Source organism: Salarias fasciatus, chromosome 6, assembly GCF_902148845.1.
Source record: "Salarias fasciatus chromosome 6, fSalaFa1.1, whole genome shotgun sequence".
Lineage (NCBI taxonomy): Eukaryota > Metazoa > Chordata > Actinopteri > Blenniiformes > Blenniidae > Salarias > Salarias fasciatus.
In genome coordinates this window covers 12,817,462-12,937,859 of record NC_043750.1, presented here as the reverse complement: position 1 = coordinate 12,937,859, position 120,398 = coordinate 12,817,462, and the positions used below count along the sequence as shown (strand labels likewise).

The 120,398-nt window shown below is 42.6% G+C and overlaps 2 protein-coding genes and 1 long non-coding RNA gene across 7 annotated transcripts; 2 read left to right on the top strand and 1 right to left on the bottom strand.

Moving 5' to 3' along the window:
• The first annotated feature begins 10,011 nt into the window (after nucleotides 1-10,011).
• Nucleotides 10,012-25,924, top strand: LOC115390101 (uncharacterized). Its single transcript, XR_003931645.1, has 3 exons — nucleotides 10,012-10,098; nucleotides 22,923-22,926; nucleotides 25,914-25,924. It is a non-coding gene; the product is annotated as an uncharacterized LOC115390101 (long non-coding RNA).
• On the bottom strand, nucleotides 10,661-58,095 carry plppr2b (phospholipid phosphatase related 2b). Of its 3 annotated transcripts, none has more exons than XM_030093795.1 (8): nucleotides 57,596-58,095; nucleotides 53,335-53,445; nucleotides 39,414-39,602; nucleotides 16,453-16,573; nucleotides 15,784-16,034; nucleotides 14,119-14,295; nucleotides 11,235-11,365; nucleotides 10,661-10,955 (listed from the first exon to the last, which is right to left on the bottom strand). In XM_030093795.1, exons 2-8 carry the CDS (start codon nucleotides 53,443-53,445, stop codon nucleotides 10,847-10,849), a joined length of 1,089 nt encoding a protein of 362 aa, XP_029949655.1. In that variant the 5' UTR covers nucleotides 57,596-58,095; the 3' UTR covers nucleotides 10,661-10,846. The 3 variants fall into 3 exon arrangements, with proteins under 3 accessions (XP_029949655.1, XP_029949657.1, XP_029949656.1); XM_030093796.1 differs by having other exon boundaries at nucleotides 10,835-10,955; nucleotides 11,219-11,365; XM_030093797.1 differs by lacking the exons at nucleotides 53,335-53,445; nucleotides 57,596-58,095 and having other exon boundaries at nucleotides 39,414-39,730.
• A 7,613-nt stretch (nucleotides 58,096-65,708) lies between these two features.
• Nucleotides 65,709-100,578, top strand: palm3 (paralemmin 3). 3 transcript variants are annotated; one of them, XM_030094753.1, is made up of 9 exons: nucleotides 65,709-66,123; nucleotides 76,128-76,235; nucleotides 88,882-88,934; nucleotides 89,398-89,478; nucleotides 93,564-93,691; nucleotides 94,209-94,254; nucleotides 96,349-96,379; nucleotides 96,817-96,876; nucleotides 97,735-100,578. In XM_030094753.1, the coding sequence occupies exons 2-9, from the start codon at nucleotides 76,226-76,228 to the stop codon at nucleotides 98,703-98,705; spliced, it is 1,380 nt and encodes a 459-aa protein (XP_029950613.1). In that variant the 5' UTR covers nucleotides 65,709-66,123; nucleotides 76,128-76,225; the 3' UTR covers nucleotides 98,706-100,578. The 3 variants fall into 3 exon arrangements, with proteins under 3 accessions (XP_029950613.1, XP_029950612.1, XP_029950614.1); XM_030094752.1 differs by having other exon boundaries at nucleotides 96,346-96,379; XM_030094754.1 differs by lacking the exon at nucleotides 76,128-76,235 and having other exon boundaries at nucleotides 96,346-96,379.
• Nucleotides 100,579-120,398: the final 19,820 nt, after the last annotated feature.

Sequence of the window (120,398 nt, the reverse complement as noted above, 5' to 3'; positions counted from 1 at the left end):
CTGAATTTGCAATGAAATGTTGTTTTTCTAATTTATAATACTTAGCAATAATGCTAATGTACCAAAAATGTAATTCAGGACGATTTATTCCAACACCTCTGCTACCTGATTAATCAGCCCGCCCCATCGTCCAAGAACTCTTCAAACTCACCCCTCAACTAGATCAATAAAAGACATAAACATCCATCATTCTGACTAAAAATAGTTGGCCATAAAATCAGTCAATCTCTTATTTCCCCACTGGCACACGGACCCTGTGAACCCAGCAGCTGCAGTGTGTGTGCATTCATATGTATGTGTGATGTATCTGTATTTTCATAAGATCTATCAATTCCCCATTTCCCCACTGGCGTGTATATTATGTTTGTGTGCATGTGTGGGTCTGAATCTCCATCATGACAGCCAGTCAGCTGAGCCGAACGCTGCTGAAATGTCAGCCACGGGTGCAAGCCTTGACATGTCCTCATGTGTTACTGTCTCCTGTTGCTGCTACAGGCATCAAACTCTCGCACATTTTTAGCAAGAGGAGACGAAAATAGGAACGAGCGAGAAGCCGGTAGTGCAGTGGGTTGATGGTTATGCAGAGTTATAAAGTTCCATCCCGTGGCATCGCAGCCGTTTACGGCCAAGAACCCACAAACAGCCTGGCGAGCAGCCTCTTCGCCAACTTTAAAAATTTCTGTTCGGCATGGGCAAAATGTTCAGAGCGAGGGTGTGAAGGGCTGTGAAAGACAGCCATCAACTGATAAGATTATGGGATCGCTTGTGTACACGACCGAATGAAAGGGGTATGTAATCAAGAAGGTTTGGAATTAACGTCTGAGTCTGAGGACTTTTGTGTTAAGCTCCCCGAACTAATGCCCTGCTGGGGTTTAGCTTAGTGGTTCGGTGCAAGACTTCCCCATTGGCGCCTCCGCAGGGGAGGCAGACTCTGGCCAGTGACACAAACTCATTTCCTCCACAGGTGTAACGAGTGACATGGTTGATAAACCTACGACGATAAAAACCTTTTCACCGGCTGGATTTGATATGGGTACCTGCCTTGCCCTGATTGCATTCTATTTAAAAACCCTTCCAATTGAACAAAGTATAAGCCTTTCTCCTAAAAAAAAAAAAAATAAAATAAAAAAAGGAGGAAAAATCCAACCGGAGGTGTGTAATTAAAAACCACCATATGTCTGTATGACCTCCTCAGTGTGACGACACATTTACATATGTTTCTCCGGTAATTACCGTCGTAGCCAACCGAACGGAGCTCTAGATCTGGTCCGGTCCTGATGACAAAGCTTCCACTCGACTACGCGTATTCTCAAGCAATAACATCCACATCTGTATTATCAACCCAAGAATACCCGTGGCCGAGACCGGAGCAAAGGTGCCCACCTCCACCTCCACCTCCTCCCCTCCGATCCCCTCTCCCTCCGTTCGGCCGTGCGGCTCGCTCTCGTCCCTCCCGTGCTCTTCCCTTTAGCTCCTGCGCTCGGGGAGAGGCTGGAGGACGGAAAGACGAGGACTGTGTGGAAGCAGACCTTTGAGGGCAGCACCTGGGATGTAAGAGACAAAGAGATCAAATTCATCTATTAATGACGCTGCAGCCACGTTGCCACGGGGCTGCGTTACACATTTTATGCAGGAAATCACATCTTGAGCGCATTGTCAGACTAATAACTAGATTGTAGGATTTCTACAAGAGTTACACACACACACACACACACACACACACACACGCCAGGCAGCCTGCTGTGTTTCTGTACCTGAGCCGCACCAAGTAAACAGATCACACTGCCAACAGCTAGTCCCTTTGCTCTCCCTAGTATCAAGCAATCGTTTAGCCAAGCACTGAGGGAGAGGGCAGGCTCACCAATTATCAAATAGGTGTCAGTATGTGTTACTCTGCACTGAAGGGAGAGAGTGATTACCAAACAGATGTTCAGCCCTCACCTACACCTCCATCCCTCCTCCTCCTCCTCCTCCTCCTGCCCGCCGACTGTCTTCATTCATTCCATTTTCCACTCCTTCCTGCCATCTATCTCCCTCTTGCTTTCTTTGTCTCCCCTCGCCTCGGCTATTGTTGGAAGACTCCCCGCCGGATATGTCCCCCATCTACTTCTCCGCACAGTCTCTCTTTCTTGGTCTTGTCCCATGGAGAATAAGCCCGACTCGCCGCTATCCACACTTGCCAATTAGAGACACAGTAACTGTCAGTCAACAGCCGAGGAGGAGAGGACGGGGGAGAAGAGGAGTCATCGGGAAAAGGGGGGGGGGAGGTGTGGGAGACTGGGATTGCATCAGCACCACGGACAGCTCCCTCTGGAAAACTCCTGCTAGTTTACAAACATGACTTGACTGTCTCCCCCCTTTCCTTTTTTTCCCTCTTCCTCTCACTTCTCCTCTTAACCTTTCCTCTCCAATAATTGTGATCCTCAGCCACTCCTGTCCCGCGTTTCCCCCTTTAATCCCTCTCCCCTCTACTTGTCTTCTCCTGAGATCCGCATGTTTATCCGTTCAGACACACACATGATCCATGCATCACTGTCTGTGCTGCCTGCGCCTAATGAAACCCGACACTCCTGGAAAGTTACCATTCTCCAACCTTTTCACCTGCTTCCTAACCTGCTGTCATTGGAGGAAGGAAAAAAAAAGAGAAAAGAAAAGCCAAAACTATCTGCAGCCGTCACGCTGAGAATGTCTTGACACCTCCCTCATTACCTACCCTCCTTTAAGTCTTCTCCCCTCACTCCCCTTCGCCTCTTGTCTCTACCTCCATCCCAACTGTCCATGTCTGAGCCGCCGATGATGGCAACTCAAGTGGACGTGTCTTCTGTTCTCACCAAGAGCTGTGAAGAGATGTACGTAGGTGTCAGAGATCTGGTGTAAAAATACACCCTGCTGCTGCCCTCTCCACTACACAGGACCGGTCTGCGTCTGCTCTGTGTCACCCGAATGTCTTTGTTTAATTTGAAGACATGCTTCGGAGTGGTTTCGGCCATGTATGTGGGTGTGAAGCTATGATAGCATGACACTCAAGTATGGGCGTGCCTTGCAGCAGCTCCTCTGAACGTATGGACCGCCGGGCCTCTTTTATCGCCTCACTTTCACTTTTTGAATCCGTGTGTGTGTTTGTGTGTGTGTGTGTGTGTGTGTGTGTGTGTGTGTTAGCCTGCGTTCACATATTTCCAACACTTCCATCCACAATAATTGCTGTGCAGACCCAGTAAGAATCTTATTTCATAGTCAAAGACATCTGGTTTGCATTCATAAGAAAATCCATTTCCCGAATTGACTTGATTGAAAGTGAACTGGCTCCAGCTGGAGGGCCTAATGAAAGAAAATCGGTCTGTGTTTCATATTTATGTCTGATGCAACAGACTTATCAATTCTTTAATGTACCTGGTATTTCAGATAGGCTACAGAATCACAAGTGGCTGTGCCAGGGGCAAAGACAAGACGGGGGTTTGAGATGGAGCCGGAGCTGGAGCGGATGCTGGGCCAATGCTGCCTGCACATTACTGCTTAATTGCTTGGAACTAAAGGCGCTGTTATGAGGATGTTTATGCTTATGCCTGCAACAGCAAATCCATCCAGTCATTTCAGCAACAGTGTGGAGCGGAATAGTCACCACACAGACAAAAAATAAATGACCCAATGATGACTCTTGCAACAAATTCAGCCTTGAGTGCAGAACAGAAAACTACCCTCCAACTTTCAGAGACAAAACTTAACCGAGCCTCTTCTGGCTCCTGGAATCTGGCAGGGGCCTCAGTGCAAAAAAGGCTCCAGTTGGCCCACTGGCCCAGATAACCAGACAACCACACACACCACTGTAAAAACTCGCCGATGGCCAGCACCTGTCCTCTACGTGACAGGCTTGGATATGAAGCTTTCTTTGTTTGTAAATACATCCGCTCCCACTGACAAGGAGAACCCAGTTCGGAGGCAGGCGTGGATGGAATCTTTAACCCTTTGCAGGGAGCGTGGAAGAGGTTCGAGGCGTCTGGGGCTTTAAAAAAGCCAACAAAAGAAAGAGGAGGAAAAAAAAAAAAAAAAAAGGCGTGCTGGCGAGCTCCTGCGGTTCAGGTGCAAAATCCTCAACCAGAGAGACGAGCACTGATGCTGCCGGGACCAACCTGTTCAGTTACCAAACCGCCAAGCGTGGCAACGAGCACGCGGATCCGACTGGAAGTCTCGTGCAGTAAAACCCGAGCGAATAAGGTCTTCAATCCACAAGTCTTGTTTCCCTTCACTTCGAGGTTTATCAAGAAATATCTTCAATTATCGGAGCAGGAAAAGTGATAAGACTCAGAGCGCAGATGAACTGTGAAACATACCGGGATTTTTTTTTTTTTTTTTTTAAATTTAATTCTCCGTTTATATTAAAGCAGAAATACACGTATGTGTATAAAAACATTTAACTTACCGCCACGGCCAGGCTCGGTGTGAGCAGCAGCCTCGATGTGCCATTCAGTGTATCCATGCTGGAGTGAGGAGAGGCTCTGCTGTGCGGGGAAACGCCCCCCCTCCTCACCTCCTCCCCTGTTATTCCTCTCTCCTCCTGCTCCTCCTGCTCCTCCTGCTCGCGGGGAATCACAGAACCACTCCTGGTTTTTTCCATCCTCTCCGAGGGAGGGACGGAGCGATCCGGAGCGCGTGCAGCAGCAGCAGCAGCAGCAGCGGCAGCGGCAGCGGCAGCGGCGGCAGCATCCCGTGTCTTCAACTAATCTGCAACCTCTCACCTCTCCTCTGATCCTCTCCTCCTCCTCCTCCACCTCCTTCTCCTCCCTCCTCCCTCCTCCTCTGTGGAGCATGCTCCCACAGTGCACCGGGCACTTCAAAATTCACAGGCCAAAGTCAAATAAATGATAATAAAGAGCTTCACGGTGGAATGCCACAATGAATGCACGTGCATGAGTGGATGATTCATTTTGCTTCAATGATCAGACACAATAAAAGAAGGATGTCAGACTGTCAGTTTCGTGTTTTCTAACTATTAACACAGACTTTGTGGCCTGTCCGTTGCAGCACACTGAGAATTCCCAGGCTTCTTAACCTTTCTGTGGGGTTTGCATGATCTCCCTGAGAGGAGCTTCAGCTGAAACACATCGAGCAGGCTGAGGCTGAACCTTCAAATTATTCATCAACTAATAATCTCTGTGGTTAAGCACACGTTTAATGTTTTATACTTGCAATAACAATCCCGTCACGGTGCTTCGTGACTCCTACAGCATTGCTAATAATGGGGGTGGACAGACCTGTACAACACAATGCAATCTTGTGCAACAGCCGTGCAATAAATCGCCAAAGCAGCTTTTTTCCTCGGCCTCTTTTTTACGTTATGAAATATTCCTTCAACTTCACGGTCACTTAAGAATTCTTCAGTTGTGTTGGTATTGACCTTTTGTTAAAACACAGAATAAGTTTATGAACAAGACAGTGTAATGCAATGCTGCAGTTGTGTTAGTTTTTCTGAAATATGGATTAAAACAACATGGTTGTTGACAGTTTTTAACAGTCATTGCTCTGCTCTGACAATCTGTCATGGTTTAAGGATTTAATAAATGTTCTCTAGACTTTAATTCTCCATGTTATTCTCTTCCTCTTAACTGATATTTAATTGTTGCGTGTATGTTCTGTCAAGCCTTAATTCCGTTGAATTGATGTTCTTTCTCAGTTTATTTAAATGCAGCCGATGCAGCTTTTTGGTGTGATGTTGGTCTGCATGCAGGTGGAGGCAGAGTACAGTGCTGCACCCATAATAAACTAAAACAGGAGGGAGGTGCACGCTTTTATAAGGCGTTTCCTTCAGGGTCCTATCAAAGGATTTTATATTTCCTGTGTGTGTGTGTGCTTGTACATGCACGTGCACGCATACATGTGTATCCCTGCTCCTAATAGGATCTTTAAATTCATTCTTCCTGCTCCCTGTGTGTGTGTGTGTGTGTGTGTGTGTGTGTGTGTGTGTGTGTGTGTGTGTGTGTGTGTGTGTGTGTTTTACCCAAAAGACTGTGATAATAACCTCTGTAATTTTAACTATCTTACCTCTTCCTTTCTCGCTATGTACAGTTTGATTTTAGGCGTCAAGGTGAAGAAACTAGCAGAGAACTTGTTTAATATTTGAGAGGAAAAAAAGACAGGCGCCGGAAGGCACTGGACCCCTTCAGGGCCGTAAAATAAATGGCAACATATTTCATCAAATCAGCTGCTTCTGAGTCTGTCTTTCTCTTTCTGACAAACACACACACACACACATGCATGTGCACACACTCACGCTCAGCGTTAATGGCTTCATAATTGTCAGAGACAGACCACTGAGCATAATCAGGAGACTGCAGCAAGGCAGAGACCACTATTTGTAATTGATGATGACAGACAGAACAGTTTTATCGCCCAGGGGCCTCCGGTTTGTTTTGGGATGTGATAAACTACGCTCGTCGTCTTTTATCTGTTGTTTCACGTTCTCACTGAAGCTTTTCTTTCTTTAAAAGACTCCGGCGTTTAACCGCAGACGGCGTGCGACCCGGGGTTCAGGAGCATTAGACCAAACACACAGACACCGAGTCAGTGAGGCGGGAGGCAAAGTTCAGTCCATCATGGTAAATTACACGTACACACACACACACACACAACAGGGTAGTTTATTTTATCCTCAAGACTTTTTTTTTTCCCTCTGAATTAAAATAGTCACTTGTGCTTAGATACATTTCCTGCAGTTTCTTACCCCCAAGACCTTTCCTCTCACCTTCACCTGTTGTCTTGAGACATTTATCTTTCATACTGACTTAAGGTCGCTGGGTTGCTGGAGCGAAATCCAAGCTGGAAAACAAACAAAATCCAGACAGAAACCCCCCCAAAGCCCAGTCCCGACATGATCCCGGATAGCCTTCGTACTATGAGATGAGAGGGTGAAATAATCAGAGAAATAATGGGTTTCTCTCTGCGGACTCGCTGTGACATGAGTCCCGGTGGATCGGTGTGTGTGTGAGGTGACACTAAGAATAGCGGAATAAAGGCAGGAGTGTGTGGGTTCCTTGTCAGAATCACACGTCTCCATTGCCCACCGTGCGGTTTCACCACTGTCAGTTCACTTTGAGATACGCATCGGGTTATTCCTGTATTGTTTCACTCAAGAAATGATGGAAATCAGACTGCAGGGTTGTAAGCTCATTTCTTTCTGACTTCACCTTCACATTTATTTTTTTTCCAGACTCGACTGAAGCTGACTCAAGACACATGGCTCCAGGCGGTGGATCAGACTTCACACAGCTCCCTCTGGAACCGCAAATGGCTTTTTAAAACTGTGCGCCGGTCTTCCCCGGGACATTTCGGCACACTTTGATGTGTGGAATCAGGAGCATTCCACGTTCATATTTTCCTCGCCATGTTTGTCTGAAAGGACACAATTTCGTATATGTTTTTACACCACTTAAAGGAACTGCTGTTAACTTTATCCCAATCACCTTAATTATCTCTGATGGAGTAAACCAGGCCTGTTCGCTGGAAAGCGTTGACATATAATGAAATATCCTGTTTTTGTGTCTCTTTCGACGGGAAATCACTCACGTCAAGAAACAGTAGTGTAGCTGTCATGAACCATTAGAGGAGCCTGTGTAAGTTATTCCATTCAGCAGTTTTTTAGCACGGTGAGGCTGAATTTAAAGATTCTCTAATAGGAGAGGAAGTGAGCCTGTGATGCTCAGCAGTCTGGCTGCAGGACTGGAAATCAGGATGGAGAGCGACTGTGACTGTGACTCTGTGTGTGTGTGTGTGTGTGTGTGTGTGTGTGTGTATTTGTCAGTGTTAACAAGAGAGACAAATAGGACACACACAACATAGTCAGGGAGAGAGAGAGAGAGAGAGTGAGAGAGACAGAGAGAGAGAGAAGCAGGTGCATCACTAATGGCTTTTTAAAAAGGTTACAGCGTAGAGCTCTTCTTTTCTAATGGGGCTCTGGCTGTGCTTGAGAAGCAATTTCCGGAAAAGATAATGTTGTCGAGAGAGTGCAGAGAGTTCTGTGTGTGTGTGTGTGTGTGTGTGTGTGTGTGTGTGTGTGCGTGTGTGTGCATCTTGTCGTTAACAAGACTGGCAAACAAAAAACTCAAAGGAACACAAAGAGGGGGCGGGAAGAGATTGGGGCAATTGAGAGACAAAGAGAAAGCCAGCGAGGAAAAGGGGGAGAAGCGGCTTGTGTCTATGTTTCAAAGTAATTGTGCCATCACATTACATTTATTAGCTTGATGACTAATGCCTGCTGTGGGCCAACTGAGGTCTCCAGTGAAAGAACATTTAAAATGTTCTCTTTTTGCATATTTTTGCATCACTAATGTGCCTTTTGACTTCACAAACATTCAAACTGGTGGGTCGTGAAAGGGCCTCTCGTCCAGTAAGCATGGTAAACAGCACCACCCAGTGTTCACAGCTGAGTACTACAACATCTCCTAGAAGAATAAATATGGTTCAGGTTCATTTGTGACAGCATTTCTCATTTGTACTCCAGACAGAGAGAAAAACCCACTGAGGAACAGGACTTCTCTATCAGCGTCCTTGTTGTTCCAGCGCTCAGACTGGAAAAGCCCACCCATCTTCAATCAGGCTTCATTCAACTTGATGAATTAAATTCAGTCTAATGCGGTGAATCTGGACATTGAAGTGCTGCTCTGACCTGCGTGAGTTTGGCAGGATAAATGCACATAATCTGACTCAATACTTTGCAATTCAGTGAGCCGTAAACCCAAGGTTGTGGTTTATTTAAAGCCAAACATGAGCTTTAGTAGTTATAATATATTGCATGGAGGTTTTCTGCACTGTGCAGTAGTGTGAGATCGTTTTTGCAATTTTAAATGTTGCAGTGCAGAATTTCAGTTTCTGTGGTCGACACATGGAATCTGGAATATAACTGGAGAAAACGGTGAAATGAATAACACCCAAAATCCTTACATCAGCAATATTTCCAGAGCCCGTGGACACTGGCTGAACTTCCACACTGTCACAACCTCTGATGTGTTTGGAATTTGTAATGCATCTACTTGGATGAGGAATTCAGAAAAATGACATTTGAAATATAATTTACACAGCTGTGTGATAATTGCATTTTTATTTTGGTAAATAAATACAAAACAGACATTTTCAACATGAAAATAACATTATCTGGACAGTTATGGTGTTCTCTACCTCTTCAGTTGGTTAGAAAAAATGCGGACTGAAAAGTTTGACTGTAGGTAATCTCAGAGCTGTAATGAGCACCTTCTGCTTTCACAGCCATTGTGGGGACGCCGAGGCGGCGGCCCGCTGAAGGCCCACAGCCAGACACAAGCACAGATGTGTAATTATAGCAGCTACTTCTGACAGTTTAACTTAAGAAAACAGATTGCCAAATTAACAGTTACGCTGCCATACAATGTGCTCATTATAAACACACACACACACACACACACGAATCCCAATAATCATACACGCACACAGACACACACACACGCCTAATAGAACCATAATATCTCCTTGATGTGACCCTTTGTGTACAGTAGTCTGCAGAGCCAAGCGGATTTGTACGCTGTTGGATTTCACACGCTTCTCCACTGCGCTACATTCCTGCTTTACTCCAGGTAACGAACCCCCCTTCCTACGGGACAGCTTCAGGGTTTTCACACTATTCACACACTTTCAACATCATGTTAAATTGATATATATTGTAAAAAGAAACCTATATACTGTACAAAACTATACAAAAACTCACAGGTCATCCCACTTTGACACACTGGTCTGTGCCGTTACGTTTATAGAGTCAGTGTGCAGAAGAGACGGTACAGACACTGAAACAGGAGAAAACTGAGGCCTTGACCCACTCCTGAAACACACACTAAGATTATAACAGTGTACTGAACTCAGATGAATGACCAATAAAGAAAAAAAAAATGATGCATGAAGGTAGCGAGAGACTGAAAACAGCTGGAATAAGATGATTTTTCTGTAATGTCGGGATACTGTATGACCGATACATGGAAAAATACAAACCAGATGAAAAGATCAGAGTGGACAGTGAACATACACACACTGATATCACACACCTGAATAGTAAGTATTGAAGATATTGAAAAATCCAGTGTAGTTCAATGAGTGGTTTCATGAGCACAGCTTCAGTTTGTGTAAATCTCTCTTCTATCATTTCACACGATATAAAACAAAGCAAGAAAAAAAAACAGTTTACTGAACGCTGAATTGGTTCATCTGTGCTGTAATTCACAAAAGTGCTTTTCTCCTTCACAGCATCCTTTGTTAGTTCAGAAGACAGAAAAAAAAAAACCAAAAAACAAAGAACAACCTGTAATACTCAACAGTACCTGCACGCTGATTACATAAAGATCTTTGTTGTTATCTTGTCCTTGTTCTTGTTTTCAGTGAATTGTCCTGAGTGTGACAGAATGTTGTTGAGGACCGTCCACTTGTGGAGCAGGATTTCCCTCAGTCCTCCAATCCTCCGCACCGCCAAGTGTTTCAGTTGAAAGAGTCGAGTCGTCAACAGTCTCCAAGCAAACAGGACACAGTATTGCTTTAATATCTCTGGCTTTGGCGAGTCTCTGAATGAGTCTTTTACACCCCAAAAAAAGAAAAAAAAAAAAGGAAAAAAAAGGGAGGGGAGGGAGGCCATGGCAGAGGACTGACGGGACAGCTCGGGGCAGGAAGTCTCTGTCTCCTGCTGATCCTGAGCACACGACAGGATTCAGCCTGCGAGCGTGTTGCTGGTTTGTCTCCGGCGGCGAGGGCGACGCTCAGACCTGGGTGGACTTGACTCGTCTGAGGGGCTGTCGTCCTTCGGGGTGGGCGGGGCAGGGTAGGGGGCATTCGGAGGGCAGGTCTAGACTGCGCTGGTGAGGCAACGCCGCGAGGGGAGGAGCACATCGGGAGGGGTGGGGGACGGGATTGGCTGATGGTCATGTGATCTCAGAATACGGTAACCCTGGAGCCTATGAGGAGGGACGGGGAGCGAGAGGGAGGGGGACAAGTGACAGGTTAAAACATTTAGAAAGTTACAGAACAGAGCAGAAAATCATTAGAGAATGCAAAATAAGGATGTCTAGACAATAAAAAACACACACAACTAATATATCAACCCAAATGAAGCATCTTGAACACATTCAGAAGCAATACACACCCCAGCTGCATAAAAAAGTACATATACATTTTATTGCATTCTGGCTTTATTACATTTCTATCCCCAACCCCTTACCTGAATGCCACTTAACTTTTCGAGTGGACTCTCCACACGAGGCAGACTGAGGAGGGGGATCCCGATGGAGGGCTCCGGGCGCTGCGGCGGCGGAGACGACGGCGCCGCCGTCTGCGTCTGCTGGAAATAGTTGATCACACAAGAAACCTGGAGAAGAGCGCACGACACGGGGTCAAAGACAGAGGCAAAGAGATCTGCTCCAGAAATAAGGGGAGGTTTGAGCGTTTCCCTCTGTCGAGGGAGACAGAGGAAGATAAGAAAAAAGGGGGATAAAGAATGAATAATGGAAACAGGCAGACAAAGGAATCAGTAGACTTGAGGACAGGCCACAGGGACAACGCTGATCCTTGAAGTTAAACACAGATACTTGAAATTTTTCAAGAGAACTGATTTAGGTCAAGAGCAGAGGCGGAGCGTGGGTCTCAGTACAGAGGGGGCCCTTATGACAGTAATTTTACCATTCAAACAATACTTCATCCTACCATCAAACAACACACTAATGCTCACTTTTATTGAGCCAAGCTAATCTATATGCCTCAGAAAGCAGAATAAAGTCACAAACCAGTTCACAAACTTGTTCTGCAGATCAAATACACATACGCATGCGCACGCGCACACACGCACACACACACACACACACACACACACACACACACACACACACACACACACACACACACACACACACACACACACACACACACACACACACACACAAACACACACACACACACACAAACAAATGCAGCCTTATAGGCGTCAATCTCAGAGCGTCCGCTGTCCATGGTGCTGAAAACTCAGATTAAAAACTCACTGGCTAAATCTGTACCATCTTTGATACAGCTTAAATATAAAATGAACACAGCTGGTCTAAAATTACACAATCTATTCAGACAGATATAGACACAGCTATCTATATCGTTTGGAATTCACGTATATCAGAAAAAAAAAATAGAGTCTGCGGTCTCTTATAGTTGAGAGCAACACAAGGCACATTCAAATAGGCAGGTGTTTAAGACCACAGCATTCTGATAAAGATAATATTTTTGAAGGTTTCACTGACTCACCAGAGGCTAGCATAGTGTTTAGCATACTGTTTAACTTCCCTCCATAGAATTCAGATCAAGTGCAAAGAAAAAACTCATTTGCTGGCTTACAGCTCTGATGCATTCATGGACAGTCGTAATGTAAGAATTGGCAAATTGGAGCCCACGATCATATGCGTAGGCTATACCTTCTCGCACACACTGCACATTTTATTATAATAATTTGTTTCTGACTAAATGTGAACACATCACATGAAACTGGGCCCTATGACCTTGTGGGCCCTGGGGCGACCGCCCCCTTGCCCCCACTCTGGCTCTGCTACAGGTCAAGAGGCTTGAGATGAAAATGACTCCATTGGATTGTTCCATATTAAACATACAGCTCAGCGCATATTTCTTTAAATAAATATTTATAGGTATGTATGTGTGCATATCCTTTTTCTCAGCCTTAACCAGCTATCATCCTGCCATCCCTCCTGCATCCCTCTCTACAGAGAAAGTCTTCAGGGAACAAAAATCAGCAGGGAAAATAGAATTAACTATAAAATGATTCCTGTGACCCTGAAAAGGACAAGCGGCTTAGAAAATGGATGGATGGATGATGCTGAGGTTCCTCTCACAGCTCACTGATGCTTATTTTAGCTTAATTTGAAAATCCAAACTGACCAGGTTGGACTACAGGAGTAAACCCCCCTTCCTCAGCCCCCACAGCCACAACAGAGACATGAAATGGGTAAAATAGATTCATGGCTGAATGTGAAGTAGCCAGTCAATATAGAATTATTACAAAAACACAAATGTGACAATGTGATGACAATCAACATTCAGGCTCCATTCAGTTTTGGAATTATACAGATTTTTTCTTTTTAATAATTTCAAGCTTGTTTATTATTTATTATAATTTATTAATCAATTTCTTAAAAATAACCCCAAACATACTTAATATCATTCTTGACAATTTTTTTTTTTTTTTTTTTTTTTTTTTACAGTGATCAACGTTTTAACTTGTGGGTTTCAGACTCTGTTGATGAGGGTCTGGCATCCTGTTTGACTGTGATAAGTACTAAACCTAGTGCATTTTGAGAAAGCTCACATGTTCCCTTTCTTCTTCCTCTTCTTTTTCAACAAAGCTTATCATGAAGAACCTAGGATATCTGGAGGGATAGAACTGAAATCTGAAATTCTATCCGCTGCTGGATTTCTCTCCAGACTCATGTTGGCAGAAGCCCGTAGCTTCCTTGGCTGTGATTTCTGCAGCCTGCAGGCATCAACATTTAAAAAAAAAAGAACTCTCCTACTTAGTATTGTTTCTTTTGATAATGTTATTTTCCTACTAATAAGCCATGAATTTGATTGTAGCTCAGTGGTATCCTGGAACAGCCTCAATACAGCATGTTTAAGATGTGTCGTGCTTCAACACGCCTCTATCTGTAGGCCTCTTTGTAATCAGTGACACAGAAGCAGAGAGAACATATGAAATACAGGACCCGGGTCCTCCAGGACCAGGACTGGACATCCCGGAGTCACAGGCCTTCACTGCTGCATTACAAAATTTATTTCTGAAATCTGATGCTCAGTTGTTGGTCTCAATGTTGTGTTATGTCTGCACCCAGTGGACAAATTAGGAATTGCAATTAAAATATGTCTAACATATAATGATGGCACAGAGTAACACTGAAAGCTCGTTTGGAGTTCACACTGTGTGCTGCCTGCTCCTGAGTCGATCTCTGATAGCGGAAAGAAGGAGAATCAAACAGTAAAACTGAGAGATGTTCAGGAGAAATCTCATCCGGCGCCTCTGTAATCTCATTAGCCCTCTCAACTCATCTCATCTCATCCCCTCCCTCCTCTCACCAGGAAGGCAGCGATGGCTCCTCCCGTGATGAAGCCAGCCAGGACGTCGTTCCAGTGGTTCCTGTGCTCCGTCACCCTCACCACCCCCACCAGCACGGCCAGAGACAGCAGCACCAGGCACAGGGTGGGCTTTGTCAGCCGAGTCCCTTTCGTTCGGAACACCAGGGTTACATACATCTAGAAAACAGAAATGTAGTTCAATGAGGTTTAAAAAGAAAGAAAGACATATTCATGTTCCATTGAAGCAGATGCTGAATGCATCTGGCCTGACACCCAGCTGGGATAATGGAAGCCATAATACAGTCTGACACACTTAACAGTCTGAACAGCTTGATTAAACCACAAGAGGCCGCACTCCGCACTGCTTTTCCAGCAGCTGAGTGGATTTCACAGAAAAAAAGGAAAGCTCCATGTTAACGCTGTGAGGACAGCATGAAAAGAATAAGTCACTGTAATTCTAAAGAGAACATAGCGAGAGACATTTCCCAGGAGCGCTAATGAATGTTAAACCCCTGGCTATTAATTTACAGACTGTGTGTGTGTGTGTGTGTGTGTGTGTGTGCACATTGTGCCCTGGAAGAAATATAAAATGTTCACAATGGTTGTGCTAAGAATAGGAAATGATTCTTCTCAGCGTAAAAATCTACTCAGTTCATTTGAATTTTGAACTGAGGGATACAAAAATGTAACAAATCTAACACAACAAGCTATATATGTATATATGACTGTCAATATTGTGTGTGTGTGTGTGTGTGTGTGTGTGTGTGTGTGTGTGTGTGTGTTACTATAAACAGGTGATTAAAAAGTTCTCTGTTAAGAAGAGCTATGCTTTTTATTGTGATGAATATGTACACTTGTTCAAATAATACTTTATCATTAAAATCACAGGTTACATCTTTTTACTGTATCTTTCTTCCATTCAGTGTTTATCAGTGAGCCTCACACTGAAGTAGTGGTTTGCACTCCCGCCTCACAGCAGAGAAATCCCTGGTTTAAGTCTTGCATTTAAAGGACTGTCTGTGTGGAGTTTACATGTTCTCCCCTGAATGTGTGTGTGTCTTTTTTTTTAAGTACTTGCACTTTTTGTGACACTACTTCAACATGAACAGTACTTCATCTCAGGTTCGCTGTATAAACGTGTAAATTCAGTACCGCTTTTCTCCTGAGTCCGTTTAAATTAAAATTAATTTCATACGGAGTATTTTCAGAACACAGGCCAATCAGAAATCACCCAGCTGTGAAGTAAGTTGCAGCAGGTCCATTCATTTTGAATGAATCCAGGTTTATTTCTGCCCTCTTGTCATTTTTGAACGAGATCTTTCTTTATGGGTTCAGGAATTGCACCTGAGCGTGTCGTAGTGTTAATAAACACCGGAGCAATAATTCGCAGTGTAAGTAAGCTTGAAGCCAGAAAGACCTGAACGCTGTTAAAACACTCTGCTTTTTTTATTAGCTTGAAGGCTACTAAACAACTAGTTTTAAATTTTAATTCCTTTTTATGTTAGCAGGAAGTCTTAATGAGTCAAGATTTCTTTTGCATGGGAGACTCGGCCTCAGTAGCAGCCATTATGAAACCAGAAAATAAAGTCAGACCTGACAAAAGAAGATGAATGAAGAAAACATGGGAACCTGAAATGCATGTTTTTTTAAAAAAAAAAATCTTACTACTGTGTAGATGGCTGAATAGAAGCTGAGCGCTGCGTCTTTGGAGGGGAAGGACTTGCGGGCCGACACCACCAGGTAGGGGTTTCCCGTGCAGGCCCGCCGCTCGCTGATGTACTGCAGCGGAGACTGGCAGCCCAGCGCCGTGTAGTTGGGCTTGCAGGCGGTCAGGAAGTGAGGCGTCTGGTTCCCTGTCACCACTTGACCGGCGTTGGCGAAGATCGTCGTGGTGAAGAGGCCAAAGGAGTAGACGCCTGAGCGAAAAAGACGGGGAGTCAGCAGTGTGTGTATGCAAACTCAAAGGAAGTGAATCACCGACAGCCGCTCAGAAACAAACACTTAAATGGAAATTAGAGAGTTACGGCTGGTTCTGATCTGTGTGGGAGTCAGAGGCCAGACAGGCTTAAGCCTTTTGGTTTTTTTGCTTCATAAATTCAGACCACCACAGATGTTGAAAAAGATTACAAGAGCATCAACAGAACAGGACATGAAAAGAAGGGCAATGGAAATTGGTCCACAGGAGACCAGAGCTAAGGACGGGGGCTCTTCTTGTCTTGTCCTCATACTGTTTGACAGAGAAGCGCTGTAAGCCTTAATGAGCCTTGGTCCCAGAGTACAGAGGCTCTATTAGTCAAAGCTGAAGAACCTCTGATCTTTAGGACTATGACTGACCCAGAAAACGTACGATCCTACGGAGGAGAGGGTTGAAATAACAGCAGTCGGCCGTCACGATGGTCTTCTCCTGGGCTCCCTCCGTCTTCACAAAGAAACTGGTCACTTCTCCGATCAGAATCTGGAGGAGAGGCAGAGAGAGAGCACAGAGACGCTTTTGATTTTTCAGCCTGGAAGATAGCGGGGTGTTGTTGATCAGGACTGATCTGCTCCAACATGAATATTCTGTTGGTTAAATACGCTACAAGGCAAAATTATTTAAGACGGTTCCTCCTTCAGCTTTGCATTGATTATACTTTCTCTCCTCATTTGGCTGATTTTAAACAGCTTCAACACTTCACAGCATTATGTAAATCAATAGACTTAAAAATGAACTCAGTTTTACAAGATAGCATCAATCAAACACATCTTACACCATTTCAGTAAAGTCATTTAACATCATTGACTATGGTTTTAGTACACTTTGCATGCCTACCACTAAAACCTTCATTATATTTTCACTATCATAACATTAAAACATTTCTTTATCGCCCATTTAAAAGGCAAACTCTTTAACTGTCTGGCAGCCATGTGAAAAAGCAGTTTCAAAAGTTTAAAAACCAAGTCAAATCAGAAGATCCCTGATCGCTTTAAACAGGAGGAGTGAACTGATGAAACAGCGTTCTGCCCGTTAGTGGACACTGAGCCACTTTTAGCTGATGGCAGCGCAGAAAGATGTAGGTTACCAGCTCATACAAAATGCACAGCTCGGAGCCAGAGTGGGACGATGCTCATGCGCTGAAACTCACAGCGCTCACTGTGACAAATGAAAGTTCACACTGGTGTCGTGGACTGAGAGCCACCGGAGAAAGGTTTATTACGGGTCGTCGTCTGGTGAACAGTCATTCTCTAGCGAGCTGAGAGCTGCAAACCTATACAGCATTCAGGAAAACATAATTCTGAGTGTGTTTTCTGAATGAAGAATATAAACTGTGCCAATAAATAAACAGTCCAAACAGAGCTTCACTTTGAAGTGCTGGAACAGCAGACTTTCAGTCATTCATCCGTCCTCCCTGCACTACTATCCCTCTGCCCCCTGGATGCCTCCCATTCCAGGTTTACCAGGCAGGTGAGGACACTCACCTGCCATCAATGTGGCCTATCATGAATTTTCCATCACAGAAGAAAGTTAATGAATTATTTACAGAATCTAATCCAAATCTGCTGGACCGATAGCGAAGCCATTTACAGCTGCAAATATGCCTCTCGGCCTCAGATTGCAAACGCAGCCATGTGTGAGGCTGTTTCGGCATTATTAGACTAAGAGAAAGGGAAATGTAAAATGTAAAATGAAAAACAGTTTTTAGTTACCTTCTTGTGCCACCTTCTGCTTTTTGCACAGCGTCGGTATCAAACTGGTGGCTTCAAAGCAGCTTTCATTCTGCTCGGTATCGGAATGAAATCAACAGAAAGTCCAGGACATTTTTTTCCTAATCAGAGAATTTTTCACCATTTTCTTTCTGTCTTTGATTTTCGCCTTTCATATTTCTCCCAGCAGACCTCCTTGTTTGAACAACACCAGCTGAGCTGCTGGCAGCCGCCATATGCTGACAAAACACCCTAAAGTAACTTTCATTAACGCCGTGGAAGGACGATGTAGAGAGGCAACAAGTGACTGGAGGGAGCAGCAGGGAGCAACAGGTAGCAGGATCCCAACGGCAAAGATAGAAGTTTGACATCCCACAGAGTCAGTTTCATTTTAAACTTTTCGTTGTGACTGTCCTTGAAGAGAGGAGACTGATAAGTAGCCATTCAAGTCTTTTGAACCAGTGTAACAACAAACGAGTCTCATCATGACTGAACATCTTCAGAGTGTTTACAACTGAATGAGAATAAAAATAACGCTGTTAAAGCTCTGCAAAGACCCCAAATTAAATCAAATGACTCATAACTGGGATAAATTTGATGATTTACAAAGAAATGTTTGTCTTTCAGCATCTTTCTCACAAATTTGGACTTTGTCTTGTTTGTTTCTGCAGGTTTGTGCGGAGGGCTGAAGCTGGTGGAGGCTCAGCTCCTCACTGCAGGCACTTTGGCAGAGCTGGCAGGACACAGCTGGATTATTTGTGGCATATTTTAACTTCTAAGCTGCTTCAGATTCTCATCAAACAGTGACTTCAATAAAAAGGGACCGAAGGCACAAAAGAAACCTTTCAAAAAAATAGATATTTTGAGCAGGTTTCCAATTTGAATTTATGATAATATTTATTATTATGCTCTGGATTAAATATGCGTAGAAATGCTAAGATGAATTAGCTTCCAAACATTTATGATTATCGCTCAGGGGTCTCTTTGTCAGCGTGTATGCAGATTTTGTAACTTGGTTCATAAATAATGATAAGTGAGTCTCGCAGTGCGTCTTCCAGAGTCTCATAGTCAGGTAGTGACGTCTGCTCTTTGGATTCTATCACGCTGATCCCCTCCAGGCACCGACTTGACATGTACAGATGGCAGATTTCCTCCTGCCATGATGGCTTCATGAGGAAGACTCATGTTCATTCATGTTGTCCTGTTCTGTCTCCCGCAGGCGTCGGGAAGACACTTCCAGTATCAGTCAGATCGGATCGCACAATCTTCCTGTAGCTCGACAGACGTGCTGCCTTGACGCCATGTGCGCTGATATTATTATAATATTAAGTAAAAAAAAAGCCTCCGAGCATGTAGGTTCGTGACTTCTGAACTCTGACACAACCTGAAAACTTCCAGACAGGCTGTTGCAGAGGTCTGAGCTGAATTTATCGGGTGGTAGAAAACAGCATCAGAGAATCTGACAGGTCTGACAGGAGGTGATTATCTGCCGAGGCTGCGTGACCACGAAACCACTCAAACCATCCCCAGAAAATCGTGTTTCTACAACAGAGTGTTAACGCAGACCCGCTCTGACAGAAGGTCAATGGACTCTCTCATCCCGGCTCATGCTCAAGCTCTCCAGATGTATTCCTGGGAGTGACTACTGCGAAGCGAGTGTGGTGAGAATGATGAGATGAGCAGTGGAAACGGCGGCGTTCGCTGATGATGGATACAGCCGCTCGCAGCCAAAAAGGCAGAGAACTTGTGAACTGAGCAGTTGACAATTAATCATTGTGAAACATTACAGATGAAAGGCAACAGTAGCTACCGCTAACAGGCCCGTTTACAAAGCTTTCAAGGGTTCAGCAGCTATTTCAGTAGAACGCAACAACAACAACAACAAAAAAAAACTGAAATCAATCTTCAACGATTGAGGCAAAAGCACAGGGTGCTTTAAAGTTGATGCTAACATAACCCCCATAAAAGGCAGCAGGATGTGGACCCAGCATGACACAGACCTATTAAACAACCACCGCAGGCACTCACTGCCAGCAACACATGCAAATAAATACACTGTGGCCAAAACAGAGCCGTGTGAAATCAAATTGTTTCGATGGCACCAAAAACCTTCAGGCAAAAAAAAAAAAAAGCTCTTGGATAATTCAGCTGCAACCCGATTACTACAAAAACCCAACAACAGTTACTTATTTACTTTATTGGTGGGGATATATTCCGTCTTCCATCTTGGATTGTGTTGAAATGAGGCTTGCAGGGAGCTTGACCCAGTCTGGGAGCGGGTCAGAGGCAGGATGCAGCCGAGACGGGAAGCCGGTCCGTCACACACACACACACACCGACAAAGGACAAAGGCGGACATGCACACACATCTGTTTTGAAAAACAGAGTAATAAAATGAACCTAACAGACAGGTGGGAGGAAGCTGGAGAAAATGAGCAGACCCACAACGAGAACACGCTGCAAACACACAAAAATTAAACTGTGAATATTATCAAGGGTGACAAAAAAATTGCCATGGTTTATTTTATGTTTACTAAATTCTAACAGTGTCTAAAGGCAACTTTAAAGTCCAGACAGCTTGTTTTTGGCACATTTGACAACATAAACTCCTCAGTACGATCCTTTCTGCCCTATCTCTGGTTTTTCAGGCTGCTCGGTGACAAAAACAATCTTCCAGGAAAGACTCAACTCTCAGATTCTTCACATCATATTTGGTTTCAACAGCAGGGGGCCCAAGTGCCTTGATGACTTCTGGAAGGCAACATCAAACCACGGGAGTCAAATTGAGAGAGACTGAGGGGCATGTGTGGAGAGGAAGCGACAGACGTTTGTGATGTGAAAATCATCTTGTTAATAATATAGAGGCTCCTGGCGACGAGGAGGACTTGTTGAAACACGGAGGGTGTATATTTAGATGAATTACGTGTGGAAGACACACCAAATGGCCTTTGTCTGCAGCGCTCCCTCTCATCCTGACGGAGATTATAATCGGCATTCCCGAGAGAAACACACTGGCCGTGTCCAACGCTCAGTTACTTTTCTTCTTCTCGGCCACTCCACTCACGCCGACTGTCTTCACATCGACACTTAAACGTGATGAGCTCTCGCTCAATTGTTACATGCTCCATCACTCCCACAGCAGGCATTCGCCGCTAATCCCTTTTCATATTGACCTTGTTAAAAAGTTACTTCTCCAACTGCCAGGAGCAAAAGAACAGAGCCTGCTTCTCCTGCCAGCATCCTCCACTTCAGGAGTTTCAGCGTGGTGATAAATACTCACACTAAAAACATTAAATCATACCATATCTCTTTTCTAGCTTTTACTAAAAGGCTCGTAAATTGTTCAGAGGTGGTATTATTGCAGCTTCGTGGTTAATCTCACTTGAGTTCTTTGACTTGTGCTGATAATCTATGAGACTGATGATCTTCTGTGCGGTTTTAATAAAGTTTAAGAGCAGTTGAATGTTGTTCCATGTTAGCTGTTCTTTCACTTATGAACAGAAATCTCACTAATGTGCCACTAGAAAGCACTCATCATTGAGTTAGGCTTTCCCTGGAGTGGGAGCTGCTTAATGCAGTCGGATTTAGACACGTCTCACGTTAAAAGCACAAAAAGAACACAATGAAACGTGCACCGCTCACCTTGTTTAAGAATGACAAGAATAAGTGCGCACATGTACCAAGCAACTCCTCAGCTCGGCGTTCAAGTATCTTTCATCTGGCAGTTTTAGTTTCAGGAGTGTTTCAGCTCCTAATGTTAACTTTCAGTTTCATTAATGTCTCTAAGCCTCTTTCCAGTAGCGATGCACAATATATCGCAAATTTATCATCACTGCTAAATCCTATTTTGCTAAATTACAGGTTTGCATGCACTGTGCAGATGATTATCTTTGCAAAGTATTGATAACAATATTAAAGCCCTTTAAAGCAGAATTACAAAGTGACTCACAAAGATAGAATGAAAAAAAACAACCCTGATAGATGATAATAGTCAGGAAGTAAAATACATGTGGAGACCTGAAGCTAATTCCAAATGCCAGTGGGAGAAAAGGGACGGTACAGCCTGGAAAGGTCGTGACCCACAACAGGCCAAACACTCGCATTTACTCTGACAGTCGATTCAGAGTCACCAAACCAGAGTACCTGGAGAACAACCAACACATAACCATGAAGAACAGGCAATCTCCACATGGAAAAAGCCTCAAAGCTGGAACTGAACAAAATAAACAAAAAACAAAACTCTAACGTGAATACATGGATCAATTACATACAGTTAGCATTCACAGTTCACACTTGGACTCCGGAGAAGAAGTCACAGCCTTGCCGGAGGTGCTCGGTGTTTATTTTAACATGAATCACAGTAGATGTGCTGTGAGATGTCACTGAACAGAGCTCACGTGTTGCAAATATAATCCGAATGTGTGGTTGGTAACCGAAGCACTGATTCATCTTGGTGAAGTCTGACCCGACATCCATCAGTCAGTAATGTGGCCCTCAGTTTGTTTATTCTCGCTCCAAACACAACTTCGTGTCAGCAAAAGTTTTGTCAAACTGCAGGGACACGAGGAAGCAAATGGAGTTCGATGCATGTAATAAAGGAACCGCAATCTTATTTCTAATCACCGTTTACAACAGTTACTTATAGCACAAGCACACAAAAAGGAAGACAAATTACTCTGTTTTGCTATAATCAAACAATATTACACTGGAATGAAAAATGAAAAAAAAACACACACACACACACACACACACACACACACACACACAAAAAAACAAACATATAATCTGTGTGATCTTGGATGCTGCAAAATGAGGAAAAATAAAGTGATTAAGACCCGAGCAGTCTGAACAACAAGAACTGGAAAAAAGTCCAGGTTTTAGTAATAGGATGAGCCGGAACTGCATTCAGGCGCTGCCAAGAGTCTGCATCGGAGATGAGAATGGCGAGGTGATTTGAGGATATTTTTGAGGTTCGGTGGTTTTCTGAAGTTCAGAGTAATGCAGATGGGGACCGTCACCGTGTCAGCATGCAGCCCACAACAAAAGATCCCCTGCAGTCCATGCCCGAGGTGTCTGCAGCCCGGATTTCATCAGACCAGCTCATTCAGGACTGCTCGCTTCAGGGGAGTCCATCAAAAAAAAAGAAAGAAAGAAAGCCATTCTTGAAGTCACAGTGGTCAAACATGAATTTATAGACTCTGAATGGATAGATATTACTACTAAAATAGTGCAGGGTGCAATATTTGTTGTAGGTTTTTTTTTTTTGTAATGGCAACAAAATAAAAGACAGAATTCTAAAAGAAGTCTGTATTTCAGTGGAATGTGCAAAAACAAGCCATGGGCTAGAGCTGCAATATTCATATCAGATATTGGTATTAGTCAATATTTTCATATCAGTGCATCCCAACTCCCAGAAAGGCCTTGCCTGAAATCAAACGTTGCTGTGAGGCAAAAAACATAAACTGCTACTGAAAATTCTGTTGACAAATGCAGGTTGACCTAAAAAAAATCTATTTAGTCTAAAATCAACTTCTCAGTTGATGTTTGATTATGAAACAGGTCAAGTGCTGCACACCCACAGCAGGATTATGCCGTGCCAGGAAACCAGCTGTGTACTGTACACTGATATCCAGGAAAGATGCTAAAATAATCTGTCTTTCCACAGCAAGGCTGATCAAGGCCCCATACAGAGGCGGAGGGTGGGTCTCAGTACAGAGGGGGCGGAGCATTCTCGACGGGCCCTTATGACAGTAATTTTACCATTCAAACAATACCTCATCCTACCATCGAACAACACACTAATGCTCACTTTTATTGAGCCAAGCAAACCTATATGCCTCAGAAAGCAGAATAAAGTCACAAACCAGTTCACAAACTTGTTCTGAAGAACAAATACACATATGCACGCACGCACACACACACACACACACACACACACACACACACACACACACACACACACACACACACACACACACACACACACACACACACACACACACACAAATGCAGCCTGACAGGTGTCAAACTCAGAGCGTCCGCTGTCTGGCGCAGTATGCTGATTGTTTCTTAGATATATTTATATGATTTTCTGTGATGTGATGGTTGTGAAAGATCAATATCCACCTCACAAACACATGACAAGTCAATCAATCAATCAATCAATTTATTTTTGTATAGCCCAGTATCACAACAACAGTTGCCTCAGAGGGCTTCAAGATGTTACATTTGTCGGTAAAAGTAAAAACAGTGAATAAGCATAATGGTAATATGTCAATATTTACAGTAACGAGACAGAACGAAGCAACCACCGCCTTCGACCCTCACATCCGGCAAGAAAAAACTCCAAAAACCCAGTGGGAAAAGAAGAAATCTTGGGGAGAACCACAGTATGGAGGGATCCCTCTCCCAGGGACGGACAGCTTTGGCAACAGCTAGCATGAGACAATAAGAAGTAAAGCCTAGGACAATGTTGAGGACAGTTCGTTGGACGGTCCAGCACAAGAACCACGGATCCCAGCAGTAGAACCGAAGCAAGTGTGACGTGGTTGGTAGGTTGAACTTCCTGAGAGCTATTTCAAAATAAAACTGAGTAATATTTCTCAATAAGCTCAATGTTAACTAATTGTTTTTGGAACATTTTTACATGACTTTCTGAAAAATAATGGTTGCAAAAGATCAGTGTTGACCTGAAAAACACATATAAAGTGTTTTTTTGCAGTTGAATGGTTGGAATTCCTGAGGGCCATTTCAAAATAAAACTGAGAAATTTGCATGACTTTTGATGTATAATAAGATAAATAATAAAATTTTAAAGGGGCTGTATCATGCAAAATTCACTTTTTGTATGTTTTAACCTTGTTATATAGCTATGTACTCACCAAAAACACCCCCAAAGCATTTTTTTCCTTCGTGCCTGTGTGTTTGAGCTTTTCTCCTGTTTGTGCTGCTCAGAGAGGCAGCCCCTCCCGCACCCGTGAAAACGCTCCGTTTCCCACGTTGACGTCACACGGAGAAGATGGCTCCCCTGAGCCCCCCTCCCGTAGGCCCTCGGCAATCAGCGTTGCTGCTTTTTTCTAACTCTGATTACGGAGATAAACTTTAACCATCGTTTGAAAGCAACAATCAAGCAAGAGCAAGAGTCTGAAGGGTCTGCGCTTGGTGAGTTTCTAACAGGAAAAGATGTTTTCGCGTGTCTTTGCGTGTGGAGAAGCTAGAGCTAAAGAACTAAAGCTAGCTAGCGTATTTGTTTTGAAGCACTGATTGGTTGAAGTACGCTGTCAGTCAAAGTCCACAGGGGGAGAGGCGGGATTTTCAGTGAAACGGAGCGTTTTCTCTTCCGGGTTTCAGAATTAGCCCCAGAAAATCTTTTATTTCACACAAAATTACTTTTTCTTAGCGCCAAAAATAAACTAATACCATGTTAATGCCATTTCTAGGGTTTGGACTAGCTGAAAAAGCATGATACAGCCCCTTTAAAACAGACCGTATTTGTGTGTTGTTTTTATTTTCTGTCATTGTCCAAACTGAAAAATCAGAGATAGAAATTTTATGACGGTCCCTAAGCACCCCAGCTGCTGCATGCTACTCCGACAGACATTCGGTGTTGTTTTTTGGAGTTTCCGCCACAGCTGAAGAGGTTGGTGAGTTGATGAGACCTGTGAAATGTCTGTCGTACTTATCTGTACAATATAAGACCAACCTGGCTGGAATTGGTGCAGTTTTCATGACGCTATTAAGATTTGAAACAGAAAAAAAACAGCGAACGTCGAATATGAAACCAGTTTCACTCTGGTCGCTGTCCATGGTGCTGAATGCTCAGATAAAAACTCACAGGCTAATCTGTACCATCTTTGATACAGCTCAAATATAAAATGAACACAGCTGGTTTAAAATTACACAATCTATTCAGATAGATATAGACACAGCTATCTATATCTTTTGGAATTCGCGTATATTAGGAAAAAAAAAGACTCAGCTGTCTCTTATAGTTGAGAGCAACACAAGGCACATTCAAATAGCCAGGTGTTTAAGACCACAGCACGCTGATAAAGATAATATAACCGAAGGTTTCACTGACTCACCAATGGCTCTCTCTGTGCTGGTGCCCGCAGTTCATTTGATTCCTCCATAATTCTTGAACATCCTCGAACAAAACAGTCCAAGTAACATGGAAAACAACGTTCAGAACTTTGTACATGCTGTTGTCGTCTTTTAAAGATTGCTCTCTTCTCCTTCATGGCGGCAAACCTGCCGACCACTTTCTCATTGTCAGTGTTAATGTCCCGCTCAACACTCAGCAAGGTGAGGTTTGACAGTCTGGCCTCCGATGTTAGGTTTTGGGTAGTACCGCTAGCGGCTAGCATAGCCTCGTCCTCAGTCACCGCAACCGGCGTTGTTGGGCTCTCGCGGCCATGGTGCAGTGTTGATGAAAAGTAAGACCTTAGTTGATGACAAGAAGCAACCACCTTCTCTTTTCTCTCTTTTGCTTTTCTCTTGAATGCACCAGATTGGTGTTTTTTTTTCTTCTTCTCCATTTTTGCTGTTTAAAACTTCCCTCCAAAGAGTTCAGATCAAGTGCAAAGAAAAAACTCGTTCATGCCGCACAGCCAATCAGCGCTGGCTTACAGCTCTGATGCATTCATGGACAGTCGTAAAGTAAGAATTGGCAAATTGGAGCCCACACTCATATGCGTATACCTTCTCACACACACTGCACATTTTATTATAATAATTGTTTTACGATTATATATGAACACATCACATGAGGAGCCCTATGACCCTGTGGGCCCTGGGGCCGCCCCCTTGCCCCCACTCTGGCTCCGCTACAGGCCCCATATATAGAATTTACCATTATTTCAACAAACACAATGCAGCATGTCTGCCGTAACAGCATAAAGGTCATTTAAGCGCACAACACATGTGTACGCATCCCGCCGGTGGGTCAAACCTTCAAATTTTAATTCCAAAACTTTTAGCGGACGATAAAGTTCATGCTTGAGTGCAAATGTGCTCCAACACAGTGAGAATTCGACTTGGCAGCCAATTAGTTTGAGCAGATGCTGACTGTTTTCTGGAGGCACTTGCCGTGCATTTTTAGGCCATGTTTATTTATTATGTCCTGAGCTAGTCCGAGGGATAAAGAGAGATCTCACAGAGGGAAGAGGCGAACGTGTGAGTCAGAAAACAGACATCTGCATGTAAATACCTGAGGAGGGAGAAAGCCAGAGAACGATAACAGAGAGATGAGACGCGAGCCAGAAATGGGATCAGAACATTTCAAAGATGACATGAAAAAAAATAAACAAGCAAAAAAAAAAAAAGCCTCACAGATGTAGACAGTGATGAAAAGGGACAGACCAATACTGTCCTCTGCCGCCTCAGAGAGCAGATTACACTGCCTACTTTGATTATAAAGTAGAAAGACAAGTTTGTGCATAAATGCATGAGTCTGTTTTTGTGTGTGGAAGCAGTGAGACTTGCAGTCAGTGTGAGAGTCGCTCTGAAAAGTCTTTTAAACTGCAACTTCTCAACTCTGACAGCCCGAAAGATGAGTTAAACATCCGAGGAAATGGAGGGGGCGCGGAGAGGAGAGCATCAATGCGATGGGAAACACTCCAGAGGTTTAGTGTTTCCTAATTGGTCTGTCTTTGATTTTTCCACCTATTGTAACGCCGTGACAGCTGATTGTTTTGGTCTTTGTAAGCATGACTCGGCACGCTGTGCGCGCGAGCAGCAAGGGCGCAGCTTCACTTTATGAAATACAAGAACCACCATAAAAAAAAGTGGAAAATGCGCTGGAAAAAAAAATGAGGGGGTGAAAAGGTGATCATCATAATCAGCCTGTCAGGAGAAGGCAGTGGGATGAAAACCCCATTTACTGAAAATTGTGAAGTGAGACAATAGAGCAGTCAACAGACGTGGAATGATGAGCTCCAGCTGCAGAGAGGACGGTAAACTACTGGGGTGGTTTCACACAATAGATGTATCCCAGAAACTCAGTCAACCGTCGCTTTCAATTCTCTGCTTCTTTACTGCACACATATAGCACTCACACAGAAGATATTCATAGAAAACACAGAAAGACAGATTGTTTTGCTTTGTCCTAGAACTGCACACACACACACACACACACACACACACACATACGCTGTTCTCTGAGCAAGACTAACAATCAGGAAGAGGCGATGCAGCGCTAAACCTCGGCTTGACGTCACAACATATAAAAAGCAAGTTGAGCTTAAGGGGGAGCGCTGAAATGTTCTCTTATGTATCTCCTTTTCTTTTCTTTCTCACTCTCAGCTAAATTGTGACAATGCAGTAAATTTGGCCACATCTTCACACTCGCTGACCCGAGCTCGATGGAGAGTTCATTTCTTAATTCCTGCGCGTTCCTCTCGGGGACCTTTTACGCCGATCCCTCTGTCTAAAAATAACGTGACGCTGGGAGCGGCTCTTCGGCGTCGTCATTGTGAGAAGAAGAACAAAACAAAACAAAAAAATCTTGGTGGGGATTACACAGAGTCTACAGAAAGCCTCCGCAAATATCACATGACATCTGTTGACACTGCAAGCTCAGTGTTCTACTTTAAACAGGCGTGCACACGCAGCCAGCCCTCTCATACACTCGCAGCCGTAACCATGACGATTCAGCTGCTTCAGCTTCATCAGCACCCACACTCCCTCCATCCATTCCCTCCTCTCCGTCTCACTCTGCTTTTATTCAGTGTTTAGTAGGGCATCTTAACCAGACCTCTGTAGAGGAGAAAATACAGCAACACCTTAATGTCTTTTTTTTTTTTTAAACAGAAATATAAATTGCACATTTCTTCTCCCTTCCTGTGATCTTAAATCGCTCCTCACGGGTCAAATCCTGTTAAATTCAGAGGTTTGACCCCGATATTCTTCCGTCCCTATTTTCTTTTCACATTTCTTCATATTTTCTTTGTGTCCTTGAGGCTCTCCCTCTTTATTTCCTCAAAGCCTACATTCTATCTGTTTGTCCTTATGTCTATCTCTTCTAATTCCATTTTTTTTCTCTTACAAGTCGCGTCTTTTTCCATCTGCTTCCTCTTGAGAAGAAACAGACAGAGGGACCCTGGCTGGATGAAGTGTGGGAAGGGCTGGAGCAGCTAATCTGCCGGGGTGTGAGTGTATTGCGGGATTAGGGTTCTCGTCTGTGGGTTAGAGCATGACTTTACAGGCCATCACGGTGGGAGCAGAGAGCCGGTCAGGCGAAGCGGCATGGGGCTACATGCTCCGCCGTCTTCATCTCTCAATCCTCTACCCGGGGTGATTGGCAGTGACAGGATAAATCTGTGATTATCCCTTATTATCCCTGCCCTTTTTTTTTTCCCCTGCTTCGTCTCATAGGCATGTTTGCTGACGCACTGATTCGTCTCTCCTCCTCCGACTTCACTCCCGTCTCTCTTGAACACTCAAAAAAGAAATAAATGTGGAAGTAGTTTTCAGACGTGAAAGTTTAAGAAGTAAAACCCTAAAGGGAATATTGTAGGCATCTTTTTAATCAGATCATAGATAGTTTTACGTCCTGAAACCTTCATACTGATCTGAAGCACATTGAGTGTCCTGTTATTGTGGCCGAAGGCACAGCTGTGCAGTAATCCTGCTGTATCGTCATCATCTTGATACGCCACACCTGTGAGGTGCAGGGATTATCTCAGAAAGAAGAGGCGCTCAAACACACACACATTTAGACAAAGTTCTGAACAATATTTGAGAGGAAACGGCCTTTTGTATACATAGAGAAAACTCTTACATATTTGAGTTCAGCTCCTGAAAAATGGAAGCAAAGACAAGCTTTTGCATCAATATTTGTGTTCAGTGTAGTTGCGGTAGCTCAGTTCAGATATTTTGTAATTATTCCTACAATCCATGGATAGAATACACTGAATGTTATCATAAAGTGTTGATTCATATTCGTTTATTTGATAGTGCTATTAAAACCAATGAAGAAACTTCGGTCAAAAAATTCTCCTTTGGAAGCTGAATGGAAGAAGATGAATGAATCAAACAGATTCACATTGAAGACAGCATTACTCATTTCCCACAGTAAGCAGCAGCACACACTGTACCTCCTTCACCCTCTCGGTTCCTCAGGTACAATGTACCCTGACCCAGTTTTACGAGTCCGACATTAATTCCTTCTTTAAAAGGTATTATTTGTAATGGATCCCATTAGCTTTGATTTAGTTGATGAGCTATAAATTATGTGTAAAAGCAAAGAGGTGACCACTTTTTGAAGAATCTAGAAAAATGAATTCAACCTAAACCTAAGTAAACTGTGACCGTTTTATTTACTTTGCAAAGCTCATCACTTGTAAATGGTGAATTGATTTCACATAAACTGCTTTTCCACTGCATTAGCAGTCCTGCAAGGCACTCAGTCTTTTCCAAGGGAGTAACTGGGAATCAGTCCTGCTCAGAGACGCTCTGACATGTGGACAGGAGAAGAGGGTCGAAACTGCACCACTGTGGTGGTAAGATCAAATAATTGCGCGGATGGTTGTAGGCATGAAATACAAATTCATGTGTTGCTTCTACTTCTGACAAAACGTTAAGTAAGTTTTCTGTTTTCATTTTTTCAATACAGCAAAAACTAGAAAAAAGTTTCTGTTTTAATGAGATTGTCAGGTTTCAAGAGGTGAAGAAAGTTGTAGAGCTGCTGAGCTGCTGTCTCTCTAGGTCCTCTTCCTTTAACGTACAGCCCATATCTACTGTCTCCAGTGACTGTTTCACTAAAGTCCTGTTGACTGGAGGAACACCTCAATAATCCACAAGCATCACAGTAGTTTTGACAGCAACATTTAATATTTCCAACTGGAAGTAACATCAACATTCACTTATATCCACAGTAGCTGTGCTGCAGACTCCAAATCAGCATTATCAAACCTTTAGAAGTCCTGCTGTCGGTTTCTGCACGTTAATATTTTATCTCAGGAACAGAATAACCAGACTTCAGCCCCTTTTAATTCACCTGACAGCTCTGATCGACTACTAATTTTCAGAAACTTGCACAGGACTGGCCGAGCCAGGGCTGGTTTTTTTCATTTTATTTCGTTCCTGTCATCTCTGTCTCCTCCTCACCTCCAGCAGGTGTCCTGAGCTCTTTTCGCTGCTCCCAATCATCAGATCTTCTGTCAGCGCTGTGCTCCTGCCCTTCATTCTCCTAATCAGTTTGCAAGTTTTCAGCCTCTCTGATCCCCTGCAAGACGGTCTGAGTGACTTTGCTGAGAGACCTCATTACAGAAAACCTCTGTCCTGCACCGTCGACTCTCAACCCTTGTTCATTGGCTCTTTTACAAGAGTTTTTTTTTTTTTTTATCCTTTATTACCATTTTTCACCACTAAAGATTTTGGCCGTGCTCGGTAAATGAAGCAGAATTCCACAGGCTCCTATAAATATCTAGAATCTATGGACCCGTGTAACCTCACACGGTGGTGGGTGGTGAAGCATGCTGCCATGTGTTGCGATTTGTCGAGTCATATCTGGAGATGCAGTAATTATCACGAAAATGTATGGAATCAATCATGCATACTTGTGTAAACAATGTCACAGGATCGTTTGATGCTAAATACCCAGCTCCAGCAATAACATCTGGAATGGCAACCTTTTCAGCACAACGAACTCATTTAACATCTCTGTCAAAAGCCCTTTAGTGGCTTCTCTCCTTATAGATTTCCTTGAACAGAACAGAATATCTTTACTAATCCCACATAGAAATTCTTTGAAAAAGCACACAGAATAAGTAGTAATTGAGATAAAATATCAATAAAGCCGTGACAAGCTCTGCCTGTCTGCGGGTTCGCCCGCAGGAAGGACGCCAGCCTGGTCAGGGTGTCCAGGCCTTTTATTATAAATACAAAAACAAAAACCACACCGCCTGGGGAGCCTCCTCGGCCTCCCTCCAGGCCCGCAACCAAAAACCGGGCTGCCCGACAGTCCAAGGACGATCGCAGACCGTCTGTCTGCTGTTTCTCCGCTCCTCCTCTGGACAACACTCTCTTGTTCTTCTGTGGGCTTTCCTGGAGTGCTCTTTTAAGCCCTGGGAGAGATGACTAACTACTCCCACCTGAGAGCAATCATCCCGCCACACTCTCCTCTTCCCAGCTTGCTCCAGGGTCGCCATAATGTGAGACATCAGTGCCATAAAGACTGCTACAGTGCAGCCAAACCTTGGCCAAAAAAAACCTACAGAAGATGAAGTCTTCAATGGAAAAGCTCCCATACTGGATTTAGAATCAAGAAAATGAATTACAGCTCTCTCTGACAGGTGCAGATCTGAACACTCGAAATTGATGGCCCTCATGCTGGAAACCACCTCTAAGAGAAAGACATGTAGATTTATGGTTTCCTCACAATCTGTTGTTTGGGGATGAGTTTCTGTGTGACACACAGATCTTTCCTCCCACTCAACAATTCTTTCAAATCCGCCTGTGTCTGTCATGTGTGACTCCATTATTCATCCAGGATTATTTCAAGGCTTAGCAATATGCAAACTTCTGGTCAATTTGCATTAGGGCATTTTCCGTACTCGCAGCGACCGCATGCGCTCTGACATTCACAAGATAATACAACTAACTGCTGCATGTCAGAGCAGAATGGTGAGTGTATATATAAACTGAGGAGATCGCACACTGTCAGGATCTATGACGACACTTATCTAACTTCACACTTTAGAAGTGATTGTGTGAATAGACAATTCAGTGCAATGATGTGTGCGAGGCCAGATTTCCCCGGCACCGCTTGTCAAAAATGACAAGTGATTACAATAACAATAGAAGTTAAATATAGGAGAGAGAAGGGCGATAAATGAGAAATGCAATAGCTTGGATTTTCCAAATGGCTTCATTTCATAAACATTAGCATAACAATAGCACAGTCAGGGAGCATGATGGCGCCATTTTATCCTGTGTGAACTTTGCCGGCGCCTGCCTCACCTACACCTGAGCTGATCTGAGCTGAGAAAACCAATTTCCACAAGTGTTTATGACAGAGACGGAAAAAGGCGGCGTTGCCTACAGTTAGATCTGACATTTCCATCTTATTTCCAAGGCGCAATCAGGGAGATTGGATTTTGTGATACTGCTGCATTACAGCGCAGCGGGAAGGGTAGTTTTGTGGTTGCAGCAGTGTCTCCAAAGCATAATTGGATTTTTCCTGGGGCTTGGCGACAGCACATTTAGTGACTATTAGACCAAAGTAACCCATTAATCATCGGGGCAGAGTCAAGCTGCAGCTCGGGTTTGATGATCCACACCTTTGCTTCACTGCTGAACTTTAAGAAACACCGTGTGATTTTTTTTTTTTTTTCCTTTTCCATGAGTCATAAACGAATGAAGCCAAAATACTGGCATGCATCATTACAGTCATGATAGCAATAAGTTAATGAGGAAAAGGTCAAAAGTGAGATGAAAATCTTTTCGGACTACAAGTAAAAAATTGTGCTTGAAAAATCCTCCAGAAATAAACACTTTGTTTTGGCATTTTATTCTCCAAATTTGCTGCAGATCTTTTAGTATTTACAAATAAGTAAATATCATTTTAGTACCACTAAATAACAAAGGGAACAAAGGTTTCTGCCTTGTAAAAGGGAGTTTTTCCTTTCCACAGTTGCTTTGCTTACTCACGTGGAACTTTTGGGTTTTCTCTTTTAAAGTGTTTGCTCAATTTAAAAGAGAAAACCCAAAAGTCTTAAACAGCTCTGGATTCTTCCTTTGACAACCAAAAACGTAACATTTTCTTTATTTTGTTCATGTCTTTCCTCTTTTGTCCCCTTTTACTTCTTCACACAGTTTTTAAAGTTATGATGGGAACAACGGGATTCTCCTGCATCAAGAGCGCTCCCTTCATCAACTCTGGCATGACTGGATAATGTGGTCTGTCTTCATGCTTTACTCCAATCCTCATCTTCCTGTCAAACGCAGCTGTATTTTGCACAGAGCCGCTTCTCGAGGTTTTAACAGGCTGGAGGAAATGAACTCAGGACAATAAACAGCTGCTGAAAGACATTGAAGGGATCCTTTTTTATTTTTTTTTCTCTCCCTCTCTGTGGTCGTCTACGGTGGCTTTAAGGCTTTTCTCTGTGTGTTTTTCAACCTCTGTTTTCTGATTCTGCCTCTTCATTTTGTCATGTGAACTCTCGCCGTCCCTCCTCCCTCGCTGCGCTGGCTGACTGAGAGGCTTACGTGTGAAGCAGTTATATGTGCTCTCAAGGGCAAAATTATTTTGCATTCCGCTTTCGACCCACATAAAATAAAGTGGAGAAACAAATATACACGCCATGCAGAGCTTCATTCATTTGCTCCTGCTTGTATTCACGAGTGTGTGTGTGTGTGTGTGTGTGTGTGTGTGTGTGTGTGTGTGTGTGTGTGTGTGTGTGTGTGTGTTTATCTGGCACAGTGCAGATCTCTATGAGCTGCTGAGGCTCACACTGTGACACCAGCATCTTAAGCCTACAATTACCGTTTGATCCTCAGACTGGTCGCAGCTTCGGTGCAACAATCGGCAGGTGGGCCCGGGCGTGCGATCGACACGAGCACAATGTCTCCATGACACACGCATCTGAATGCACACATGATTCAAAATAGCTCTCTGACCTGCTCTCTTTGATCGAGACCGACATGAAAAATGAGAATGACTGCTCAGACGTCATCTGGGAAGCACACTGTGTTCACACTCAACACATGCAGGCTGTGCCACATGTAGTTCCACACTGTATCTGTGTGTTTTATTGCAGCGATACCAAAGGGTCATGAAGATGCTGCTACTCGTGTTTCAATCAGCGCGCACACACACACACCCGCAGGCACTCGCACACACCTTCTCCATCTGCTTGCACACACAAAGGGTTTTTCAGTAGCAGCGGAGGAGTCGATGTGCGCTGTCATCCACCCACACACTTACCTTCACTGTTGCACTGATGAACTGAAACCTGCAGCATTTTTGCCGAGCACCACACAAGCGCCTCCGATTCACTGTCCCTCTCACTTCCTCTCTCCTCGGCTGTGCTGCAGCGTTCAATGTCATCAAGTTAAACACCCGCACACACCGACACAGGCTGCTGGCTGTCTTGTACAGACCTGAGGTTCAACTCTTGCTGTCTTAAACGTTGTTGCTTTCAGGATGCAAAAACAAAACCTATATTTCAGATCCAGTTTATCCATCAGGCACATGCATAAATGTGAACAGAAATTCATAATTACGCAGAATCATTTTGCATCTCTGTCTTGGTTAAAGTAAGTCTCTCAAGTCATTGGCAGGGATGTGTGTTACATGTTACATTTCTGGACGATTATCATGGTTTTAAGTTATCTTTAAACGATGTCTGAGATTCTTTCGGGTCACTTTATGGATGAAGAGTTATATATTCTAGGTACATTGTTTCCTATCCTGGTGCTGGAGACTCTGAATACTCTACATGTTTTACCATTTGGAACTTCACTGATGAATCAAGTTTTACTGAAGCCTGACAACAACCCAGATATTAAAACATATCTAAATGGGAAATGAACTTTATTTCCATCCACGTAGCTTCTATGCTGTTCTATCCAGTTGGCACCACCGAGAATGGCTCCAGGACCTCAGGTCATTAACCTCACATACTAGAACAAAAGCTGAAATCATCAAAAGACAAGGAAGACACGCAAACTCCACACGGAAAGGCCAATGGTGCTGCTTAAACCTTTTAGAACTATAAACCACTACACCACCGTGCAGACCCTGCAAATTCACTTACAAAGTATTTATTTTTGTAAGTATGTTTCTTCCCTTTGCACTCACTCGCATTTTTAAGATCAGATGAAATGATTTTGATGAAAACCGTGCTGAACATCTGTTGTGATGTATAACATATGTAATGGAAGACTGCTTTTCAAAGAAAATGACCAAAGGTTCAGACACTGAACTGTGAAAGCAAATAGCTAACTTGAAGGGACGACGTAAACAGAGTCTCATCAAAATCCAAACTAAAACAAAACCACAGAATCACCAAACAAACAAAGAAAACCCTGGAAAAAACAGGTATTTACCAGGACTGGATTTTAGAGATTAGAGCTCTTGCTTTTTGAGAAGGCAGGGACGGGCCTTTCTGTGTGGAGTCTGAATGATTTGCTGTGCGTGCATGGGTTTTCTCAGAGTGTTCTAGTTTCCTAGTCAACTGAGTGTGACTGTCTGTGTTTGCCTTTTGATGAACTGCTAATCTGTGCAGGATGCACCGGCCCTTCACCTTTAGTTAGATGGAATTGTCCTGCGACTATGAAATATATAGAGCAGTATAGAACATAGATGAAGGATTCAAGTCTTGAGGCGTGAAGGCACCTTTGAAATTAAAAAAGGAAAAAAAAGACCAAGAAGGCAAAATATGACTCCAAAACACTGGGATTGCTAGAGGAACTTCCACCAACACTGGTGTTTGCTGGACTAAATGCAAATGTATATAAAAGCATTGCGACGCTATATTCGCTACAGCTGGCTGATTATCAATAAAGTGAAAGATTAAAAGGGAAAAACAACTTGAAACGCCAACAGAAAAGTTACCATTGTGCACAGAAAACCCCAGCATGACCTCCATCTAGATCAGGATGCCTGTCACATCCTGCTTCTGACCCTTCCAGTTCTTCCTTGTCCAAGTTTCATTCATATTTCAATCAAAGTGCACAGGAGATTCAAGACTTTTCAGGAAAAGAAAAAAAATCACAATGCTTGGAGCTGATCAAACTGTGGGTGAAGACAGAGTACACCATGAACAGGCCACCAGTGAATCACAGGGCAACCACACCGTCACACTGTCAAGGGAGATAGATCTATTACCTTTTAACCTCTAATGCATTTTGTACAATTAGATTGCTTTAATGTCAAAACTCCACCAGGGTTTGTTTCAATCAACTGAACCTGAACAGATACTGTAAACACGGCATGGAGTTGATTCATAAACTACAATGAAAGAACAATGCAATTACTCTTGTAACTGTAGTAAACATGAGATTCTGGAATCCAGCTCTGCGGGGTTTCCACTCGATACCTCTTGGAAATTTAATAGATTTAGGTAAAGCTGCTGCAATGTGAAGAAAATATGGGTGCTCCATCTATTTTACTGACCCAGATAAAACGACTAATCTTATAAAACCTTTAGCACAGTCCTTTGTGACTGTGAAGCGTGCGTTGGAAAGCTCAGGAAATTACCTGTGGCAGTTTCCTCAGAGAGGCAACAACACACCACTAAATACAAAATGACTGTCAAGGAGCTGGGATGTTTACCAACAGGCTGATAAAGTCTAATGTAGTGGTCTGGAGTTCTGATGAGGGGAATCTACTGCCGCCATTTTTCTCATCTGATCCCTGCTCGACCACAACAGCCTCAAAGTGGCGCCCTCCTCAGGCCTCAGAGGTCAAACAAAGACCCTTCCGTAAAGGGATGTCACACCAGGAGTGTGGCCTTCTACAGTTTTCAGGTTTGAATTTCTGATCTGCGGGGCATTTCCGGTTTGATTCAAATAAACCGGAGTGCGATTCGCCGTAAGGGCAGTTTCTTTTTGAGTTAATCCAACTGTAGTGCACAACAAAGACTCAGTCAAGGTCGACTTGAGGTCTGGAACAAAGGAAAACCTTAAAAGCTTCAAATCCTAGTCCGGGAGGCTCGCAATCCTGCAGGCTTGAATGTTTTTCCTGCTGCAAAAGGACGGCTGCCATCGTGGCCAATAACAGGATATATAACAGCAACTGTAGTTCCCTTGTCGCCTGGAGCCATGACAGGCGATTCTACAAAAGTTGGGCTTCCTTTAAAAGTTTTACAACCTTTTCAGGAATTACCGGATAGTAAAAATGTCACAGCAGCAATTTTAAAGGTGCATTTATTAGCCCAGCATATAGCATCCTCATGGACGGTTTCAAAGTTTGATCAAATCATTAAAATGATGAAAGAGTCCTTTTAGCTTTCACCTACTCATCCATTTCCAATGTAGTCTTGAGTATGAGCATAAATATTGAACGTAGTCACTGGAATACCACTTAAAACCATTCATCTTGACCAAGACAGAGTGGGGAGAGGCTATAAACCCCATTAGAGTGACATACTCCTATGTCCCCATCACCATTAGACACTGTGACGGACGCAAAAAATGCAAAACAGTCGATGATCTCAAGCCTTTGCAGACACAATCCACACAAGAAGTTTGCAAATTTTGTTACAGCAAATGTAACTCGTCAATTTTTCTGTTTTCTTTTCGAGTCTGACTCAAATTTGACAGAAAAGTTCGACGAATATCAGCCTTTTCATTGTATCTGAACGGAGGCTCGTGGGATGGAGCGGTATCTTGGAGCGAGAGGGAACACAGATGCTCTGACGTTCAAAAACGCCGCTTTACTCTCCAGGCAAAAAATCACGCCACTCGGCTCCCACTCAGCGCCGCTCACATGCCCTGCTTCTCGCAACCTCCCAACTATTCAAGTGCACGCAACCGTCTATGCAAATAACCGCGCAGAAGTAGAAATAAACACACACACACCTGAGCATCTGCTTTCTGAATTAAAAGATTATGAAGCGTACCCTCGAGCACAAATCATTCTCGCACCCTTGACAACACGCTTTAACGAAAGAAACAACCATTTCGACAGTGATTGTAGAGGCTGATTAAAAGCCATTCTGGGCGTCGGATGAGAGGATTGGGATTGTCTCATCTGCACAGCGGAATATGACCCAGGACTGGCTGAACATGTACGTGTGATGCTCTACATGTGACGGTGATTAAGAGCGTCCCGCCCTGGCGAGTGATTCACAGGCTTGACGTGTCGTAACGCCACTTAATTGTAAGACATCAAAGAGACGAAGCCCCGGGGGACGAGACAGAAGTCATGAAGACGTAGCTTTGATGAGGATGCTGTGTTTCATTATTAATGACATCCCACCGCGCTGATGATGAAGAAACTACGAATGCTTTTACTGAACTCAGCACATATCTCAAACAAATAACAACACTTTCTCCTGCTGTAAACAGCAGTTCTACTGCCCGTTACAAAGCGAGCATTATCTAAGAGGAGTGTTGAAGTGGAGCAGTTGACCAATTATGCCTGAACCACTGCACCATCGTGCACAGATTGTTGTTTTAACATTTAAAAACATGTATCTGCACACATTTTTTTTCCCCAACAATGAAAACGTCCCTCCTGTTTAAATAAGCAAAGCGATTCAGAGCCGATGTTCTAATGGGTTCTAACAGCCTGCAGACCTGAAACCAGATCACACTCTCCGTATACCGTAGCTCTCGTTGACTGCTCCACGGAGGACAAATATAGTGCACGTTGCCATGGTTATGACAGAGAACGCATCCACACAAACAGAACAGAGAGACCACGAGGATGCACACCTACACACATCTCCACCGCTTTCAATCCACAAACGCCACGTGTAGATGAGGGGGAACCATCTGTGTCCCTGCGTGTGTGTGTGTGTGTGTGAGTGTGGGGGGAGGTCTTCATTGCAGATCGACAATGTTTGCGTTATTGCCAGTGATTATCATGCCTGAAATGTGTGTGTGCATAGCAAACACCTGTGGAAGTTCCATATTTTTTTATAAGTAGCTGAGAAGAGACTCACCGTCACAGTGGGGATGGCGGTGACGAGGGAGTAGACGAGGACAGGCGGCGCTTTGCTGTTGTCCTCTGGTCCCGGGTAGGGCTTAGAGTAGGCTTTGTCGAAGCAGAAGAAGCCCTGGACGTGCACGGGGAACGTGTCCGTGTATTCAAAGTAGTACGCCAGCAGAACGGTCCCTGCCATGATGACCAGCTGGAAATAAAACATATTGGTTCCAGCTTTAGGATTAGATCCACAGGAGGGTGTAGGAGTTGGGAAAGAAAAGGCAGACGGGGGAAAAAAAAAAAAAGAGAAGTGGATAGTATTGTCACGGTTTAGAGAAAAAAAAAAATTGCTCCCTTCACAGAGCAAAATGATGGATGCTCGCGTAATGTGTAAAATGAATCAAGTGTGCGTGGAGAGATAGTCTGGGTAGAGGATGAGAGGAAGAGGGAGGGAGATAAAGATAGAGTCAGAGGGAGACAAATAAGGAGAAGGACGGATAGAGAGGAGGAATGGGAGCAATGACAGAAACAGAGTGAGAGAGAAAGATCCTTTCAGCGGTGTCAGTATGCAGAGTGGGAGGGTAAAGAACTAATGGCGAGCCATCAAGGAAAAAAAAAAACGTATATGGAGGAGCAGAAGTAGAACTGAAGAATAATAGAAGAGTTGGGGGGGGCACGGATGGATGAAATAGAGATGAATAGTGAGGAAGAAAAGAGAAACAAGCCTGGTAGAGGCAGAGAGAAAAGACAAGAGCAGTCACGTGTGTGTGTGTGTGTGTGTGTGTGTGTGTGTGTGTGTGTGTGTGTGTGTGTGTGTGTGTGTGTGTGTGTGTGTGTGTTATCCTGACATTATCTGATGTTAAATAAAATTTAAGTTTTTACATAAAGCACAAACCATGGAGTGTAAAATATGACCTTCATAACCGTTAAACGTATAAATAATGCATATGTATTAGCAATTCATAACATGCCGTGTGCGTGTGTGTGTGTGTGTGTGTGTGTGTGTGTGTGTGTGTGTGTGTGAGTGAAGAGAGTAAGAGGGGTGATAAATATAGAAAGCCTGGTGTTCTGAACAGATGAGACAGATGCAGGAGCTCTAATTATTCATTTATACTCCAGTAACCTGCTCTTACTAGTTTGCTTAATTCTCTGCAAAAAGAAAAGAAAAAAAAAAGTCAAACTGGAACTTCGTCCACATCGCTGGTGCTTTGCTGGCCTGCAAAGAGGAAGAATTGATGTATTCAAAAATACCACTTGTTAATAAATCTGATATAATTAGAAAGTGTCTTTATTCCCCTTTCAAATGGTGTCAGTCGGAAGGAACGTGCATTTGTGGGATTATCAGCAGAGCAGTCTTTGAGACCACCATGAGGCTGTGTGCTCAGTCTCCATCCTACTGAGGCATCTGTTCGGTAGATTAAATCATCCAATCCAACAACCATTGACGAATGATTAACACCTAATAAACGATATTTGGCATCAACAGGAAAGCTGTGGGTGGAGCCTAACCCTGCTCATCCCACATATGAATGTTCCATAATAAACCGACTATCCAAATAGTTTAAGATTCACTGTCAGGAAAACGAATAAAAACACGTCATCTCCCAAGCACACAACGTATTTGCTGTATACGGCCGGCGGCAGATTAGCGTGGTTCCATTCTGCAGTCCAAATGCGTTGCTTGATGAACTTTAATGGAATGTGAAGGAGTTTATCAGCAGCCGAACACGCGGAGCCTCTGCTGACAGCCTGAGCTGGTTTACAGCTCCAGGGACAGAGAGGCAGGCCAGTGGTGACTCTTTTCTTTCTTTCAGTATAAAGTGGTTACGCACTGCTGTCCAGAAAATGTATAATACTAATTATAGCTCCTATTAACAAAACAAAAACAGTGCTGTGTATTTGTTGTTTTTTTTTTCCATTCAGCTAAAGATGTTTTAGTTGCTGTAACCTATTTACCAAAAATGAGGTTTTGCTGGGTATGGCGGAGGACTGTGCTGGTGTTATAGAGGAGAGAACAGGAGAGGTTTCACTGTGGCAGATGGCTGTAAAAGTGACAAACCACTGAGAAAATGTCCCGCAGCATGTTTATCCTCCGCAGCAAAGTGACAGCAGACCCACATGGGCCGGCGCTATAGGGAAGGCACGTTACGTTCAACACGTTCCAGCTTTCTTAGGACAAAGACAAGTGGCAGAAAGGGAGACCTATTTTCAACTTGTCTACTTGGATTTTTTTGAGGATCTGTTGACCTGAACCATCGAGTATCTTTTTTTTTGTTTTTTTTACTATGGAACCTCAGTAACAATGGCTCACAACTGGCGGCATTAAGCAGTCACTGATAACACACACATAACACACACTTCCCAAAGCTCATGAATCAGTAATCAAGAGGAACACACTAACACATCCAGACACGCCAGGAACCTGTGCAAACATCTGCATCCCGAGGTTTATATGTAGGTCAGGAATATCAAGCAGCTCATCCCCTCCGCCGAGTTCTCCGCTCGTCTCCATCTGCACGTGTTTTGTGCGAGTTTTTTTGTGCGTTCAGTACGTGGGTGTGTTTCCATGTGCAGGGAGTGTTTGTCTGCAGGCATGTGGGTGCGTTCCCATGTCTGAAGAGGAACTCTGACACAGGCACGCTGTGTCGAACATGTCCTTCCATCATCCATTCTTCTCTTCCCCACAAGCTACAGAAGGCTTGAGGGAGTGCAGCGAAGGAGGGAGGTGGAGAAAGGTGGGAGGAAGAGAGAGAGAGAGAGAGAGAGAGAGAGAGAGAGAGAGGGAGGGAGAGGGAGGGAGGCCTACAAACAACCAACAACACGGAAACATTCATTTGGAGACAAAAAAAAAAAAGCAAAAAAGAGCGATTCTAAATGCCAATTTGACATCTACTTTTTCTTGGCATGAGAAGTGAAATCGCTGTTTATTCGCTGCTTTGCCAGCACGAGCTCCCAAAAGATCAAGCTTACAAAATAATTCACAATGACAACTTTGTCTCAATTTTGAAACTACAATATCACAAAATGCTCCTCATCGGATAAGACATCTTATGTGCACACAGTAATGTTGAAAAAACATGTTACATCATTCGATTCCTGAAACAATTTGAATCTAATCTGAATCCAATTTCATATCCTCTGTAGGAGGAGAAATACATCATTTAAATAAAGACATTATTTACATCATCTTATTAAATCATATTAAACTCAATAGCACTGAATTAACTTACGTTTTTCTTAGAATCATTTATTATTTAACATGAAGACTTTATTTTAGAATCTCTCTCTGCTCACGCTCAAATGTTTGTATTTTGACACCGGCTTCATTGTAGGAGCTGAACTGCCGGGACCTGATTACTCCATGAGGAAAATCTCATACAGACTGTGTGGTTTTAGCGGATTTATCAGTGATTTCTTCTAACCAAAAAATCAAAGAGCTGTGACACCGTGAGAATTGGATTTTTGGGCGGGACAGTCAGTAATGTTTTCATGCTTCTCCATGTTAACAGATGTTGCTTCAGTGTTGCTTCAAGCTTCAAACTGGCCAAAGTCTCAGGTATTGTCACAACTGTATTTTTCATTTTAAATCAAAGATATCAATAATGTCAAAGTGTATATTAGCCTCAAGGTTTTGAGCTGCTGAAATTAGTTGATGCAAATGTCTTTTAAACTAAATGCTGCAAAATATCACGTTTCTGCTTAAATGAATCCTTAACTTACGGAACAGATATCATGACAGCAGGGAATAGACCGAGTTATTTTACTCTAATCAATTATAATAAGAAGAGAAATAAAAGATGGTATCTAATGTTATTTATTCTCCATCAAAAAAGAACGAATACCTGCTTGTCTGTATGTTTTCCAGCAGCAGTCAGTCTAAATTGCCGTAAAGGTCAAAGCAACAACGAGCTGATGGTTTCTAATTAGCACCGCGGCACATCCTGCACGAGTCACCTTGGAAAATTAATTTGCATAGAATAATTTCTAAAGTATCTTGTGCACAGATGAGACCGCTCACAAAGTTGAGCATCAAAAAAGGGTCAAAACAGGTTTGTGTCGTTCAGAGGTGATCCTTCTCAGGATCCTCTCGGGTTTCTCACAATGCACAAAGGAGCTCCTCTTTCAAAAGTCTTTGACACAGCCGTCACAAATTAATTCATCTTCTATTGTGGCCAATAAACGCTGTCATCTGCACTTTTGCAGGTAATTTCGTCAAACTGGATTGCTTCGGTTCAGTCGACCACCTGCTGCCCCGCACCCAGAAGGCTGTACATGAGGAACACACAACCTTTTCAGTGTTTGTCTTCCTCTTTTTTTAGCTGCTCCGAGTTCAGACTGCACTAAACTGTTGTCAAATTCACAAAAACTCAAACTGAATTCATGATTTATTCATTAAAAAAAAAAAGTATCTTGAATGAAAACATGTGCCAGAAGGGTAGCTATGAAAAGCTTTAACAGAATATAACAACTTACTAGCTTCAAATCTATGATGACCGTTTGGGAAATCTGGCTTGCAGACAAGGTTTTAAAAAAAGCACATATACATTATTCACTTAGCCTTTTGATCCCAACTAGCAGCTTCAGCGTTCAGAGAAGAAAAAATGATGGATTACACTGTTATGCAATAAAACCCTAAATTTTGTCAGCTCAAATCCAGCCGTGAAGTTCATAAAGTAAGAAGAACACGGCCCCCTTTTTTTCAGCTGACCTAGTAAAGCTAAAAGGACTTATCAAGCCGTGTAATTAAGGCTTAATGCAGATACCTCAGCACTTCAAAGGGAGTAAAACCAAGAAATCAGAAAGACTAATTCAAGGCTCATGTGACTGAAACTGAGCAAAATATCCCGGTTTTTAGAGGCTCTTTACAGCCACGGATAATAAAATCTGACAATAATAAGGTATTAAGGGGAGGGACAGGGGAGGTGAAATTAGAGCGGGCTTCACTCCCCGTCTCCTGGGGCGAAGCTGCGAGCTCGCACACAGGAGGTACATGGCTACCCTTGGCTTGTGTGGACCGACCAGATGGCAGAAAAGTCAACCGATAAAGTCAAACATGTTTACAGAGGGTGAGAATGTGAGGACGGAGGCTGGTGTTGAGATGACGGCGCCCTGCCAGGAGCCGGTGAATGCCACGCTGCTCGGGACGAGGCTCAGACGCGCTGCTTCGGTTTGCTCTCCGCATGTCCCGAGTGTGCCTGAATGAGCATCGCCTGAGGTATAAAACACACTGGCAGGTGACACATGCGTCTTCGGTAATAGATGCACGCCTTCGAACACGCTGGGAACATTTCATTTTTGGCAAAACTGGAAGTCACTATGAGTTTATATATCTGTTCCATTTATCAGTTTAGTTCAAGCCTGTGCTCGATTTCATTGACACTTTCATGGAAGTGCTAATAAGATGTGTTCACACTGCGTCACATGCACAGTTACACCTTTAATGCAGGCTTATTCCTTTCTTTGAGCCAAGGACAAGAAATCAAACTGAAATTAGAATTAACTTTCACGACAGTCGATTGAATGCATGAGTTCGCTGTCTGAATCTGACACGGTGTCGTGTGTGTGTGTGTGTGTGTGTGTGTTAGACCCTATGGGTGTTTCCCGTCTGAGTGTGTAATAATGTTCCCCCCGGCATTTAAATTATCTTATGACACGTGTGTGTGTGTATCACAGCAGCAGCTATCAACCTTTAATTAAGGGAGAATTCATTACTTTGCTGGTACCGTCAACATGACTGTCAGCCTGGCTTCAGAGAGGTTCACAGAGAATCCACCCTCACAATATTCTGCTCAGAATCAGAGCTAAATAAGCACGAAACGAGGCAGCACCCCGACCCTTATTTTTGTCTGATTTGATTTCTTGATGAGCCCACGTAATTGCTCCTTCACGTGATCAGAGCAACTGAATATTTCACGGCAACTAAGATTTTTATCTCCCCAGAATTTGAGCAGAGAGATCAAAAAGAAAAGTCTGATTTATTGAAGTTGCACGCACGCATACAGATGAAGCGGCACAAACTGCTTTTCTCCAGCGCTAAATCACACGCGCTGCGCTGCTTTCTCGCATATTCACACAGACGAAAGGCATGAAAATGTAAAGGAACAAAACCAAAGTCACCACAATCACTGAAGCACATCACAGAAACAGCACTAATAATAATAACTGGCAAAAAAATAATAAGTGGGCTTGGCTGCCTCCTGGTGTCATTGCATTGTATTGCAGCACACAGAACAAGACAAGTGCAAGATTGATTAAATAAAAAATAGTGGACAAGCCAGAGGGGTCGAGTTTTAAGGAGAGGACTGGGAGAAGCAGCAGGGGGAAAGAGGAGGAAGATAAACAGACGGGTAAAACAGTTAATGAGACATTAGTATATCACAGAGTGATTCAAGGCAAAGCCGAGCGCTCCGCTGGGAAATAAAAGTGAGGGTGAAAGCAGAGAGGAGGGAAAAACAGCAGGGAAGAGAAGGTGCGGGAGAGTAAATGAGGATATATGAGAGACGGTGAAGTGGTGAGTAAGATAAAACACAAAGAGGAAACAAGAGGGGAGAAAGAGAGGATCAAAGCGAGCATTCATCTTCTGGGCACCCCGCGCCCTCCTCCCTTCTGCCTCCCTCCTCTCGCAGCTCTTTTGTTTGCTTGATTACTGGGTGTATTTTATGGCTTGTTTATCTTAAACTCATCTGCTTTTTTTTTTTCTTTCCTTATCTGTCAAAAAACATCTTTCCTCAGTCATACTGGAACCCACGCTCTCTGTGTCCTGCTGCGTTTTCCTCAATGTCTTCTCCATCAACCTCACTGCCATAAGTCTCTCCACACATGCCCTCCCTCACTTCCTGATTCCAACTTTTGCACGCTTTATTTTCTGCACCTACAGCATCTGCTTAACCTTTCCAGAGCGCATGCTTAACCTAGTCTCCCTTTCTCCTCATGCCGACGAGCTGAACGCTGATGAATAGCACATCTGAACGTTTGCTGCTGCACACCAGAAAACAATCGCTTAATTCCACAAAATCCCCAGTCTTCAGGCACACATGCCCACGCATCTTACAGACAAGACGGATGAAAAGCAGATGCCGTCACGCGCAGGAACCGGCTCCCACAATGAGACCCCACAATTGATTTTCCTCCAAAGCTTCCTACTCAGAAATACAAACGAGTTCAACCCTGTATTGTTTTTTTCTCAAATCAACAGTTGTGATTTGAACTTCAACCTACATTTTAAATGACAGTCGCTTCAACATTTCCATTTCATCAGCTGCTCGTGTCTTGATTTTTTATTTTTTTATTTTTTTGGGTACTGTTTTACTTTATGCAGAACAACAGAGAATTACTGTGGACTTCTGGATCTGATAATTGCATGCAACACAGAGAGAAGGCAGAGCGGGGGAAGATTACATCTTTTCAATACTTGCGGATGATATGAACCGAGAGTGTGCTGTGGTACACAGGGTCTTTCATCTTCTTCCTCATTCCCCGAGCCCCTCCCTCCCTAAAGTGATAACAGGTGGGAAGCAGTGGAGATAACAAGTGTTTCAAACATCCACCCAGAACGCCGAGAAATCCCACTGCAGCGCGCAGGTAGACGGGCAGGTGCTATTCATGGAGTTCAAGAGATAATGAGGGGAAGGCTGTTGAGAGAATAATGGCAGAATCTACTGTTACTGTGTCTGTGTGGAGGCATGTGCACGCCGAAATAAAATTTCAGAGCATTTCTTCAATAAAATGGGCATAAAAATAAACTAAAATATGAAGAAGACAACACTGCGACTGCAATATCTCTGCCAGCTTTGAGAAAAAGGTGGGAAAAAGGAAAAAGGAAGACCCTCCTCACAGTCAGAGAGAACATGCAAACTGCAGATCAGAATGTTCAAAGAATTAAAAGACAATCATCTGTTATGTGAAGTGAAATGAGGCGATGTAAAACACGTCTGTGCTTGAGGTGCATCTATACATCGGGGTTTACATGTGCAAAGCTTTAAAAAATGAAAACATATTTATGAAAGTGAGCTGATACAACGGATTTAATGCCTGGAGGCGCAAGAAGAGCTCAAGCAGTGTCAAGCCCAGCAGGGGATCTGGATGAAGCAAGAGCATGCAAAAAGAGAAGATGCTTTGTTTTAGGCTAGAAGAAGCCTGCCTGGTGCATATATTATTGAAGCAACGCCAAAACCAAAATGGTGAAAAAAAAAAAAAAAAAAAAATACCAGAGGTCGTCGTCCGTGCTCGGTAACACAATCACACCAACGAACAGCAAGCATGGTGCAGCAGGAGTCTCCTGAAATCCATGCAGCTAGCTGGAAATAAAACCACATGCTGAAAAGGACAATGATAGGCATAGAGAACATTTCAGCCACAGGCGGAATCACTGCGAACCCTCGAATATGGACTGTGACGAAACCATTCAAATCCCTACGAGCTGAAGCTAACCACTGAAAGCGGTTGTAAAATCGATATCCACTAAGCATTGCCCGTGGGCCAGTGGAAATGGATCAAAATAGGAAGTAGCTGATCTCTAAAACAAGGTTTGTCAGACACTTTCATTTATTTTCTACTTTTACAGCATGAAACCAATTAAAACCTGCGACCGCACATTTAATTTTACTCACATTGCTGTTGGATCTTCGGCGCGAAGGCAGCAGCTGCACACACAGCCCCGCCACTAAAAACTGTGACTACTGGCTGAATTTCACGCCCTTTTATGGCCAGTTTGGTTTGTTACAATTACCTCGAGTGTGTTAGGCTGAAAAACGTTAACTTTAACAGCCATAACATTATATTTATTGTGTAGCTTCCCTTGTTGCTGGCTACACAGACTGGCCTTGTGGATTTATTCACTCCACTTCACTTCTGAAAATGTGATCTGGCACCAAGATCCTGGCAGCAGATCTTTTAAATCCTGTAAGTTGTGAGAAGGGAGGGACCTCTGCTGAACCACTATGGAAGCATCCATAAAATTCTGCCGCCCTTGACAGGTTCATGCCTTCTTATTTTTTTTTTTCTTTGACAATATTTGAAAGATTCTCACCACTAAAAACTAGCTACACACATAAAAGCCGCCTCCCTAAAAAACACACAATACACACCATGACTACCACTTCTATGCAGATAAACTGATCCTGTTTACGTTCATTTATTTTTGATAAACTGTTCTCCTGCACCTATTCTATGTGTCCACACCTGATGGACATGCTAAGTTTCAGTGTCGGTTTCATTTAATTTCTCGAGTTCTTTTTGAGATTCTGGCTCTGTCTGTCATTTCAGGCTCGCTGTCTGATTGCTCTTCCCGGCCCTGATGTGTTTCGCCTGTGACTGAGTGTGTGATTGTCTGCATCTGGTTTGGGCTTTAAAAGGCTTTGGTCACTTGGATTTTTGTTTTTTTTGGCTTGCTCAAATAAAATTAGTTCTTTTTTTCCACCAGGGATGGTATCCGGCATCTCGACTCCTCTGACGACCTCTGAGCAAACTCAAATGGAGATATTTTCATTACTATATGTTTTTTTTTCCTTGAATATTTTTGTATAAATGCAATAAACAGTAATTCATTTATTCATCAATTTCTCATCAGTTCTCTCAAATCCTCATAATTCTACCATTACCTGCTTCTAAAATCGGCGTTACGGACAACCGGCTCCCTCACTCCCTGATACATCCCACAAACTAACTGATGCTGTGATTAAGAGATAATCACTGTTAATGATTTTAGATCTCAGTCATGCTGGATCATTAGTAAAATCACAAAGATTTGACTAATGGGTGTCGATTAATATTACTGTGACTTTCGGTATTGATTACTGCAACCTCACACCAAACTCATCGACTAGTTGCCGAGTAAACAAAGTAGTGTTTAGAGTTCCATTTAGACATTTTGCAGGCAGTCTTTCTTCCTCAGAAGTCTCTTCGTAAGCTGTGCCCCAAAGCTATCCCACCTCTGAGAATTGATATTTATCACATATATTGAAATCTTCGTATAATTTTCTGAAGGACAAACACTTGTCCGTCCAATCAGAGAGCAGCTTCTCCTCTTAACCGCTTTAGCGTTGCACTTTAACCCTGTCAGATGGTCATATAATTAAAGTCCAGACCACAGGAGGAGAGATGCTCATTTTTCTGGTGAGTCAGACCGACTGACTGCTGCTCACTCAGTGTCATCCTTCCTTTTTTTTACCATGTTCAGCACAGCTTCCCTCTGAGACCTGAAGGCTTTGTTCAATGTTTTTTTCTTAATATCAAAAAATACTCCCCAATGCCAGTAAACAAACTCTAATGTGTAAAAATGGTGGAGCACTCTGACTACCATATCTAAATCTAGCCATAAAAAAAAAAGTTTATTCTTCTGTCTGCATAATGATGCAGGAATAAGAAGAAATGCTCTGCAACATTCTGAAGATGCAGTTATTATCCACATTTTTCAAGTTGCCAGATACAATAAACAGTTTGAGTAGGTGCTCAAAGGATATAGAGTTAGGGCAGAGTTAGATATCATTTACAACACATCCACAGATTAGTATTCAAATTATTTTTTACTTCCAAGTCAGCAGAGACTGGTAAATTATTGAAAATGCTTAGATGAGTGTTTCTATAAGAGGGCTGAGGAATTAGAGGCGGAAGAAGCCTCGCACCTTTGAGCATAATCAGAGACGGCACAAGCCGTAGACTTGAAATATTATATGGTCTGAAGCTCGCCGGTCTGTTTATTTTATAGAAGTCAGTGAGCCACGGGAGGATGCAGCCAACAAGGCGTGAGGAAGCAGCGCAGAAGAAGAGGCTCACCAAGTCTGAACCGGGAGCTGAGGCTTAACGGTAAAGCCGAAAAGCCTGAACACACACTGTAAAGACCGGCTGCTGCCGGCTTGCGGCTGTAATACATGCATTAACAGACAACGGTGAGGAGGATGACGGGCTGCTACACCTGACGCTGCGCTACAACTCGCTTGCTGCGAGTAGTTACAGGCACAGCCAGATCCACTCAAACATTCCACTTGTAGCCTTTGAGTACTTGAGTACTTTTGCTTGTAACTTTGCTTCGGTACAGACTTTCACAGTAGGCATCGCTAAACCAGATCAAACCGGCTCACGCCCCTTCCTCCCACCCACCAGCGTCTAAAGCAAGTCAGGAACCAGTCATATCAAAATGACTTTTTAAAGAGGATCCTTTGAAGCCGAGCCTCTGTCGGGCCCCAGACTGGCCTCTTGTGTGCTTTTGCAGCGTGACAGCAGCGACAGCAGCAGCATGGAGCAACAACAGGAGAGAGGGAGGCAAAAGAGGACAGTCCCTCTTTTCATTCTGTGCAGCTGAAAGCAAAGCTGGAAAAATCCTCCTCTTTTGTAAACTGATATGGACGGTTTTAATCTAATAGCGGAAAGAAAAAAAATCAACAACCGACAGAAGATGGGTCAAAGGAGGCAATATTCTAAGTGTGAACAGCCTGAAAGAGGGATGTGGTAATCACCGTTAGATATGCTAGACATTACAAGATGTGAGATAAAAGGAGTGATGAACCAGCAGCAGGGCCGTAGTCAGACGGATAAAAACGATAAAGGTGGAGGAAACGGAGAGCGCAGCCAACAGTGATAGGCAGAGACTTAGATTATGAGGAAAGAGATGAAATGAGAGGGGAACGCGGCAACAAGATCACAAGACAGGAAGGGGAATAAGACTGGGCGCTTGAATTAAAAAGAAATGGGTAATGAGATGTTAATGTAACAACAAAGGAGAGGGTGCCCTCCGGGAGGAGCTATGCTACAGCTAGCTGCTGAAGGATGAACACAGCATGGGGCTGTTAATTTTAAAATAGCCTTCATTAAACCTTCTGCAGCACATGGAGATTCATTCAGGTGTAGGAACAGCGATTAGAGCCAAAGCGGGGTCTCATCCTGTCACCTCTGGCTGTATTTGTGGTGATAAGAGCAAAACTCAACCTCTGACTCACGAGTATCAGGAAGAAACTAAAGATTGGGAAGGAAACATACCCCATGTTTTCATCACTGCTCAGATAAGAAGGAAGAGAAGACAACAGAGACAATGAAACACAGAAACAAGCGGGGAAATATTAAACACACACCCACACACACACACACACACACACACACACACACACACACACACACACACACACACACACACACAAAGAAATGACAGAGAGCCAGGGGGGAAGCACGAAGCTGGACAGAAGTGCTGAGAGGATCGGGCAGAAAGCAGACTTTCCGCTTGAGTAGAAGGAGGAGATGAATCTTGAATAATGGAGAGATCTGTGGTGCAAACGATGTAATTACTCAAGGGAATGATTGCTGAAGAGGAGCAAAGCAGAGGAGCGGGTATGAAAAGAGTGACTGGGCAGTCCTCAAGAGACCGTCAAAGAGAATAGTGGAGGAAAAGGAGGAGCACCTCTGACAGAAACAAGCCTGGAGATACTACAGATCTACTAGGGGGGGAAAAAAAAATTAGAAAATGCGAAAAAATCATTATAACTAGTACTCAAGAGGATGCTGGGATGAGCTAATGCCAAGGTACAATGAAAGAAAATAAAAGCAAGCTGAAGGCCCAAAGTAAGCCTGCAGGGAGTGTGTGATATCTTCGCTGAAAAGAAGACGCCGTATAACTGAGGTGTTGGTGAAGAGGACCGCGACGCCGCAAGACGAGAAGATTATAATGTGTTGAATCAGGCTCAAAAGCGCATGAATAAACTATGGGAGGATGTCAAGATGATGTTGGGAATTAGCATAAAAAGAACAAGGTTTTTAAAAAAAAAAGTCCAACTAGAGAATCACTTAATGAAGATTTAATGCATTAAGGGTGCGATTTCTGCATAAATATTGTTTTTTCTTTCTTTTTGCAAACCCTTAATGACTCCATTTTATCACAACATGAGTGTCTGTCAAAGTTAGTTTTAGTTGTTGATAGAAATAATAAAAAAAATTTTTGAGTCTATGTTCAGCTCTGCCGTTTGCCTGCAGGCTATTTCTTTTTGTTTTTTTATCAAAATTTAAAGATTGTGATGTTTCCAGGTATCTTTCTATGGCACCATTTCACTCTAAAGTCTTAAAGTGTCTTTTTTCTCACCTTGCATAAGAATGCTAAATCTTTTTTTCTTTTGCTGAATTCAAATGCAAATGACTCATAAAATGCTACTTGAGTTAATTCTGACATTTATTCGGGAGCTGAAAGGACCTGCAGGTTGGAGCGTGTTCGCAGCCACATGAGCTAATTGGGTTTCCGTTTGTAATTAGGCCAATTAATTAGGAAATACAGCTGAGGCCAGGAGCGCTTCATCAGGTCAATCAGGGATCGCAGGAAGAGAAGAAGTGTCATGAGGAGAGTGAAAAAGGAAAGGACTTGAGACACTTGCAAGCAAAAAGGTTACTCGAGGATGCCTCTGTAGTGAGATTCCTTCGGCCTCTCGCTGAATGTTATCACTGAGAGATTCATTCACTGAGGATAATTACCCATTTGCGACAATTTTAATCGGATCAATCGCTCCTTTTGGGAGCCAGTGAATTGAAAACAGAGCCTGTCATTTTCATGCAATTTCCCAAATGACACTGATTGCTGTTAATCTGCCATGAGAAAAGCATGAAATGATAAAAGAAAGTGATGCAGGAGAGAAGGCAGAAAGCTATGAAGTGCTGTATCGCATGTGAATATTAGCCCGTTCTCCGTGTGTCAGACCTTTTGGACATTTCTATAACAAAATCGTCACCTGCAGTGTAAGCAGCCAAAACACACTTTGGCTCAAAACGTGAGACCTCAGACTCCGGGCTTTAGTTTAGTTGGGTTAAATATGAAAAAAATGTTGTCGTCTGTCGTTCATGATGGCTGAAAACAAGGCACTTTAAATCTGACTTTCAGCATTCAGGTCACATCAGGCTCAAATGCGATGTTAAACAGGGAAAGCAGCCCTGCGTGTCTGAAGGAAATGCCTCGTAACGGTGACACTCACCTCCACAAAGAGGAAACAGGGCACGATGTAGGTGCTGGTTTTTTGCAGGCCTCTGTCTGCAGGGAGGTTCCTCATTGCTCTCCTCTGCGCAGACAACCGGCTGTCGATCATCTGTGGGGGTCAGAGGACATCGTGGAGGCTCGGGTATTAGTTTAAAGGGTATATACGAGCAAAACTTTATGAGTTCGACAGCCAGAACCGACATCGAAATCCATCCACACACAGCTGCTAACAAAACAATTCACAAAGACAAGCTCTGTTTTAGATTATTCGTGAAATGTTTTGGATGCGTCCGTGACACAAATGAAAAAATATTGTTTGAAAACAAGCGGAACCAAAATATAGTGACGCTGTGAAACAAGTCAGTTTTATAGTTGTTGTCCTATTCTTAATAAGACAACTTGAAACTCACCCTGAGGCAGTCTGGAGGCTTTTGGATGTGGATCCTAATTGTCTTGACATATTTGCAAATAAAGTGGCCCAAGCAGCACTTGAGCTTCAGTCGCTCCGTGACAACAATGAGTCACTGGAGTTTTTCAGGTTGCAGCAATAGTTTATTTACACTGAGGGCCATTGAAAATACATTTTAGTGTGAAGGTTTCACAGTTTGTACATAACAGCAAAGATGAAAGGAAGGGTTTATGGTAAAAATTGTACTATATGTAGTAATTTTGAAATATTTGTGTCAAAATATGCAACAAGCTAACACTAATTAAAAACTTTGGTGAGATACATGTGACCACATGGCAGACAAAGTCATTTTAAACTGTTTTCTGTCGTCACACTGGAAGGTGATGCAGGGAAACACCACCGTGTGCAGGAACAATATCTTATATTGAATGAGTCAACAGCGGGTGTTTACATTTAATAACATTACATTCTGCACCAGTGCCTTCAACTTAAAGTCAAAACTGTTTCAGACAATAAATACTGACAGTTTCCAGCTTTAGCATTAAAGTAATGTGTTTTTCCCTTTTCTAAATGTCATTAAAGTTAAATGTACATCCTTCTTTTCAGATACAGCGAGAACTTGTTTTGCATGTCAGCAAAAAATGTCATACGCATTATAGAACTATAGATAACGCTGTCCAGCTGTTTATAAAATTATACCTCACATTGAAAATAAGAAAAATACAGTGGGATGAATCAAGATGTACGTCAAGATGCGTTAGGAAAGCATGGCTTGACAGTCTCTCTGTCCTCCCACAGTCTTCAGACAGGCGTGCTAAATGAAGTGACTGTGTGTGGGGTTGTCTGTCTCTGCTGCCAACACTATTTTTCAATGCACCTCGCCTTTCACTCTGTGTTGACTGGAGCCTGAATAAAGCATGTATCGAAGCTGGAAGGAGGTATTCCTAATCGCAATATGTTTTTCCTTTTTTAATCAGATTCATTAATAAAACAATGGTGTTCTTGTCCAAGATTACCTCTATTTCATGGGATAAAGCTGTTACTGCATCTGTGAGAGACAACAAAGCTCCACTGATGATCGGCACGTGAGTTTCCCCAGAAGTGACAGATGTGGCTCTACTTATGTGAGATCAAACCTGAAAGAACAACAGAAGCGCCATGTGTCCAGCTCCTCAGTCTTTCATCAGAACAGGTAGTTTCAGTCACTTTGCAATGAGGCACTTGCATATCAACAACATGGACTACCTTCAAACTGACCAATTGCCCCGGAGCTTTACATAATATACTGACAATTATGCCGGAGCACACAAGAAAGAATCCTCCTGTTGTCTTTCATCAATAAAGAAACAAGTGAACATGAAGATTTTTCTGCAAATGCAGCCTCACACTTGCACATCACTTCACTTACCGACGTGCTAAGATGGCAAACAAACACATCTGCAAGACGCATCAAACGTTGCACAGTGGCAGGTGTGCACACACGCGCACGTGCATACGTACACACGCGCACGCACGCACGCACAAACACCTACGAACCAGTAAGCAGGAGGCAATCAAAAGAATTGGTGGGGAAATGAGGTTGAAAGGAGGAGAAGTAGAGTGGAAACAGAGGAGCGATGATCAAAAACAAAAGCCTGACAGAAAGAGATAAGAGAGAGACAAAATCATGATGCAGACGTTGGGAGAGTCTTCAGAAGTAGCGAGGGTGGGGTGAAGCCGGCAGACTCAGCAATGGGAAATAATGGTGATTGGGGGATAACAGGTAGAAGTTGAAGGAAAACAGCTTCAGTCCCCAAAGTCAGAACAGGAGGAAAGATGGAAACGAGATGGTGGGGGGAAGTTAGAGGAAAACGGCGAAGCTTCTGAGACGCTCAGGGGTTCCTGACACGCAGATGACTGCACTCATGTTAAATAATGTCAGCATCCGCTCTTTTAAGTTTAGGGAAGCCTGAAAAGCCATTTAAATATATCCTCTTTGATTAAAAGAGCAAAAGCATTTCTTTTTTAGAAACTCTCAAATCGTGATATTATCAGTCATGAAGCGAAAGCCCTCAGCAATCTTCAATATAACTTCATTCACTCAAGGACCGATTGGTTTTTCCTCTCAGATATCGAGCTTGCTCCCTCATCTGCTTGACAACAATTATCTTGCCGGCTTTATGGCGGAGGGCGAATCTCTGCTGCCTTGTCAGCCCTTTCCCCAATCAATGGCTGTTATGGGTGAGTGGAAAGGAAGCCACTCGAGGAGGCTGGAATGTGTCCATGCCCTCACTGTGCACCTGAACCAGTTTTACTGCTAAATAATATAAGAAAAGGGCTGTAAAAGATGTGCTTGATGAGACATCCTGGTTCACAAAAAACTGCATCTTATTATTAATGGTTCTGATACAAATGAAAGATCTGCAAGTGGAACGAATGGGAAACACACAAGTAAAAAATACCTGTTGAACACGGTGGGGTCAAGTTTTTGTCATCTTAATTAATCATATAGAAAGTCAAAATACTCAAATTGTGTTAAAGGATTTCCTCCTATATGGAAAAGTTGTAACTAAAAGGTTGCCAAACATTTCCTCCAAAAAGGAAAATCATTTTCTCAGGTCAAATCAATAATTAAAATATGCCAGAAAGAAAGAGAAGAATGATATTAGCACAAGCAGAACTAAATAATGACCTGTCCAAATTAAACAAGCAGCATTTATAAACTGTAAATCACCATTTCAGGTGCTGTCAATGTCCACAAACTTAATGATTTGACCGGGTTTTCCATGCCAAACATTTATCATCGATATATATTCAGAAAAAAGCTTGTTCGTCGTCAAAGATGGACAAAAGAAATGACAGTTTTCAGTGAAAAATCTTGCTGTGGCCTGTGTCGTATAAATGTTGGATGTGTAACAAGCACGCATGCAGAAATCAGAACAGCCTGTCTAAGTGCGTTAGGTATTCCATGACGTGGTGCGGCTTCACCCCTCTGTCCTCCACCGCCACCTGTCTGCCTAATGAGAGACGCTGTCCCGCCGTCACTCCGTGACGCCGCTGCAGGTACGAGACCCTGCTGTGCAGCAGGAGGTGTTTAGAACATGGAACATCATTTACCGATCCTGAGAGAGAACACATTGTACAAGTTGTGGCAGGATACAAGAGGAGCGCGTGCACATGCGTGTGCGAAAAAGCGCGCACACACACACACACACACACACACACACACACACACACACACACACACACACACACACACACACACACACACAGAGGATTCTGTCTGCTGTAAATACAGTATTTGGGTCTTCCTTTATGTGCCCGTCTTCCTGAGCGGTGAGAGGCAATCAGGCATAAGGCTGCCGTGACTGATCGTCTCTTGTGTTGCTGTCCATGCTGCTCAATATGATGTGCATCCTTAAGCCTTGCACCGGCACCACGGCAACAAAAGACCCTCTCACGGTCTCCCCGGCTCGCACGCACAGGTGCATTCGCACATTTACATAGTGTGTGGACTGCGATTGCGGACGCATACAAAAGTGACAATTCTCCCAGTATTTGCCGCTTGTCAATTTGGAATGTCAGTCCAACAAGTGGGAGCACACAGCTGACGCTCGCGTGTATCAAATTCAGTGTGTGAATGTGTGAGCGCAGTTCAGTTAAGAAGAGAGAGACAGAGAGTGAGAGAAACATCCTGTACAGAACTGATGCTTTGCCGTCCCTCAGGTTTCACAATATGGGTCAGAGATGCACAACTGTACTATTTTTGCAGTCTATTTCATTCTGCTTCACTAACAAATTCAGGAGCAACCTCATTTTCAGAGAGAAGCAGAGGAAAAAAAAAAAAAAAACTGGTTTGAAAAAGTCTCACCTTAAATCTGTATCCTGGGATCCGTGCTGCTGCGCGGTGACCGCTGCCTCCTCTTACTCTCTGAGTCTAGGAGGATTGGTTCCTGCAGTGGACTCCCATCCTGGGGTTTTGTTGTGGTTTCAGCTCAGCTTCTTTCTCTTTCCTCCCCCTTTTCGTCTCTTTGAAAGCTAAACCGCCCCTCACTTCCGCCGCGGAGAAGCCCTCGGCGCCGAGTGTGAATAGAGAGAGATAGAGAGGTAGCCCTCTGCCAGGCGCCCAGCCTCCAGCCAGCCGAGTCTATATCTGTCTGCACTCTGTCGTTGGGTCGCCAAGCTAAATATGATGATCTTCAGCAGCACTTCAAGGCTAATTAGTCAAGTGAAGGGATCCACGGGCTTGGTGAGGGACCCCGCTTCAGCACAGTTGCCAGTGGATGTGAGGAGAGGATGAGAGCGCGGAGCGAGGAGGAGAGGAAGCATGTGTGTGCATCTGTAGGCATGTGTGTAAAAGGAAAAGGAGGAGAGGCAAAGAGGAGAAGGAGGAAAAAAAAAAAGCTGAGAGTGGGCTGAGGGAATAAGAGAATGAGAGAGCGGGAGTGGAGACACAGAGCATGTGTATGAGAGAGAGAGAGAGAGAGAGAGAGAGAGAGAGAGGGAGGGAGAGAGGGGGGTGAGTGTATGTGTGTCAGAGGATGAAGCAACACTGTGGCTAAAATGGTAGACAGTGTGCACTTTAGTACCTCAGGAAACCTCTCTGATACAAGATTTGCTCTGCGCTCCTGAAAGTACATGGCGATGTGTCTGTATCTATGATGTCAAGGAAGAAATGAAAATAGAAAAAAAAGCCCCCAAAAATGTGGCATAACACCAGTCTTTTGTGCTTGTATGAGTCTGTCTTAAAGCAATCTAAATGACAAAGTGTGAAAGTGTAGCCAGAACTGCAACACTGGAGAGTCAAACGTGGATTAATGAGATGTGGTCAAGCGGAAAAGAGAGGTTCACCCACCCCAAGTGCTGATGTGGGTCGATGGCCTTGAGCTGCAGGTTCAGCTGCAGTTTTTGGCTGTTTATCTGTGACACTGGGTTGCATAATGGCCAGGGTCTGTTCTTTAGCGCATTCTGAGTCCTTCAGAGGAAAGACAGCTGGAAAATCAAGCTGATTAGCTTTTTTGGTAAAGCTGCAGAGGCAGAGGTGGACTGCCGGACACCAGGAAATCCCCTGAAGACATTTATCTACAGGTCTGTGCTTGATGAGGACTTCAGCCCTGTTGAAAACAAACAAAGCAAAAAGTGGTCACATACCATACAAATGAGCATCTGCAAGTCAAGACGGGCCAGAGTTTTATGCTAATATTACCATTTTGCTTCCATTAAATCAAAGACAAATTTAGTAGAAAACGTGTAATTTGATAAGATATCTTCTCAACAATTAAAATGTGAAAGGAAGTTACTGTACCTTCGACACCAGATTATGATGGTATTGAAATTTAGATTAGAAAACAAAATATAGCATGTTAAGTAGAGGCTTCCCAAAGTCAAATCAGCTGAGTCTGGAACCATCTCCATCTTTCTAGTCCCTATTTGAGGCAAAGCTAACCAGATGCCTCTTTCAGATTTCAGCAAATCTTACCGAAATCCCTGCTTGATCACCATTACCCGACTAACTTTGTGTTTTAGGTTAACTGGTGACTTTAAGTTGTCTGTAGATGTGAGTATGACCTGTCCATGGTGTATCTACCAACCTTAAACTGGGTAGAAAATGGATAGCTGTTTCCTGCAATAGAAAACTAAGAGGATGCTCTTTTGAATGTTTGTGTCCCCGATGGCTCTGTTTCACTTCTCTAATTACCACACACAATAATACATCGCCGTAGTCGATGACCACTGTGTGGGCCACTCTATTTGTGACTGATTCACTCATCAAGGCCTGCTGACGCTGGCGCGTAAACAGTGTTTTGTCTGCTGAAACCTGCAGAGAAACGGATTTATGTGTTAGGCGCATCAACGGCTCACAACAAAAAAGAAGCAGCAATAAAACATAGGAGACAAAGTCCAAAACATGCAGCCATAAATACAGGTATAAATCGAAGGTTGCATCAATCAGACACTGGTAATGCCAACAAAACTGCTGCGAATGAAAAATGCGACACATAGTGAGACATTTTTTTGTGCAGCTGTTGGAAATATAAATTCCAGGGGTAATGATGGGTTGCGTCTTCCTATACAAGCAATTTTACTCCACGAGCGACAGAGAGAACAAGGTCAGCTAATCCTAATAATAAATCTTATTAGCGAGATGGACAGTGATGGAGGTTTCTGCAGCTATCCACAACTGCTTTTACAGATTAATGCAACTATTAAGGAGCAAAAAAACTGAGTGCTCTTCGCCCTTTAAAGTGCCTCTCCACTCAGAGGCAGATGGAAAGCTCTGCCACAAACAGCAACAATGCACTAAGCATGTAAAATTAGACGATATCGCATCAAAATAAACAGGAGAATCTCGGCTACAAGAATATAAGCTATTGTCACGTTACAAACACATAAATTACTCAATACCAAAATTGTTTTTTTGTCAATGCGTCAACACACTTGCAATATTTTGAATCCTCTTGCTCTGCAACACACACAAACCATAAACAGAAGCAAAAACCTGAAAAAAAAAACACCACTAAAATACAAAAGTTAAAGTTTTGATGACTATATTGGCGTCCTTGATTGAACAAAGCAATGAGCGACACTTATTGTTGTGGTCTAACTCTCATTTTACAGTTCTTGGATGGCAAGTCTCATCTTCTCGCATATCTTAGACAAAACATGCATAATCAGGCATAAACAGCCATCAAATCTCCATCTTACTGAAGCGGTGCGGAATAATCGCGGCATGGTGAGGCGACGCCATTGAGATAAATGAAATGTAAGTAGGAATAAGTGGGGAAGGACAGCTGCGTGGCGGCATTACTCTTGCTGGGCCAAATTCCCAAGTACATCTCTATTGGTAACAGACGTGGAAGCCAAACGTGTAAGGAAACAACTGCATGAAAGCCGCCCACCCTTCAGCTGCACTCAAACAAATCACTCACAGCTGGAGAGGGACCGCAGACCACTCATAGCAAAGTGTCCCTTTTTTTTTTTCCTGAGAATGACTGATCAAACCACGTGCTGCCACAGATGTCATTGTTGCCATGGTAACTCGCTACATTGAAAGAGTGAAATATCAAATAACATCAAGGAAACACACACGCAAATTAAAAGTAGACACGCAATAATGAAACAAGCGCCTCTTCAAATTGGTCTTGCATTAAAAGACACCAGAAAAAAAGAAAAGAAAAAGAAAGTAAAGGGGGGAAAAAATGGACATAGCTAACCAAGCTCAATGATGACCTTCTGGGACACACACACGAAAAAAACTGTGATATGATATATATGAGACTACGGAGCCCCTACAGGGACATTTCGAGGGGAAAAAATAGATGCCAAGATTCTTGTGCGCACAAGATACGGCAAAGAAAATAATCTCAAGACACAACTCCTTCAAAATAACTGATCCAGTTGCAACGGCGCTCTCACAAAGGAGCTGTGTTTCGCAAAGATATGAGGCTTTCATGAAATACCATTACCTGGTTACTGCAAGGACATGGAGACAACCTACAGCATATTTCTATGGCCACATTAGTATCTGTCATTTACAGCCTCCCTGAAGACATCGACTTTATCTGCACCATCGGTTTAACTCACTCCCAGCTTTTCCGCATCTCGTTCTGTGAGGGCTTGACATGTATAGCAATGCCCGTCTGGCCCTATAGAGCGACGCATATGTGATCATATAACGCTGGTATTATCGTGCACTACAAGACTGTAAAGACTGAGGGGAGTTGTCAAAGTCAAGGGCGAAGCAGCAAAGGTAAGACACAGTGGGACTCTGTAAATAGAGCAAGTACACAGTGGTGGGCGTGTGCAGCCTACAAACAGTGAGACACACACACACACACACACACACACACACACACAGGAGCGGCAGAAGCGCACACTTGCAGTACACCTGTCCTCTTTTGACTCAGTTTTTTACCTATTTCCTCCGGCTGCGTCCCTGGAAATGAAAGCTCTGACCAATCAACATGCATGGATTTTTCTTTCTCCATCCACCTTCTGCACCGCTTTATCAGCTTAGGCTTCTGTTCTGTTGCACACTTTTCAAAAATGATTAATGTCTTTTACACAGTTTAGTTTTTTTTTTTTTTTGTCTTCTGCTTGATATATTAAATGCACTCATGGATACATAAAAAAGGTTTCATTCCTAATTTTTATCATCTCATCTAATTTGGTTGCATTTACTTTGATGTTGGGAAATCACTCAATTATATAAAAAATGTTGATAATTCCTGTCCAACTCAAAGAGATTTAAAAACTTGCTGCAAAAATACAGGAGTAAAGAAAACAGACATTTGCATCAACAAGCACCAAAAGAGAAGAAACAGAACAAACTAAGTGTATCAACAGCATATTAGCTAACTTTGTTTTGTAAATCATCAACATAGTTGTAGTCCTAGTGGTCACAGACTTCCCCCTGTGAACTTTAAAGTCACTTTTTCAATATTTGCTCACGTAAACTTGACCATGTGAATCTTTGCCTTTGTGATGATGACACACGCTGCGTGTTTTCTGTGTGTGTTTCACTGTATTTCAGCTCTTTGTTTGAGGGTTTCAGCCCACAGTTTCTCTACTTCTGTTCACTGTCGCTGCTCGTGTCAGCACTGTTTACAACCAGACAGCTTGGTTCAGCAGAAAAAAAGGGATCACTGTACACTTGCTGTCCGGACCAAACAGCAAACAGACCTCAAGTTCGTGTATTCATGTGTGGCGAAATCACATTTTTTGTCACTTTATCTTTAACCCATCTTTTTTTTTCTCTCTCTTTCTCTCTCTTGCTAACATGATCCCAGAGAAGACTTTCATCCATTGTTAACATGTTTATGGCGTTTGTATTTTCCCTCATGGTGTTGTTTTTTTCTTTTTAACACTATTTTCACAGGCTGCATTGTGCTCAAAGACATGCCCATGAATGATACATGTTGTACATACAACACAACATTCAATGTTGTGTACCTCACATCATAAGGCATTGATCCTGCTCTTTTTTTCTGTGTATTGTAGCTCTGGCAAATAGATGTATGGCACAAATGGTGCTTTTTTTTCTTTTTTTTTTCAGTTGTATGCTTTGCAAGCACATACAAGCAAACAAAGGGCGGCGTTCAGAAGGTGCTGGTGCTTGTACACATGAATAGGCCGTCACAAAAGCCCGTGCACACACAGCATTCTTACGCAAAGGTTGCCATACCGCTGAATACTTTCCGCTACAAAGAAACACACAAAAGACAGTGAGACTATTTGCCATATTGCTGAGAGAAAGTTGTGTGATCTGAGCCAGGGCGCTCGCACTACCCGGCTGCTGGTGTGAAGACTCCCTCTTGTCTTGGGGAATCAGAAGTAGGCCGAGTCGGTAGATGTGCTCATTTCATATACTATCACTATGGATCACAGCCAAGGACGTTCGTGCTTCAAACTGCCATGCTAGGGAGTTGCAGACATAAAGAATTAATCAGATTTTTAGCAAAATGGGATTATAAAGAAGATACAGCACGAGTCAGCTGAGATGTAATTTACTTGGCTAAAAAAACTGACCATCTCTAAAGAGCCGGTTACACGAGTAGTTCGGGGGTTCATATCCCACATTTGGGGAAATTAAAAAAGCAACTAATGGTGGAAAAATGAGGCTGAAGTATATTGTAGTATAAATGAAATATGAGTGGGATGTAATGGAATATATATAAAAATAGCTTGGCCTATTTTAATTTGAAGGAGCTCTTGAGCCGCTGAACCGATCCCCGGCTCCGTCCTTGAAATCACTCTCCACCTTCAGTGGGGTCAGCGAAAGGCACCACATGGCAGGAGGTAATGTGGAAAACTTTATGTGAGCTTAGTTGTTCTTCAAAACGCCGTTCAGGGAAAAAAAAAAAAAAAACGTACCACTGCAGGTGAGGTGATAGGTGAAATATCATATTCTCACCTCATTCAGTCTGAACAGCCTGCGGTTTCTGCCAACATAAGATGAGTTCGCCTGAGAAGATGTGCGTTGCAGAAAGAGGTCATCGAATACCTGAGGAGATATGCCTGCCGTTTAAATTAAAAGAATTCTTCCTTCAAACCACAAATGTGGATACTTTTTACGGAGAGCAACAAAGTTGGATTCAGATTCAGCCTCTTTAGCACTTCATCCGTGGCAGGGGTGCAAACAGGACAGGCGTCGTGGCGCACACGCTCAAGTGTCAGTCTGCAACTAACAAAATAACTGCACCCTGTAAAAAAACACTAGTTTAACATGTGCACCAGTCAAGTTCAACCCGTTTAATAAACAGGATGAACAAAAAGGTAATGGAAGTTTAACGTTACATAAAGTAAATCCAGCCAACAGCAATGTTCTTTTCTCTCCGTGCTGTCCCTAAAGTGTTGTTATTCATTTTCTACTCAGATATTCTTTTCATGAATATAAACTGAAGTTGTACTTGTATTGGATGCGATTGCCACTGGGTAAAATCATTGTAACAGTGCAATTTCAAATTAAAAATGAACAGAAATCACCTCAAAGTACTCAGTAGAACAACCTGAAAGACAACTGCAAATATTAATAAAAAATCATTTTACAGCATTTTTTAATCTTTAACGACAGGTTGTGACTTTAAATTGAACTAAAGAAGTGGATCTTTTTTTTTTTTGAGGCATTTGGAGGCACACTGCTCTGTAGAAAGATGCATTACATTCAGTGCACTAATAGCCTGATGAGACTTTAATATGAGGATTAAAATCTTCTAAATTGAATGGCAAAGTACTGAGTACGTGCAAGACTTGAACGTTGATGAAAGTAGTGATATTACAGCGGTGTGCATGTCAAACTTTTCTCCTGGGAAAGAAACCCAGCAATCACAAATAATATTTCTTGATAAAGCACTCTTCCTGCTGGTAGCTTGAATAAACAGTCTAAATTCAAGGCAACATACTGACTTTATTATAATTGTTACGAGTGTGCGTTGGCTCAAACAAAATCAAGAAGAAGTTGTTTTTCAATTGTATTTTCTGCACATTATGTGGGACTGACCTGTTTTTTCTTGTCACATGGAAGCTATAAACTCTGCAATTAATTAAAGTACTGACAACTTTTTAATTTTCCAGAAACATAAACTAAAACTATCTCTGTTTGAAACTGCAATCTTTGTCAATCAAGCCTGTTTCTTGTGCGTTTCTTTAAACGTATTGCATTATAGCAATAGCTGTGGGTCCTACTGTTTTAGCTGTTACCTGTTGATGTTAATGGTAACATTAGTCTTTCCTTTGATGAAAAATGCTGTTGTTGTTTACATTTGGCTTGCTTGCTTCAGTGTAGCTGTGGATGGCACAAAATATTCCATTAATCAATATAAAATGCTCATGTGTTTACTTTGTGAACCTTCCACAGCTAATCAGGTAAGTTTGGACTTTTCTGTTTAGAGAGGCCATAGTATTGGTTTCTGAAGAACACAAAACGACTGACTCGTGACTATTGGTTATTTAATAATAGGAGTCTGGCTTAAAGGTCATCAGCATACTTTGAGGCCTGCACTCCCAACAATACTTCACTTTTCAGTTTTACTATAGTAAAACTGTAACCATTAGGGCGAAGAATTAACACACTGCCTCTCTCTCTCTCACACACACAAGATCATTTGAAACCTTTCACTCTGGGAGTCTCAGGCTAAAGCATGTCTTTGCAGCTTGTCTTGCAGAAACAGGAGCATGCGCATGCAACTAGTTTGCGTTAGACTTTCAACATTAACTTCACACTGACTGAAATGTCTGAAGCTTCACAGCTGCCTGTGATTCACCCTGCATCCCCCTCAGTTGGAGGCTCATAATAATATGCCCTTATAATAAAGCAAAAAAAAAAAAAAAAAAAAAAGCATCTCAACCTGTTGCCTCTGAGGAAAGCTGTTTATCCGCTCTGCGGCCACCGGCAGTGACAATAACAGGAAACATGAGGCTGCTGCTGCTGTTGGAGGGTGGAGGCTGGAGGTGGAGGCTGGCCTCACGGTAATGACTGGAGTCAGGTAACCGGCGGACGCACCGACGGGCTTTGAGGCGCTAAAAGGAGGCGGCGAGAAGCAGGACGCCTTCAACTTTTCTTCTTCTTTCTTTTTTTCCCCCCCTCCTCCTCCTCTTTCACCGCCGATGCTGCCACTTTTAGTTTCGGGGACAAAGTTTCGCGGCGCCGGGGAAAGTTAAATGTCCTCTCGTGTCGCCGCTCGGAGTGGAGCCAGCGCCGCTCGGAGGACTCAGGTGTTCGGGTCACAACTTTGCGCCGCAGTTTGCTGCGTAATAATAAGCTGAGCTGCACCGAGGATCCGCTCCCGTTTGCGCTTCTTTTTTCAGCCCCCCCCAACAACTATTTCCGCCGTTCTCTTGGTTTAATTTGACTTCCTCTGTTTATTGGAGTTTCGATATCAAGCGGACGAGTTTGAAGCGGTGAGTACATTTTCTGAAAACCCCAGTTTGTCGCCTCTGCGCGGGTCCGGGTGAAGGCTCGCTGGTGTACGTGGTGGGCTGACACCTTTTGATCCGGGGCCAGGGGCTGGAAATGAACCCTGCCCTTCTCTCACTGAAGCACTGCAAATTTAATGAGTGATACGTTTTGGTTTGATGTTGTCAGAAATTTCAGTACTTTAAACGCTCCAGTACATTAAACGCAACTCCCCTGCACGTGCGTGTGGTGTGAAGTCCCTGGTTTGAGTCTAGTTTGCATGATCACCCCTGTGCATGAACAGGTTTTCTCTGCATTTTCAAATATATTCCAAAAACAGAGGTATGGATGATTGAATCATGCGTGTGATTGTCTGTATCTCTGTTTGCTCACTGTTTAAGACTTAGTTTTCAGCTCAGTCACCCTTCTGAAACTTAATTGAATTGTGAGAAGTAGAAGATGGATGTGCTTCACAATATACAACTGCAGACTCTGCATAAATTTATGCCATTATCCTGTGGCTTTATGTTCTTTATACAACACTCTCTAGTTTTAAAGTAGGGGTGACAGACACATTTAAGTCCAGAGGTCACGTATCCAATTTGCATCTTGTAACATGAAAGTATTAAAACAATTAAATACATATTTTAGTCCCACACCTAAAGTTTGGCATTGTTTTACAACACGCGCGTTTGTGTATTCGCCTTCACAGTGTGGTTTTGATGCTGATGGTACTTTACAGTCAGTGCTTTACTTTGCTTTTCCTGCTGAATCACTGATCTCCTGGCTCTCAGTGGCATGGTATGTCCCCCACCCTCATTAAAATGCCCAGTCCTCAGTGCATAAATCAGGAAATGCAGTCAGGCTACTTTTATTGAAACTGTCAAGTCTATATTTTTTCCCCCTTTATGTTGTGTTCTTACAGACCAGGTTGGACCCTCTGGCAGGCTGGCTTTGGCCCCCAGGCCATATGTTTGACAACCCTGCTTTTTTTAAAGGCTAATTAAATGCAAAGCACAAAGTCATCAGCATATTTAGAGCAGTTTTACGATGCAGTCTTTTTAGATGGCAGCTCGATCTTTTGATGCATTTGTAGCTATACTGTTGCTGCTGCATCTCACCTCCAACACCCCCCCCCCCCCCCACACACACACACACACACAAACACTGTGCTGATCAAGATTTCAAGTTGTGTTGATCAGATTATCCACACTTCTTTTTTTTTTTCCCTGACTCCTAAATATGACTCATCTACTTAAGGCAGAACAAACAGCTGCGTTATCACTCTTACCCACTGCCACGCTCGGTGTGTGTTCAGGGTCTGAATTAAAAAGAAAAGCCCGTTCCGAAAGTTGCAAAGCATCGGACCAACACTGCTTAGCATGCAGCTGCGCATGCTGATTTACAAGCAGGGATCCCAGCAGGAGCCTCTGACATGGCTCATCAGCTGACAGGCTGAAGAAGTGGAGGCCTTGAGGCCATATCCAGTGGGTGTTACTCACCTCTGGCTTAATTTGGCTCTCAGGAAGAACTTGCTTTTTCTTTTTTTTTTCTTTTCTTTTTTTTTTTTTGGAAAGTTTGTTCTAACAAGCTTGCTTATGTCTCGGATTTCAAAGAGGAATTCCACGTAAAGGATGTGTGTACAGGATGCATGGAAGTAAAAGTGACTGAGCAGCCAACTGGCGAACAGATTACAGAAAAACGCTGTTTTGTAGCTCAATAAACCCCAGCCTGATTCTGACAGACCCTGTGTTGAATGATTGTGAATTTAGCTGTAGCCGCTGTCAGCTGCAAACAAACCATTCAGCTGTACGACTTACTTATTTCAAGGATATTTCACACACACAAAGACACACTAAATTTTGAATTTATTCATTACATGAAAGGGGAGAGTTGTTTGGGTGGTTTTTTTAGATGAAGAATAACAATAGAGATTTCAGTCTCTCCAGGAAGTTGCTTTGCTGCTATTTCAATAATTAGTTGTAATTAAAGCAATTTTTGTGAATTTTGCACGACCTTGCGATTTTTTTTTTAATTGCATGAAGCTGCAAGGTTAGGCAGAATTTGCCGAGATTGGTTGAATTTTAATTGCTGAAATTGCACCATTGCAAATTCCTGGAGGGACTGAGATTTATCTTATCTTATATCGGCCTGACGTCTGCGTTGAACTGGATCGGTTAAGTTTATATGGTTGAATATTTGTTGTTGGTGTCATTGTTCCAGTGTAAACTTCACTGTGTTGAAATATTCCAGTTTTAAAAAAACCATTACCAAACAAAACAAAACATGTAAAAGAAAAACAAGAAGTTGAGTGATGCAGATCAGGAAGAAAAGCTTATCAAAACAATGCAACAGTCATTTTTCATGAAGCAGGATTTATGTTTAGCCCCTTTTCAGTTAACCTTTTTCCTTCTTTGGCCCAATTGAAGGGGAAAAAAAATGAATAAAACTGAAATGCAGAGTAAAAAGTGTCACCTTGGTATAATATTGTCACCTTTTTTTCTGTATTAGACCCCATAGTGACTCTGTTCCCTCAATCTTCTATGTCTTACTACATTTTCAATCTTGAGCCGTGGCCTGAAAGATTTTTTTTTGACTGTCTTACTTTGTGCCTGGTAGAAAATCTAAATTCTTTGTGACAGAAACTAATTTCTCCTCTGGTAGCGTATTTGTTAGTGTTCAGCCAAAAAGTTTTCCTCTTTCATGCAGACAAACACAGGTTGAAATATGCATCACTTGCACGGCAGTCTAGTTTTGATATGAATGTGCAGAAATCTACCCAAATGTACAAAGAGGAGGAGAGAGAGAGGCTTGAGTGGGCGAGAAAGCTGGTAAAGACAGATGAAAGGACAGTCAAAACTGTGTGGTCGTCAGCAGCACCAATCAGCGAGGGGTTTTTATCTTTTCCTATCGCAGTGAGAAGAGCAGGAGCGAGTCAGACTCTGACAAGGCGATGGGAGATTAAAAACAGAAAGATAAAGGGGAGGAGACAAAAGAGTAGCTGGGAGTGATGAAATCTACCACTTCTTTGCTTGGCAAACTGGTTGATGGATGAATTTTCAGGAGGAGGGACATTCCTCACTGTCAGACCGCCTGCAGCGGGACTCAGTCCGTCCGTCCACACTCTGATACCGGATTCACACATCTTTTATTGCCTCTTACTGCCGGATTGTAACTAGAAACTAGCCCCGGTGTGTTTGTGCACAGATGACGCTCCCTCCCTGGATGTCGTGTTATTATGTCAGTCTCAGAATTGCACCTTACACCCTCCGTCTTCCTGCGAGCTGTGTGTGTTTGTGCAGAGTGCACTGCCCCCGTTTCAGCTTATTATAATGGTAAAACGAGAAATTTGACTCAGATGGCAGACTGTGCACAGAAACGGTTCACCTAGAAACTACAGGCCAGTAAGATAATGGCCGCATTTAAAAAGGTTTCTTTTCTCCTCTGATGGCAGAAAAATCTCATCATTCAAGTTTGTTCCCAAGGAAACAACTGTGGCTCACGCTGGCGAGGAAGAAAAGCTCACAATCACAGCTCAGTGTGTCTGTGGTAATGCCACTGAAATTAGAATAATTTGCCACGCTGGAAGGACTGTTCCCATAATGCATTTATTCTAGTAATAATCATTGCTTTTAGCCCTAACTTTAAAACCAGTAGCGGAGGGATTTATTGATGTCGGTAAACTGAATTCATTGGCGCCCGTCAGGGGCTGTGAGATACTTAAGTCTGCGTCTGTGTCTGTGCTGGCTCAGGATGAGATGTCGACCGGATACATGAGATGCAGCATGCCGTGCTTTGGCTGTCTCAGCCTCGTAACGGAAGACGAGTCCCGTTGGACAAAACTCAGAATTCAATTCTGCCTTTGTCTGAAACCACAGGTTACTTTTGGAGGTCCGGATCGGTCCCGGCTTTCCCTAACAGTTTTATTCTTGCACCTGGTTGAAACTTCATCTATGTAGGGTGACGTAGAGCAATCCTGTATCTTGTCTTGTTAAAGATCTTGGATGACATCCTTCATGGAAATATCTCCGGCAGTCATCATTGGACTGATCGTGTATTTGCCTGCTTGAAAATGAATGTTGACGCTGTCGTCTGCTTTGCTTTACACTCATGCTGATATTTTGAACGTCAAGCCAGACATGCTCAAAAACATACAATATATTCTACATCATATCCTGAACTGCAAGAACTCAAGCAGTCATGATGTCAAGTATTGAAATAACAATGTAAGCAGCAGTAGATGCACGCTTACATTGGGACTTTTGATGTCTTTAAGATTTGTTTCTTCTAAATTACGATGCTCTTTTTCTTGCCCATGATTTACTCCAGCAGTCACTGCGTCCTGCATGTGCATCTGCAGCATCTCAGAAGCAGAGCTGTTTGTTCACTTTGTTGTTTTGGGTCTTTTTTTTTTTTTTTCTAAATTGTTGCGCTTCTCAATTCTTTCTTGTGATCACCAGATATGACATAATTAAAGCTGTCAATCAAACCCGATTTATCACAGTTTTATCTTATACAGTTTGTATAATGTGTGTGTTAAGATTGCCATAACGATAAGTTGTAATATGCTGTACAGCCTGAGGGGGTTCGGTGCAAAACAATGCTTGATTATTAATAACTCCTGTGATGGGTTTTTTTTTTTTTTTTTTATCTTCAAAGTGCCTTTAAAGCTTCAAAACAGGAAGTCCTTCCTCATGTAAGCCAATTACAATATTTTAGTGGTCAGATCTCATGTTAGGTCCTCTTGGAGCTTTTTTAGTTTGAGAAGTGTTGAGTCTTAAATTAACCTGCTCAAGCTTTTCTTTCTAAGCAGATGGTTCATGCTGCGGTGAGGCATCAATCGTACCGGGCTGTGTTTTAATTCAACCGAACCTGACAAGTGTGTGTGCGCGTCCTCAGAATTTAAAGAAGTCCTCGAGAACTTGGGATGACTTTTCTAATTCATTGATGTAATAACAAGAAGCAAAACGAGCTTAGATCTACTTTTAGCACATAGATTTCACGGTGTTGTTAGTGAGCGGCATGATATATGATGGGCTCGTTTCCAGTGCTGGCTGATGCTAAAATGAAGACATCTGCTGAATTGCTGTTGGTTTCCAGGGAGCTCCGCTGACCGCCGTGTTTCTGCTGCGTATTTTGTCAGCCCAAACATGCCAGAGATACCAGACACACCACAGCATTCAGCGCCGAACAATCGCTCTGTCCTTTTGTCTCTCCTTTTTCACCTTAATTAACCACGGAAACTGTTTTTTAGATGACTCACAGTATATCTGTGTGTATTATTCCTCTCGCTTGACTCTAAGCTACAGAAATCCCGTCTGACTAAGAAAGGATGACGTTAGAAAAAACATTTCCCATCTTTAGTTTGCCTTGTCTGTTCGGCCGTGCTGGACTTGGTACACATGCTTTTGTCACCAACAATATATTAATCAAGTATACGAGGACGAGAGAGTAAAGTGATGCGGTGTGATGGTCTGAGGAAATAACTTCATGAAAGATCGGCGCCGTCTGACAGCATAATATTTAATTTTAATGGCTGTCTTGTGTTTGCCTCCATCTTTCTCTCTCATTTCTTGTGAATGTTTTTTTTTTTTTTTTTTTTTTTTTTTTTTTAACTAAGATCACAACCGTAATTGGCTTCTGGCTTATTATCTGTCAACCTTAGAGGAAAAATGATTTAAAGGAGCACAACTTACAGAGTGGCTGTGTTAGTGAAAAAAAAAAATTAGAAAATAAAATTACCATCATCTAACTACATTGATTGACATCCTGCAGGAATTATTAATCAATAGCAGAATATTCCGCTACTTCTGCTCATCTATTATTCATTAAAGAGAAGCAAAAGTAAAGAAAAGCGTCCCGATTGATATCATTTGCCGCTTTATTGTGTGACACTTCAATTAAACAAGCAGTTGGTCACATTTCCTGGGCTTTTTGAATTAGGGTGAAGTGCAATATTGATCATTCTCTCAAATTTGATCCGTTGCACAAAGTAAAAGTCAGGCTATCGGGATTAATAAAGGCGATGAGCAGGCAGTGCTCTCAGTCTGTGGGGATGTGTCGTTTCTATTTCTGTGCGAATGAAACAAAGAAGATGCATAAATGATGCAACTGCAATACGTCAAGCTTAAACAAACACACATGGTTACTAGGTGACAAAGTACGGACGGCTGTTAGGCCCAGCAGAGAGACAACAGAGGAATTTCTCTGTTGCGTACTGTTTGCAGCATCTCCTCTGAAAGCGGCACCTTAAACACAACTCTCATGGTCTATCGTTTTCTTTCTTTATTGAAATTCAGGACATTGTGCAGCCATGTGAACAGTGACCATTTAATAAATGCAACAATGTACTCCAACCTGAAATTTATGATATGCATAGAATTTTATCTGCCTGGCTGCACGTAATGGAAATACGCTTTGAGCGACGCGCACAGAAATGAGTGAACGTATATTGCCTACATTTTGTGGTGTATCTGTGTCTTTGTGCTTGGGTAGATTTCACGGCTTAGCAAAGCCAGCAAGCTTCAGCTAATGTGTGATGTTGTTGTCTAGCTTGTAATGTGGTAAAACATGTCTGAACGCTGCCAATTCAGTCCATTTCCAAGAAAAATACCTGTTGCAGAAAGAGAAAAAAAAAAGAAGAAGTGAAAATAACAGAATTTCATCCAAGATCGAAATATACTGATTTATCAGGCTTATTTTGTGGATTTGTGTTTCTCTGGATTTGTTTTGTGTTCCGGGCAGAAAGGCATGATGTTGCATAAAAACATCAGTTTTCATCATCAGAAGTGCTTTGCTGTTTCTTAGTTAATTATACTGCAAATATTAAAACTCTTCTTGTGCCGCTTTTATTCTAGTTCTCCCAGTCAGAGGTGCTAATCTTTCTGATTTAATTATGTAATTATTGAATAACAGGGGAACATTTGGGAACCATCCTGTCTCTTTCACCGGATCCTGACAGGATGTTGTTTTGCGTCTGGAGCAGCATGTTGTCTTCATGTTGCTTTAACCCCTTTATCTCTGCGCGATAGTGTCTTTGACATATTTTATTTTCTGAAGGTGAATAAGCCATCCCCGTGGGTGTATTGAGAAACCCAAGTGTCACGCCAGCTGTTCTCTTTAAACTGAATAATCCCACACATTTTGGTTTTGTGTAGTTTTTATTAATCAACATAACTAGACCGTTGTCTTTTTGTTCCACCGTTAGTCATTCTGTGTCTCCTTGTCTGAGAGCCGCCCGGGTCATGGCAGTATGTCTTCTCAGAGATGTATTTATTGGGATGGGAGAGAAAACGGCTCCTGTGTGGGTTTAGTAACCCTGATCGAGGCAGTAGTGAAGGGTGAAGTGCTATTGATAGACTTGTTGTTGGCATCCTGCTGTCTTTGGTTATGGGAAGAAAGAAAAAAACACCTTTAACTCAGAACAAATTGTTTTTTTCAAGCAGATGTGGCTGAAAGCACGTGAAAAATAATTCTGGAGAGAGGATTTCAAGAATGTTGCACAAACATCGCTACTTTTCGTAATTCACCGAACACAGCGGGCCCCAGTCATCTGGAGCATTGCGACATTTAAACGTTACTTAAATGACAGTTCTCAGAGAGAGCAGCTCACAAACAGAGGCTGCTTATTTGACTCCCCCAAATCAGCCCAGTTACAACATTTCTGCTGCTGATTCCTTCCACATTCCAAAAGTAGGCATTTGAGGCTAACTGGGACTCTGAATTGTCCTCGCATGTGAATGAGAGTGTGTGGCTGTGCGTCTCGGTGTTCGACCCGTGTGATGGGGGGGAGAAATCTGCACAGTTTAGGGTTATCACTGATAAACCAGCAGTCGGCTTTTCTTCTCAGCGTTGAAAGAAAACGAACTGAAGTGCCTCAGATTAGTCACGTCAGTGAATCTTCTCTATAAACCGTTGGATGGTTCAGGGAGCGATCATTTTGGCTGTGTTTTAGTGAAAACAACAGCAGTGAGTAACCAGTGGTTCTTGTAGTTTGTGAAGGAAAAATGATTCAGATGTTTCTGGGAGCCAGCCTTGGGTTCAAAGCCAGTGATGCCTTGCTCTGTTCAATGTTCTCAAAGGGCCGACTCGATCACCAAGATTTTAGTTTGGATTTTAAAATGGGATGATTATGTTACCAGCTTCGTTTTGACAACCATTTAATGTGGACAGATTCGAAATGTCACAAGAAATCCTGAGAAATGCCAGCCCCAGCTGTCAAATTAGCCCGATCTGTGTTTGGCAATCGATACAGAGAAGTTAGTCGATGCTTTTTAGTGGGAGAACATCAGAAATCCCTCCATAGAGCTCAGATGTCAGATAATTCTTTGAAAAATACAATGTTGATTACAATCCTTAATGTCAAATACACCATAAACATCAGTGCAGTTATCTTTTTTTCTTCTTTTAAATACATTTCTCCTCTGTCCTGCTCAAAAACTAACCTTTGGAAAACGCCGCCGGCTGTCGGTTTGCAGACCAGCGCACTTTCTCATGTGTTGTTAATGAATGGCTTGAATTCACTTTGTTTGTTCAAAGTTAACTATTTCATTGTGCGACTAGACATTTGCGTGACAAACATAAACAGGTACTTAAGTTTGGCATTTTCGGGGCGGGAGAGCTGGTAGTCGGACAGCTTTAAAATCTGTTTTGTCAAAGCATCAAATGTAGGTGTAAAGTATATCTCTGCAGGGCGGCTTCTCCATAGCAACGGATTATTTTTACGGCCTTTCACTGTGGTGTACCAGTGTTGTTTAAATATGAATTTGGCTAAACTGTGTTGTGTGAGAATGTGTAGAGTGTGTGTGTGTGTGTGTGGAATCGTGACTGAGCTGTGAGGCCCAAAAGGCACACGGGCCAACAGGCTTTTGACTTCATTACAATAGCGAAAATGAACCGAGACCGGATTACACCAGTCCTGCATTCCTCCAAACCTGTTTCTCTCTGTCTCTATCTCTCTCTTACACACACACACACACACACACACACACACACACACACACACACACACACACACACACACACGGATCAGTGAAGCAAGCCGATACATGTTTTGCACACTCCTGCATAAAATGCATAGAGAAGACATACGGACTGGACGTTTGTCCTCGGAGTGTCACAGAACTCATCAGATGAAAATAAACCTGTCAGAAGAGAAGAGCTTTGATGAAGAGCAACATGACTGAGTTCCTCTGTGGTTTTTGTGTACTGCAGCTCTCTGGTGAACTAACTTCTGAATAAATGAAGTCTTAATCCACTCGGCTTTAACACCTCTCCCAAATGACACCTTTTAAACGAACTTATGTTCAGTGCAGATTCGGGCCGCAGCCTTTGTGTGGTGCGTTCTGTTAGGTTTACGGGACGGCCGCCTGTCACAGCCTGCTCTCCCGATGCCCGTGGTGAAGAGTGATTAAACTGCAGAGCAGCACAAACGGATAACCTGCAGCCAGAGATTTCAGCGCAGATCAGCGCTGGCAGTTTATGTCAGCGAGGAGAGGAGGCAGGGCCACTCCGAGGTTAGAAAAGGTCACGCTGCCGTCATTTTGTTGGTATTGTGCCAGTGCAGTAGGCCTCAGGAGTTAAACTGTGGTCCACAATCACTTCTGACATCCTGGAAAGGATGATTTGAGTCTATTGAATCCTTGATGAAACCTTGTTCATTTTACAGTTCATTTTATTTACTTTCCTTTGACAAGGCTTTAATTGTTCAAGGTTTTTGATTTGTACATCTAAAGAAAGTGACTTGGATAATTGTTGTTGTAACCTTTGTTGGGGAGACGGTCCACAGCAAGTATGTAAAAAATGGATATTAAAAGGCTTATAAAATTGTGATGTCCCTGATTCTAATAACTCCAGTGCACAGTCTTAAGTTGGTTGATTTGACCAGTTTTTTTAGTTGCCACTCTTCAAACTCTTCAGGATATTCATGGTTGACATTGTTACGCTCTACACCGACGGTGTCGGAATATTGTCAGTCGTCGTGACCTCGAAATCCCTAAATGTCCCGCAGATGTCGAGCTTCCTACCGGCGGCTGTAGCACAGTAGTTGGAGGTACTGTTTCTGCCCACAGGGAGCTGACAGATCGCTGGAGTGTCGGCGTGAACTGGATGTGTGCAGGTAAAAATGTTTGTCGCCGCCTCTCCTGTCTTGTCAGGACTTGTCAGAACAGGTGTCTCAGACTCTCATCGATCTCCCCCTCATCACATTGCTTCCTCTGCTTCTTGTTCTCTCTCTTGTTCCTCGCAGGGTTTTTTTTGTTACCTCTTCATCTTTTCGATTTTTTTGCTTCTTTCTTCCCTCGCATTCCATTTTCTGAGACCAGAAACATCTTAAAATTGCAGGTGCCCGCATACACTATATATTTTTTGCCAGCATCGATTACTAAAGGTAAATATACTGGGAAAGTGTAATTGCCATAATGACACAGTTAATGGCTCAGAAAAACTTTGCCCGCAGTCTGTGTTTGACGTGGATCATCCACTCGTCTGTAATCTTCACTCCTCTGCAGAGCCACACACTCTGAATTCCACCCGAGGGTTAAAAGGCAGTGTTTTCCCTCCTTATCACAAGTACTAATACGTGTCTCACCTGTCTGTGCACCGCGTTTCAGAAGATAAAGCTGTAGATAGAGGGGAATTTGTGAATACCAAAAACACTGAAAGCACAGTGATTACCGGCCCCGCAGCGTCGGGCCGACGGCTGATAACACATTGTCTCCTTTTGTGAAATCACACAAGGTCATGACCGAGTCCACGTACAAACAAAAAGCTGGGCGGTAAACCGGCAATTAGCCGGCGTTTTCATGTTGGCGTGTTTGGTGCTGTGCAGCCATTTTCCACATAATTTCAAGCTGTTGCACCGAGAGCTGTGGCGGTGTGGACGGCTCTGTCAGACACAGTAAAAAGGCAGTTTGACTTGTGTGTCGCGTTGCACAGCCAGGGAGGCTTTCTAGTCCACATCCCCTCACTTCTGCAGAAATATTGTTATTGTCGAGGGCGATGCAATCTGTCCTCCTCTCACTTTGGAGCGACTTCACCAGCAGACAAAACTAAACTCACCCTCTCACGTCCTTCAATTGGATCTTATTTGTACAGGACTAATAATGTAATCATCTCAATGCACTTTTATAGAGAAACACTTTTCCAGATGTAAAACCATAGGTAAGAGTGAAGGAGGAAAAAAAAAAAACTTCACCAGGAAGAATCCTCTGCAGAAAAAGGCTTTCTGTGCATCATTATACGTTGTTGTTAACAGCTGTTTGATCCATATAAAGTGAAAACATTCTGCTAATTAAAGGTTTGACTTGATAACATGTTGTCAGTCTCACTACTGAGCCTGCAAGTGTCACACCTGCTTATCCTCGTGGATTTGCAGTGTAGTTATGTCATTTGAATGTTTTCTGTCATTATCTTTCCACCACTGCTGAAAAAAAAAATGTAACAAAGTGGGGTTATATGTACTTTTTAGGAATTTCTTTATAAAAAAAAGTAGGATAAAAAAATAGAAAATATAATGAGAAAACATTGTAACAAGTTTTTAATAAATCCCACCCGACATATCACATATTCAGCTTGAAAATTGACGCATAGTGAAATAATGTATCTTTGATCTGTGTAAGATGAGTGTTTAAAATACATCTGGAATTCCATCAGTACACGTAAGATCTCCTCATTTATTTACACACACTGACACCTCTAAAACCGAACCAAGATTTAAATATGCCGTTAACCCCAACAGCAACAATCTGACTTCCTCACAGTCGGATTAAGCCGATGATCCTGCGTGTTAATCGCAGTCGGTTGGCCAAGATGACTCACGCAGACGGCACAGTGCGCCATTCTCCAGCTTCGCCATGCATATGTATGTTCCAGATGACCGTGTTAATCTCTGCAGCCCCTCCGCAGATTTGATGACTGGATGACAAGCTTTTTACAAAGGCTTCTCCATGCTGTCGCGTTCGATCTGTCGCTCCGCTTAATGGTTGCGGAACCGATTTTCTTCAAATCCTTCCATGTTTCATGTGTTAAGTGTGCGAGGCAGATGGTGGTTTCGACATGGATCGCGATCAGAGGCTTGTCCGTATTGGGAGCCACTCCGAGGCCAGAGTCAAGCGGCATATAAAGCGACATGCAGCATTTAGACTTCAACCATCTGTACGTTTGAGATGCAGAAGCTACCTGTTATTAGCATCAGAGCTCGATTGTTAGGGTAGATTGAAAGAAAAAAGTTACATGCTGAAGGCTGCAAAAATCATGTCTCTTGAGTAGCAATACACTTTTGCCAAAGTCGGTGTGAAGAGAAACACTGTGGCAGGCGGGATTTTAGATGCTTCAGCAGATCTGGAGAGCCTATTCATGTGCAGACTTGTTTCTTATTTCTTCTTGCATTTTCGGAAGCAACATTAAATGAGAAATGAAGGGCTTCAAATGGAAAACATAATTTATTTTGCACCAGGTGGCATTGCTGCAAAAAAGAAGTTGTCATTAAGGAAATATCCTACAAAGAAGCTATATTTTGTTTTCAGTTTTTGCCTTTTGCAGTCTTGATGCAGAATATTCTCAGTAATTACTGCACACGTCGAGGTGTTTGTGAGATGACAGTCATCAGTCGGCTTCACTTCTGTTCATTGATCCGTGTCGCACAAATGCCACATGACCGTCAATAAAAAATGACCGATGACTCAGCTGTGCGTCCGTCCACACCACTGCATGTTTACGCTTGCTACATGCATGTTACAATTTAGTATTGTATGAAACACAAAGGCACAAAGCAGTACTGTATATGTTCACCTACCCAATCATGAGGTTACGTATTGTTGCATAAATGGACTATAAAGGCTTCAGGTGTTCGTCTGGCTGCTTCTTCCTCTGCACTTTATGTGGCTTTTATTCTCCTTTGCTATAAAAAATACTTGTTGTTTAACCTTTATCAGCTTCATCTTGGATATGATCTGCTCACTTTGACTCATTTTTAAGAAAACATTGAAAATATTTCCTCAAACAAACTCAATTCGAATGCCGAACTGATAATATAACAGGCAGTTTGATTTCCCAAAAAACCATTTATTTTTTTTGCTAAACTGTGTGTGATGATTAATATGATAATAGCTTTAACCCTCTATTTCTTATAAAAACCATGTTTGATATGAAATGAAAAACGATGTAATAACTGTTCAAAATGCCAAGACATTTGATTCCTTCTCATCAACTGACGCTAATCCCAATATTTGCACACATTTGCTCCTACCTAACTGTAGAGAAAACTTGTGCATACATGTACTTGTATTTGCTCAGCTCGTGACGGCACGCTGACAGGTGTTGATAAAACGTCAATATGTACACATGGGGCACGTAGTCGGTTTTTAACCTTTTCTTCTCGGCAAGCATGAAACATTTAGACAGCGTTAGAGCACATTTATTTGATGTAATGAGATTACAGTCAGTTAACTTAGAAGTCAGTCACCGAACATTGAAGCTGCATCAGCTCACATGCACGAATGTATTTGTAGAGGTTGAGATGTATGCTTTGTGCACTTTCAACATCAAAGCTAATAGTAAATGCATTTCCACCACATTGTGCCAAAAGTGACCAAACTGACGTCTTGCAGCCTATTTATTCCCAAAGAAGCTCAGTCAGCCTTCAGATGGAGGTCTGTTGGTGTGTGTAGAAGTATGAAGCGATACTGTGGGCGAAGGCTAAGACCAGCCCACCTCCGGCTGAACAGAGACACTACTGTGTGAGAAAACCCCGTCCCGAGAGGGTATAACATTTAGATTTAATCTTCCTGTTGGAGCTTTTAAAAATCACCTTGTTCGTAACGGAGTGCCGTGCCCGGTACAACATTATCGACCTCTCTTTAATCTTATATACCCACATAAGTTAGGAGTTCAGATTCAGAGCGGATTTGCTCCTTTGTTTCATCACTCGCCTCCTCTCTCAACGCTGTTTAGTCAGGTTGTCAGTGCATTGATCTTGCTTTTAACCGCTGAACACCGGGATGCGTCGGAAGACGTCTTCAGATATTCCCTTGCAAGATGCCTTTGATACTTTCAGGCGTATCTGCCTCTTGTGATCATTTGTGCGAGTTTACCGTACGTATCGGCCAAAGTAGTGCGCCGACAGATACTGAATTGGGAGGTCGATTACTTCCTCTGTGTACAGATTACTGAAGACTCGATATTACTTCAGATTTTCGGCATCGGTCGAAGCTTCTGGCCCGTGAAGTGCAGAGGGTGATAAATGGCTCGGAGTAAGCTTGTGATGTATGTTGTTGATTCTGATAATCCCCAGCATGCTGCAACGTCTCCTGCACTGTTAGCTGTGTGACTTTGGTGACATGAACACACACACACAGACGAACACACACACGCACACACACACACAGCAGTGGAATGCAGTGTTTTCATTCCCTTGAACCGGCCTGTCAATCACAGGAACTTGGCCGTGTGTTGCTGCAGCAGCACCGTCCAAGCTACACAAATTCCACCCATACCACCCACTCGTGTACAGTTCAACCAAACACACAAGTGCAGCATACACACATTTATAGTACACACAAACACACCCGCCGACTGTGTGTGTGTGTGTCAGATTTATTTCCATCTCGATTCGCAGGAAATCCATCTCCAATAATGCAATTTCTGCCGCAGGCTCTGTAAAGCAACTGAAAATCAATAGCTGATGAAAAAGCACTTTACAACAATTCACTCCGTCTATCCCTCAAGCAAAAGACAGATTGCCTCTTTGATTGCCTTCGATTGAAGCGCTATCGAAGAATTTGGCGTACAGTCCCTTTTGCCAGCTGTTTAATTCAAGCTCTTCCTGAACAAAAGCCTGTGACCACAGCAGGGGGTGTGCAGGTTCAGAGATCAGGGCGGATACGATACGATTGCATGGTCTGTGGCGGATTGTCTGACGGATGATGTTTGTGGTTGGAAGGATGAACCTAACCTTGCATAGCAGATGGGCCTGCCTGATTCAGTTCCTAAATCCTGCAGATAACATCTTGTAGCACTCCATAGACCAATGATTTCACTCTGATAAAATTTCACCGGCCCAATCAGGGGAAAGAGGCGGGAGCTGCGGGAGGAGCGGACGTGACGAAAGACGTGACGACAGCGGGAAGCTCGAAAAAGTTCGAAAACAATGGCGGCATGCGGAGCGATCTCCGTGGACACGGCAATATCTGCAGTTTTATAAGAAAGCGACTCAGTTTCTTCTTTGAAAGAGGCGCACAGAACATGACTTCAAGCCTTTTTGTCAGGAAACGATGTCTCCTGCTTCTCAGCAGCAGCGCGCATAAGCTCCGTCACACCGTGGCTTGATGCGGATTGGTCTGTGGTGAGTGTGTCGCGTGTCAATCAGAACGGTCGTCCAATCGTCTTCTTCTTTGGTTCGAACGGTCATCCAATCGCCAGCTACTGATTGTTTTGAAGGTCCCGCCTCTGAAATCAAATCGGAAGAGCGGCTACCCAGATGGACTTGTGAAATATTTCCGTGGCGGACATATGAAACTGTCCATCTGGCGTGTCAGGTTAGTTCGAACCAGCCTTGGGTTGTGTTCTTTCTACTTCTTATGACTCTCCTGGTCAGAAATCGTGGTGTTATTGAGATAAAACTTTTAAAGCATTTAGTGTCCTTCTAAATAGCTTCATTTATTGACTGTTTTCAATTCTGCCATTTGAATGCTGCACTTGAGGACTCTTTCCTCTAGCCAATTAAAACAACAGTGCAGTCATGTTGAGCAGAAACAGATACTGGCATCGTGAAATAAAACACTCAACATCTTACGTGTGTTTATGGTATGTAATGAAGGGCATAATGTAATTCTGCCTGCTTCCCACTCAAACATTAGATTGTGTTATGTACAATAATCTCTCTACTTTCACACCCCCCCCCCCCTTCTTTCCTTCCTTCCTTCTTTCCTTCCTTCCTCCCCACTCATTTCTCGGAGAAATAGAGCAGGAACTTCAAAGAGAAGCAGGGTGGCCAGCGGTCTCACAGCAGTGGAACTGCATCGCAACACAAAAACAAAATGTCACTGGGTGGCCGTTTAATGACTCCCTGCACCCGACACCTCCTCCAATATACCTGAAGCTTTTTTTTTATCAGCTCAGCGTCTGCTGCGTGTTTAGTGACCAGTGGAAGACCGATGCCCTTTCATTATTCCCATTGCCTTCCTGACATACACAGCCTGTTTAGGCCAAACCAGTGCTACATTTCCATCATTTCATCAACTATTTCATTCAGTGAAAGCCCCAATCTCACTGGGTACCAACAACCTGAAAACATAATTTGCAGTTTCCAAAATTTCTAAATAAATGATTTGCACACTCACAGGATCTCACCACAACAGGTCTTTTTGGTAATTGTCACAGATGTCTAAAACCCTACTGAATTATTGCCTGCTCTTCATCCAGTAGCCTCTGGATTTATTTCATGAGTTTCACTTTGCTTGAAGTCTAATGACAGAATTAGTGCTGGACGTGGGAGAGACTTTTGTAATTACACTGCTCAGAGTTCTCAACCTCTCTCACAGTGGTTACACTTCATTCTTGCATCTGTTGCACATGCACGCAAACTGCAAGTGAAACGCGACCTAAATTTTGCGAGGACTTCCTGTAAGATATAAACAGTGACAGTTCATTGTGATTCTTGTGATTAGTCAGGAGTTGTCAGTGAAATCAGGACTGATGATTATCGGTCAGTTTAAGTCAAGTCTTTACATGAGGGTTTTTTTTTTTGTTTTTTTTTTTTTTGTCAATCATTCACCCCAGTCAGGAAATGCGTGCACTGAGGGCTGCCCTGTGTCACAGTCCTGTTTGAGACTCGTGACCGACAGTTCAGGTTTTCTGCTCCACTGCAGGCGCTGTGCATCCTCCGTGAAGACACAGTCAATGACCCCAATATAGCCAGGCTTGTCAAACACACTCTGATTCCTGCGTTTTACTGAAGGACTTGGTCAGACCGGGCATCCCGCATACTGAAAACTCCCTATGAAAGTTTGTAATCTTTACATGGACTGCTAATCTCTGACTTTATCATGTGTAAGCAAGCAAATGGAGATCAACGGGAGGCGTGTAAGTGCTGCCTGTCAGCGAACTCTGATTGTGCTGATTGCGTCTCCCACAGTCTTTTTTGGAAACCTTCGTTTTAAACCCCAGGAAAATGAAATGCTGCTTTTGTGTTCGAGGTGTTTTTCTCAGACTAATGAAGGCTTTTCTTTCCCCCACGCATCTCTGATTGGAATTTAGCTGAACACCACACTACGGTGTGTCGAATTTCTGCTGGACTTTTGATTTTAAAATGGAAAAAAAAAAAAAAAACACACCAGTGTTTTACTGTGTTGGAATAGTAACACTATTGAAGTTTGCTATTTTCTATTCTTACAGTGGACTGTGCACTGCCCGTGTGTCGGAGACGGCCTCAGTCTGAGCCACGATACTAAATGAATCTTATAGTTTTCGTTCCAGACACCCCACTGTTCCTCCATCTGTTCCCACAGAGCTAATGTCACTACACTAGCACTCTGCATATAGACTTCATGACACCCCTCTAGGTAAATATACATTGTTATATAAACACACACACACACACACACACACACACATACACTGAAGGCAAATATACACTACATTCTTTTGCACCAGGGCATGAGGAATGTTGGTAAAGAAAGCCCTGCTGACAGTTTGCAGTGAGACTGAATGACTGAGAGGCAGCTGGACGTCTTGGACCGTCAATCCCAGTGTGCCACAGGGATCCGTTCAGTGCTATTGGCAGCTAAACTGGATTAATTGAATCTCTTTTCCAGCATGTATGCAGTGATTTGTCATCGGATATTTCCTTTTTTGTGTTATAGAGTTGTGAACTAACTGTGGTAAACTTAGCAAAGGGATTCAAGAGATTAGTGGAAAAATGGTGATGGAGTAATGACAATATATCAAGTTGTCATTTGGCTGATATGTTAGAATTCTTAATACAAGTTTAATGTATAAATCTTATTGAAGCTATAAATTGTAAAATTGAAAACAGCGTCTTTCTCTCAGTAATGGACAGTTTCTAAGTGCATAAACATTTTGCTCGTTTTGTTTTGTTTTGTAGGTCCACCCTTTTGGATACTGACATGTTTCAATGGTGATGACAAAAGTATAGATTAAATAGAATTAAACAATAGCTGGTATTACTGCTACAAGGTACTGGTACTGAGATCTGAGAAGAAAACCTCATGAATTGATCCGTCTATGGAGCTTTACTCACGTTAGGGTTGCAGGGCTGAACAGGTTCTGACTTTGGTTGACGGCAGGAAGCACCTGGCACAGGTCAACACTCCCATTCACACCGACTTGAAATGTAGTGTCACCAATTAAATTCAAGGACATGTTTATTGACTCTTACTCCCACAGGGATAACATTCAAACTCCACACAGAAAGGATCCCAGCTGCACCCAAATTAGGATTAAGAGCTTAAAGCGTTCTTTGTTTATCTGCTGCACTTAGCTGTGAGCTGAGGTTTTCTTTCTGTATTCAAAGAAGTGTTGTTCCACTCTGCATCGCCAGGGGAGAATTCTGGGTTTAGGAAACCTGCTGGAGTCCCAACAGGGGTGACAATAAGTGATGGTTACAGGTACAAGTGAGGACCTTCACTTCCGACACCCAGATCTCTTTAATTTCCAGAGATTCAAACTCGTTACAAGCTCACTTCACTCACTTCTACGTGATTGTGATCTGACTTGTGTTGCACACAATGTGATTGTTGGTTGGTCTTTATTTGTGGTGCAAAAAGTCCAATTTGATTCCAGAAAAAAAAAGTGTGACAGCCTTTCGTTTCAGTGTTTTGGTGGTGTGTTACTGTGTTACGGGGACGCTTTGACAGTCATTGTTATTAATGGTGGAAAACACTTGTGCTTTTCTGAGTGTGACAGGTCAAAGTTTCAGCACTGCAAAAAGTCTGCTGGGTAATAAAATTAATATTTAATCACTGCAGTGCTTAAAAAAAAAAAAGAAGAAGAAGAAGAAGCAGTACTGTCCGGTTCCATCTGGACCATATGGCTTGCTGTCTCCAGGCTTCACTTTTGTCTTTGACCTTTGGACCTCCAGTCCAATGTGTGACTTGCACAAATAGGATCTGGGGACGGTGAGAAACACACTGGAGTATGTGACATGGGAAAGACTTGGTGTGGTGTTTTTGTGGGGGGGTCATGCCACTGACTCCAGACAGATCTTCACATGTTCGGCTGGCAAGCGCTGGATGTTTTTTTTTTTTTTTGCTTTTTTTGCCTTGAGGAGGGAACCTGGTTAAATCAGCAGAACTGAGCTGGCATGCACAGGTGAACGGTCGTCTGTAGCCTAATCCAAGCCACCGATGTGCCCTTTAATTTTTCACGACTGCTGTCTGCGGCTGAAATGTAATGGATATAGTGTGCATTAACAGAAACAAGAAAGGATTACAGGAGTTTTTTTTTTTTTTTTTTTTTACACATTTGTGCACCGTCGTGCGTTCAGACCACAAAATGACTGTGGGTGGTGTGTGAAATTTCACAGCTGAGGTGTAAAGATTCATGGTTAAATTCAAGATTTTTCACATTAATGAAACTTAAAATTGGTTTTATAATGTGGACGCTGCCTAATGAAAAGGATTATTTAAACAGTCTTGAATAATTGATGGATTCTGCACTAATGCTGTGCTGGTTTTCCGTCATTGTAGTTTTTTCTTTCTGTTCTATATGCATGACTTCAACTACAAGTCTGATCAGTCTGAAACCGGGGATCTTTTATTCTGTTGCTTCCCTTTTTTCCCCCAATAAATAGCAATTTGGAGGAGCCTTTTTTAAATGGGTATTGAGTTCCTTGAAGGAGTGGGCGTAATGTTGTGTAAACCAAGTAATTTTTTAGCAAAACTAACCTTTCTTGACAGCCAAGCTTCCCAAAACCTGAGTGGACTGGAAACAAGAAGAAAATGATGGCAATAGTAACATTTTATGTCTTCAATAAACACAAAAGGAGCTGGAAATTGAGAGAAAGGTTTCATTGTTTCTTTCGATCTCTTCAGATCCTTTGTGGGTTTGGATAGAAAGTGGAGAAAATGAGTATCTGTCTCAGTTAACATCAAGATGTTGAAATTCTGCACCTTTTGGAGTCTTTAGAGGAAGATAGAATTAATTTGTTTAGTTTGTGTTGTGATTTTCTTAAGATTGGCTTGTTTCATATATTCATTTTGTTTTTCGTGTGTTGCTTGTTTTTTGCTTTGCGCAACACATTTTGTTCTTTGCAATTCAAAATCAGTGGACAAGAAAAAGGTATAAATACTACCTTTCAGAAAACCTAGTAGTAAATGATTCATAAGGAGATTTCTCTATCCCTGTCGAATCACTGAAATTAAACTTTAAGAGGGGACGGTGTAGTGTGATTAGAACTGTTGCTTCATAGCAAGGATGTCGTGTTAAGTGTTGCTGGAGGCAGATTGACCAGTGCCGCCTGATAACAGTCAGGTTCTTCTATGGAAACATTAATTCCATCTGTGATTCATATGCTCTCTCTCTCTCAAATCTCTTTATTTTCCTGTCTGCTCTCATTTCCTCTGCTGCATATCATTCCCATTCTGTGGGCATTTCTGAATCTGAATCCCAAATGAGCCTCTCCATTTCGCCTCTCCTAATTCCCCTTTCCTCATGTCTCTTCCTCCACTCTTATTTTTTTTTTGTCTCCCCCATCATCTTGACTTTCTCCATCTCTTAACTTTTTGACTTTGTCAGCCCTCCCTTCTCTTCTCCCCCCGTATCAAGTCTAATTATCGAAGTCAGTGTGTGTCTACGGGGAGCTCCTCAATACCTCCTCATCAAAGCCTCTGTTTGTGTTTGCTTGTTTATCTCCGACTGCTATTCTCGGCGCTCTCTCCTGGAGCCCTGATGAGACACAAGCCCTCGCTCCCTATGGAGGCTCATACAGTAAGCTGTCGCAGCACCTCCAGTCATTCAAAACTCCGCCATAGTAGGATTCTGTCTTCTTTCCACCTCTGTTCTTGCAGGGTGTGCCGCCGCTTGTCTTGCACAATCTCTCTCTACATATGTATTTGGATATATTTTCATTGATCTTCGTGCGGATCTTCCCCTCTCACCTTCAGTCTTTTTTTAAGCAGGTGCAGTGTGATGAAAGGCTTGCTGGAGGTCGTTCCCCCATCAAATCTTTTTCGCTCACCTTTTTTGTTTTTTTTTTGTCCCCGTCTGTTTTCTCCTCCACACAGAGTGCCCCCACATTTTCATATGGTTTTATATAGGACCGTTCCTCCGTCACCCCGCCACCCACCAACACCCGCAGGGCACCAGTGAGAACCTTTGAGGTGTTGCTAAGATGAAGTTTCTCACTACGATAAGAAACGTCCCCCTGAGGGAAGAGCGCTCTACCAGAGAGGAGGAGCCACAGCAGCATAACTCAACTCGCTCGCCTTCTGGGGAGAAATGAGAGACCTCATTTGTCAAGTGTGGGTGTTACGATGTAGTAGCTTTTTTTTTTTAGTAGAAATGGGTTTTGTGGCCAAGGGTTGATGTGTCAAAGCCTTTCCTGGCAGATAATTTCTTTTTTGCTGAATCTAAAATGTCACTGTGTGGTCGTATTTTGGGTTTAAAAGGTAGCGACACCATTTTAAATTGAATTTTTTTTTTTTCGGGGGTGTCTTTAGAAATTACCTTGTGTATAATGGTTTATAGGGTATGCATCCAGTGTCATTGCATGCGTATATATGTCTGCGTGTGTGTGTGCGCGCATGTATTCAGTGTGCAATACTAGGCACATATTTTGTGCTTCAAAGCTCTGTGATGGTGATTAGTAGCAGTAGTTGTGACAGCATGGCGTTTGCTGTAGAAATGGCGCCCCGCATTAGTCAGAGGTCTCTGTTGCTTCTTGTTTTTTGATGTGGGACCGAACTCCCTCCACTCAAAACTGCTGCTGTCATTGTGTGGAGACCTCACGTTTTAACTGTGAACTTCCCTTTAATCGAGTTAGTTGCTTTGAGCACAGAATAACACGTGAACCAAAAATAGCTGCCGTGTTTCTCCTGCGAAGGTGACTTATTTATTCTGAGATGGAAGGTTTCCCTCTGAAAGTGAAGTGGAGTTATGGCCCGTGATGTTGGAGCTGAGGTGCCTTGAGCCAGTTCTTACGCATGTCTTCTACTCCAAGCTCTCTCAAATACCTCTGAGTTGTAGGGAGATCAAATATTGTCCCACTTAGTGTCGGCTGCAGGGGAAAACAAATATTGCCCCTGCTTATTTTCCTGGAAATCCCCGAGGCTGTATCCAGACAAAAACAAAACGCTTAATAGGGGTGTCGGGCAGACATTTTTAATGAGAATTGTCGGTCATGGTGGTGCTGTGGATGAATGTTAACACTGGCTTATACTTTGCAAATTACATGCTTTACAAATGGCGGCGGCAGAGATTCTGCAACTCCTCTCACTGGCAGTCGTCTGACGCCTCTTTACAGCAGCGGTGGGACTAGAAGGGTTCTGGGACTCATGCAAAAATGCTGTTTGATTCTTCCTTTTTTTTTTTTTGTACGTTCTTCAAAACGCGCAGAGCGTTTGAGCTTGAAAAGACAAATGGGGGAAGTGAATAAATAAAAGAAAATTGAGGCATAAAAACAACAATCCAGCTTCATTCTTTCAAAGCTTTGCACACAGTAAACTGTAAGAATCAGCGGATCCACTGAACTGGTCTCCTATTAGTTCAACCTGCTGATCTCCCTCCTTCGATCTGGTCTTGTGCCACAGGTGACACGATGGATGAGGCTGAGAAATACAAGCAGCGACTTGAAGCTATTGCCGTGAGTACACACACACACACACACACACACACACACACACACACACACACACACACGGGTAAAGAGACCGGGCTAAGCTGCCTGTAACACTTGAATAATTTATTGAGCGTGCAGTGTGCCAAGCCAGGGTGTCCCTTGTGTCACGAAAGCAACACCAATTTGCCATGGGGACAGCTGCTTAAAGCATCATGGGAAATAGAGTATACTTAATGCCTTTAGTGACAGCGTCCTCATGCTCTGTCGTTCTCATCTTACCCATTGAAAGTGACGTCTCAGGCTCTGCAGTCTTTCTTCAGTGTTCTCTCCATTTTTTTTTTGTGATGATTTATAATTTCAAAACAATGTTTTCTTCATCTTAACTTAAATAAGTGAAACCCGTGTTCCCCTACTGTAATTCTCAAACATTCAACTTCACTCCGTCTTTGCTTACGTCTCTTCATCTCCTCTCTTCTTCTCCTCCCAGGAGAAGCGTCGGCTGCAGGAAGAGGAGGACAAAGCCAGAAGAGAGATGGAGGATGAGAAGCTCAGACTACAGCAGCTCAAGGTCTGACACACATATTCTGTATGATCTAACCTCATTCGCTGACAGGCGCGCACACACACACACACACACACACGCGAACACACACACACACACACAACCTTGATTTCCCTCTGCTGAAATCCTCCATAGACTCATTTCAGCTTGTTAGCAAGCAGATTTTATCCAGATTTATTTCCTTTTTCACACATATTCTCTCACACATGCATGGCTGGGCCAGCCTTCCAGGTTTCCTGGTTCTGCCAGGATCTCACAAGGTTAGGAGCAAGCCTTCCTTTGCTGAAATGAGTTTGTGTGAGTGTTTACATTCTGTGCAAGTCACAGAGCAGCTCTATTGTTTTCCATTCATTTCCATACTGGCGTTCCCACTTCCTTCTCTGCCGTGTTGTGCTGCCCTGGGGCACATTCCTTAAATTTTGTGAAATTAGCCCAAGTCTTTTTGTGCATGAAGAGGTATGCATGTGTTTGCTTCTGCGGTAGATGCAGGAGGATGTTTAGCATTGACGCATGACTCTGTGCACGGCGCAATAAGAGCAAATGGCATTTTGTAGATGCAAAATGAAGCAGGCCTGAAATATTCATCCTTAATGATTATTTTGATACTTGCTGCCCTCACAGGAGGGTTTTTTTTTTTTTTCATCACAGATTCTAGTACATTCATTAGCTTTGACATTGAGTCGAACCCCGGCGGAGATGTGAGGATGTGACAGGACGGAGCAGTGGATTCTACCCAGCTCCTGACCTGCGGGGAAGTTTACAGAGGCCTGTATCCAGAACCCAGAGAGCCGCTCATGTCCCAGGGAGGGGGAACAGAGCCTGGCTTGTTCTGAGCAGGAGCAGAACACACAGAGATGGTATTGTGACGCTTATAGCTGAGTAGGTTGCTACTGGGTAACGTTTGCAAAAAATTTTTTGGAACCATGGGGCCATGAGCTGAAACCACAGTTTGCAGACCTCACCTGTTTTGCACAGTGGGACTCGGTTCAGCTCCTCTGAGCATCTTGCTCTGGATTTTTATGCATTCAAACACTTAAAATGACCTTTTTGATTATTCTGATTGAACCTTATGTACTTAAACTTGTATTCACTGTTTGGCTCAAGGCGCTTTACTATCACAGACACGAGCGGATATAAACTCTTCAGCCAAGAAACCAGCTGGGTGTTGCATGTCTTGCTGCAGCTGAGTCAGCCTGCTGCTGCTTACTGTTAGTCCTGACACAGAGGAAACTCAGCTGCCGTATTATACGGTACGGGTGTGAGTCGAGCAGGGCTGGACTCGTCCTCCGTAGAGATGAATGACAAAGTGACATGCTGCGATTTGAAGGATTGGTACTCCAGTCTGTCGCCGCTTGAAAATGTGTCTTCCCACTGTCATCATGTCCAATAATAAGCAGGAGACGTTTCCTCTCCTGGCATTTATCACAGCTCAAAAAAAACCCCTTATCTGTTCATCAAAGTTGCATCAATAAAGGTTTTTCAAAGAAAAATAATCCCTCTTGCACCAAGGTAGCGTCAGAGATTTAAATCTACCCTTCATCTGTCACTCGCATATCTATCAATCAGCAGATGATCACTAACTATCTTCACCTGCTCTGTCAGCAATCATCTGCACAAGTCAGCGTTTGAGAACGGTTTCATTCTCTGCAGTGTCACGATTATAAACGGCATGAGCCTTCAGACTGATGCTTTTTCACACTAGAAGTTGGTAGAAGTGGTTCCTTTGATAAACAAAACCTTGACTGTCGAAATATGTGATTTTGAGATTGTTATTGGTTCACTCTAGCAGAAACGCTCTGACATGGCATTGACTACCCATTTCACTAATAGTACCAATCCAGCATCCTTACAACACCGCGCTGGTTTTCTTCAGGATGTTTAAAAAGGTGACGGTGTCAGGATGATTCACTCCATGAGTGCTTACGGTGCACACTACGCAGTCAGTCAGACCTTTGGAAAAAAAAAAGTCTTTTAAAAGGAAAGGCAATAAAGTTCCAGCATCGTATTGTACTAAAAAACGATTTGCAGCGATGTCACTGCCAGAATTTGGTATTTCCTCAGATTTCTCTTGATGAATACAACATCATTTACTTTTGATTCCATCAAAAAACAGGCTGAATCAGCATGTTCAGTCAGACAAGTTTCAATATCTGAAAGGAAGAGTTTTAATCATTGCATCAGATTGCTCCCAGTCATTAGAATTTTATGGCCATATAAACCTGCTCAGTGATGCAGCACTTAAACTTTATCGTTTGTAAAGTAGCATTGGCATCAAAGTTGTACTGCGAGGGTAAGTTTGTGAAAAGAAGCTTGCTGAAGGCTGCGAAACTTAAGCTTCCTGAGGAACACCTTGCTTTTGGCTATATTGCCCCGAAGAGAAACGCTCTGAAGGGTAAAATATCAAGCCTTGGACTGGAATCCCAAAGTTAAATGATTTCTTGTATTTTACGAATGCAGTAAAATTTAAAGGGAAAACACAAATGCGCACGGAGGATTTGGGTTTTGGACATTTTACTGAAAAGTTATGAAGCTGTGTTTGCTTTCTGGCCCAGCCTAGTTCAAAATGCATGTTGCCCCTGAGCTGAAAAGGTCTTGACACCCCTGATTTAAAGTGTTTCATTTAACCGTGTGTTGCGTTGGGCTTCTTTGTCACAGTGAACTGGACAAACAGCTGCAGAATCGCGCGCTCTTTTTTTGTGAAACATGAAAGTGGTCAGTTTGGGCTTCTCTCTGAAAGGATTGGTTAGTAGCCCCGGGCAACTTTGGTTCACCGGGTTCAGTTTATTCGCTGGAGACGACTGATGTAAGAACGCGACAAACATAAAAAGGGCACTTTAAATTCATGCTGGTTTTCACTCTGAAAGAAAGAGCAGCGGCACGGACTCGCAGGTGTTTCCTTTTTCCACCTCTCGCCGTGTCTCTCACCCTCGCCTCACTCAAACAACACCTTTTACTTCACTTTCCCCTTCTGAGTTTGTCACTTGTAAAGTTAACATTTGCTGTTTTGAAATCACCTCCTTCTGCTTATCTCTGACAGGCTTGATCATTCAGACACTTTGGAATCATTATAACTTCATCTTCATCCCTGGAATATTGTTTTATATTCGTATTTTTGTGATTAATTAATTTTGGACACTCAGGTCATCTGTGTTTCTCATTTTGGTCATTTTGGACCCGAACCTGATGGTATTTGATTCATCAAAGCTATGTGTCTGTCCATCTTCAGTATGTATCAGCATACATTTATTTATTTGTTTGTGATAAGCCATAACTGTTAACATTATTGATCCTAGTTGAACCAAAGTTGCACTACTCAAACATATTGAGTTCATTTTGTGAATTTGGCAGCACATTTTCCAGTTTCATCAACATTGTAAAAGTAATTTCTATCATTTGACTGTCAGTCACTGTGTTTTTTTTTTGTTTTTTTGTTTTTTTGCTGGTGGATTTCAAAAGCATGACAATCACAATCTCCTGCTTCACAGTTTAAAAATGAATCAACAGCAGTGGGTTAACAAAGAGACATCAGTGACGAGCATAAAAGATGTGAAAATAAGGAACTACTGCAATTTTCTGGAAAAGGAGTTGCTGCACAGTTCCCCGGTAAATTGGTCCGTGGCTGCTTCTTCTTTTGCCTTTTAAATATCAACGGGAGTGAAACGCTGCTGAGGCGTCCTGTATTCTTTTCTCTACTTACCGGTCTGCTTTCAAAGCCACTTCTATTAGAGCTGTGTAGCATACACAGCACACCGGTATTATTAAGCCAGATGAACAAATGGGGTTTTATACGAGTTTGATTTATTCAATGGAGAAATAAGTGAACCATTCTGATGATTCATTTAATGGCCGGGTTATATAATTAAACAGTCAAATCACACAGGAAAGAAGAACAATAGACACTCCTATCTCTGATTTATTTCCAGTGCCATTTAAAGTAGTCTAATTTGTTTCAGATAGCTCCTGTCTTATCGGTTGGGAATTTAAACCTTGAAACTGTGATGAACGAGAGTTTTATTTTCAAGGCCGCAGTCGCATATTTCTTGTTTTATCTTACGTAACGCAGCGCCGATCGTTTCTGTTTCTCTTTCCAGAGGAAGTCTTTGAGAGACCAGTGGTTAATGGAAGGAGCAGCGCTGTCCCCGACCTCCCTGGATGCCCAGGCCCCTCGCTCGCCTTCGTGGGACACACATGACCGCGACATGAAAAAAGACGCCGACAAGTAAATCCACCCTGTGATATTCCGTCCGTGTGTGTTCGGCTGTTTTTGTGGTGAAACCGTAACATTTTGGTTTTGCGAGGGCACTTACGGATCGTTTCAGCACGTTCTTCTTTATTTTTGTTCATCCTGTAATTTTTGCTGCTGTTGAGGAGGAGAAAGTAATCCAGGCTGCAGCACTGGAAGGTGATTTAGGAGAAAAGTGTAACTGAAACTGCGCTGCTCATAGTTTTAGAAGAATAAGAGGACCTAGTTTGTTGCTTTTGGCTTGTTTCACCCCCAACCTGAACCAGGGTTTGGAGTTCCCTCTGCTTTTTGCTTATTGCTCTCTGTCCTGTGCTTTATTATCCTTATAACAGCAGAAAGTCGCCACTTGTAAGTCGAGTTTATTCAACGGTTTCTTCCTGCAGTATCAATAAAACTGAATTGAATTAAAAGCTGTAAGAATCCCTTCAGATTTTTTTTTTCCAGTCAGAGAGTTGTCGGTGTGGATTTTAACCGTTTTGTCTTTCCGTCTCAGGTTGCAGCCGGCAGAGGGGAAGGAGAAGCTGGAGGAACTGACGGAGGTGGGCCGAACGAAACATCCACACTCAGCCACACGCACTCCCTTCGCCGTTCGGGGGTCAGATTATGTGTTGAACAAGCGTGCTCCATCATCCCCCATTACGCAGAGAATTTCCCACAACCTCTGTCTGTGGCTTTGGGCCATGCATAATGCATCTCCCCTCGTAATGTACCTTTGATGTAAGCACCTCTCGTTCAGAAGCGGGGTCTTTGTGAATGCAAGCGGCCCGGTTATGTAAACAATGCAGCTCTCGAGCCACGCCGGAATTATTGTTTCACCTCAAGTCAAGTGCAAGTTTGTTTGTTTACTTCACCTCACCAAAGGGCTTTATCACAGAACAAAACATTCGTCTGTTGCTGTGTACTCCAGGAATTTCTCTCTCTTATATTTATTTCAGTCTTTCCTGTTGGGGTTTTTTGCTAAAACCAGCTGAAGACATAAATAGAGGATCCGTCTGCTTTCAGGGTTGATTCGTCTCACTGGCTCCGACATATGAGGAATTAAATCTACGGCGTTATCTCTGTGTGAAACTGAAGCTCTTCATCCACCCAGCAAGACATCCGTTCATATAATGGGTGGACTAAGACTGAGTGACAGATAAAATGTGGAAAATCAAACTTTTTGTTGGCAAATTTCTGTCTGAGGAGCCAGTGAGTGTGAAGACATTGCTGAATCTGAATCAGACGTACTGTATAGGACACATGATTGCTCCCCAGCACGTTTCTGTTTGTATATCTGAAGAAAGCAGGGACTTAGTGAAGTCTTCAGTGGACGGTACTGTCAATTCATCCATTCAACTAAGAGTGAGAGGGCTGAACATCAGTGAACCAGACAACAAAGACCAGATTATTCTCTCACCATAAAGTTCTCAGTTTCTAGAATGAAATTATACTAAAAACTTAAAATGTACTTGCTTTGTTCATTCTTTTAAGGCGCCAAGAATAGCTAGTTCTCACCAGGACCCTCCATACTTCAATAGAAAAGATTAGAACTAATGAGGGAATTAGTAGAATGAACCGTCCTGTTTGCTTTGCACTTTGACCACACCCACTTCACCTTCTTGATTGATCATTGTACCCTTTATCTCTCTGTTTTGGTCAGTTTTATATTCCTCCCACAAAATTCACAGTGAACAAATGGCACATAACAATGCCAATAAGTTAAGTTTGTGACTTTGAAAGGTGTTGTGCCAAATTTGATCATTTACATGCCCTTCAGAAAGTATTTCAGTCACTCCACCCAGATGATGTGTTGAGAGAACAAACTGCAAGAACTCCCCAGACAAACTGAGAGAAGCAAACTAAGTCACTCTTTTCTTTCAGCCCTGAGAGAGTGAGAACACTTCTCTCTGTTCTTCTGTATATGTAGATGAGTGGCCCTCTGCATCAGGGAATGCCTCAGCTCCAGCAACACAAACACAAAGTTTGTGAGACTTCAACATGTAGATACAGTCATATGAAAAAGTTTGGACACTATTGGATTACCGTTATGTTCATCTATAAATCATTGGATTGTTTTTTTTTGAACACATATCCTTGAACATTACTTTGAAGAATTTGCTGATACTGAGTGGAATCCATGCGACTGGATTCCCACTGCCCACACAGCCCCACAGCATGATGATACCTCCACCAAGCTTTACTCTGTAGCCCATGCTTTTCCCGGAATGCCGTGTTCTTTCGCCACCATCCTCAACGCCAAATGTCACAATGTCTTTTTCAGCACCCCCCCCTCGACCAGGCAGCGCGCCCAGCCTGTGTTTCATCCGTCTGGAAGACATACGTTCACGCACACACAGGCACACACACATTCGTGTAGTCTATCCCTGTTGGTGCTGTTTTCCAAAGTCGGGGTGAAACTTTGTTTCAAGCGTGAAGAAATACATATTTTAAATGCTGTGGGTTTTTTTTTTTTTCTTTTCTAGACGGCGTCTGTGTCCTCAAAGCTTGTGTGATGTTCCAAGCGTTTGCATCTCATTTGTTGTGTCTCCTCTGTTTCTTTTCAAACGACTAGAGTTTCACGAAACACACCATAAATAGTTTCCTCGTTTAAATCACACAGTTTAATAACCTGCTCTGCCTTTTGTGTTCAGCAGGAGGCGGTAAACGTGGCGGAGGGCGTAGAAGGTGAGTGCTGGACTGTATGATACCAGGAAAAATTGTACAATTTTATAAAAATGTCTGTAACAGAGTGAAGCTTCGCTGTCGTCCATCTGTCTCCCTTTTAAGACACTCGCATGTAATTCTCTTCTATGGATTTCAACCCTCACATGTACAGGCGCAGTTTTCTGACTGCCAACACTTTTTAGTCAACAGCTGCACGTTTAATGCCGACTTTACTAAATTTTGATGATGCATTAGTAATTGATGAGGCTGGTGTTTTGCCGTCACTTAAACTCGTCTCATTTCTTTCTCTTTGCATGAAATTAACTGTTGATGGACAATATCTAAAGAAGGCAAGGTCTTAGTCAAATATTTGTGGTCTTTATGTGTAACTCGAGTGTGTCATTTAAAAAAGTACATTGTGTGTTAATAAAAGTAATCACAGATCGTTTTATCCTCAGAAATGATCCAAGGTGTCGTGCAGAACGGACAGACTTCGAACGGATCAGGTGATCACGAAGGTGAATCGGAAAACTCACTCACATTCTCCTCGTTCGCCCACAAACACATCATGAAACATTCAAGGACCCAGGTTTACTTCTGTCACTTTCCGTAGCCTGAAAATGTTTGATTTTCTTTTTCCAGCCCTCCTTTTGTTCATTCTTATTTCATTATCGTCATCGTCAACCCCTCAAACATCATTTAGTATTCTTTAGATGTGCGCTCATGTATGCACTGCATTAAATTTGGCGTTATAGAGGATGGAGTCCCACAGGCTGCTTCACAGTGAGATCACATGTGATCCACACATTTGACATCCACATCCATGCTAATGCACCATAAATGCTTAACTTGCACTTTAAGAGAGCAGTGGGTGCCAGATGCGTAGCGAGGATCATACACAGGCTTTGTTTTGTAAGTCAGAGTCAAGATTGATAGAAATGAACTATGATTCATGTAAGTCAGTCCGGATTACCTGATTGTCACTGCTGTCTTGTGTAACTTCTATCTGGTCGTGACTGATTATACTAGTGTATAGTTTCTTTAAATAAAAGCAGTGTTTTTTATGTTTTTGGATTTTCTCGAGGAATTACAAGTGAGCGACTTTTCCCTGTTTGTGTGTAGAAATGCTTCGACTGTCGAACATGATTTTAATAGCAACATAGTCCATTAATCGAGTGAGCACTGACATGCTCGTAGCAAAATAACCTCTAATTACAATCAGGTGGCGGCGTGTCTGCAAGGAGCACAATCAAAGGTAACAATCAGCGTAAATGGTCTTATAGGACATTGATTGCAAGCTCACTTAGTGTCAATGAAGAAATAGCAACAACTGTTCTCCGAGCAGCTTTTGTAACCATTTCTTTATTTTTCCTCAGAATCAGCTGAAGGCAGAGTGAAAGCAGATCCAAGGCCAGCGCTGGATGAGACAATAGTCGCCTCGATCAATGGAAACCTGGAGCCAAACACGAATCACAGTGCTTCAGAGCAGAGTAGTCAGTCAACCACAAATGGACCGATCGGAATCACTGCAGCTGCCGGTGACATGAAGTTGGACCAGCAGTCAAGCGCAGACGAGCCAGAGCCTGGTCAGGCTCCAAGTGACAACATCAATGAGGAGGAGGAGGAGGAAGGGACTCTGGTGATGAGAGCAGAATGTGTAATCATCACAGATGAAGGGGATGATGCGTCGCAGGAAGACCACCAGGATGAAACACCTTTACTGAATGCAGGAGAAGGCAAAGAGGAAGAAGAGGCTGTGGAGGAGTTGGTGAAAGCAGAAACCTTCGCTGATTCAGAACAGGAGGAGGAAGGTGAACTGGTCACAGGAGCACAACAACCAGCGGCTGGAAATGGGGACGTGGAGGGCAGCGTAAAGCTGCTCCCAGATGCAGAGGGAGCGGTGGAACACGAGGACATTCAGGTGGGGAGCACGGCCTCTGTGCAGCTGCAGTCCTCAGCCGGTGCTCCAGAGGGCGCTGCGGTGGCTCCGGTGCCGGTCTACTCTGAGGAGCAGCCCTCCACCCTCAGCGCTGCGCCGCAGGCGGAGGGGGCGGGGGAGGGGGAGGCCTCGGCGGCGCCAGAGGGAGCCGAGGAGCTCGCCTGTCAGCCCGGTCAGTTCCAGGATGTGTCCCTGGCTGACCCCCAGGAGAACAACAGGACAGAGGAAGGGCCGGGGGAGCGGGAGCCCCTCCTGCTGGAAGGCGCCGTCCCCAGAACCGCAGCCGAGCCTGCAGGAGTCCAGGGCCCGGCCAGCGCAGAGACACAGAGCCCACCCAGAGCACCGGGCCAGGCGGACCAGGCCAAGGCGCCCAAAAGCAAAAGCTGCCAGTGCTGCTCTGTCATGTAAATGCCCCTCGCTCCACGCTCGCTTCCTCCCAGCCTCTTCAGTCTGGATCCCCGCCGTTCACTCCTCAGTACAGTCCTTCACTCAGCCCTTTGTTTTATACATCCACCCGTTTTTAAATCAGTATGTGCACAAGCCGCTTCCCTTTCCTCCACTGTCCTCGGCCAACATTCCTCATATTCATCTTGAAATTTCCTCATCTCCAGTCTGCAGCTTTGATAAGGCAACAGGAAGTCATCTTTATCCAACATAAAGAGAGAAGGGGTTCTCCTGAACTGAACTTTTCATTTTTAAGTGTCCTGGGAAGCTCGCCGCCTTACATTTTTCTCTTCTTTTTTTTTCTTTTTTTTTTTAGCAGTTGAGCCAGCCAATCTACATAAAATGCTTTGGATACAAAAATCACTTCTTGTATTATTTTAAATTGTTGTATCTATGTGTTAAAATCAATTTGCTAAGTTTTATAGCATCTATAAGGGATGTAACTGGACAAGTGCAAAGACATGGAGAGGTGCAGTGAGTATTTCAGTCTAATTCTAGTCATTTTAAAGCTGAATTCTTTTATTGATATTGGCTTTTTTTTTTTTTTTTAGAAATATATTTAATCCAGTAGCTTATAGGACCACAATATTTTAGTTTACTCTGCATTACAGGTTTTAAAGATATCAAGTCTAAAAAAAAGAAATATAATTTATAAATAGTGTGCACCTCGGAGTATTTTTGGGGCCACTGCCAGTTTTAATAGAGAAATTATTTTGAAGTATTTCATGGAGTGCTTATCTTCACCAGTAGTGCTTTAGTGGAGATTTTCTGACACAGAAACATGTTTTGGATGTCTGTGCTGTTGTACTCAGAAAACATTTGGAACAACTGAGCTTTGAAATGACTGACTGATAAAAAGGTTTAATGATTAAACTGACATTTCCGACACAAGATACTTGCTGTTCGTCCAGAATTTCTGTTCGTCAAACAGTGCAGCTGTGTAAAAGCATCAACTTTACCCCGTTCAAGATATTCAACACGGATATGTCAATTGTTTCAGAGTGTCATTTTTACATTCTTAAATCACCAGACATGCTGCTTTATTTCTAAACTGAAATATAAACACTGGGCTTCATCTGATCTTCCACCATGGATTTCAAGAAATGTGTGGGGGGGATCATATCGCATCATTCTCTTAAAAGATGCTGCAGACAACGAGAACACTTCAAGGACGGCTTGATGTCTTTAGTCAATTGATCTGGAAATGCCCCCAAAAGCTTTGACCTGAGGAATCATTTAAGTTCTTTCTACTTCTGGAGAGACTCCACTGGAAGCCCTGATCAGGACGTTGTGAGTCTGTGAACAATTAAATGATCTGTGAGATGTTTCAATTAAAAACTGATCAGATATGTTCACTTAAAACACAAAACTCTGTCAATTTGACATTCAGAGTGATTTTCAGATCGACTTCTCATAATGGAATTTCATTCCTCACATAACAGTCCAATAATCAGTGTGTAGTGACAGTGCGAGCTGTACCTCCACCTGGTTATTGTAATTCTACAGATATTGTAGATAACTAAACAGAATATTTCTTTGGTACTCAGGCTTTGGAATAGTTACAGCTACCTTGATCCCAGAGTGCATCGTGATAAGAGCCCACGCTGTTTGTTTGTGTGTAACTCACCTCATGGTCAAGCAAAGCCTTTGTCCTCAAATATGTGATTCATAGTAAACAGATTAAAAAATACACACTAATAACATTTCCTGACTTGACAAAATATATAAATTCATTTTAGATTTTTTCCAATCAGCATATGCAGTGTTTTATGGACAAAATGTTTTAGTATTTAAAATGTCTGAACTGAAATGTTTTCATCTCAACCTGAGGGTAAACATTATGTAAGTGTTTACACTCATGGATTTTATCTGGCATTTCCAGGATTGCGACACTAAAAGATTGTCAAGCAGCTATAAATGCCCGGTGTCTCCTTTTCCTACACAGACTCAAAGAGAAGCTGCAGACATCAGAAGTTCTCCAGACTACAACGTCTTCCGGAACCATGATTGCTCTTTTCTTTACTGTTCTGTGTTTAATAGCTGGGAGTCACTCTGCTTCTCTTGGCTGTGAAAAGCTGGTCCAACCTTTGGACCAGTTTGACCCTCAAAATATTTTGGGGAAATGGGCTTTTGTAGCTGGCAGCATGAAAGATCAAAGAACTGCTGATGCCGTGAAAGCAAGAGACAGTACAACTGTTTATTTCCACAACTCGACGGTCATTCAAGTCAACCGCGAGAATGACAGCTGCCAGTATCGTCCTCGCGACATGAATTTGGATGGCCAACAACCCCTCTTTTTAACGGTGGGGCAATTCAACTTCACCGGGGTCTTCCTCCACACGCCCTGTCCAGACTGTGCAGTGCTGAGCTTAGACATCCAGTCGCCGAACTACAAGTCAAAGGACCTCTACCTGTTAAGCAAAAGGAGGGAGCTGGAGCAGGAAGAGATGGAGGAGTTCAGAGCTCAGGTGGGGTGTCTGGATCTGCCTCCAATTATTGTCATGGATCCCTCCAAGGAGCTTTGCCCCGAGAAGGCCGAGACTGAAGTTCCAGAAGAATAACACTGAGGGACTCAGAGCTGAAGTAGTTTGTCACTTCTCATGCTCAAACATGCCTCCACCTTCAGCGATGGATCCTCCAAAAGCAAATACTGAGAAGAAAAATGGCATAATTAGGACACTGTTACAAAAAAAAAAAAAATTCTGATGTATTTACCTGCCAGAAATATTTGTTTTTGCATTCATAAATAAACTTATTCATGAATGATGGTTTAACTATTTTTTTAAATCTCATCCTAAATAAAGTGATATTAATCAAATGTGTCCACTTAAAACTTTGGATCCAATAAATTGTGGTGCTAATATGAAAGTGGTCAGTTGTCACCAAGAATAGAATGGTTTGCACCACTGTATTTAATTATGTATCTGATATTATTAAGAATTGTGTTTAAATACACTTAATAAAACCACCAGCCACACCGGTCAATATATGAAGGTCAGTCTGAAATAATAGACTCAAGACATTTAAAAATTATTTGCAAAACTTATTTTAGGAAGTTAACATGAAAATGCTTAAAGCATTTTATAATATACATTTAGACAACATTATGTGTGTAGTAGAGTGAATACTGTGTGTGTGTGTGTGTGTGTGTGTACCAGTTCGTTTGTACCTATTGTTGAACACATCTCAGTCTGTGCTCTCACTCCTCCCTCTTCAAACGACTGGCTTACCACCGGTCTGCGTCAGGCGTTGGAACCAATCTTAAAGCGCCAAATAGGTGCAGCAAGCAGCATACTAAAGGAGGAATCATTTTAGTTGTTCGTACTTTTGGAGAGACACCACTTTTTCCTTGGATGTTGAGAATCTGTGGAGATTTTGTGAATAAAATGATCCGTGAGGTGTAGAGATGTTTAAATTAAAACCGATTAGCTATGTCCACTTTAAACACACAAAAGAATTAAAGTTTTATTGATTACTTTGAGCGCTAAATTGTGCAACGCAACATTTGGGTTAGGAATAACCAAATTTTAGTTAGCAGAAACCAAATTTTGAGTTAAACAATTCAAACCAAAAATTGGGTTGGAAAAAAAAAAAAAAAACCTCAACCTATTGGGTTACAATAACCCAAACTTGTGTTCGTCCTTTTCCGTACCAATAATTGAGTTGAAATGGGTTATTTTGTCATCCACCTGTATTTAGTGTGTGTAATTCTACAGATATTGTAGACAACTAGGCAAGAAACTATTTTCTGAGTATCCAGGCTTTGGAATAGTTACAGCTACCTTGATCCCAGAGTGCATCGTGATAAGAGCCCACGCTGTCTGTCTGTGTGTAACTCACCTCATGGTCAAGCAAGGCCTTTGTCCTCAAATATGTGATTCATAGTAAACAGATGACAAAATACACACTAATAACATCACCTGCTTTGAAGAAATACATAAACTGATTTTAGGATTTTAGTCTGAAGCAGTTAGGGTAAATGTCGTGGATTAATCTGAGCAGTCCATCAGCATATGCAGTGTTTTGGGGACAAAATGTTTTAGTTTTTGAAATGCCTGGAATGCCTCATCTCAACACAAAACTGTTCTCACAACTCACCAGACATCATTTTATTTATGCAGTTTGTCTCCCACTACAGATTTTACCTTGAATGACTGTGATCATTCAGTTTAAGATGAAGTTATCCAGTTCACCTCCTGAGTGTAAACATTATGTAAGTGTTTCACTCACGTCACCCGCATTAATGGCAGCTGCCAGTATGATCATCGCAACACGTCTGTGGACGACCACCACCGCATCTTTTCAACGGTGGGGCAAAAGAACTTCACCGGGGTCTTCCTCCACGCGCCCTGTCCAGACTGTGCAGTGCTGAGCTTAGACGTCCAGTCCCCTAACTACAAGTCAAAGGACCTCTACCTGTTAAGCAAAAGGAGGGAGCTGGAGCAGGAAGAGATGGAGGAGTTCAGAGCTCAGGTGGAGTGTCTGGATCTGCCTCCACATTTGGTCATGGATCCCTCCAAGGAGCTTTGCCCCGAGAAGGCCGAGACTGAAGTTCCAGAGGAAAAACACTGAGGGACTCAAAGCTGAAGTAGTTTGTCACCTCTCGTGCTCAAACATGCCTCCACCTTCAGCGATGGATCCTCCAAAAGCAAATACTGAGAAGAAAAATGGCATAGTCAGGACACTGTTACAAAAAAAAAAAAAAAAAAAAAAAATTCTGATGTATTTACCTGCCAGAAATATTTATTTTTGCCTTCAGAAATAAACTTCATGAATGAAAGTTTAGGAACTTTGTTCGATCATTTTGATAAAAGCAGGAAATGGATGAGCTTCATGATCTGATTTAGGTGTAAGTTTGAAGTAATTTGACTGGCATGTGGAGGGTTTTAGATTATGCACATTCTGATATGATTTCTGATCTTATTTCTTCATGATTTGTTGGTGTGCTAGCGGTTTATGAACAACTGGTTTTGATTTTGTGTGGAGATTAATTGGTTGAAAATTGTTGATAATGCTTAATTTAACAAATGTTTAAGGTTTACAAGTAATAATGTAAAGCACTCGTCAAACAAGACAAAAAAAACATAAAACGAGTGAAGTTGTCGAGCGTCCTCCGTTGCCATTCACGCTGTTTGGAGTTCTGCAAACACTGGAGCAAACATCTGAAAAATCTGGACAGTTGGAAACAGGCGAACAGCGTGGACGAGAAGATCAAAGGCTTCAGACGTCCAGGAGGAAGCCTCTTCATTCATTTTTATTTGAGTATTTAGGAGGAATCATTTTAGTTGTTCGTACTTTTGGAGAGACACCACTTTTTCTTGACGGGGATGTTGAGAATCTGTGGAGATTCTATGAATAAAATGATCCGTGTGTTGCAGAGATGTTTAAATTAAGAACCGATTAGCTATGTCCACTTTAAACACACACAAAAATTAAATTTTTATTAATTACTTTTAGTGCTAAATTGTGCAACGCAACATTTGGGTTAGGAATAACCAAACTTTAGTCAGCATAAATCAAATTTTGAGTTAAACAATTCAAACCAAAAATTGGGTTTAAAAAAAAAAAGATAACTCAACCTATTGGGTTACAATAACCCAAACTTGTGTTCGTCCTTTTCCGTACCAATAACTGGGTTGAAATGGGTTATTTTTTTTAATTCACCTGTATTTAGTGTGTGTAATTCTACAGATATTGTAGACAACTAAGCAAGAAACTATTTACTGAGTATCCAGGCTTTGGAATAGTTACAACTACCTTGATCCCAGAGAGCATCGTGATAAGAGCCCACGCTGTCTGTCTGTGTGTAACTCACCTCATGGTCAAGCAAGGCCTTTGTCCTCAAATATGTGATTCATAGTAAACAGATGACAAAATACACACTAACTATCTTTGAAGAAATATATAAACTGATTTTAGGATTTTAGTCTGAAGCAGTTAGGGTAAATGTCGTGAATTAATTTGACCAGTCCATCAGCATATGCAGGGTTTTGGGGACAAAATGTTTTAGTTTTTAAAATGCCTGGACTGAAATATGTTTTCATCTCAACAGAAAACTGTTCTCACAACTCACCAGACATCATTTTATTTATGCAGTTTGTCTCCCACTACAGATATTGCATTGAATGACTGTGATCATTCAGTTTAAGATGAAGTTATCCAGTTCAACTCCTGAGTGTAAACATTATGTAAGTGTTTACACTCATCGATTTCACCTGGCATTTCCAGGATTGCGACACTGAAAGATTGTCAAGCAGCTATAAATACCCGGTGTCTTCTTTTACTACACAGACTCAAAGAGAAGCTGCAGACATCAGTTTTCTCCAGAATACAATATCTTCCAGAGCCATGATTGCTCTTTTCTTTACTGTTCTGTGTTTAATAGCTGGGAGTCACTCTGCTTCTCTTGGCTGTGAAAAGTTACTCCAACCTTTGGGCCAGTTTGACTCTCAAAATATTTTGGGGAAATTGGCTTTTGTGGCTGGCAGCACAAAAGATCCAAGAGGTGTTGATGATATGAAAACAATAGACAGTGCAACTGTTTATTTCCACAAGTCGTGGTTCACTCACGTCAGCCGCATTAACGACAGCTGCCAGTATCATCCTGGCAACACGTCTCTGGACGACCACCACCGCATCGTTTTAAAGTTGGGGCGATTCAACTTCACTGGACTCTTCCTCCACGCGCCCTGTCCAGACTGTGCAGTGTTTAGCTGGAACATAGCGTCATTTAACTACACCACAACCAACCTCTTCCTGTTAAGCAAAAGGAGGGAGCTGGAGCAGGAAGAGATGGAGGAGTTCAGAGCTCAGGTGGAGTGTCTGGATCTGCCTCCAATTATTGTCATGGATCCCTCCAAGGAGCTTTGCCCCGAGAAGGCCGAGACTGAAGTTCCAGAAGAAAAACACTGAGGGACTCAGAGCTGAAGTAGTTTGTCAGCTCTCGTGCTCAAACATGCCTCCACCTTCAGCGATGGATCCTCCAAAAGCAAATACTGAGAGAAGAAAAATGGAATAATTAGGACACTGTTACCCAAAAAAAAAACTGTTCTGATGTATTTCCATGCCAGCAATATTTGTTTTTGCCTTCAGAAATAAACTACTTCATTAATGACAGTTTGACTTTTTTTTTCACTCTCATCCTTTTTAGAGATTTATTCACTTAAAATTTTAGATCCGATAAAATTGTGTTGCTAAATATGAAAGTGGTCGAATGATCTGCACCACTGGTTTTAATTATGTATTTGATATTATTGGGCATCAGATTTAAATACACTTAATAAAACCACCAATCTGTAGTCAATATATACATTTAAGTCTGAAATAATAGATTCAAAACATTTAAAAATTATTTCAAAGAGAAAAGTCGTGCCACTCATTTTAGAAAGTTAACACAAAAATGCTTCAAGCATTTTATAACATTCGGACAACATTATTTGTGTTGTATTGTTAGAGTGAGTACGCTTCATCCATTGTCTATTTGCACATTATTGATTTCGTGTGTGTGTGTGTGTGTGTGTGTGTGTGTGTGTGTGTGTGTGTGTGTGTGTGTGTGTGTGTGTGTGTGTGTGTGTCAGTCTCTGTATTTGTTGTGTACTGGTGGCCTGTCCAGGGTTTACCCTTCCTTAACCCATAGCTGTGACTCATAACAATGAAAAAGGCCCCAGGAAAATGTTCTCATACATGATGAAACATTTTACTCATGTATACTCACTTCCTTTCATTTTTCAGTCTGATGTGATCCAGCAATTCTGTCAGAAATCCTTGGAAGTAACTGGATGTAATTATGGGCGAAAAACATTTATGATAAAATAACACAGCATTCACTAAAATGACCCCCACGCTCCAGTCTCAAATCCACAGAGTAAGAACAACGTTCCCTCACTTCGTGTTTCACCTTCTGTTTTACTTTGTGACTCGACTGACCTTGAGTTTACCTTGTGTGTCTAAAATGTTCGATCTTTCTGTGAAATCCAAATGCGTGGGTGTTTTTTTTTTTTGACGAACAACATGTGCCTGATAAAAGGAGCACAGCGCAGTTTGCTCGTTTTATGCGAAACACCGACCCCTGCAGGCCTTAAGCGTAACTGTAGCTTAGTGAAAAGCTCGTGTCTGTCGCATGCGCCCATGTACGTGCACAGAAGAAGGGAACTCCTTCCTCGCTCTTTTAGCAGCGCTCGAGTAAAATGTAAGTTTCTTTTGCCTGGTGGGGTCTGTGCTGGAGTTGTGGCAGTGCTAGAAGCCGGTCTTTTCTTACTTTCTGGAAGCTCCATCCTCAGTACTGCTCAGTTGTTGTTGCTAAGCGTCTGGCGGAGTAATGGCGGACAAACCGAAACTTAAGGATTGCCAGGCCAGCGGGAGCGCGCATTACGTCATGCTCAGAGCGATTCGTACCCGAATCACTCATATTTCTGTGCCTTCAGTGCTCTGCACAGGAAAATAGGAGCGACTGCGATCTTGCAGAAATAGCTCTTGCTGCCCATCAGGCAAAGGTGAAAACGTGTGTGGGTGTGAATAATTGATAATTTAATATTTAAAACTGCGCTGTACCCCTTTAATAAGATTATCATCAGACTCCAGCATGACGCTGCCAACCAGTAAACATCCAGGGTAAATAATATGTAAATCATCACTTGAATTTTTCAATTTTGGATTGAATTTGAGGGACAACAGCTGTTCCACCAACTGTTCTACAATGCAAATTAAATATTTGTAAAATAGTTATAAAAGCAGAGGAAAAGCCTTCACAAACATGAGTGCTGTTTTTGCCGCCGTTCTCTGTCCGATCGCTGTGAGCCACTCGTCATTTTTTTAATTTCCTTTACATTTTGACTTCATAATGTCGTATTTAACAGTATAATATTACACAGCACGTGTGTTTAAATCTATTTTCTTTCCTTTCTGCCATCTTTCTGAGTGTTTAAATCCAGAGTTGAGTTTTTTTTAAATTACTTGCATAGTCTTTGGCTGCATGTGTGTTTTTCATTCCTTATAAAAATGGAGATTGTGACTCATTAGTATCATTTTATTCCATATCTTGCCCTTCTCAGTCTGAGCTGAAAAGAATTTATTCATATCACAGAACGTGGGCGTGTTTGTTTTTGTGACAAACTGTGTCGGTCCAGTAAACATCCAGTGTCAACAATATGTTACTTATCACTCAAAAAAAATGTTCATGATTAGAGAACATCTTCCCTTGAACTTCAAATATTGCAAAACTAAAGTGAATTAGAAAACTGCAAAACCAGCAGAACCTCTGATCACAGTCCTAATTACCTTTGACCACAAATACAATTCTCTGCACTGAATAATGACTTCAGGTTGGTTTTAAAAACAACACAATCTTTTAGATAGTTTCTGAAACAGATCAGACCAAGAACCACAATAAAAACTATGACTTTGGCACTCAGAGAGCGCAGACCTCCGCCACAGCTCAAATCAGTCACCAACAACCATAAGAACACCATATATAATCACACAACATTGTGATCGGGGGAGTGATCGGAGCGGAGCGCTGCAGCGTGCGGTGCCTCTCTCTCTCGCCCTCTCTCCCTGTGTGTGTGTGTGTGTGTGTGTGTGTGTGTGTTTATCTGAAAAGGAAAACCGAAAAGCAACATAATTTATGTTATTTTACTTCATTTTAATTTGAAAATTGATCGTATTCTCTCATATTTTCCGTTCCCGACTTCCTGTGTGGTGCGATCTGCTCTGTCCAGCTTTACAACTGGCGGTGCACGGCGCGCGCGGCGCTGTCCCGCGCCTCTTGAATGAACCGTCAGATAGTTTAACAGGGGCGCCGATCTGACAGTCGGTGCGCGGCGCTTCTCACTTCCGCGTCGGAAGGGGGGCGTCCTGTGTGAACCAGGCGTTTGTCGCCCCTTGTCGGCGGGCCTGCCCAACCATGTGAAAGACTCCGTATCGCTCAATGATAAAGAATCCTTTAAAAAATTCCTGGATCCAGACAGTGATCCGGATCATCACCAAAATTTAATCAATTCTAAGTTAGCCCAAGACCCACCTTTCCACAAAGTTTCATTGCAATCCGTCCATTACTTTTTCCGGGATCTTGCTAACAAACCAACCAACCAACCAACCAACAAACCAACAAACCAACAAACCGACATGATTACATAACCTCCTGGCGGAGGTAATAACTATGAAATTGAGAAATCTCTATGTTATAATTTACTCAATGCTTCTCCAGAGACAAATATACACTTTATCTTCAAAGTTTCCACTCAGTTTATGGATGTGATCTGCATTTTTTTCATTTCTTTGTGCCTTCCGACTGCATTTTCTGCAGAGCTGTGGCTCCACTGGTTGCTATGCTGGTTGCTAAAGATTCTGACCCTCGACCCGGAAGGAAGATGATGTGCGTCACAGACTGATTATTTTTTCTTTGAGGACAGAGTTTTTGCTCTTTAACTAATAATATATTGTGTTTGTATTTTGTGTTGTTGTTTTGATTTTTCCAAATAATATTCATTTATTATTTGTTTTTCATTCAGTAGTTTATTCATACTGCTGGAACGATTTTGTTCCTCTTCTGTTGTAAATCAGTCAATCGGTCTGTATGTCTGCATTTATATATTATATCACAAAATTAAAATCATACTTTTTCAAATGTATGAATGGCTCGATTTCCAGGAGTAAAGCTGCTTTGTTCTCAAGCTCTCACCTACAGTATTCATGCTGCATTGAGATGTTTGAATGGCGATTTCAATTCTATGCCGTGACAAATAACAGTGTGACTAAAAGAGAGCTGTCATTACTGGCTGGTCAGTAGGCAACGTGACGCTGCGCTGCAGGATGCTCGATGGGGAATACCATGGAACCCAACAAGGGAAGCTGGATCAGAGATTGTGGCCTCTTGCCAAGCTACAAATAAAAAACAGCTGTCCTCAGTGATTACAGCATGCTTTTACAAGATAATTGATGTTATGGGACAAGAAAATAAAATACAAAATAATAGATAATAAAATGCGAAATCTTTTTTTAACTTTTTTAAATGGAAGGAAAAAGCTCAAGAAATTATTTCAAGGAAGGTGAAGAGGGAAAGTAACTGTGCACCAGTTTTACATGTGGCAGGACCTTAGTCAGGATTGGAGATGCGCGGATTGCGGTTTCACCTGCGGAGCCCGCGGATAACCGCGGATCGGGTGGATGACGTGTCGAAAAATTAAGATTTTAATTACATTCGGGCGGGTTGCGGTTGAAGCACTCAAAAAAAAAAAAATCATTTTGAATATTATTCCAAACGTAAAGAAACGCACAAAAATGATTTAAAAAAAACAAGCAAAAAAAAAAAAAACCCAAAAAAAACACATTTTGATCAGTCCTGTTGGCCTTTTCAAGGACGATCAGCATCTCATTGCAGGCGCAGAAAACAAGTTTCGGCCGGCAGGTGAGAAGCGCCGCTGCAGGCGGTGGATCTGCAACTGTGCGGAGATCTGAGGTGATGCTGGGGTCCCTCTCTGGCTGGTGGATGTTTGGGCGTCGCCGTACTCTCCCCGTTTCCAGATGACTCCTCATCAGTGACAGTCAGACCCTCATCTGCCGTCACCTCGAGCCCCCCTTCCCCCGCGCGCCAGGCCGGTACGCTTCCTCCATGTTTCTCCATGCTCTGCTGGCGAGTGGGTTCGGTTTTGAAAATTGATAAAAAATCGTTTGTGCGGGCGGATAGCGGGCGGATGGAGATTTTAAGAAGCGGTTGCGAACAGAAAAAAAAAGCCATCCGCGCATCTCTAGTCAGGATGTAATTATGGGCTAAAAATATCTATGATAAAATAACACAGCATCACTAAAATGACCCCCACTCTCCAGTCTCAAATCCACAGAGTAAGAACAACATTCCCTCACTTCGTGTTTCACCTTCTGTTTTACTTTGTGACTCGACTGACCTTGAGTTTACCTTGTGTGTCTAAAATGTTCGATCTTTCTGTGAAATCCAAAGGCGTGGGTGGTTCCTTTATTATTTGATGAACAATTTGTGTCTGATATTTTACAAGGTTATCACTGGACCCCAGCACAAAGCTGCCAACCAGTAAACATCCCGGGTAAATAGTATGTAAATCATTACTTGAATTTTTCTGGGCTAAAAGGGGACATTTTATATATCCGAACCTGGATTTGATCCTCCAGACAAAGGCTCTGAGAGTGTAAAGGTCACAGACCCTGCTTCCCCCCAGTGTCATCAGGGGATAAAATTTCTCCCTTTCAACCCACAAATATGAAATTTTGGTATGTTGTTTTTTCTTCCTTCAGTATCACATCTGTGGTGGTTTGACCCTACTCAGTCCTTACTGCTGCCTGCACAGGGCACGGCAATGTCCAGTTAAGTCTGTCAACTGAGCATCATCATTTGGTCAAATTTGTTCCAAATACGATGAGATTTATGGGATGTGCTCACATCTCTGCCAGAAAGTCATGCATAGAATTTGGAAGCCCCACCCCCTTCCTGAAGCTACTTCCTGTTTGGGAGGAGCTTATGGAAAAATTTCACCTGATTTTGCTTTTATAGTTTCCAGAGGCCTCACAAACGTACAGATACACACACACGCACGCACGCACACACACACACACACACACACACACACACACACACACACACACACACACACACACACACACACACACACACTCGCGATGTGTTCCAGGTCATTTAATGCAAAGTATTTTTCCTAATAATTTTTTGCCCCATCTGCAAGACAATCAATAAAAAAACTGATTTTTGTGAAAAGAGACCATTTGTCATCGGCCTGCAGAGAGAGCTGGGCGTGACGTCGGTGCCGGAGGTCATGTGGGTGGACTTCCACTTTGTTTACCTTCATTATCATCATGAGCAGCACTTGATTGATTTCTTTTATTGTTTTCTCAAAAAGCGATTGATGTGCGGCTGAATTGTGCTCTACCACACTCCGGGACGGCTGGATTTGGCTCTTAACACACTCACTGACGGAGTTACTTTGTTGGGGTTGCTGAAAAACCCGGACCTTTGAGCCAGGTGGGTGAAATGTCCAGAGGATGAGGGGGAAGAGGACAGCCGCTCCGCTCTGTTTGCGCTCAGACCACTTTCAGCCGGCCTGTTTTGATTTTCTGCCGACTTTTGAAGGAAGTCCCTTCTATAGCTTTATTGTGACTCATGGTTTGATCTATTTCAGAAACTATTTCAAAGATTTTGTTCTGTTATTTGAATTCAAACTGAAGTCATTCAATGCAGAGAATCGTATTTGTGGTCCAGTGTAACTGTTGAGTGCAACTGGCTCCGATCCGACGGTTCTGAGACGCGCAGGGAGGAGCAGCCTTTTTAGTTTTGTTAAAATATAAAGACACTGGACTTCTTTGAATATCTGCTTTGGTTTTGTTTATTTCGTCTGAATAAGTTGTCCTGTGTTAAGAAGACTGAATGCAATGAATTCAAGTAGAAAATCTGAGCCTGGCTGCTTTATTCCCCACACTCACGCCTCCGACCCGAAAACATTTTAAAGTTTAAATTACATTAGTGGATAAACACGGAAAACTCGACTGATTGCAAAAGTTGTAGTTCTGTTAAAGAAGAACAGTAATTGTAAATTCAGAGAGACAAATGACACCTGATAGGTTAACAACGGGAATCAATTCTTACTGCAAATCACCTTGAAGCACTTCTAAACTGAACACTCCATATTTTCGCAAATTATATCAAATCCCTGGCAAACCAATTACATTTTACTGCTTTTTTAACTTGGTAAATCAACAGAAATATCACAAGAGACTTGGATTCACACAACCGCCTGTTGTTAATAAGTGCAGTTTATTCAGCCTTGTCAATATATAACAAAAAAGTAATTTGCTTCAGTGCAGGGAGCCATAATAAACACAGCGCTTTTTTTTTTTTTGTTTTATATCTTACATTTGGAATTATGTGATGCTCGCAGCATTTCCACAACAAGTGATCAATGAGCTTTGAAAATCTTTCAAGTAAATATTGATATTTTCACTTCACAATCTCAGAAACTGAAATGTTACTCAACTCTGTTTTCTCCTTAATTGTGAAACAGCAGACCTCTGGAGTGGCTATAAAAACAGCCAGATCTGCTCACCAGACACACATTTTGCCTAAAACCTGTGACTGACACAACCTCTGCACCTGGAACAATAAACATGCTTGTTGCGGCAGGTGCCATCACTCTTCTTCATTTGCTCTCGGTGAGCCTTTCAGCTCCTCTGGGCTGTGAAGAATTACTCCGACCTTCAATTCCTGTGGGTCCTCATCATCTGGAAGGAAGATGGGCTTTAGTGGGAGGCAGTCTGAGCAACCCCGAGCACCTGCAGAGATTCAGAGAAAGAGGCAGCGTTGCTGTTGACTTCTTTGGCAATTCCAATGAAACCGACATGTCCTACACCCGCAGCATGCGCTCGAAGGAGGAGGAGTGTTCCTATTCGTCCTACAACATCACCCTGGAAGGCAGCGGCTTCTCCTTCAGAGGGGAAGGAAAACGAAACTACACGGCAAATTTCCTCAGCACCTGCCCCGACTGCCTGCTGATGCACCTGACCCATCAGCTGGAGAAAAGGCAGCACTTGTACCTGTTCAGCCGGAGGAGAGAGCTGGAGCCGTTTGAGATGGACCACTTCACACTTCAGGTGGGGTGTCTGAATATGTCCTCACCTGCTGTCATGGATCCCACCAAAGAACTTTGTCCGGAAAAAGACTGGAAAGCAACATTACATTTGTAATTCTGAAGTGTCATTTGTGATGAGTAGTAAAGGAATTTACTTTTTGCCACTATTTTTGGCTTCTGTCTCGTATTTTATCACGTTGTCACCCTTTGACACCAAGTGCAATAGAAGAACTAGACACAATTTTTCACAGGTTTAACCAGTTAGACTGTTCTTTCAAAATTTGAGACATTTTCAAAAGGAGGAGCTTGATCCAGTTCCAGTTAACAATCAGTGAAGGCTGGGAACGTCCAGGACAGGTTGCCAGTCTTCCTCTATACCGCTTAATCCTCTGTGGGGTTGTGGGAGGCTGGAGTCAGTCCCAGTTTACTAGTTTTCGCTACCAGAGGAAGCCCACACAGAAAAGTTAAAAGAAAAAGTTTTCTTTAATAAGATTCTTGTTGTCTTTTAAAAATAAAGAGTCTTTCACTGGATTAAAGAGTTGAAGCAGTTAAGCCAAAGAAAAAGTTTCGATCTGTTTGAGTTCCACTCTGGGTTTGATGAGTCCAGGTTCGTTCCAGTTTAAGACTCTGGGTGTTCTTGAAAGAATATATATCCACATTTTAAACAACATTTGAGTTCTGGTTGGGTCCAAAACAATACAGAGCCTAACTGAAGCAGTTGGGGTCTGTTTGGTATTTTTGAAGTGTGAAGAATCTACTTTTTGAGTTAAAGAATCCAAGTCTTAGGAAGAGAGTGCATTCCAAGTCTTTAAAAAAATAAACAAAATCGAAATAGACTTTAATGTCCAGGTCTGTTTTAAGGAGTCCGGGTCATACAGCAAGTGGTCAAGTGTTTGTTTCTATTTTAGAGAGACTGAATCTTGTTTAAGGAGTCTGGCTCCAGGTCAGAAAGTCTGTTTTAAAGAATTCAGCTCTCGTTTGAGGAAATGGTTTTTTTCCTTGCTTTCTTTCTTTTCCTTCTTTTTTTTTTGATCGATTGTTCAAAGGTTAACAAATTATGCAGCTGAAATCCTTATTTTACCTTACTTTACCTCACCATCAAAAAACAAACAGGCAACCGATGCGGACTATGCACCTCAGAACTGCCAGTATTGTGAAACGGTAGCGTCCTATAATGATTATAAAAACCAGTCACCCTGCTTCACAACGCCACCATTTTCAGTCCGACACCCAGAGCTTGAACACCGTACAATATTGTTTTGGAGATGGGCTTTTTTATGAATATCACCACTTTACTCCACTGGATTTCAGTGAATGAGTCAGCTTATGAGTTTTGTCAATCTCTACTGCGGCCTCTGGAGCATTGGAACATTGAACAACCCTTGGAAGGGCGGTGGGCTTTGGCCGCGTTCAGTCTGAGCGATGCAGCAGACATGGAAAGCTTCAAGCGCAGAGACAGCATGACTTTTGACTTTGCCAGTTTCAGCAACTCCTCTGAAATGTCCTTTACTCGCACATACAATGTGAACGAATCGTGTCACTACACGCGTACCAACATTGCAATAGAGGGGAGCAGCTTCACCTTCAGGCATCCTAATACCACTGCCAGATTGTACGGGGATGACGATGACTGCACAATGATGAAGTTTGACATCACAGCAAAGGAACGCCAGCATTTCTACCTGTTGAGCAGGAAAAGAGACGTGAAGCAGGCAGTGATCAACCGCTTCTTAATCTTTGCAGCGTGTATGAATATGACTTCACCTGTGCTGACCGATCCCACCAAGGAGCTTTGTCCAGAACAAATGTCCATCGATCCCACACCTGGATCTGAAGAGAAGACCTGCACTTGTACCTGCACTTAACTGTTAGTAAGTTTACTGTGTGACCCGGTTGATGGGATTTATGTTGGAATAAGAAGGCAAACAGTGTAAAATGTCTGTGGCAATGAAAACATTTGAAAAACTAATGCTAATAATTATATTTGATTCCTTTTGTGTGCATGGGGTTTCACCATGTCGGCTTTTGTACATGCAAAATAATATGAAATGCTGCAGTAATGAAGTCAAGGAATGAATTCTGACACTTGGAGCAGGTTGTAATGAGTTTGTTAATTTCAGTAAAAGCTGTATGATGATCAGTGGCATTTCCATAATAATGGAACTTATAATAAAGTTTACTGAGACTTTTATTTTTGCTTCACATTTCCCACATTTTTGTCTTGGAATTCAGAAATTTACCACTAAATGTGGTAAACACTGCATGCAGAGTGACAAACAGGCAGCCACCAGAAATGTATCTGGAAAGCAGCGCTTCATCTAACAATCTCACAAAATAAACAGAGAAGAGGACTCCGCACCTCAGGCAGCACTGCGACACTGCAGCTCCTGAAAATGACAGAAAACCCAGCCTCCAGCTGGGGCCTTTCTCAAACCATCCTGTGATGAATGCATTTTGATAGTATTTAACAATACAACAGAGAAACTCTGACGTTTGTTGCTGTTCAGCAGGAAAAGGGCAGTGGAGCAGACGGCGATGGAGGAGTTCACAGCCCAGCCTGCATGTCTCAATATGACTTTACCAGTTTGGAAGGATCCCGCCATCCGTCGACCCCACACCGAAACCTGAGGGGAAGACAGAGGGAGATTAAGGCTAAGACTAAGGCTTATTCTGTAATGTTGTATTAGCAAACGCATGAATTCATTGGTGTTGTGATCACATATTGTAGTGTGTTTTTAAAACGACAACTGTTACTGATGGCATCACAATGACAGATGTATCACATGGTCAATAAAATGTCTTTGAATTACTTTCCAGACTGGGTGAATGTATTTGATTTTTTTCATCAAGGAAATAAATACTTCTCTTGTCTTTTCTTTTTTTTCTTTTTTGCTGTTGTTGAATCAAATTTTCAACCGTAGAAAAAATGATGAATTAATGTTGGGGTTACAAAAACATATGTACATAAACTGAACACTGATGCCAGTCATATGAAAAGAACAATGGTGTAACTGTTCAATTTAAAGAAAACATGCATTAAAAGAATAGATCTTATAGGAACAATAAAGAATAAAATCAGTCAGATAAGCTTCATAACCCAGGTGGTTTACTGCACACCAACATAAAGTTCTTCAGTGATGAGACAAGGTTCCAGAAGTCTTCCATATAACAGAATGACTTCCTGAGAGCGTAGAGCTGTGAGGGGAACATCAGGCTGTGGTTCGGCTTCATGTCACTTCAGGAAGACGTGGACAGCCAGTCACCTACTGCTGTCCACAAACTGTTTAATGAAGAGATGTACCAGTGAACCTTTTTCAGGAGTTCATGCATCACTAACAGCAGAAATGAACTGATGGTGGTGGGACAGCAGTCTACAGACGTTGATGCTCAGTGTTTGGATCGACGGTTCAGCAGCAGCTGGTGAAAAGGGTGAGTGGTTGGAGTGGACAGGAAAACTGAAAGAAGCAATGTCCTGGATAAAATGGCTATTCTAAAGATAATGGAAAAAAGTCAACTTGGGAGGCTAAATGTAGTACGTAATTGAGAAAAAAAATGCTAAATATCCATTAATATACAAGTCTGCTATAGCTTTAACGCTCTAAGCAGGTTCACATGACTGAGTCCTGTATCTTGGAGCATGGACAGCAGCGTGATCGAGGATTATTACATGCTGGGCTTGTCTGCTTCATAGTTCACCAGGAATTACTTAAAATATATTAGTGCTGGGCAACGATTAAATGTCTTAATTGCGATTAATCGAATAATGTTTCTTTAATTAATTGCATTATGCGCAAAATACAATAATAAATTAAAAAGTACTCTGTAATGATCCTTCTGCCCCCAGCCGGGGATAGCGATTTTTATTTTTATTTTCATTTTTTGCAAGAATTTTGCAAGAAGCATCATTTTAAAGTAATGTTTTTACAATTCATCAAATATGAGTTAGAATAACTTACCAAGCCTTTACCATCTTTGTTAACCTCTCCAATCAAACACAAGGTAACTCTCAAAATCAATGTATTTCTCAATACTAAAAAAAATACTCTTTGAGTTTTTGGACAAATTAAGATGCAATTCACTAAGAATAGATGTTAAAATCTTTAAAGAACAAATGTTTCAGACAGTCTTCAGATGATTCAACTGTCATTGGCATGAATTGACTTTTTACCCATTTTACTTTGTAACCTGAAAAGCGTCCAAAGTCAGAGTTTACTTAATCGAATAAAATCATGATGAAAATGTGTGGGTTGGTAAAACTGACTCACAGGTCACCTGTGCCCAATGTCCCGAGCTTCTCAGTATTTCCTAACTTACTTCCTTCCATGTCCATATTGGCTTTGAGGTCAAATTTTCGGGTCTCTCACACTAAACAGTAAGGGGGGCAGCGGGCCCCGCTGGCAAACGCCATTGAAATTAAATTAGCTGGACATCATTTGTTAGGATGCAGGCTTCTGGAATAACATTTTTTAATTTGACCCTCTGCATTAAACTGTCACCAAACTCAAATATTTTCAGAGCTGTGCACAAATATATCCATTCTGTTGTGCTAAAAGTTTTGTGGGTATCTGGAGACAATATGGCAGATTTGCTGTGTTAAAATGAGTTTCAAAATGTTCAGCTAACGATGGAGTCACAGCGAGGGATCACTGTATGGCTGCACCACATGGCCAGCACAGTGTCTTTGAATTTACCATTAAATGTTCTAAACTCTGCATGTAGAATGAAAAGCAGGCAGCCAATGGAAATGCAGAGTTTCAATAAAATAAACAGAAGAGGACTCTGCACCTCAGAACTGACAGGGTTGTGAAATTGTCGCCTCCTGAAATGAGTATAAAACCAGGCCCCCGCTTCACAAGACCATCACTTTCAGTCTGACACGCACAGACTGAACAGACGCAGCACCTGAAAGATCGCACTTCTTCAACCTGAAGCATGTTGGCTGTGTATCTCACCACCCTGCTCTGCTGCCTGGCTGTGAGCCACTCGGCTCCGACCTGTGAAGACCTGCTGCAGCCCTTGGATCAAGTGGATTTCCAACACTTTCAAGGCAGTTGGCCTTTGATTGCAGGCGCTTTCAGTAACCAAACAGACGTGGACTTCTTCAACAGCAGAGAGAGCACCACCATCAGCTTCGGCGAGCCCAACAACTCCTCTGAAATTCTCTTCACTCTGGCCTTCAATATAAATGGCAGCTGTCAGTCTGTGAGCGACAACGCCACGGTGGAAGGCGGCAGCTTCGTTCTTGGAAGGATGAACAAACGTGGGACCTTCTACAACACATCCAGTGATGACAGCATACTGATCGACTTCGACAACGCCTCAGAGACCAACCGGCGTTTGTACCTGTTCAGCAAGAAAAGAGAGGTGGAGAACGAGGGGCTGCAGCTGTTGTCAGCCCAGGCTGCATGTCTGAAGCTGGAGCTGCCTCTGCAGAGGGATCCCACCAAGGCGCTTTGTCCAGAAGAGGTTTCCGTCGACGCCACAGCAAAACCAGAGGCGGCGGCAGAGGCAGAAGAGGCCTGAGAGACTTCTGCTCATCGCGTATTGTTGTTTTGACATACACATAAATCCACTTGTTTTCTGTTCATGTATTTGATTCAAAGCTCAGTTGACGGTGTCACAGTGAAGGATCAGTGTGTGGCTGCACCACTGTCCTTGAATCACATTCCAGACCGTAACAACATAACATGAAATGACTGGATTTGTTTCTCAAGACAATAAATGCATTTAAAAATAAAACAAAACTGTGTGTCGTTTTTATTTTTGAAGCAAATTCTAAATGGCTGAAAAAATGCCAAATTACTGGGGGGTTTTGTTATATTTTCTATATTTAGATGATTTGGCTTTAACATAATAAGATAAAACACAAAAAATATGATCACAAAATGAACAGTGCTGCCAACCACACTTAGAAAAAGAACAATGGTCCAGGTTTTCTTTGCTTTCTGTAGGATGAACATCCTACAGAAAGCAAAGACAACCTGAATTAAAAAAAAAACAACAACAAGGTCGAGTAGGAAAAGTACTGAAGAAAATCACATGTTGATCCCTCACACAAGCTTCATGACCAAAGTGGTTCACTGACCGTCAACATAAAGTTCTTCACCACAGGAAGTGATGAACTTGTGACAATGCTGCAGGCGCCTCAGCTTTTAGGTGACTTTTTAGGCCAGTTTTAGTTTTTATGCCACTTACAGAGAAACTAAAAAGATGATGGTGGGAAAACAGTCTACAGATGTTGATGCTCGGTGTTTGGATCGATGGAGCCGCAGTAGCTGGTTTGAGTTGACAGGAAAACGGAAAAAAATAATGTCCTTGATAAAATGGCTAATCTGAAGATAATGGAAAAAGCAAACTTGGGAGGCTGAATTTAGTACGTAATTGAGAAAAGAATGCAGAATATTCATTAATATACAGGTCTACTACAGTTTTAATGCTTCTAAGCAGGTTCATATGACTGAGTCCTGTATCTTGGAGGCCTTACATGCTGGCCTTATCTGCTTCATAGTTCACCAGGAAATACTTCTCTAACAAAGTTTTTTCAAGGTTGATCAAAAAATAAAAGGGGAGAAGCATCAAGAGTCTGTCAGGATGGAAGATTTCCAGTTATATCCATCCAGCGGTGTTGCCATCCTCATAATTTACAGAATATCATGTTTCCAGTCAGTGAGAGATCTTAAGTCTGCTGCCTTTGGGTTTGGAGGACGAGACCTTGTTTCTCAGTAGTTCACGGATGCAGACCTTGACTAGTCTGAGGGATTTATAGCCTCATATAAAGGGAGGACTCACAGAGTGCAGTTTTTTTTTAAAGTATGATGTATTTAGCAAAATAGCTAAGTTCTGAAAGAGGTGTAAAAATGTGGGGAGACTCTTTGTTAACCTCTCCAATCAAAGACAAGGCAACTCTCAAAATCAACGTATTTCTCAAATTTAAAAAAATACACTTTGAGTTTTTGGTCAAATTAAGATGCAATTCAGTCTAAATAGATGTTAAAATCTTTAAAGAGCAACTGTTTCAGAGAGTCTTGAGATGACTCATCTGTTATTGACATGA

Coding starts and splice junctions, on each gene's coding strand:
- plppr2b (XM_030093795.1), bottom strand. CDS start 53,445: ATGATCGACAGCCGGTTGTCTGCGCAGAGGAGAGCAATGAGGAACCTC. Junction 16,574..39,413: donor CCGCCATCCCCACTGTGACG/GTGAGTCTCTTC, acceptor CCTCTCCTCCAG/ATTCTGATCGGAGAAGTGAC. Junction 10,956..11,234: donor GTGGAGAGTCCACTCGAAAA/GTTAAGTGGCAT, acceptor CCCTCCTCATAG/GCTCCAGGGTTACCGTATTC.
- palm3 (XM_030094752.1), top strand. Junction 93,692..94,208: donor ATGAAAAAAGACGCCGACAA/GTAAATCCACCC, acceptor TTTCCGTCTCAG/GTTGCAGCCGGCAGAGGGGA. Junction 96,380..96,816: donor CGTGGCGGAGGGCGTAGAAG/GTGAGTGCTGGA, acceptor TTTTATCCTCAG/AAATGATCCAAGGTGTCGTG.